At 46.2% G+C, this 143,351-nt stretch overlaps 1 protein-coding gene and 1 long non-coding RNA gene across 2 annotated transcripts; both read right to left on the bottom strand.

The window, feature by feature from the left end:
* Positions 1 to 34,816: 34,816 nt before the first annotated feature.
* BAALC (BAALC binder of MAP3K1 and KLF4) lies at positions 34,817 to 121,769 on the bottom strand. The gene is made up of 3 exons (XM_047842605.1): positions 121,610 to 121,769; positions 49,760 to 49,926; positions 34,817 to 35,977 (listed from the first exon to the last, which is right to left on the bottom strand). Exons 1-3 carry the CDS (start codon positions 121,767 to 121,769, stop codon positions 35,867 to 35,869), a joined length of 438 nt encoding a protein of 145 aa, XP_047698561.1. The 3' UTR covers positions 34,817 to 35,866.
* A 1,276-nt stretch (positions 121,770 to 123,045) lies between these two features.
* On the bottom strand, positions 123,046 to 141,692 carry LOC125156495 (uncharacterized). The gene is made up of 9 exons (XR_007148628.1): positions 140,339 to 141,692; positions 139,678 to 139,788; positions 139,084 to 139,247; positions 138,521 to 138,736; positions 129,374 to 129,574; positions 126,700 to 126,807; positions 126,107 to 126,245; positions 125,127 to 125,792; positions 123,046 to 124,992 (listed from the first exon to the last, which is right to left on the bottom strand). It is a non-coding gene; the product is annotated as an uncharacterized LOC125156495 (long non-coding RNA).
* Positions 141,693 to 143,351: the final 1,659 nt, after the last annotated feature.

Below are 143,351 nucleotides of genomic sequence, written 5' to 3'. Positions count from 1 at the left end.
GAAAGAATCAGAAGAAAACTGGAGTTGAGTTAAGGGGGTGGATTCTGCATTCCCCAGGACAGCTTACAGCTCCGATAGCCCTTGATTCACTTCTTCCAGGTTCTTTTATTCCTTTTATCAGAAGCAGAATTATGGAGGAGTGTGAGGGTGACTGTAGAGAGCACAAGAAAGTGGACATTCAAAGCCCTTCCAAGATTAAGTAATCCCATACGGTGAAAGTCTCTGCTTCCCAAGAATATGACAGGCCACCCGATTGTTGATAATCAAGTGTCATAGTCTGGAATGCCAAAGTTAGGGAGAAATTGCCCTCTTTTGTCCAGGCATTATGCCAGGAGTTTAATAAGGTGCTAAATCAAATACAGGGTGTCATAGCAGCTGAAACTGAGGGGACAGCAACTACATAGAGGCTATTCTGGAAAGCAGAAATAGCACTGTCAAATGCTACAGGTAAATGCTTAATAAGCTTTAGTGTTTTTCTTACATTTCCCTTTCTGTGTCCTCTAAAGTATAGGAAAACAACTGTTTGCCTTTTCTTCTGCATCTTCTCATGTGCTTTTTAGTGATTTTCTTTGAGTGACAGTCTCATATACATAACAAGTGTGGAAGTAACTTGAAATTGAAAGACAGCACTAACTGATGACCAGGGACTAGTTTCCTGTCATTGGCTTAACTGTTTGTTCAGAGTGAGAAAGGGAGATTGTAGCGAATTATTTACTTCCATGTTCTAGTGCCTTAGAATTCTTTTTTTTTTTTTTAATGTTTATTTTTGAGAGAGAGAGAGAGAGAGAGAGAGCATGACCATGGGGAAGAGGAAAAGAGAGGGGACAGAAGATCCGAAGCAGGCTCCACGTGGATAGCAGAGAGCCTGATGCACAGAGCCTGATGTGGGGCTCAAACTCATGAACCGTGAGATCACGACCTGAGCCGAAGTCGGATACTTAACCAACTTGAGCCACCCAAGTGCCCCATGGTGCCTTAGAATTCTTGGGGAAAAAAAAATTTGATCCAAGTCTTAACCCAAGTCTAAATGACGCCCTTAAGGATAAGTCTCCCAGGCATGAGGACTGGATCTAATAGGAGAAAGAGAAATTTGCAGAACAACTGTGGGTCGTGTGATTTTTTTTCTTAATGTAAAGAGCTCCCACTAGTGTTAAAAGCATATCCTCAGGAAATGTTTAGAGCAATCCACGACTTTGGCCGGCTTACGGGAAAGGTCTGATGTGCCTGCGCTCAAGTCATCATGTGGTGCCCATAGCAGCTTCTGCAGGCTAATAGCTGCGTGTAGGCTAATCTTGTTACTATTGGCTTAGGTTCCATTTAGGGCCCAACATTTCCTTTCGTGTTTACCCTTTCCTCAGAAGGCTGCCTTGTAAGTTATCTAGGAAATGTACCATAATTAACAATGCAGCTGAGCAGCGAAAAGAAATATATTTCTTACCATCATGATAGAATGTTCCACTCCCAGGTGTGCCTGTTGCTGACTTGAACCGAGATGCTCCTTCAACAGCGCTGCAAGGACAGTCAGGTCTTGTGAAATTTCTGTCAATTTCAACTGGAATGTGGTTCTCTAAGCAGCCAACAATATATAGGTATATCTATGTAATTTGTATAAAAAAAATAAGTATCCAGATGCTAGTCTGCCCTCTTAACCCACCAAAAGAGAAGAGATTGTGGCAGACAGTGCCAGTTTGGGCACAAAATCATAGATTTTGTAATAAATCAAGCCCCACAATGTATCAGAGTTCCTATATAACATTTACAAACACTTACAAATCTTTCTTGTCATTAAGAATATAATAAGGAAGGGGCACCTGGGTGGTTCGCTTGGTTAAGGGACTCTTGATTTCGGCTCAGGCTATGATCTCACAGTTCGTGAATTCAAGCTCCGTATCGGGCTTCGCATTGTCGGTGTGGAACCTGCTTGGGATTCTCTCTCTGCCCCTCCCCTGCTAGGGCTCTCTCTTTCAAAATAAATAAATAAACTTAAAAAAAAGTCTTTTTTTTTTTTTTTTTACACAAAGAATATAATAAGGAAAAGTCAGTCAGACCTAAACTTACCATGCACTGTGTTATGGATAAAGCCTCACAGTATGTCATAGCAGTGTCAGAAAAATCACCCCTGGGAACAAAACTGTAATTAGCAAGAAAACTCCTATCACTGTGGATAGGAGTTGCACACTTCTATAGCGTATGATAATTAAGTCAGTTATCCATTATCGAATGGCTTTAATACTATGATCATTAAGTCAGTCAAGTAAAAAACAAAACAAACCAGTCCATACTATAAGAAGAACGGAAGGACTGAAATCACTAGACAAAGAGGCAAAGAATAACACGGAAGAGAAAGAAACTGTTCCGCAAACACATCCACGGAATTACAGCCATAAGAAGTGTTGGGAGACAGTTGGGACTGCCGTGGCTCCATAGTCATCCTGCATCTTGCCCCGCCCCTTCATGATAAAGTTTTGGAACTATTTTAGAGGATAATTATAATGAAAATGTATTGGGTACTTACCGTGAGTCAGACATTGTGCTGAATGGTTGCCTCACCTTGCTTGGTTCTTTGCCTGTTGCTCTGAGCTCCAAGCCAGCCCTTCCATGACCCACTGTGCATCATCCACCGTCAGTATTGCTCTATTCAATACGGGAACCACTAGCTACACATGGCACCTCAAATTAAGCTAATATTAAATAAAATTTAAATTTCAGGAGCCACGTTTCAAGCGTTCAATAGTCCCCATGTGGCTATCGTACTGGACAGCACAGATTAGAGGACATTTTCATCCCTGCAGGAAGTTCTGCTGGATGGCCCTGAATTCTAGGACCAGAAAACTACATTTCTTTTCGGTGGATTCCCAGGGCCAACGGGAGGCTCCGAAGGGAGGTGGGAGAAGGGGAGACCCGTGCTGCGGGCCACAGAAGCTGCTGGATAGGGGACAGCAGCTGTGGAGCCCCATGGTGTGTCAGTGCTTCTGGTGACAGTAAGCCTCGGCGGTGACAGTGATGAATGCCTGATGGGCCTGGCAATAGGATTTTTTCTTTTCTTTTTCTCCTTCCCCTCCCCCCACCTCCAGCCTTGGGGTGGGAGCAGATGCCTGCAATTACCGATCTCTCAGTTATCTCACGGTCCCCTTTGGCTCCTTCACCCTTCCATCATTTTTCAGCGATTCCTCCTATTAAATCCCCTGTTTGAAATACCTAGAGTGTTTCTGAGTGGCCTCCGACTCTGAATCTAAGTTCTTAACCATTAAGCTATGGTGGAAAGGAAACGAAGAGCATTGGGATTTAACCAAAAGTAGAGTGATAATTGTCTACAGCCAAACCAGAGCGATTATTAACTAGAGTGAGAGCCTAAACAATCAAAATAATTTGGGGGGAAAAGAAAGATACAGCTCTTTTTTCTATGATAAGCATCATTACTTATATAACTCAAAAAACTTCAAAAAACATTTTCTGAAGCTATACATCTGCCCTTGAACTTCATTCCCATCCTAAATTTTTACTTACCAACCTGAAACCAGTTTTCTTGGAAATGTTAAAACAATTAACTAGGCTAATTCCTAATTGAGAAGTTATTAAGAGAGGCGCCTGGGTGGCTCAGTCAGTTGAGCGTCCAACTTTGGCTCTGGTCACCATCTCGCAGTCTGTGAGTTCCAGCCCCGCATCAGGCTCTGTGCTGACAGCTCAGAGCCTGGAGCCTGCTTCGGATTCTGTGTCTCCCTCTCTCTCTGCCCCTCCCCCGCTCATGCTCTGTCTCTCTCTCTGTCAAAAATAAATACACATTAAAAAAAAAAAAGAAGTTATTAAGAAAGTGAGCCACTCCACAACAATGACGACTTACACCTGCCATACTTGATGTATTCAAAGTTAGTGCTATTCACTGATGGTTACAGATGTTGGGGATACAGAGGATGGGAAGATCCTAGAATGTGAACTCTCCTATTATTTGTTCAAGAGAATCTTTCCACAAAAGGAAGACAATGGATCATTGGCTGCCTACTGACCCACGCTCCTCTCACGGACTATTGATCAGGGACAAAACAAGAAGGATGAGATATGACCTTCAAAATGAAGGGATAAAGAGGTCAGGGGACACTTTGCCCAGCAAAACAGTAATAGGATTCGTGGTTTCAATCTCTATTGCTCACAGAAATAACCTGATTAGTAATGTACCCTGATTAGCTAAACTTTTAAAACATGTTTATTATTTTAAGAGAAAGGGGGGTGGGAGGGGAGGGGTAGAGAAGGAGACAGAGAATCCCAAGTAGGTTCTGCATTGTCAGCACAGAGCCCGATACGGAGCTTGAGCTCATGAACCTTGAGATCATGACCTGAGCTGAAATCAAGAGTCAGATGTTTAACCAACGGAGCCACCCAGGCACCCTGCTAATTTTGAAATAATATAGAAAATGGTCAAAATAGAATACCAGAAGAAAAAAAAATCAGAAACAAAATTGTATATCTCAAATTATTTCAATTACATGTACATATGTGCACATACATATCAAAAGAGATGTGGAGGAAAGATAACAAATGTTTATGATGTTTATTTCTGGGTTTGAGATTTTAAGTGATGTAGATTTCTTCTAGTAATATTAATTCTATTTTTCAACGTGCCCTGCATTACTTTTCAAATAAATCATTGTAAGTGATTTTTAAATGCTTATAAAAACTGATGAATACTTTGCCTTTTTTTTTTGCATTCCACTTTTACAGAATTTATTTTACACCTATTATATCAAACAGCATTTTTTAAAGTTCATTCATTTATTTACCTATTATTGAGAGGGAGAAAAAGAGTGCACATGCAGTGGGGAGGGGCAGAGCGAGAGGAGAGGCATCCTAAACAGGCTCCGCACTCTTAGCACCTGACGTGGGGCTCGAGCTCACAAACCATGAGATCATGACCTGAACCGAAATCAAGAGTCAGTCCCTCAACCGAATGAGATACCCAGAAGCCCCTAAGTCAAACAGCATTTTAAACACTGAGCACATAAACTCTCTAATATGAAAGACAAAAGTGTTTATCTTATTAGAAATAAGAAACACCATCACGTATAGTCTTCAAACATCACTGCACTCTTAACTTTCATAATTTGATAGGGCGTTCATGGGACAATCTGCAGATAACTAGTTTAACAGACAAATTAAAGAACTCCTAGAAGCAGACATGACCTAAATTGTTTATTACCTAAGACTTTTACAAACATTACTCACCCTACCAGTAACGGGGAGCTGGGGAGTGTTGCCTCTTCTCCAAGCTGCACAGGAGGACCAATAATGTGGTGGAACTTGGGGCCCCGTCCAAGGCCCATGGAAGGCTTTTGCATGGCTCTTGCAGCCTGCACGTGTCAGCCCTGGCATCCGCCTGTGCTGGTGGACTACTTTGGTGATCCTCTGGGTGTCAGGATTTCTTCTGATGCTTTATGGAATGGATCAAAGAAGATGACCTCAAAGAGTTTGTATGTAGAAACTTCACCCACCCAGTAAGAAGATTCCAGGGTTCTCAGCGCCCCATACGGGCATCCAACTCACTCCTCAGCAGCAGACTGAAGGCTTCCGGCAAACTTCAGCTGGTGGACACCGTGATGGACAGGCTTGCCCTTGGTTGCACCCTTAGGAATGGGGAGTTTACAGCCACCACCATGCACACAAATCCGATAGGTGACATAACCTTGCTCTATCCCGGTTTGTGCTCTTTATCAGCTGGGCTGGGGGGGGGGGGGGCTATGGAGTGCAGAGGGCTGGGGGAGGGCGCCCTGAGAAGAAGACACCCACGGACTGCTTCTTCCACCACAGCTCCTGGACGTACTTGTAAGCACCCATCTTGGCTGACCTTTGAGCTGATGGCTGCCCTGGGACAGAAAGGCTGCCTTTCTTTCTTTTAAATTTATGCTATTAAAGTCCACAGCAGCGGTTCCCAAAGAGCTGTCCCTGCCGCAGCAGCAGCATCACCTAGCAACTTGTCAGAAATGCAAATCATCAGGCCTTGCCCAGGACCTCCAGAAGGAGAAACTCCGTAGTTTAAGAAGCCCTCCCTCCAGGTGATTGCGATGCACCCTGAAGTTTGAGGACCACTGGTGTAAAGCCGACGTTCATTACTCAAGCCTGTAAATCCTCCTAAGGTTCTGCAAGTGGGGGCCAAAACTTTCAGCTGTGTAAAATGTGGGGTTGTGTTATTGTGGGATTAATGGATGGATTGAGGTGAGCCTGCTGGAGAGCAGGAAGGTTCATGCTGTGTCTGAATTCACTGTAGGGCGAGTTACGCTGGGGTTTGATGATAAATATATTAGTCTGGGGAATGCAAACTGTCTATATTGAAATCCGCGGTGCATTTCATTGACGAAAGGCTACATTCATTTAAATTGAGCTCATTGTTCACGGAGACCACGTGACCTGTTTCACGGGGTTGGAGGAAGATTTTTTTTTTAATTCCTACCTCTACTTGCCTGATAGCTTCGCTTTCTCAAGTTTGATTTTTCTTCTGTAATTCTTCCTTCTCTCCTCCATCCCTGCAAAGATGGTCGATTTCAAAATTTTGGGGAAAAGACCGACACTTCCTGGATTGGGAAGGTCCCCTTCTCAGTTTCCCCCGTGGGGTCGTTGCTTACCCCATTGTGTCACACTTGGTTGTTCACGGATCAGGCATCTCCCCCCTAAATGGAGGACCCTGACGGCTTGCAAGCGGGCACAGCTCCTTACATCTCCTTGCATCCCTAATTCTTACTACAGGGCCCGGCAGACCCCAAGAGCTCAAAATCTAGTGGTGGAATGAAAGAAAATTACAATTTCTGAAACATATTCCTTTATTCAGCATCAACATGTTCTACATAGATGACTTTAATACACGAAATGCATGCCATTTAATTTTAATATTAATTTTGATTTTAATTTTAATTACGTGAGGGATACAGGTACTTAAAATACCATGTCCTGTGCTGTTTACTGTTTGCTTCACCTTAACCTCATCAAGTTTTCAGGAACTTCCAGCAGATGGCACCAATAAATATTGTCATAGGAGCCAATTGGAAATTGGTTGATATTTTTCGACGTGGACTTAAAAAAAAAAAAAAAAAAAAAGCAAGATGAATAAAACTTACCTAGCTCAGATGATAAAAATACCTGGCATTTGTTTAGCATTTTTTCAGGTAACAAAATACTTTCATATCCCTGTCTCAGTTCTGTCTCAGATTCTGTCAATGGACTGAGAAAATTCTATTATGCATTTTAGAATTTCGTTGACATGTCCTTTAGTCACAGGTAGCAGGACAATGTATGACTCTTAGTGACCGTGTCATTAGTTTGTATTTGTGACGCATCATTCTTTCAAAGACCAAAACTTTCCGTAGAAAATTTTGGCACGATCCTACGCATGAGAACTGAGCAATAGTAACTCAGACACTAATAATTTAGCGAGCTACTCTTCTGGTTCATTGAACAGTAATGATTCCTTTCATTTAGAGGGTGTACTATGGATGCAAAGCACTTGCATAGACACAGCATTCTTTGATGCTTGCAGGAGCCCTATAATGTGGGGGAAGACACTGGCTCTCCTCCTGTCCGTTCCCTTTCCTCATGCCTCCTCTTGGGCCCCATGAGGAGCCCTTCCCAGCTTGACCAGCTCAGGCTTAATATGTCATAAATCTTAGCAAAATTCCAGTGACGCATGAATGGTGATTAATGTTGGTTTCACTTAGAAAATTACAAGGAAGTACTTAGGTTAAAAGTCATTTCTAAGCGCACAGAATTATCTGAGACTAGGGTCCCAGACAGGAATATCTACCTTTCCTCTCCCCTCCCAGCTAGACACAGTCAAGTTTCCTCCTGACATCTTCTAGAAAGCACTAATACACTTTAAACGGTACAACGTGCTGTACTGTTCTATCTCTATGAACATGCCCATTCTGAACAGTTTCTATAAATGGGATCATTCAATGTGTGTATTTTGGGGCTAATATTGTCTTAGCACAGTATTTTTAAGATTCATTCATGTCTGTCAGGTCCGGTTGGTTTATTGTGTTGTTCAATTCTCTTTCCTGATTGTTTTTCTGCCTGGTTGTTCAATTTTTTTTTTTAACGTTTATTCATTTTGGAGAGACAGAGAGAGACAGAGTGTGAGATGGGGAGGGGCAGAAAGAGAGGGAGACACAGAATCCGAGGCAGGCTCCAGCTCTGAGCTGTCAGCACCGAGCCTGGTGCGGGGCTCGAACTCATGAACCATGAGATCATAACCTGAACCGAAGTCAGACGCTTAACCGACTGAGCCACCCAGGTGCCCCTATTTATTTCTTTTAAATATTTATTTTTGAGAGAGAAAGACTGCATGGGGGAGGGGCAGAGAGAGAGAGAGAGAGGGACAGAGGATCCGAAGCAGGCTTGGATAACACAGAGCCTGACGTGGGACACCCTGGAGCTCACGACCACGAGATCATGACCTCAGCTGACGTCGGACCCTTAACCAACTGAGCCACCCAGGGGCCCCTATTTTATACCGTTTAAAAAGCCCAATGGTTAAAAAGCTTCTATTGACATAAGAAGCCAAATGTTGAGAGGGTAAAAAAGAGGACTGTGTCGATTCTTTTGCCTTGTAAGAATGGGACCTCGCTGAATAGTAACCAAGTTTACACAAAAGTGTCTGTTGCAAAATGTCTTTTGCAAGTCAGAAAAGGATTTTTACAATGAGTCAAAGATGGCGGTGTAAGGTGCCTGCAAAGGCATCGGAGAATCAGGCTGATGCAACGTGCTGTACTTCCAGGCTCTAACACACAGCATGGTGACCATAGTGGCCGGTACTGTACTATATGCTTGAAATTTGCTCAAAGAGTAGATCTTAAGTTCTTAAATGTTCTCATCACACGCGCACACACACACACACACACACACACACACACACGGTAATTACGTGAGGTGATGGAGGTGTTAACTAACCTTATTGAGGTAATCACTTTGCAATATACACGTGTATCAAATCACCAGGTTGCACGCCTTAAATTTACACAACTTTATGTACTGACTGTATCTCAAGAAGGCCGGAAAATAAAGCAGAAAAAAAATGTACAGTACTTCCCTACGTTTGCCAATGTCACTGCTGCTGGACAGGCTACCAGTGCACGTAGACCAACTCGCCGAGACTTGGCAGCGTGCTGCTTCATCAGGGGAAATATTAATCTTTTTAAGAGAGAGTGAGTGAGTGGGAGAGGGAGAATCTTAAGCAGGCTCCACACTCAGCGTGGAGCGTGACGTGGGGCTTGATCTCGTGACCTTGGGATCATGACCTGAGCCGAAATCAAGAGTGGGATGCTCAATTGACTGAGCGACCCAGGCACCCTGAAATATTAATGTTAATATCTAATGCTGAGTCCTTACACATACATAACCCAATTTCAAGAATTTAATGGCAAGTTTGAGTTCACGTTAAGGACTGTCTACATTGAGATTTCATAATTTACTTTATCCCCCACCATGCTTGATTCAAGAGACTAGTGACCTTGTAGTTGAGAGTATGTCTGTCATTTCTTTTTTCCTTTCTACCTTACATGATGAGTGAAGTTCTAAGGCTTAAATAAAAAATCAAAAGGAATGGCTATGAGGTTGACTTCCTGGGAGAGGTTTGAGGTTTTGGGGACCCCTTTCTTCTAGATTGTGCTTACCCCTCTTAGCAAGGCAGGACCTGGGTTCAGGCGATTTTACCGTGCCCAGTTGGGTTCAGATTTGTAATCTGCTAGGGTAAGATTCTGTACTGGGAGAGGCTGGTTAGACCATGACCTTCAAGCCTGTTCACTGCCATCTGTTAGACAAACAGATTTTTGCTTTTGTTGTCTATGGGGTTAGAGTAGGCTTATTGTTCTGACTGAGAGGAGGGATGATGTCACTTCTTTGCTGACTGCAGTCATTGTTTGGGAATGTATTGATATGGTTTTCTATAGCTGGCTTTGTAAGTGTTTTGCTTGTCAATGGCCGAGGTGTGCAGATGCAGCTTTGTCTCGACAAGCTTTGGCCCTCACGGGAAATCTCTGCGTTTCCTTCTTCCCGCGTCCCTGAAATGGACACCGATTCCTTTCCCCTTTCCTTTACCGCTTCTCAAACTGTGTTCCATGATTTATCAGTCAGGAGTCAGTCATAGATAACAGAACACTCTTCTGCTGGTTTTAGGAGAAAATGATTTAAAATAAAAACAATTATGGAGGGGGTGTGGGAGGCGGGATGGGCTAAATGGGTAAGGGGGCACTAAGGAATCCACTCCCGAAATCATTGTTGCGCTATATGCTAGCTAATTTGGATGTAAATTTAAAAAATAAAAATAAAAAAATAAAAAATTAAATTAAATTTAAAAAATTAGGTGCTTATAGAACTTCTAGAGGGGCTGGAGGGAGAGACAGGTTCTAGGCTAAGCCCCCAGCAATGAACGCTAACGCAGCCCCAAAGAGCAGGCCTGGCGAGGGAATTGCTATAAAAGAAGAGAAGAGAAACTGAAAGATCTTGGTCAAAGTTTGTGCCACAAGTGTGTCATTCATGAAATATTTGGATCCACATCACTGCTCTATTATGGGAAAAAACTGACCCGTCTCTTAGGCCCGTACAACATGGTCCACAGACCTGCAGGATCAAATCGCCCCGGAGCTTGTGAGCAAATGCACAGTCTTGGGCTTCCACCCCCCACCCCTGCTGAATTAGAAGCTCTGAGGGTAGGGCCTCGGGATCTGTGCGGAAGCCCCGAGCTGTGACACAGCAAGGGTGACCGACCGTCCTGGTTTGCCAGAACCGTTGAAGAGATTCCTGGGGCACAGCACTTCTGTTGCTAAAACCTGAAAAGCCCTGACGAGGACGGGCCCAGGCGGTCACTTCAGATGCGGCAAAAGTTTGGGAAATACATCTTGGGCCGTCTGTGTACGTGCTTGTTTTTGTTTTTAAGTTTATTTATTTATTTTGAGAGAGAGAGGAAAAGCAAGCAGGGGAGGGGCAGAGAGAGAGAGAGAGAGAGAGGGAAAGAGAGAATCCCAAGCAGGCTCTACCCTGTCAGCCCAGAGCCCAACGCGGGGCTTGAACTCAGGGACCGTGAGATCATGACCTGAGCCGAAACCAAGAGTTGGACACTCTACCCACTGAGCCGCCCAGGTGACCCTGTGTAGGCGCTTGTCGGCGGGGAGTGGGGAGTGTGTGAGTCACAGATATGAGCTACAATGTTATTGAAGCAAACGTGACAGTGAAATTCTGTTCACTCAAAATAACTTCAGTCGAAGTAGCAAAATGCTCATGTGTCACTACTTTTCATTTACCGCTGAAGAAGGAAGGTGGCAACGTTCTGAGCTGAATGACTTTTTTTTTTCTTTTTTTTTTCAACGTTTATTTATTTTTTGGGACAGAGAGAGACAGAGCATGAACGGGGGAGGGGCAGAGAGAGAGGGAGATACAGAATCGGAAACAGGCTCCAGGCTCTGAGCCATCAGCCCAGAGCCTCACGTGGGGCTCGAACTCACGGACCGCGAGATCGTGACCTGGCTGAAGTCGGACGCTTAACCGGCTGCGCCACCCAGGCGCCCCTGAGCTGAATGACTTTTGAGAGCGAGAGATGACAAACTGAGGAAGCCTGTACCACGGAGGCATTTTCACATGCCATACACTCAGTGGTACAAAAAAAAAAATTTTTTTTTTCCAAGAGCTGAACTTAATTTGAATCTCGAGCCCCCACTCTGTCTGGTAGCATAACTTAAATGCAGCCATTTTAGAGAAAATCCAGTCAAATCAGAGTTTTTTCCATTCAGATCCAGAATTTTCTCAGTCAGTTCAGGATTTTCACCACCCTCTCCACCCCATTCTGTGGGTTATGGCTAAATTTGGGGAGCTTTCACAGAGCCTCAGTGTTGGAGGATGGGGAGGCGTGTGTCCCAGCCGGCATCTCTGGAGATGTGCATCATCCCCGCTGGAAATTTCTAGGACATCTGGGTTCTCCATCTGGTCTCTGATAGTAGTTCCAGGAAGGTCACCCTGCCTCCCTCTTATCTCAATCTCAAAGTATCTTCACGCCTGCTGGCCTCTCCCAGCTACTTTTGAGCCCCTCATAATGGAGCCGAAGGGCTTCAGGGCAAACATTTAGATGTTCTCCCACGCTATCCGAGGGTCATAGGCGATCTAGAATAGTCCTCTCCGGCTCTACCTGCTTAGATGTGTCAGGCTGCCATTTCTATTATGGATAACTCAACACATAGGTCTGGGCAATTCCATGAGGCTTGTCACCTCCTGGGTTTTCACCTGGGAGCAAGGCACTGAACCTCTGCTTTTGTGTCCTCCAATCTGAGTTTTCTTTGGAAGGTTCAGTCATGAATCTCTGGGCATAGGACCCTGCTCAGGATCCTTCATTTTCTTCTCACCTCCTTTCTGTTCCTCCCCTCATCGCCCAGTCCAAAGGATGGCTATGTCATCCCAAGTGAGCAAACATACTCTTGCATAATCAAGGTCTACGCTCAATTTGTATTTATGGTATCAACTTTACACCTCAAGTTCTTCAGGGTTGAGGCAGAAACTGCCATTTGTGACCCTATCTCCACTTCTCTTTCTACTTTAGTCACTTCAGAAACTTCAGTAACAGAGCGCTGATTTTCTTTGTGGTGCGTACGCCCTACAAAAGATTACGTTTTCTGGGCTCCCTTGTCGCTAAGCACAGCCAGGTGACTAAATTCTGGTGAATGAAATACAAGCATGAGTGTTGTGTGGGATCTCTTAAGTGATCTGACTCAGCAGGAAGGAACACCCTTTGCCTTTCCCTAGTTCCTGTTGTCTCAGATGGGATACAATGGCTGGAGCTCTGGCAACCATATTGTACCAGGAAGTAATCTCAGGGCTGCAAACCAGTATTAGGGGGAAACTGAAATACAGATGGAATCTGAGTATCTGATGACAGTGTCAGGTCTACACTACCAGACTTCTTTTACAAGAAAGAGAAATGAACTTCTATATTTAAGCCTGTGCATTTTCTGTCTCACATAGTCTAACTTTAACAAAGTTGACAAAGGTGTTCCTGAAAACCCTTTTTTCTCAAGCCATTTTCTCTGTCATGTGTTTATAAGATCTATTGAAACCTAAAGGCTAAAACCGAACTCTTTTTTGTTTCTTTGAGCTTATGTTGTAGCAATCCTTTTCTGAAAACCATAAGGGCCTATCTTCTTGCCGTCTGAAAGAACAGGAAGAAGCAAATATTAATATTTAAAAATATTATATCTTCACACATGAAATTTATCCAACCAGCCACCAGGCCACAGATTAAAGCCTGGAGTTTAGAGCTTTAAAAAACCCAAGAGAAGCGGGCGCCTGAGTGGCTCAATCGGTTAAGCGTCTGACTTGGGCTCAGATCATGATCTCGAGGTTTGTGAGTTCAAGCCCCACGTCGGGCTCTGTGCCGACAGCTCGGAGCCTGGAGCCTGTTTCAGATTCTGTGTCTCCCTCTCCCTCTGCCCCTCCCCCACTCACATTCTGTCTGTCTCTCTCTGTCTCAAGAATAAATAAACATTAAAAAAAAAAGTTGTTTTTAAAAATCCGAGAGAAGCTATGAGGAGAAATGAAAAGTTGTCCATAAATTTAATGATGTCTGAAAGCAGCTCCACAGGAGCTTGAAAATAGTGGCTGCATGTAACATACTCTGAACTCGCTCTCCCAGCTGCTACTCAACACCTGAGCAGTCTTCCCTCAACAGTTGAATCAACGTCTGTATCATATTTTTTTTAATTTTTTTAAATTAACGTTTTTTATTTATTTTTGAGACAGAAAGAGACAGAGTGGGGGGGGAGTGGGGAAGGCAGAGAGACAGGGAGACACAGAATACAAAGCAGGCTCCAGGCTCCGAGCTGACAGCCCAGAGCCCGATGCGGGGCTCGAACCCATGAACCATGAGATCACGACCTGAGCCGAAGTCGATGCTTAACCGACTGAGCCACCCAGGCGCCCCTGTATCGTATTTCTTTGTATCGCCTACTGAATTTCACAGGATGCCCTTAATCAACATTTGCTTGTTGATCTGGGGCTTGTCAGATGGCCCCTTTAATGAATGGTACAAGCAATCAGCCTCATGAATAACTTACCGTTCCTCTGGGTTGAGAGTTATAGCAAATTCTATTCCTTCTCAAAGAAGTAATGGTCCGTCCACCACGGTTGGCTACATTAAGTTTCCTCAGCTATATATCACAGGGCGTGTCTGCCTTGTTGATCTTCTTTTTATGCGAGGTTGTGAAGGGAAGGTCAGCATGCCGCCCTAAAATGTACCGCTTTGGTACACTGACGATTTTAAACTAAAGTTCCTTGAGGAATGGCTGGTGCAAGGACACCGACCCTCCTTTGACCCCTGACAACAGGAAATAAATGTCCCACGTGAGGCTATCCTCCCTATACCAGGAGGGTAGAGGCATCCTTATGGCCAGAGACAGGGAATTCAAGGCCAAGAGGGTTGTACGAACAAACCTTGTTACTTCTTCACTAATGTGCTACCCAAGCCCAAACCCCATTGGTTTGTCAATTCTGCACAAGTGTGTTGTTCCTTTGTCTAAAAGGTATAAAAGCTGCCTGCTTTGGTTACTTTTTTGAGCCTCATATCTTTGAGGCTCCCCAATGTACAGAATTTAATGTGCTTTTCTCTCGTGAATCTCTCTTATGTCAACTTAATTATTAGGCCCTAGAAGGGAAGAAGGGAAAAGTTTTCCTCCCCTACAGTTGAGATTAATTCGGTTACCTACTTTGGTGGTATGGATGTCGAGTTAGTTTAGCAATCTAGAGAAGTAGAATTAATTCCAAGAAAAGTTCAATTTATAGCAGAATATAGTCGAACAAAAGAAAAGGTATTTACGTTTCATTTCTAAGAATACATGTCCCCTTTGAAGATTTACCTCCCTCCTTTTATTAGCTACTCATAAGACATAATTTCAAGTTTTATAGTAGCCAATTAAATGACTTCACTTGCTTCTTTGATCAGGCGTCACAGGCATGACCACATTGGCAAGGAGGCCACGGGACTTAGATTTTTTCAAGACAGTCTTGATTTTTGCTTACTTTGTTTATACTCCACCCCATTCCACGAAGAATGTAATGTCACTCACAAGAACATACGCAGTCATACCAATAAAACTCAAGCACAGAAATCAGGACCAAGGAAAATCAAGAGCAGATCAAAGAAAACATAAGTACGGAAAACCCAGGAATCCGAGCCAGCAATTGTTTCCCGTTCGTCTCTGAACCACCGGAAAGCAAAGCAAAAGAGAAGACGCACTTAGTCACAGAATTCCCATTATTAGAAAAAAGGAAGCAGACAATTTCCTCAGGAGGGGCTTATATTGTCCTGGCACCAAATTCTCCAAAGAAATTTATTGTTTGGGTCTTTACAGGGAGCCCTGTACAGTGGACAAAATCCTCGAGGATATTCACAAAGTACCAAGCTGTTTGGGACTCATTTCTTTTGCTTTAAACCAAAGGTAAGGAAATAACTCTTAAATGAAATTCGGTGAATGACCTCCCAGACTGGTGTGCCAGGCAACAATGTTTTGAAGGAAGTTCATAGGATTGTCACTTAAAAAAAAAAAGAAATGTGTCCCATACTCAAGTAAGTTTGGGAACCTCTGAGTTAACCAGTCAGTCAGGGTTCTTTGTGGCAGAGTTTTTCAGAAGCGGATGTGCATTGTAGCTTAAATCAATCAATCGATCCACGTGGCGGTTTGTTATTTCACCACAGAAGTCTTCTTCTGAGGTTCACCTACGAATAATCTCTGAATTCTGTGACACACAGTTTGGAAACAATGAGCCATGATCAACTGATGGAAATACAATAATGAGAGGACCATGCAGCTGTTTTTGTGGTTAATAGCATGTGTGTGTTACTGGGCAGATTTGGGTACAAATCTCGTCTCTAACACCTACCAGCTGCATGACTTTGAAAAAGTTACCCAAACTCGCTGGGCTTTAGTTTCCTCATTCATAAAATGAAGTGCGTTAATTAGGAAGGCCCTGGCCCCAAGGAACAAAAAAATCTGTCAGAGTCACTTAAGGGTTTATTTTTCTGATCTAATAAATCCACAGATGCGCCATTCAGGGCCTATGAAACTGTTCGTGAATGTCGTCTGGTCCAGAGCCTTTCTGCTTTGCCATCCTTAGCATGGAGGCATCTGTCTTCGTGCTTGCTGTCCCATGGTTGCAAAATGGCTGCTGGAGCCTCATTCCTCACATCAAGTGTCAGTCATGAGAAAGAGGGATGTAAACTACTTCTGAGTAGCCAATCCAGTGTCAGCCATAGGGGTTAGTAAGAGAAACTTCCTCAAAGAAGTATTTTGAGAATTAAGTGAGATACTGAATGAGATAATGAATGTGCTTACGTAGTGCCTAGTATTGGTTAGCGGTCAAAAAACATCAATTATTTTCATATATTGTTATACTATATAAATATTAACATATATATACTATATACATATGCCATATAACATATATATAACATGTAATAATATAAATATTATTTTAATATAATTTTAATGGATAGCCTTCGGTTCAGCATGATACTAGTATTTAGAGTACCTCCAGGAGAATTGTGTGTTCTTCAATGACGAGTAAACGTCCCTTTTCTCAGTGGGGCTTCGCAGAAGCATAAGATGAGACGTAATGCAATCCACTCCTATAAGGCTCTGGAGTACAGGCAGAGAGGAGATGCTCTAGAAAGCGGATGAGCAGGAGGAAAGCTGGCATCCTAGCAGGAACCTAGCAGGATTCTCTCTGAGGTCAGACCCATTCCATCTCTAAGTGGAGACCTGCAGGGGGTTCCCAGGCCAGACCCTGATTGGGAAGCAATTTCAGTAACAGAGCTTAGTCGAGTACAATGAATTTCTGTATCACAGAATGTAGACAGGGTGATTGGGAGAAGTCTCAATTCTGTAAATATTCTGTCCCGCTGTCAGACCATGGATAGAATGGCTAATTATAGATAGAAATAACATTTTGAAAGACTACCAGATACGTACGGTGAATATTTACCATGAGTCCAATATTGTCTCATGGTCGTGGGGAGCTGAGTAACACTTTTATGAGTCACTTTGGGAAATACTGGGATAAATGTCATACATATTAGCAGAAATTCATGGTCAGTTAGAAGGAACAGAAGAAATGCATCACCAAAAGAAACCCAACCTTGGAACTAAGTATCATCTCAGGTAACGAAATCCTGGTGATAAGGAGGGCGAGGACACAGATGATAATGGTTGAGGCTTAATCAGCACCACACCAGGCACTGTTTTATGTGCTTTGCAGACCATAAATCCCAAATACGTAATTTTCCCCATATTTTTAGTATCGATAGCTCACTTGGAGTGACTGCTTTGGGTCCAGCACCAGCACTGGTGAGATCCTCACAGATCTCTTATATAGATGTGCCCTACTATGATTCTAATTCCATAGATGAGACCCCTGAGGCTTAGCATGAAAGCAACGTGGCTAGTAACCGGGGAGCTGGGATTTGATAGACATCCGTCCCGCTGAGCTCAAGCGCTTAGACTGCGCTCTATGACATAAAACATATACTTGTATGTACATAGCTTTTATAAGAACACTTCACCTCTTTTCTCTTAAGAAAAAATATGAATTGGGGACTTCTTTGTTAGGAGGTGAGCATTGCTCTGCTGAGAGACAAAGTCTGGACTGAATGACCCAGATTCTCTCGTGGCCACGTGATTTTTTTTGTTTTCATCGCAGTAACGGACACCCATATCCTCTCACAAGGAGAAGGGAGAGCAATGAACTGAGAGACTGAGTCATTCCCTGGGCCAGGTGACTCCCCGCTCTTTGGCGTTGAGAGGAAAAAGATCTGAGCCAGAATCACCAAATCGTTTGACCCTCTGCTCAGTCGACTTCCAACAGTTCCCACAAGGTTATTCAAAACCAGCTGGCCGGGCTGTGTTCCACATCACCCGATTTATAACTGAATAAACTTATCTTGTGCTACTGGGTGTTTTCAAGTATTGTTTTGCTCTTTAATGTTGGGAACTCCCCACCGATAGCCGCCACTGGAGAACAAGCAAATAGAGTTAAGTGGGGCAGAAAATCCAAGTAATTCTTGATATCTAAAAATACCTCAGAAAAAGTTTGTCAGGTGTTTAATTTAAAAAGATAAATTCTGTCGTATGGTGCTGCAAGATTTAGTTGAAAAACAACAACAACAGAATATTCTGAGAGCTGTGATTTGTAACCCTTGTGTGATTATCCATCGCAGAGTGAAATCGGGTTGGACTCAGCCTCCCTTTATCTACCTGGATCCTTACCAATGGGCTCTCTTCCATTCTCGACAGAAGGTCAATGGGATATGCCCCCTTTTCTGTAAAGTATTATCACTTGAATCGGTTACAAATGATTACATATGAAAGGGCATACATATTTATAACATATTCCTTTGCGTGCCAGGTAACTTCATATATTATGCATGCTAGTTATCTCATTTAATCTTTAATGCGAGCCCATTAAGCTCTACTTCATCTTCCTTGAGAAAGGAGAAAATTGAGGCTTAAAATCAGCAACTAATCCACATTAAGTCACACAACCAGTAAATGCAGACCCAGGGTTTGAGCCAAAGTCTGTCCAACTCCACAGCCTGTGTCCTTTCCCCTTTATGAACAGTTCTCAACCCGGGCTACAGACCAGCGTCATCTGGGGAGCTTTTTCAGATAGACCCACGCACTGGAGCACCTGGGTGGCTCAGTCGGTTAAGCATCCTTGATTTCAGCTCAGGTCATGATCTCTCGGGTTCGTGAGTTCGAGCCCCGCGTTGGGCTCCGCACTGATGGTGCGGAGCCTGCTTGGGATGCTGTCTCTCTCTCTCTCTGTTTCTCTCAAAATGAATAAATAAATAAAAAATATATACATATATACCAACACCTCGGTCCCATTCCCACTCGAATTATTACAGATCCAGATCTTGTGTGTGACTAGCGTGTGACACGCTCCTTAAGTATGACAAAAACTTACTTTGACATACCAAAAGAGCTTTACTTTCAAATTTATTTGCTGCTGTTAGAAATGTAATTAGCATTGTTTTCTCCAACTTGAACCCAGGGGAGGAAAATGAGCCCAGAGTCTCAGGCTACTTCCTCCAGTTTGCCTCCGTGGTAAATGGAGAACCTGGCAGGAGAAAAAGAAAACTTTAGGCGTTTTGCGCAATCCCTGGAGCCCTATTGCTTCTGCTGACTGCTGCCCAGTATGGTCCAGCGAACCGATTCTGAAGCACCAGGGGCAAACACATCCCGAAACTGCCGCCAGCCAGACGTTGCTTCCCAGTGAAAAGTAGAAAGCGTCTTCAGCCCTGCGTTTCAACACCCATATTTCTGAAAGACTTCATAAAAGCTATGGAAGTGATGTCCCAGCTGGTAACTAGAACTTACCAAGACAGAAGCAAGAGCTAACAAGTTCTACCAACTTTCCATTCATAGGGTTGAAGGCTGGTTGCCAAAAATCCATCATGCCCCTCACGAGTCCTCGGTGGTAGGGAGACCTGACGTTTCTCATCTGTCATCTTTCTCTTTCAGGATCTCCCAAAGGTGTCAGAGCTCCGTCTGTAGCACGGAGACACCAGGCAATGAGTGCTTAGAAGAGGAATTACTAGGCGGAAGAGGGAGGAGAAAAGACCGTCTGAAAGAATAGAGAACAGTCTGGAAGCACCCTGGTTCCCTTGTCTGCAGGGCTTCCAACTCAGGCCTTCTAAACCAAAGGAGTAATTCCACGTGAACTCAGACGAGCCCGTCCTGCCTCAATTTTGCCCTCCTCGCAATGGCAGGCATACCTTTAATGGAATTTGAAGGCCTTTTCCGCAAAGACAGGAAAATATAAAGTCTGCTCTTTACCTCCTCGCTTTTTGGACACAAATGTAAAAACATTTTCACATCGTATCATTTATTTCTATCTTATGGTAAAAACATCTGTTTTAGGGGGTTATTACGTTACATTTCCTGAAAGGTAACTTCATAATCTGTCCACTAAATCTCAAGAATGTTTAGCTTCTCTTTCTCTTCCTAAATTCTGTACAATCACAGCATGGTGCTCCTCTCAAGGGGACTCCATACAGCCTCATCCTGTGCTTTGAGTTTCCCTGCATTATCTTGTTCAAATAGTCCGGGGCAAGCTGAGGTTAGTGGATAAAAAAAGTAGACCAGGAACAGGCCTTGGCATCTTTCTGAGGCCCCTTTTCAAAGGCAGGACTTCAGAGAGGCACTTTGTGTTCAGACCTCAAAAGGACCATTCTTTCTTGAGTTGTCACCTGAAATAGCTTACCTTTCTTAGTACAATAATTCCTCTAGGTCTAATTGTCTCCGGGCCAAATAACCCTCGTTCCTCTGACGTCTAGGTTTTCCGGCCAAGGGGCAAATCCCCACAGCTCCGTGTCGCTAGTTCCAGTACCTAGGACAGACACCTGCACCACGGTTGGCCATTTGCAGGCCTTCGGGTAGCTGTCTGATCTTTGCCTAGAAAGTAATAGCACAGGCCAGCTGATATCAGAGAGTCCTGGGTTTAAAAACCGGCTTAAGAACTTCTAATTGTACAACCTTCCCCAAGTTGCACAACAAATCTTAAAATAAGTTTCCTCACCTATAAAACGGAGATGCTAATAATATCCCGCAATATCTCGGACAATGAGAGAATGTCTATATACCGCATAGCACTTAGTAGGCATTTGGAAGTACTAATTCTTTGCTCCTTTTTCTAAGCTACTACGGCTGGGTTTATATATCTAAATGTTAGGATTTTACAAAGACTAAAATAGAATCTTTTGAGGAGTTTCATTATAGTCAGCAATAACATAATAGTCAGCAATAACAAAGTCTTTATACTTGTGTTTATTTATCATCTGATTTCTTATTATGTGTCTATCATATTCTATTTTAGCTGTCTGATTAGCCTATGAGATCACGCAGAGTTGGATCTCTGTTTAAAATTCTCTCTATACCCACAGGACTTAAAAGCACTCAGTAAATGCTTGATAGATGACAAATGAATTCATGAGTTCCTCAGTAAGCATTTAGGCCATGGACTCTGCTAATGCCTACGTCCCACGAGTGCTTTCAAGCGAATAAACATTTGCTGAGCATATGGAATGCTCAACATAGTATCTCCTAAGGAGCCGAGGCCCTTACAAGAAAGTGAAGTATCCTAATCACTTTATAGTCAAGCATAAGAACATCTATAACAAGGATAAAGCAGTGCGAGAAGCTAGAGACAGCATGCTGGGGCATTCAGGGGAAAGAGTGATTACATTTGGCTAAGAGGATTAAGAAATCTTCATTGAAGAATGAGTTATCACTGGAAGTGAACCTCGGAAGGTGAGTAAGATTCCAACAGCAGTGGAGAGAAGATGCTCCCGGGGAAGTTTGAGCCAAAGGCAGAATGTGAGACGGGCGTTCAGAGGGCTGCAAGTAGCCTGGTTTGAAGCACAAAATATGTGCAAGTCGGTTAGAGCTGCAAAGACAAGGAAGGCTTTGAAAGCTAGCCAGACTGAAAAATTGTTTCCTTTTTTTTTTTTTTTTTTTTTACTGTTTATCTATTTTTGAGGGGGGGGGACAGGAAGGGCAGAGAGAGAGGGAGACACAGAACCCAAACCAGGCTCCAGGCTCATCTATTTTTGAGAGAGAGAGAGAGAGAGAGAGAGAGCAGGGGAAGGGCAGAGAGAGAGAGGGAGACACAGAACCCAAAGCAGGCTCCAGGCTCTGAGCTGTCAGCACAGAGCCCAACGCGGGCCCGAACTCACAAACTGTCAGATCATGACCTGAGCCGAAGTCGGACCCCCAACCGACTGAGCCACCCAGGCGCCTCTGAAAATTGGTTCTTGAGTCAGGCAATGAGAGGTCCTGAAAATTTAGAGCAGAGAAGTTTTAGATTTATAGTAGTTTCCCCTTATCCCTGGGGGATATGTTCCCAAACCCCCAATGGATGCCTGACACCGTGGAAAGTACGAACCCTATATACACTAGGGTTTTTCCTATACATATGTACCTATGAGATGTTTAATTTATAAATTAGGTACGGTAAGAAATTAACCATGAGGAGAAAATAGAATAACTATAATAATATACTGTAATAAAAGTTATATGAACGTGGTCTCCCTCTCAGAATACCTTACTGTACAACTCACCGTCCTCCTTGTGATGATGTGAGATGGTAAAATGCCCCCATGATGAGATGAATTCATGTGAATGACAAATGGCTCAGGCACTGTGACTTAGCGTTAGGCTCCTACTAACGTTCTGAGGGTTTGTCAAAAGGATTATCTGCTTCCAGACCGCAGCTGACTGTGGATCACTGAACTGGTGGAAAGTGAAACCACAGATAAGGGAAGACTACTGTAATTAAGGTTGGTTGAGTGTCTTCATTTTACAGATTAGGCGGGTGAGTTTCAGACAGATTAAATGACTTGCCCAGATTGCCGAGTGGCAGGCAAGGAAATCTACAGAGGTCCCTTGACATTCCCACCACACCGGAGCCATTGCTTCGGAAGATCTGCTGTGCAGCAGGGTAGGCTGGGCTGGAGGGAGGGGGACCGAAGCCAGGGAAGCCAGCCGAGAGGAAGTGACTGCCGTTTCCTTTACATTCCTGCAGTGAATCCCTGCCCCACACAGTGTGATCTCAAACATAAGATGGTCTCCTATTTTCCCAGAGAAGATGCAAAAAGGTTTTGCGAATCTGAACGTAGAAACTGACTAAAGATGGTAGACGGAGCCAGATTTTGTTTTTTGTTTTTGTTTTTTTAATGTTTATTTATTTTTGAGACAGAGATAGACAGAGCATGAATGGGGGAGGGTCAGAGAGAGAGGGAGACACAGAATCCGAAGCAGGCTCTGGGCTCTGAGCTGGCGGCACAGAGCCTGACGCGGGGATCGAACTCACGGACAGACCATGAGATCATGACCTGAGCTGAAGTGGGATGCTCAGCTGACTGAGCCACCCAGGGGCCCCCAGATTTTGAAGCAAATATTCAGTAAGCCAGTCTTACTGAGTCTGGACCTTGAGGGGAGTGAGTGCTGTGATCAGATTTGCATTTTAGAAAGGGAATTTTGTCAGCAGTTGTGGAGTCTGGATTCAAGGGGTAAACTGGGAGGCAGAGAGGTAAGGAGAGGTCTGCAGAAATCCAAGAGGCGTGGTGGCTCGGGCGAGGTTGGTGGCTGGCAGGAACGGGTGGAAAAGACAGGCGGGAGAGACAGTTGCCAAGCGTTTGAGACACGGTTCCTTTACAGAGGGGGAGGGGAGAGTCAAAGGTGACTCCAGAGTTTCTGTTTTGAGCAGTTTGGTGGATAGGAGGGCCACTGACTGTGAGCTGCAAGGCACATTGATGAGGACACATTTACAAAGCTCGGAAGTGGCATTAGGAAGGGAAAGATAAAGGCAAAGGATAGGAGAGAAAGGACATGACCAAAACATAAGCAGAAGAGTCAGGAGTGGCTGAGTTGGGGAAGAGGCTGAGCTCTGGGAAACTTCATTCGTCCCATGCCTTTCCCACCAGCTTACATTTCCAAATTGTCCGGAGGCTTAATCACGCGGTACCATTCAGAAAGAGTCTCTTTCCTGCTCTGATTATTCCAGGAGGAACAGGAAAACATGGTAATTACCACTCGTGATTTCCTCTCAGGAAAAGCTAAAAGTCCTGCAAAATGAGCATAGTATTTCGTTGACATAGAACAAAAATGGAACAGACTGGAAACAATCTTCCTTCGAAGACAAGCATAAACAAAGTCACTGACCACAACCACTTCTGTCTCAACTGCTGTTGCCAAAGGAGAAAATGGCCAGAAGATCATTGGTCTAGGAAGAGGGTGATCAAGCTGTCCTGGGTTGCCTGGGACTTCCATGGTTTTATCAGGGAGAGTCTCACATCCCAGAATCCTTCAGTATCACCCTATCCGGAAATTAGACTTAGATCCTAATCCCGATTCTATTACTGATTGGTTGTGAAAACCTGGAACACAGCTTTTCTGAGCAGAGTTTTCTCATCCATAAAACGAGAGGAAGGGCTTCCCTTTTTACATTTTCCCTGAGGGGAGTTCATTCAGTCCCATGAATTTAAATATCAGGTGATATTGTGATTTATAACATGAACTATACATGTGGTTTCTGTACAAAGCTCCTAAAACCCTTGGAATTTAAGTGCTGCAAGCCCTAAAGGTGTCTTCTGTTATGTTCATGAGATGACTTTTGGAAAGTCCTTAGGTAGCTTAAAAATGGGGGCTGGTTGCCAGAGAAACCAACCACGTGATCAGAGGGTTGGAGGCTCACCTCCACACCCCTCACCCCTACCTCGGGGAAGGGTGAGGAGCTGGAGATTGAGTTCAGTCACCAATGGCCAATAATTTAAAGGATCATGCCTATGTAATGAACCCTCCATAAGAACCCAAAGGACAGGTTTAGGGAGCTTCCAGGTTGGTAAAAATGTGGAGATTTGGGGAGAGTGGCACACTTGAAGAGGCATGGGGGCTCTCTGCCCTTTCCCCATACCTTGACCTATGTATTTCTTCCACCTGGATCTTCCTGGTTGCTGTTCTTTTGTAATAAGCCAGTAATATAGTAAGATGTTTCCCGGAGTTCTGTGAGCTGTTCTAGCAAGTGAATGGAACCCAAGGACTGGGGTCACGGGAACCTCTGGTCTATATAGCACAGGTGACAACCTGGACTCTTGATTAGCATCTGAAGTGGGGGGGGGGCAGTCTTGTGGGACTGAATTTACCTGAATTCTTCAGGTGGATAGTGTCAGAATTGGTTTGTGGGATGCCCAACTGGTGTCGAAGACTTGCCTGGTGGTATGAAAAAAAAACCCCACATATTGGATCCAATGACTCCAAATTTTGTATCTCCAGGTCTGACCATCCCCTCTCACCCTCAAGCTACACCCTTGAATTTCCAACCGCCTACTCAGCACCTTCACCGTCCAGTAGCCCGAAGACACCCTCGAGGCTCAAACAGAACTCTTGAGTTTCTCCCCAAACCTGTTCTCCCCAGGTTTCTTCCGTAGCTTCTCTTAGTAAATGACACCACCAGCCAGCCAATTGCTTGAGTCAAAAACCTAGGAATCATCTTTGATTTCCTTACTTGTCCTCTGTCTCGATTCTAGGCCAAAAAGCAAGTTCTGTGAGCTCAGCCTCTAAAATGTATCCCCAATACATCTACTTCTCCAACCAAACAGTAGCCAGAGGACCTTATAAGAATAAAACCCCAGCTCCTTGCTACGGCCCAGGAGGCCCTCTGGATCCAGCCTTTGCTTTGCTGTCCCATCTCACCCCACCCCTCACCCCTCTCTCCCTCGGGTCCAGCCACACTGGCCTTTCCCGATCCCCAGCTGCAGAGACTTCGCACTCCTTTGTCACTAGGCCCGGACTCCTGTCTGCCCGGATGGCAGTTTTGTGCAGCTGGCTCCTTCTAGTCACTCCGGTCTTGGCTCAAATGTCCCCCCTACACAGGCCTGCTCTGACCACCCACCCTGTGCCCAGGCCGATGCTGCTCAGGAGAGCATGAGCTGGGCCCGAGCCATGTGGACCCCTGCCCGGGAGGACAGCTTGGCGGGGAGAAGGGCTTCCATACAGTGAGACTGTATGGAGTGGACCCCCCCAATCAGGACAGGGCGGGAATGATAGCATGGCCCCCAAGCCCAGGAGGTACAGCTGGAGAGACCCAGCAAGGGAGTCTATGAGAACACAGAAAATCCCCAGAGAAACAAAGTAAAACAAAACAAAAACACCAAAGAAGCAAATAATAAGAGCTTTAAGTATTAGAAGAACTTGAGGGCCGGAAGCAAGCTTCTAACCGGGAAATAAGAACGCTCGATTCCCTTCCCCTCATCCTTTGGCAAACTGCAGAATGGAGGGGAGAGGAGATGAGGAAATAAGGGACAGGAGCTAACCTGGACTTCTGCCCTGAGGCAGGTCTGCCGCTCCTCTCTGCAGGCACGAGGCAGGGATGATCTTTCCTGGGACTTGCCACTCTGATTTCTGAATTGAGACCATGTTTGGACTTTCCGCAACTGTAGGGCTTTCTGTTACCTAAGAATGCCCAGAAAAACCTTAGGGCTGCTGTAGGCGACAGGGGAAAACCTTCCCTTTTAGGATACATGTTTAAGAGACAGTTAGAGGCAAAAATAAAGCCATATTGTGATCGCATCCCGCGAGCAGTCCTACCTTCCGCTGACAAGCAGCCCAGCTTGGAGCTAAGCCAGGGTCTGTCTGAATTCCAGGCCTTTGGAGTCTGTAAAATGTAATCAAGGCTACAGCAGCAAGTGAAGGGTTACCCGAATCTCCTCCACTCTGTCTTCTTTGTCCAGAGGCTTTTCTGTGTCTCAAAAATTAGCCTCAAAGTGGGTGATGGGCAGAGAGGAGGGCACTTATTGGGATGAGCACTGGGTGTTGTATGGAAACCAATTTGACGATAAATTATATTTTAAAAAATAAATAAAGTTAAAAAAATTAGCCTCGATTTTACTCAAGAATTAGTAGGTGAATTGTCACTATTCTTTGTCTTTCAGGGATTTCAAATAAAGCTGTTTTAGAAGGATCTTTAAAAAAAATTATTTTCCTGTGTCCACATAGATGATATTTTGGAATATACATAGTTACTTGGTTTTTCCCTGGTTTTGACAGCCAGCAAGAAACAGACGAGGAGAACCAAACGAGCCTACTCTCAGTCACTTGGTCACACACGCTGGAGCTGAGCGTTCTCCCTTCCCAGAGAAGGGCATTGCACGTTTGGCTCCTGGTTCCGGACAATCTATCGGTGCAAAACAGATCTGTGAAAATCCCAGCCCGCTGCCAGACAGCTCCTCACGAGGGACTCCTTTACGCCTAAAATCATGTCTCCCTTGCTAGTTACCAATTTAACTAGAACTTGCCAATTTAACCATGCAAATGGAGCTTTAACGGGAAACACCAAGGCTCCATAGCCTAAAAACCAAGGAAGCAAGTTTTCTTCTTCTGCATTATTGTGAGTCAGTGCTTCTGCCCAGAACGGAGCATGTGTTCCCTTGAAGATTTCCTGAGGGTGGCGGCTCTTGTCTTCCCCGGGTGCCCAAGGCATATTTTTGTATTGAATAACGTTGACCAACAAGGAATTCCCTGAAAATTTAAGTAAATGGGCACTTATCTGGGTAGTTAGAATTGCAGTTCAGGAGACCCAGCTTCGGGGAGAAATAGGACTCCTGTTCCGAGGAAGACAAAGAGGGGGCAGAGTTAGAAAGACAGAGGTCATGAGGGCAGATCTCTTTGGTCCCCTACGGAAACCAGGATTGAAACGAAGGAAAGTGGGATCCGTTGGGCTAATAACGCAAATGAGGAAATGAAACTTGTCAGAGCACGTGGGTTCTTTTCAGAGCGAGGAATGTGAATGACTCAGGTGTCATGGTGAGGAGGGAGTTAGGTCCTGGCTGAGCGCTTGCAGCTGGCAAAAAGTTCACAGTTTCTCCGCTGAGGAGGTCCATACATTCCTCCTGCCCCTTGTGGCCTCGTGGCCCTACTTGAAAGGGACTCTCGCAGCTAGGCTCCATTTTGAAATCTCCTTTACAGTAAGAGGTGCTTATCTTGAAAGAAGGTGCTTTTGTGGTGAATTAGAAGATACAACCTCCAGGGGCGCCTGGGTGGCACAGTCGGTTAAGCGTCCGACTTCAGCTAGGTCACGATCTCGCGGTCCGGGAGTTCGAGCCCCGCGTCAGGCTCTGGGCTGATGGCTCAGAGCCTGGAGCCTGTTTCCGGTTCTGTGTCTCCCTCTCTCTCTGACCCTCCCCCGTTCATGCTCTGTCTCTCTCTGTCCCAAAAATAAATAAAAAACGTTGAAAAAAAAATAAAAAAAAAAAAAAGAAGATACAACCTCCTTAAAAAATAAGGACCTGGCTCCCTAGTATATTTACCCTTGATCTGAGTTTTATTTTTAATTTTTTGTTATTAAAAACATCTTTTAGTGTTTATTTTTGAAAGGGAGAGAGAGTGTGTGAGCAGGAGAGGGTCAGACAGACACAGAGAGAGAGAGAGAGACAGAATCCGAAGCAGGCTCCAGGCTCCAAGCTGTCAGCAGAAAGCCCCATGCGGGGCTCCAATTCATGAGCTGCGAGATCATGGCCTGGGCTTAGGTCGGAAGCTGCCCAGATGCCCCCTTGAGCCGAGTGTTATATGCCAGACCTTGCCCATGTCCTGGGAATTTCAGGGTTGTATCACAGTGCAAGAGTAATTAACAACCTTGTGTTTATCTTCATATGCTGGACACCGGTGCTAAGTGCTTTACAGATACATTCTTACTAAATCCCCCTGCTCCCTTGGGATACTATTAGCGCCATGCTTTTTAAGTTTACTTATTTATTTTGAGAGAGAGAGAGCGCGCCCACGCAAGCAGGGGAGGGACAGAGAGAGAGAGGGAGACAGAGAATCCCAAGCAAGCTCCACACCATCAGTGCAGAGCCTGATCTGGGGCTTGAACTCACAAACTATGAGATCATGACCTGAGCTGAGATCACGAGTCAGACACTTAATTGACCGCACCATCCAGGCACCCCTGGAAACTCTTCCCATCCAGGTTGCACCCTAGACCAATGAAACCAGAATCTCCAGGGCCGGGACCTGGGCATAAATAGTTTTTAAAGCTCTCCAGGTGACTCCAATGTGCAGCCTTACTGCAAGCCATCCGTGCTAAGCAACCCTAATAATTCGTTCCACCTGCTAATTTTTTTTAACTAGAAAAAAATTCTATTCCATTTCGTTCTTTTCCATAAGCAGCGGTTGAGCAGCCACTGTGGCCCGGTGCTACTGTCTGCATGGCATGTCCTTTCTCCTGGAGGACCCCGCTATCTGAGGCCATAATTTTCCTATTCTGGAACAAAGCAGGAGTGCTTACTATGGTAGATCTATAACACTTAGGTTTGCAATACATTTTAGAAAGATCCCCCAAATGTATTAATATTACCTTGAAAGGAATTTTAACATTATAGCAGAATTCAGAAGGTGGCCATTGCCTTTGTTGCTGTTGAGAAAAAAAGGGAGAGAAAGCTAAAAGAAACAAAGGTGAAATTTCACAGATTTGCAGCTAGGGTGCTATCATCGATCCTGGCGTTAGCGCCAACAGCTTGGAAGCGCTGAGACACTGATGCTCTGAAAAGGGCTGTGAAGTCACTTGCCATCCATTGTGACGGGGAGGAAATTCACACTCACATTCATGGTGCGGTGGACGGGGCGCGGTTTCCACAGACAGGCAGACATGGGTTCACGCCCCAGCTCCGCTGGTCCGCTAGCTGTGGCAACCCGCCTTCATGTCTCTGCCCTTCACGGGGCTGCAAGGCTCACTGGCAGGATTGCTTCACTGATCAGAGAGAGTGCGAGGCACCCAGCGCCGTACGTGGCCCAGGGCTGTAATTATCATTATGTGACAGACGCCACGTTATCTACATTTGTGGTCTCACTTAATCCTCACAACGGACCCTCCCAAAGATGCTGTTATTCCCACTGAAGGGAAGTGAGCCCCTCACAGGCTCCACCGTGTGCTCCTGGGTACGCAGTTGTAAAATGCCAGGGTAAGGGCTGTCTCCTGCACCGGAGGCCCGGGTTCTCTGTTTTTCCTGGCTGTCTGGCTGCCACCCCTTGATTCAGAGGCCATCCCATGGCTGGTTTATCTTTTAGAACAGAAGGACATCGTCTGGGGGCGCCTGGGTGGCGCAGTCGGTTAAGCGTCCGACTTCAGCCAGGTCACGATCTCGCGGTCTGTGAGTTCGAGCCCCGCGTCAGGCTCTGGGCTGATGGCTCAGAGCCTGGAGCCTGTTTCCGGTTCTGTGTCTCCCTCTCTCTCTGCCCCTCCCCCGTTCATGCTCTGTCTCTCTCTGTCCCAAAAATAAATAAACGTTAAAAAAAAAAAAAAAAAAAAAAGAAGGACATCGTCTGTGGATGATGGAGTAAAATAAAAAGGCAAACAAAAATTTGGGGCTATCTCCCCGGCACACGGCGAAGTGACGAAAAAGGTTATTCAGAGCAGAAGGGGCAATGTTATGCATCCATTTTTTTTTTCTTTTAAAGTGGAGTTCTTGGGGCACCTCCGTGGCTCAGTCGGTCAAGCCTCTGACTTTGGCCCAGGTCACAATCTCACAGTCTATGAGTTCCAGCCCCGTGTTGGGATCTGTGCTGACAGCTCACAGAGCCTGGAGCCTGCTTTGGATTCTGTGTCTCCCTCTCTCTCTGCCCCACCCCTGCTTGTGCTCTGTCTCTGTCTCTCAAAAATTAATAAACGTTACCAAAAAAAAAAAAAAAAATTTTTTTTAAATAAAATGGAGTTCTACCTGGAAAAGTCCTGGTTAAGAAACTAAAACTGCCAAGCTCAGCCTGGCAGGAAGTGCCCAGACATAGCTCTCTGCTGGGTTAAAAAATCTGGGTGATGGGGCGCCTGGGTGGCTCTGTCGGTTGAGCAACTGACTTCGGCTCAGGTCATGATCTTGCGGTTCGTGGGTTCGAGCCCCACGTCGGTCTCTGTGCTGACAGCTCAGAGCCTGGAGCCTGTTTCAGATTCTGTGTCTCCCTCTCTCTCTGCCCCTTCCCTGCTTGTGCTTGGTTTCTCTCATCTCTCAAAAATAAATAAACGTTAAAAAAAAAAAAATCTGGGTGATCCATTGCCTGATCATGTCTGGGTCTTCTGACAGTTCCCCTATTCCTAGAGAATTAAGGATACATTCCTTCTGATATTGGTTTTTACGGTCTTCCAATCTAAAGAAATTTTTTTTTAAGTTTATTTGCTTCTCTATTTTGAGAGAGACAGAGACAGTGTGAGTAGAGGAGGGGCAGAGAGAGAGACAGAGAGAGAGAGACAGAGAATCCCAAGCAGGCTCTGCCCTGTCAGCATGGAGCCCGATGTGGGGCTCAAACTCACGAAAGTATGAGATCATGACCTGAGCCGAAACCAAGAGTTGGACGCTTAACTGACTGAGCCACTCAGGCGCCTCACAATCTGAAGTGATTTAAGGAGACATAAATACTGCTGAAATAGTTTAGGAGCTCACTGCATGAGAACCTGGGAAAGAGAGCCCGGGTGGGGCAAACAGTAACATTTCTCTCACCCTGTCATACCCTGTCTTACCCAAGAACCATGTTGAACAAACCAGAAACTTAAGAATCATCCTGATTTCTCTCTTCTCTTCATTTCCTATGCCCATTCCATCAGTAAATCTTCATGTTTCCATTTCCAAAATAGAAACTTCTGTCCATCTTCACAATCACTCCCCTATTCCTTGCCACTAACGTCTCCCCACCAGGGCCACTGCAGGAATCTCTTAAGTGGTCTCCTGCTTGCATTCTGGCCTCCTTCCAGTCCATTCTCCTGTTAATGTTCTCGTAGCAGTCATCACCATCTTCAATTATGGCGATAATTTATTTCTTTTAGTTTGTTTTGACTGCCTGTTTCCTTTACTAGAATGTCAGCTCCATCGGGCAGGGGCCAGGTCTGTCTTATTCCTCACTGTACCACAACTTCTGACATCTCGAAGCTTCTTGATAAATACATGGGAAGGAAATGAAAGGGTGAGTGAATACACAACTTTAAACATGAAGTCATATTTGTAACTTGCCTCCTCAGAAAGTTCTCATGAGACTGGCTTCCCAGACTGGTGGGATGGGGAAAAGGACCTTCTGTATTTTGACGACTCCTGAAAGGAACATTCGAACACAGTCTGGCGCAGGGGTTGCAGATGCCAAAGGGCTCAGGCAGGTACCACCAATCTGGAGGCTGTAAGCTGTGTGTAAGCCACAATGAGTGGCGGGGGCCATGACCATCTAGAGACCCCCATAACTTCGACTAATGTGGCCTTATCAGCTCCAGCCAACTGTGTCTGAGTGGCAACAAGAGCCCAGGGGTGTCACATCTCCCGAGCTTTCAAAAGAAGATGGAAAGTTTCTGTATCAGCTAGAATTGGGTTCGGCTGGGAGTACTGACCTGAAAGAGTAGCCTAAGTGAGGTAGACGTGTATTTCTCTCTCACAAAAAAGAGGTCTGGGACATTTAGTCCTGGACTCACGGAGGCTCAGTGGAATGAGGGACCTAAACTTCTAATTTACTACTGCCCCGCTCAGCATGGTTTCCATTTCCAAGGTTCCCTCATGACCCAGTGGACTGCTGTGGCTCCAGCCATTACTCCTCATTCCAGGCAGCAGGAAGGAAAAGGAGAAAAGAAAGAACCTGACCATTCTTTTATAAGATTCCCCGGAAGCTTCGTGGACTATTATTTCATTTCATTGGCCAGAACTAAATCATACAGCTACTCCTCGCTGCAAAGGAGGCCAGAAAGTATAATCTTTCTTCTGAGTGGACATGTGGCCAGCTAAGAAAGAAGGGGAGAATGGATATTGGAGTTCTCAACGACAAGTCTCCGCCAGAGCTGGCCTTTTCTGTGAAATCCTCGGGTTTTAACACCATGACAGACAAATGAAGCATGTCTGCCATTTGGTTCAGCGGAGAGGTTTTGTGAACCCCGGTGGTTTTGTGAACCCTGCTTAGGGGAGCAAATACGGATGCGATACATTTCTGTGGCAGGCTGGGCTAGTCGGTGAGTGGGGGTGGTGAGGGTCATAAACAGGGCTTGGACAGGGAATCCAGACAGGAGTGTGTTCAGGTGGCCTGGGGGGAGGGGGGGCACTGTGGAGGTGGCAGCGGGAAAGGGTGAGGAGATACGGTCCTTGGCCTGTGCTCCCAAGGAGTGCGTGGGGCCTGGGCAGATCAGGGAGGTCCTTGGCTGCCGGAGCTTCTCTCACCTTGAGGTCTTAGCTCTTCTGATGGCTGCAATTCCAATCTCCTCTCGATGGTGAGGTCTCTTTTCTTTCTGACCTTCACTGAAAGTGCTCTCTCACACTAGGTCAGGGTCACCCTCTCTGGAGGGATAAGGAAGCCCGAGTTAGATCCGAATTCCCCAAGCCCTCTCCCGCCCTCTTCGGTCACTGCTGCTACCCTCTCAGACTGGGGCTTCACTTCCTCTCAGGCTCAGTGATGATTCCCCTCAGAATAGCTCGGTCTCCCAGGCACGTCAGACCTTGTTGGCAGGAAAGACACCACCCCACGTGTTGGAAAAACCACTGAGTTTGCAGGCAGACTTCCCTCCCTTGAATCCTTTCTGCATGGCTTACTAGTTAAGTGACTATAAATACTTTAAGAACTGTAAACTGGAGAATAGAGTTCTCCTTACCTACTTCATTAAGCTTTATGAAGGGTTCACAGAGATCATATATATATATATATGTATATATATATATATATATATGACCTTTGTATCAAAGAAGAAAAAATCTAAATAGCTCTAAATATAAATGGAAGGTTCCAGTAAAGACTCTCTGTATCGTCTATATGTTTGACATTGATGACTTTATTGACACAAACTTTGCAATAGAAAGTGTTATGTTAAGAGAATCGTGAGAATCAGTTCTTGTATCATACACACAGGAAAACACTGCAGGTGAATTTCCAGTAACACGGTTTAACTTCTGATCACTACCTTTTTGTGAAATCCAGATTGTGCCAGGGAGGCGCAGATCATATATGCCCCTCATTCCTCTCTCCCCCAGAAGTGAGACATTGTTTCTATAGAAAACAGAGATACCCTCTCCAGTTAATGCATTCCACCGCAAGGTGCAACAGTTACATGAAGCACAAACGAGGCTGAAGAGAGAAACTGGTGTAGTCCACGACCCACGGACAGGGGCATGCTGGGGAAGAAACACCCCACACAGAGACACGACATATGTGCCTAGGAGAACGAGCCCTTGAACTTGCAGGATTGTTGTCAACCTTTGGCAGCGGGGGGCTCCTGCTGAGTAACGCCAGTGGGGACATCGGAGCCACAGATGTTGCTTGTATTGTATTATTATTATTAAATTTTCAGAACATGAAGTTCTTTAAAAGCCCTTTCTCAAAGAATCAAAATGATAGAGGTTTGGGAAAACTGTAGCTTTGTGTATGGTAAAAAGGCTTGTGCAGTGATTAGGAGAACACCCAGATCCGGTCTAGGAGAGAAAGCTACCCTGAATGTAAAAGTGAGAATTCACAACATACCCTACACTTTAGGGTCTAAGTTAGTCCCCTAGTTATGAAGTCCACTGTCAGATTCAGAATATACAAGGGTGACTGGCCAGACTCAAAATCTCTTAGCATCTGCAAGGTGCCTGATGCAGGGCTGGTATTCAATGTTTAATGAATAAATACACAGTCTACCAAAGGGAGGGAGGGAGGGAGGGAGGGAGGGAGGAAGGAGAGAAGGAGAAAAGGAAGGAAGGGAGGAAGGAAGGAAGGGAGGAAGGGAGGAAGGGAGGGAGGCCGTGCTTGTGTTTGAGGAATAACAAAATTAACAAGTAATGAGGCCAAGTTTCTAAATGTTAACCTACATGTCACTTCTCTGGACCGTATTACATAAACACACACCATCAGGCTGCCCATTTCTGCTAAACATGGAGTTTATTGGTATCATATGGTACAACTTTAGTCCTACCTTTCCCAGTCCAGGCATGTTAACAATCATTTAAAATTATGCTACCTTACTTTGGAGGAAGATGCTTCCACCTTAACACGTGTAAAGAAATGTTAGATAATTTTAATCTATCAAAATATTTTTTTTTTACTGCCTCTGATTTCTAACACAGTGCACGTCGGTCAATGTGATGGCACATCAACTCAGCACTGCCTTTCTAAAGCGATTCCTTCGGGCGCCTGGGTGGCTCAGTCGGTTAAGCGTCCGACTTCAACTCAGGTCACCATCTCGCCGTCCGTGGGTTCCAGCCCTGCGTCGGGCTCTGGGCTGACAGCTCAGAGCCTGGAGTCTGCTTCCGGTTCTGTGTCTCCCTCTCTCTCTGCCCCTCCCCCGTTCATGCTCTCTGTCTCAAAAATAAATAAACGTTAAAAAATAAAAATAAAAATAAATAAAGCGATTCCTTCACGGACAGCACACGACATAGCCCTAGGCCTGGCGCTGTGTACGGGAGGCTATGTGCTGCCAGTATGTTCTGGATTATCTGCCTCTTGCGAGCAGTGTCTACGCTTTGATTAACAATTGCAAATGACCCAACGGGAGAGAACAGACACTCAAGAGCACAAGCGAAGAGAACTGGGACGCTCTGAAATGCAATGTCTGGCTAAGCCCTGAGGGCCGTCCTGGTCGGATGTGTTGACCACGGTGACCACGATATTGCAGTACGTGGGCAGACACGGACACCTGTATGGGGGGGGGGGGGGCTGAAGGCAGATGAGAGACAGGTGTGACTGCATCACAGAGACCTCCCCAAACATGCTGTGAGCGCGGGCGGGGTTAGTTTGTGTGACACTGGATCTGTGAATCTGTCTCGGACTGAGCTCAGGAGACGGGTGTCACAGGGGTTTTCCCTGTTTCTCGGTCTCTCCTACATCTGGGTTTACAGGTGGGCGGAAGACGACTGTTAAGTGAACACGGTAAGCTTTCCGACGGCGGGCTTCCTTCCGAAAGACAGAGAGAACAGGCCGACCCGCAAGAGCGCACACCGCCACGGCCAGCGGGGCTGAGAGCCCACGTGCGCGTCATTCTCCCAGGAAACGTCCACTTTTCTCCGTGTCACAAACCCGTCTGTGGCTCTCGCTCACTACGGCCACGTCAGACCGCATCGCAGGGGCTGCAGACAGGCACGGTCACTGCAGCGTATCACCATATGCAAGCACTGTGCCAGTACAGCTCTGTGGTGAGGAGGGCGCCGAGAACGTCCCCGCAGCCCAGGCAGCCGCTCGCTGCCTGGTAAGACGGTCCCTCAGGGCACTCAGCAGCGCTCATGTTCAGCAGGGGCCACCCGCTTCTTCAAGGCTCCTTGATGGGCTCCAGTAGGTGGAGGGCACCAGAGTTGTCCATCGGCGCTGCCAGCCGAACGCTCCTGCTAGTTAACACAGTTCTTCGAGATTCTTCGACTTCTGTCCGCCTGTCGGATACTGTCTGTAACATTAATGGTGACTTCTTTTGCAGACGTTCGCTTAGCGTCTCTTTTAGCCTGTTAGAAAGGTTAACATCATGAACTGAGTTAGTAGAACACATCCCGGTTTGCATTAATCTCCTGAGTTCGCTACACACACGCGCACACACACAGGCAAGAACGACCCACAGGAACACACGCACATGTCCTCCTTTTCAAAGCTTTCTCTGTTGAAACTCTCATGTTGACCTAGCACAGAGCCTGGCATCAGGCATGCTCAGTAAAACACTGTTGAATGAATGCATTAATTAGCGAAGGTCCATCAAGGGGTAGTGTGAAAGGTTTCACAGCCGGCTTTAGTAAAGCAGTTAAGGAGTTGAGCTTTGGAGCCAGACGGGCTTGTAGTGAAAGACCGACTAGATAATTTCACTATGTGCGAGTTTTTTCTTTTTTAAATATTTCTTTTTCATCATAGAATCTTTCTTTTCTCTCTCTCTCTCTCTTTTTTTTTTAAGTTTATTTATTTACGTTTAAGAGAGACAGCACAAGTGGGGAAGGGGCAGAGAGAGAGGGAGGGAGAGAGAATCCCAAGCAGGTTCCGCACTGTCAGCATAGAGCCTGATGTGGGGCTCAAACCCACAGAGCCGTGAGATCATGACCTGAGCCGAAACCAAGAGTCAGATGCTTAACCAACTGAGCCCTCCTGGCGCCCCTGAGCAAGTTTTGTCTAACCTAACCCTCAGTTTTCTCACCTGTAAAATGGGGGATAACAACAGGACCTACCTCACAAGATTATTGTAAGGATTAAATAAGGTCATGAATTAAGGTTCTCAATATAATGCCTATTGCTAAATAAAACCGACACACACACAAAAAAGATTCAGTAAGTATAAGTAAAAAGGAAGATAAAGTATTTGCTTCTAAGTGAAGATAAAATGATCAAAGTCCGGAATTCATATTAAATACTAAAACATTGGGGCGCCTGGATGGCGCAGTCGGTTAAGTGTCCGACTTCAGCCAGGTCACGATCTCGAGGTCCGTGAGTTCGAGCCCTGCGTCAGGCTCTGGGCTGATGGCTAGGAGCCTGGAGCCTGTTTCCGATTCTGTGTCTCCCTCTCTCTCTGCCCCTCCCCCGTTCATGCTCTGTCTCTCTCTGTCCCAAAAATAAATAAACGTTGAAAAAAAAAAATAAATAAATACTAAAACATTGACTAAACTGTAGGCTCTTGTACCCTATGTGCCCCACCTCAAGAGTAAACTTTAACTTAGTGGGGAGTGATTTTGTGTCCATTCCGCTCAACTATATGCTTGCAGCGAGCGCGAGAGGGGTCCTGTTGAGTCGTCTCCGTAGTAGACAGAGATATGTGCTGCCCAATCCCAGTCCAGGGAGCCCTGCTGCCTAGCAGCTGGGAGTGCAGTCAGTGAATCACTTCCAGCCGTCCCCTTGGGGTGTCTCAGCTGCAGAAAGCCCCCTCACCCCGGGTCATGCCTTTGCCAGGGTGGCCCAATGCGGGGTATGAAGGCCTAGCCATTTTGGTACAAAGCAGGCCGGCTCTGAGAAGCCACTTAGCTCCAGAGCTCCCTGTGGGGCGGGCTGGGCTGTGGCTACTGCTAGGCCTGCCTCTGGCTCACCTTCTCCTCTGCCCACTCCTGCTTCCGGCCCTCCCCTCCGCAGGGGTTGACAGGGCACTTCCCAATGAGCATCCTGTATAATGACATCGCAGCATCTGCTTCCTGGAAAACACAGTCAGCCTCAGATCTGAGGAAGCATCTCCCAGGGCGTGAGAAGTCTCCCCGCTGGGCGTGGATGCAGACGGATGCGTGTTTTTAATACAATATGGCCCCCGAATACAAGCCAACTACTTCAGCTGTAGGGCGTCCAAAGAAATGGTGGACTAGTGCACCACTGGAGAAAAATAAATTGGCCTGGTTAATTTACTAACAAATGATAGGTGGTTTGTACCATGTCGCATACATCCTGCGTGGTAGCTGCTGGAGACGCCCCCTCCAGATTCTCTTTACGTGCCTGGTGCATCCATACCCCCAGATGCTGTGAGTTTTGTCTGCCAACTGCCCACAGCAGCACCCAGTTTTTGAGAATCGTCTGATCAGATGACATCTCATCTGATCAGAGCCACCTTGCTCAGAAATGCCACAGAGGTCACACACTAATTCCTGGAGACAGCCCAAAGCCCATGTCTGATGGTTGGGGATAAAAAAGGCTGGCCATGTTGCCTCAAGGGGATATAAATCTATGATGTCTTCATGCGCCAGAGTCCCCTGTGGGACCAGGCTCCCTGAGGGAGTCAGCAGAGCTCACATATTTGCTGAACTGGGTCCTCTGCCCCATCCTGCTTCCCTTATTACCATATGGGCTTCACCTGACAGTACTTTTTTCTTGATGTTTATTTATTTTGAGAGAGGTGGGGGGGGGGGGTAGACAGGGAGGGAGAGAGAATCCCAAGTAGGCTCTGTGCTGTCAGTGCAGAGCCTGACATGGGCTCAATCTCGTGAAACGTGAGATCATGACCTGAGCTGAAATCAAGAATTGGGACGCTTAACCGACCGAGCCACTCAGGCACCCTGAGAGTACTCTTTCAATCAATTGCTTGCACAAGAATCCTCATCGTAGGTTCTGCTTCTAGGGAACTTGACCTAAGAATACTTTATGGGTGATTTGAGAGGTATTTAAGGGATAAGATTGACCATATGCAATTTGAGTCTTACCCATTGATTTCACGAGCTAGGATTTTACTGTTTTCCTCTTCATGTTCCCAGTGCCTATTACCATCTGAGACAGAACAGGTTCTCAATTTAGGTTTGGCTGAATTAGTGGGTGAATGAATGAATGAACATACTGCATTTGTCAATGTCCCCTTGCTTTAACGACCCAAAGTCAATGCTTTTTAAGGATTCAGTCTTACAACTCAGCTCTTCCAAAGCCTGAACTGGCACCAGGGCTAGCACTGACTTTGATGGGTTTATTTCTTGCTAAAAGCAGAGAACCCATAAAGTCCCACCCCCAATTTGGTTTCTCCTAAAGAAAAGTGTGGCAATCCTGAGGCTGATTCCATCTGATTTCCATTTGGGGTGCAATTGCACACAAGCTTTGAGGACTGGGGCATGGAATAGAGACACAGAGGCTGTATTTGAAAGGAGCCAAGGTGACAGCAGCATTCCTCTCAAACTGGTGGGCAGTCAGAGAGCTTTCCAGAACGGAAATGTAAACTTTCCAAACGGTACAACTGCTTTCCTCTAGAGTTACTGGCAAGATTTCACAAAAGGTTATTAAAGATTATACCCAGAAAATGCTCTGCTCTGTATTTCAGTCTGCTTCTCTAAGCTTAAAAATATAAGCAAAAATTTAATAGTTGGATGATTCTTAATTTCCTAGCCTGGTTAAGTAGAGAGTCCAAGGCTACAAAATAGTCATTCCCAGAACAACTACAGACTATGTATGACTTTTTTTTTTTAATTTTTTTCAACGTTTTTATTTATTTTGGGACAGAGAGAGACAGAGCATGAACGGGGGAGGGGCAGAGAGAGAGGGAGACACAGAATCGGAAACAGGCTCCAGGCTCCGAGCCATCAGCCCAGAGCCTGACGCGGGGCTCGAACTCACGGACCGCGAGATCGTGACCTGGCTGAAGTCGGACGCTTAACCGACTGTGCCACCCAGGCGCCCCTATGTATGACTTTTTTTTTTTTTAATTTATTTTTGGGACAGAGAGAGACAGAGCATGAACGGGGAAGGGGCAGAGAGAGAGGGAGACACAGAATCGGAAGCAGGCTCCAGGCTCTGAGCCATCAGCCCAGAGCCTGACGCGGGGCTCGAACTCAAGGACCGTGAGGTCGTGACCTGGCTGAAGTCGGGCGCTTAACGACTGCGCCACCCAGGCGCCCCTGTATGACTTTTTAAATTGTTTTAATGTTTATTTATTATTGAGAAACAGAGACAGAGCACGGGCAGGGGAGGGGCAGAGAGAAGGGGAGACACAGAATCTGAAGCAGGCTCCAGCCTCTGAACTGTCAGCACAGAGCCCAATGCAGGGCTCGAACCCACAAACCACGAGATCATGACCTGAGCTGAAGTCAGATGCTTAACGGACTGAGCCACCCAGGTGCCCCTATATGATTTTAATCTCAAGCACAATGGGGCAATTTCTTTTTTTTCTTTTTGCAATTTCTTCTTCTTCTTCTTCTTCTTCTTCTTCTTCTTCTTCTTCTTCTCCTCCTCCTCCTCCTCCTCCTCCTCCTCCTCCTCCTTTAAATGTTTATTTATTTTTGAGAGAGAGCAGGGGAGGGGCAGAGAGAGAGAAAGGGACAGAGGATCCAAAGTGGGATCTGTGATAACGGGCTCTGTGCTGATAGCAGCAAGCCCCGACACAGGGCTCGAACCCACAAACTGTGAGATCATGTCCCGAGCCCAAGTTGGCTGCTTAACCGACTGAGCCATCCAGGCGCCCCTGCTTTTTGCAACTTCTTAAATCTGTATATCCAGAGAAGCCTGCCCTAGCGGTGGCGTTCAGAGCACGGGCTTTGGGGCCAGACAGACCTGGACTTAGGGCAAGGCTTTGTCACCAGTTAGTTGTCACAAGACATGTTGCTTTAACCTCTGAGCCTCAGTTCCCTTACCTGAAAGATGGGGAGATAATGCCTGATTCTCTGTGAGGCTTTTTGAGAGAATTAAGCATGTCACTTAGCATTAATAGGGTGACCAACTTCCCCTGGTTTGCCCCAAATTGACTGAAAGTCCTACATTCTGGGAGCCTGCTCAGGCCGCTGCAAACCAGAACAGTCACCCCAGTTACAGCTAACGTTAAAATTCTATTTGCAAAACGGTGATGTCGAACATACTAAATTTAAATGGAAAGCCTTCTTATTCTACCTAAACTATGGCTCTTGCTACTCCTGTGTCCAAACAACAAGGACAATACCTCCGCAAGGTTATACATTTGGATAAAAGGCACTGGAGTTCTTTACTCCGATGACGGATACAGGTTCGAAGCCACGAACAAGTCCCTTTCAAGCAATTACGCTGTATTGGTAATTAGACATTAGAACAACAGTGCATTCTCTTGGAAGCGTTTTATAAACGAGAAGCTTTCAAGTCTGAGGCATCAGCAGAAAGGCGCCCACCCCTTTTTACAGCAGCACAGACATTCAGGGGGTCGGTCGGTGCTGTAATCTAGTTACAAGTTGGAAATCTCAGATTTCAAGCCTGAAGGAGAGGGAGAAAGAAGATGAGAGAGAGGGCTCCAATGCCAGATTATTTTCTCTAGAAGCCCTGAGAAGTTACTTTGCCCTTCTACAAGAGAAGAGCTGTGTGGATACGCGGGACAATTGTCCCATTTTGGTCCTCAGAACCTCTTGGCATTTTAGGGGCGCTGGGTGGCTCAGTCGGTTAAGCGTCAGACTTCGGCTCAGGTCATGACCTCGTGGTTCGTGGGTTCGAGCCCCGAGTCAGCCTCTGTGCTGACAGCTCGGAACCCGGAGCCTGCTTCGGATTCCGTGTCTCCCTCTCTCTCTGTCCCTACCTACTCGCACTCTGCCTCCGTCTCTCTCAAAAATAAACAAGCATTTAAAAAAGAACCTCTGACATGTTGTATCATAGATATTTTTCTCTCTGATGTGGTTCTCAGCCAGCCAAGCCTTTTTATTTAACATCCCACTCCCTTTATTTAACTAAAGGAAAAGAAAACATGTCCCAATTGCAATTACTGACTTAAAAAAAAAAAAAAATCTTCTGGTTCCCAACTCAGTGATGAGAGAAACCTATTTGGCACCTTTTTCTTTTGTGGCTGTCTGCTAATGCAATCCTTCCTCCACTTCTAAAATTCTTTTTTTGTGAGTTTTATCACCACTGACTCTTGTTAATGGGCCACCTCTTGATTCTCACTCAGTTTTACAGCTTTTCTGTTCTTCCCTCTGCCTCACTTTAATTTCTGCAGGTGTAGAACTCTGTGAATCATGGATTTTAGTCCTCTTGGTACTGCCTCTTTAATTAAAAGTAATTTATTGGCTGCCATTTCTCAAGGGTAACCAGATTGACTGTGATAACTTCCTGGCAGCCTCAAACCCAGATGGACTGTTTCTCTAGGGGTTTAGAAGACAACGACATTCCCCGTGAAAGCGGGGGCTGCGTGGTTGTTCCGGGAGGCCTGGACTCAGGGGTGCGGCTGAGTCTGCTCAGCCCTTTCTTCTCACTTTCCCCCCAAATGGGAATACGGGTGTTCTCAACTTTCCTTTGACTCCACAAATATATCTATACCCCGCAGGATACTGCACAAACCTTTCCGCATTTCCTCACACACAATGAAGAAAAGCAAGGCTTACCAAGATTATGATTTTTCAGACACCAATTTTTCAGTGTAACTGTATTTTTTATTTATAAAAGCCATCCATAATTACGGTAAAAGAAATTCAAAGAGTAGAGAAGGGTACAATGAAAAGTAACATCGCTCCCACCCTCCGGCCATGTTTGTGCTTTCACCAGGGGTAACCACAGCTAAGGATTTCTTGTGGAAACTTTCAGGGCTTTTCGAAGCATATACGAGCTGAGGGCCTTCCTATTCTCTCTCCCAGGGTTCTTTACTTCCCTCCTGGCCTTTAACCGCGGCTTGGATTACATATTTGCTTGTTTACTTATGTGTTTTCTATATCTTCATCAGATAATAAACTTCAAGAAGGTAGGGACCCAATCTGTTGTGTTCACCGTGGTATCCCCAGAATAAAATTTAGTGCCTGTCACATAATAGACACCCAACAAATAACTTGATGAACACGCGTATGAAAAGAAATCTTCCGAAAGAAAGAGAAAAAATGTCCTGGGAACAGCACTTGTTTGTACTGCCCTGCCCTAGAACTTTCCTACAGTGTTTGCATTATGCTTACAATTGATTACTTCTTGCACCATCCCTGAGAGACAGCCAGAAATGGTACTGTGCTTCCTTTCCTGATGAGGCAGCAGAAGTCACTTAAGCCAACGTGATCTGCCCAAGGCCAATGTCAGTATAGGGGGTGGGTTGAACTGAAGACGATAGTCCTGGGTCCCGCATCCAGCCTCCTACAACTCTGCTAAAAATTACTCTGGATTCTCCACCATTTTGTTTTTGGTAATGGGAATGAGGAACATGGGATTTGGAGGCAGACACACCTGGGTTTGAGGTCCAACACAGACAAATCGCTCTTCCCCGTGCCATGCTGGCCAAGTACCTAACCTTTCTGAGCCTGTTTTCCCTAGAGGGAAATGCTGCCGCTTCCCCCTGGGTGAGGGGTAAGATGGTGCCATATGCGGTGTGTGTGGACCACTGCAGACACTCTGAAAATATCAGCTCCCTCTTCTCCTTCCCAAAAGATACAAGACCAAGGCTTGTCAGCTACAACTCAAGACCTTTTTCTTCTTTTCAGTGAAGCTCCATTAAAGGGAGACAGACAGTAACATCTAGCTGTTCCCAAATTCTGGGATTTTATTTGCTGCTTCATGGCATTAATTTGAGGTCATCAGTACACTTTTTTTTTAACAGTTTATTTATTCATTTTTTTGAGAGAGAGAGCATGCATGCAAGCAGGGGAGGGGCAGAGAGAGAGTGAGAGAGAGGATCCCAAGCAGGCTCCACACTGTCAGCACAGAGCCCAACGTGGGGCTCAAACTCACAAACTGTGAGATCATGACCTGAGCTGAAATCGAAAGTCAGACACTTAACCACCCAGGCGCCCCCATCAGGAAACATTTGATCTCAGCAACTCCACCGAGGGCCAGGACGCTAGCCTCCAAAGGCAGGGGTCAGATCACCCCTCAGGCAAAACTCTTCAGAACTCTCCAGACCTGCAGCAAATCCTGTGCAGACCACAGCCCCACACAAGGTACTCACTTAGGCTACTCATCGTAGGGGATTGTACCTAACAGGTAGCGAGTGCCAAAAGGGGTGTCGCTCTTCAACTTGATCCTCAGGTAGATCAAACACTAGGGAAGCAGCAGAACCTGCTTGAGAAAAAGCACAGGATCCCACAGAACAGCCATCAATCACAGGACGGTGGCGCCGGAGGGCGCCTGGGTGCGAGTGGGGCTGTGGGAAACCTTTCTGATTCTCGTGAAGTACTAGGCCAGTCTCATTCCATCAACAGGTACTCAGGAAGCACATACTAGGTGCATAACCCTGAAGTAGGCTCAGGGGGGCAAAGAATAAGGCGGTCTCTGCCCTGAGAGTCTTCTAATCGAATGGGTTCTTCTGCAGACCCTTAGGTGAACAGTTAGTCTTGTAATTCTTCATCTATGTAAGGTAGTAGCCAGTATATGGATGCATATATAGAGGTAGTGGAAGTCACTACACACACACACACACACACACACACACACACACACGGACACAGACACACACAAGCAGGGGCATGCACACCTACACATACACACACACACCCTCAATATCCCTATACTGCTAAATTATCTCCTTTACCCAGGCTTCAACTAGAATGTGCATCAAAGTGCCCCTCTCACAGCTCTCCCTCCCTGGTTTCCCTCAATGTTTCTCTTGTCCCCTCCTTCCTCTTGATGACACGTTTTTGTTTTCCTAAGAGAAACTCCTGTTTGCTTTCCAAACTCTTCTCCTGTATTTCATATTGCCGCCATGCAGGAGGAATTCTGGGCTTGTCCCACCCTCCTTTCTGGGTCAGGCTTCCCTCTCTGGCCACAGCCATTTCTGCGAGGCTTCACCCACCGTCCCTGGACTGGACCGAGCCTTGCCAACAGTCAGTCACTGGGTGTAGGGGCGGGGGGAGCAGAAGGAGAGGGCTCGAGGAGGGAGCTCCTCAGCTGAGAATCAGTCCGGACGCCGGCGAAGTTCTTCAGCACAGTCTGGCCACTTTGCCAAGAACAATAAAGCAACTCAAAACGACGCAGCTTCTGAAGACTCGAAGGCTCATTGGGAGGCCAGCCACACACGCAAGCTTCATCTGCTCAGAGCTGTATCCACATACACATTTCTACCTTAGCTAAATACTTGAGGAGATAGTTCTGGGGGAGCAAAAGAAGAATCCTAAGCCTGAGGAAATGGCACATTCGAGAGCAAAGGTTTGGAGGCAGCCCAGAGTTCCCGAACAATTAATTAGCAGGAGAGAACAGCAGCTAAGAACTTCCTCTGATGTTCTTATTGAGCTCAGGGAAGGAGCTGGGGGAAGGAGACCCAGGCGATGGTTACTAAGATGCTGAGATGTCACAAAGGTCCCAAGGGACTGGAGGAAGTCAAGGTGCAATAGAGAAAGAGAAAGAGCTCTCTATGGAGACCGTTCTCATTTGCAAAAGACCGTTTTTGTCACATTCTTTTTTGCAAGTTAGCACCTGTTAACACCAGGCACAAGACAGGGATCGGAAGGAATGGAAATATGAAAGCTACGGCTTTGTTGATGGACAGAAGTGGAGAGCGGCCCGGAACATGAGATGCCGTTGCTCACAGCCATTAGCACCACTAGCTGTCCCCATCACCCTTCGGAAAGCAATCTGAACCGTGGGGTGGCATCTGTGTTAAACAGAGGGGTTGCTATCCCCTCCTAGTGGCCTTCTATTTGCTTGAAATAAACAGCACTATTTCAAATCGATAAAGCCTTTGTTCGTTTATTCTGTATTGTCTGACTCCCCAGCCTCAGCCCATTAGAACTGGCAACTGCTTCAGAGCAAAGGGCACCTGTGCCCTTTCCACTCCCGGACCCTTGGCATCAGAACACCACCTGGCACACAGATGGCACTCAGTGGAAGAACACTACATGAATGAATCGAAAGAATGCTTTTAGGAACTGAGGAGGACATTTTCCAGGCCTAGCAAGGATTGCTTTTAACACTCAAACTTGTTTTGTAAATCCGAATGGGGATACTGCGGTAAGCAGGTGCATAGAGATGCACGGTTCATGAACAGGTTCTTCTGGAGAAAGAAAGCTTTTAAAAAGCGCCAAAAAACCATTAGCCAGGTGGCCTGATGATATACAGGGGAATGCTGTGAAATGATAATAGGTCATCCCTGTGGCAGCCGGGAGCGTAGAGGAAGAGGGAAGAGGCGAGTGGATACTGCCTGAGCAAGATACTGAAAATGCAGGAAGTTCAGCCCGGAGTAAGACCAGCTAGAAGAGGTAGTATGTCGAAGGCCGTGGAGGGTTTAGGAAGAAACGATGATCATTGAGCAGATTCACAGCTGAGAGCTGTGTTGGTATGAGATAGCTCTGCGGACAGAAACTTCAACCAGAGGTAAACTTGTAAACTCACATTGCAGATAGAAAACCTTTGCCCCGGCTTTCGAGGAACTCAAGATGTCCGGTGGCTGGTGAGGCCTCGGGACACAGAGACCACTGATGCACTTCAGCAACTGTCCGAACACTCAGAAGTGAAGCTGTCTGCTCCCTGATCTCACTTGGGAAGTAGTTACAACATAGCCATTGCTCACTGAATTGTGACAACAATCCCCCGCGGATGGCTTAGCCATGGGTGCCACCTGTCCCCGGAGCTGTGCTGGTCAGGTGTGTGTATAGGTCCTCACTCCCTCCACACCCAGGGTGGGCTCCACGGGGTGTGTGTGTGTGTGTGTGTGTGTGTGTGTGTGTGTGGTGTGGGAACTGTTTCCCTTGGCTATCTCAGAGTCTCCGTTCTCATCTGTAAACTGGAGACAGTGTCAAGATTTTAGAGTCATTGTGAGGATTAAGTGAAATAGTATAACAAAGTGCTTAGTATCCTATGCCTGCCTGCAAGGTTGCTATCACAGGCCTAAGGAAGACTAAGCACAACGTAACGGCTTTAAATTCTTATGTTCCGTAACCGGAATTCACCGCTGCTGGTTGGCATGCAAAATGGTATGACCACTTTGGAAAACTATTTGTCAGTATCGATAAAAGTCGAATATATCCCCATCCTATGAGCCAGCAATTCTACTCCTAGGTATATACTGAAAAGAAAGGAATGTCCACCCAAAGGCATGCACGAGAATGTTAGTAGCTGTATTGTTCACAATAGCGCCAAACCGGAAACAACTCTGATGTCCTTCAAGCACAGTGGTTACATTCATAGAATGGAATAGACATAACAGTGAAAATGAGGAAATCTTTGCAACTCACAATACCATAGATGACACTCACTAGCATAGTGTTGAACAAAAGAAGCCAGACCCAAAAGAGCAGGGACCGTATGATTCCATTTATAAAAGTCTAAAAGATAAACAAAACTGGTCTATAATGCTAGATGTCAGAAGAGTGGTTAGGTTGCAGGGGTGAACAGTGATTGGCACATCCCAGTCACCATGGTGACGAGTGCAAGGGAGATTTCTGGGGTAGCGATAATGTTCTATGTTTTCATATGGATGATGGTACACGGGTGTGGCATCTTATAAAAGTTCATTGCGCTTATGACTGACTTGGGCGTTTTTCTGATGTATGTGACACGTGGTAGATAGCATTATTTTCCTTAATCCTTTGCTGTCTCTCCCCTAGGGACAGTGTATACTTCCTTGCCCTATTGATGTTGGGCTTGCCCATGTGACCTGTTTGGGCCAATAGGAGATTAGGTGGCGTGATATGAGCAGAGACAGGAAAAGTGTTCCAGAAGTTTGGTTTTGCCCTCTCGGTTTCCTCCCATAGTCATGAGAAGATATAGCTCAGAGAGCTGCTGCATTTGTGGCCTGATTCCCAAAATTATACATACATGGAACAGATTAAGCTAAACCCGGAGGCTGGAGCCTGAAGTGAGGCCTAGCCATTCAAGTTGCATGCAAGAGGAAAAAAATTATCGTCTGAAGCTCCTGGACACTGATATGCACTGATGTGCAGCATTACTGTGGCAATAGCTGACTGACACCTTATTCTTCAATAAAAAAGTCCTTTGCCATCTCTATGCTCCATCTTTATACTAGTCACCTGTTTTAATTTAAAGTCCCTGGCACCCACCTCCAGCACGTATATGAACTATTTATGTCCTAAGTCAAATGAACTGTTTCCTTTTCTGTAAACTGGGGATGATGCTTACTTTCTGGTGCTCTTGGGAGGATTTAATGCACCAGCAGACCTAAAAGCACTTTGCAAACTGCAGAGCACAATTTTAAAGTGACGAATTCTGGGGCCAGGAACCAAGCGTGTGGATCATGCCACACACCAGGCAAAGCTGCTTCCCGCCTGCCGCGACCGTCTGGACTCAAAGGGCGAGGGCACATGCGCTGGGAGGAGGCTAGGGAACCAAAGTCAGGGCCAGCACCAGAGCAGTCACCGAGCTTCTGTGGGGCCTCCCCTTGGGGGAGGCACTGGTTATTAGGTCTCTGGCAGACCAGCTCACAGGGTGCCTGGGTTGCTCAGTTGGTTAAGCATCTGACTCTGGATTTCAGCTCAGGTCATGATCTCACTGTTCGTGAGATCCAAGCCCCACATGGGACTCTGTGCTGACAGTGTGGAGCCTGCTTGGGATCCTGTCTCTCTCTCTCTCTCTCTCTCTCTCTCTGCCCCTCCCACACTTGAGTGCGCTCTCTTGCTCTCTCTCAAAATAAATAAACTTAAAAAAAAATGCTATTAGAAGGCCAGCTCATGCACAGGCCAAGTAGGCAAAACAGGAACACAGGAAGGCCAACCTCAAGTCTACCTCCCCCACCCGTGTCTTTCTACAGTGTCTGAAGAGCCACCATTGGTGTTTCATTCCACCAGGTTGCAGTGCTGTGTGCCTAGCCATCCCCTGCTAAGCCTTGCTGCCTTCCTTACGGCACTTCTCAGTTTACAAAGGGCAGGCCCCGCTGTTCTCTCGTTTTGGAATTATTTCTGTTGTGTGGATAAGGAACCCGAGACTCTGAGAGATTAAGTGGTTCCTGCCAGGCCACTTAGTTAATGAGCATCAGAGCTGAACTTGCAACAGGTTTTCTAACCAAGGGTTAAAGAGGTAACTCACTCGTGCAGGCAAGAATTCTATCATCAGAGGACCGGCTGCAGCCTCAGAAAACAGGTGGCACCAGTCTGAGGGCTAGGACCAATACGTTTTGACAGGGGAGGCGGAGGGGGGAGGTGGGATTGGGTTTGGAAAATCAGCATCCGGTGAGCAGTGGACTCTGAGGAGGGTGGGGCATGGGGAGGAGGAGGGGGCGAGGGAGGAAGGGAGTAAGAGGAGAAGCCCCCCCCCCCCACTCCCTCCACCCCGCTCCCCGACCCTGGAGCCTGCCGACCCTGGAGCCTGCCGTGGGCCTTTTAAGAGCATTCTTTCCCCTGGGAGGAGCTAGTGCCAGCAGGGGGAGCACGTCCCAACAAGAGCTCTGGAGGCAAGGGAAGAATCCAAAGGATGCCAGCTGGCTCAGGGATGCCATAGTCAGACACTAATAGTCTGCGGGTAATGCCGCCACCACATTCTGCAGTGACAGACCCCCTTGGGGACGCTCCCACTGCCTGCCTGGTGAAAGGGTGTGCGGTAAAATGTCTGGCTCGCCTCCTACCACACCGGTTTTCTCTCTCCTTCCCTGTCTACCCTGAGCCCTGCCAACTGCCTGGCCTAAGACTGGTTACAGGAACCTGTACAGCCCCCAGTGTCAACACGGTGAGAGCTGTGGTGAAGAGGAGATCCCGAGCAAAGCTGTATTTAAACACACGTTTTTTTCTTGAGAGTGCAGCTAGCAAGGGCCCATTTCCCCTGATTCAAAAAAAACACAGCAACCCTCAAGGCAGGGAGTGGGGTGGAGTGGGTCCTGCTATTTTCTTTGCAACAATATTCACACGGGGGCGTGGGGGGCATGGAGAATTTCCACTAGCAAGGCGAGCCGTCACTGCTCCTTCCCGGGGTACCATCTCAGCGTGGCCCAGGCCTGAAGCAAGCTTCTCCCCTTTCTCCGGTCCCAAGTGGGTTCTGTGGCTGTCACCTACCTCCGTGGTCCGCAGGCCATTCTGTTTCTGGGTCAGAGGGCCTGAGGTGAGGCTCTGGGGATTCGGGCACTGGGTCCCACAGCTCATCCTCTTCTCTGGGTTGGATATTCCACCTGGGGCTGTCGATCGGGGCACGCCGTTGGAGGACAGTCCATCTTCCAGCACACCTTGGGGAGAGAAGCAGAGGATGACCCGTGACAGCTGCTGTAAACAGGCCCCAAGAGCGTGGGGGGAAGAAAGCCGCAAAGAAGAAAATAAGTCCTCAGAATCCCACCAGGCAGAGCTACCCTTTTCTGAAAGAATATGTGTGTGCGTGTTAGCAAAAACGAGACTTTAAAATAATTTTGTAACCTGAAACGTTTACTTAACAATCCATCAATCACATTCTTCCATGCAATTAAGTATTCCGCCATCGTAGTTTTCACACACTTAGTCTGCCATCGTGTGGATGTGTTTTCATGTATGTATGTATGTATGTATGCACTTATTTATTTATTTTAAGAAAGCGCTATGCCCAACATGGGGCTTGAACTCATGACCCCAAGATCAAGAGTCCGGACGATCAACCAACTGAGCCAGCCAGGTGCCCCTGTATCACCATTTATTCAATCCCCTCTAGTTTGGTTATTTGTTTTCACAATAAATGTTACTGTGGTTGAAATTCCTTGGGGTTAAAGCTTTATTCTTAATTATTTCCTTAGTATAAATCCTACAAGTGGAATTACTGGTTATACCGAGTTTTGTTTTTTTTTTTAACTTAATTCCATCTCAAGACGTTGGACTGAGCATGTGTTCCTTCCGTGACAAATGCCAAGAAATGATAGAGCGAGGTTTAAATAAATAGCCTCACTGAAAAGCAAGAGGGCTACATCGAGGAATTCATGGATGGAGAGTATCTGATTGAAAAGAGAAAAGGTGGTCCAGGAAGCACGAGGGAGAGATACCAGGTGGGAGACAAGAGGCCAGGAGAGGCTCTGTAACAGCCACAGAAAGGCCAGCGGCAACCAGCCGAGGCCAGTCAGCGATGACGGAGCAGGCCGTGAGGTGGGATATTGGGATATAATAAGAAATACATATGTGGTCTTTCTCCCCAGTTCCTGGCATCGAGCTCTTAAAACCCTGGTAATCTCCTGCGTGCCAGGGGTGACAGGAGGATCTTTTGTCACAACATTGGGTCTTTGCCCCAGTTCATGACACAGAGCTCCTAGATCCCTTGGAATTCTGTGAGTGACAGGAGATAGGAGCACCATCTGTTCTAATGAAGCAACTCTTGGAGGTCCCCTTGACAGCTTCAGGATAGGGGCTGCTTGCCAGAAAGATCTAATCTTGACTAGGCGCTCGGAACTCCAAATTGAAACAGCCTACCAAACATGTGGCAAGACAAATACAAAGAAAAACCCAACCCAGACAGAGCTGAGCGAAACTTCAAACACCATTATTAATGAGAAAAGCTTCAGAAGAGGGGGAAAAAAATGAAAAAAACGAAACAAGAATGAGATTAACATTACGCTTTTTTTTTTTTTGGAAGTTTATTTATTTATTTTGGGAGGGGAGGGGCAGAGAAAGAGGGAGAGAAAGCCTGTTAGTGTGGGACCTGGTGTGGGGCTCGAACCCACAAACCGCGAGATTACGACCCAAGTAGAAATCAAAAGTTGGATGCTTAAACCAACTGAGCCACCCAGGCGCCCCAACATTAGACTTACTATCAACTACCAGTGGATGTAAGAAAATATAACCGGTGTCTTCAAGATTTCAAAGGATTTGCACATTTTAAAGTCTTTTGTGACGCATTGCCAGATTTACCTCTATGAATTTTTCTCTAATTACCCTACTGCCCTCTGCCAACAGTATATGAAATGGCGATATTACTCAAACCCCCACAAAACACTGATTATTTTCATTCTTTTTTTTTTTCTCATCTTTGCCAACTTAAGAGGCAAAATAAAGTATCTCATTGCTTGGATCCACACTTCTTGATTTAGTAGAGATACCATATTTATTTGTGTGCCTATTGGCTAAGTGTGTGTGTGTGTGTGTGTGTGTGTGTGTGTGTGTGTTTTAATTGTCAAGTCATTTGCCTATCTTTCTTTTGGGGTGTTAGCCTGGGTTCGCTTGTAATCACACTTCAGGAAAACAGGAAAAAAATCCTTTCCTAGATTGTTGAGAAATTATTTGCCAAGAAGCACACGTCAGAAGCACAGTTTATTTGGTACACAATGAGAGGGAGGGCTGGTTGACTAGGCAGAGCTGATGAGGCCACAGTCCCATCAAACCTGAGGAAGCAGTGATCCAAAGAACACATACATACATCCACATGTCACCCACTTGCTCTACAAAAACCTAAGAGGCCCTCAGCTGTGGCCATGGGATAGAAGTCAGAATTCGAAACATTGAAAGTCACAATAGAAAATGGTTGCTAGAGTTTCCTGACTGGCAGGCTGTAGAACGAGGGGGCCCTGTGGATGTGTTCCAGACGTGCGGAGAAATGGATTCTTGCCCCAAATCCTTGTGGCCCCTTCCTCCATCAGCTGGCAGCCTATTCCCCTTCTCTTTCCATACCCCCTTCCATCCTATACCAAAAGGGCCTCAGACGCATGCGTACGGACATCCCAGCACACATATTCAATCTCCATCTCTACTGCTCTCTGTGAACAGCTGCCCCTTGGCCCAGGGGAGTGAATGAATCAGGAGAAGAGGCCCATGAAAACCTGGAATCAGGCTTGGTGTGATTTGGGCTGGTAATCCCAGAGTCTCAGCACCCACAGAAAAATCTAGAACAGAGCTTCTTCGTGTGATCCAGGGACCAAACTGTTGTTACTGGTCTGCTGTGCCTTAAGTATATAAACTGAATGTAAGCATTTAGAAATTTCTGTTGCTGGGAACATCTGACGGTGACTGAACTTCTCTGACTTAATGGCGGATGGACCAGTTCTAGGGCTGTCAGATTCAGACGGTGAGTCCCAAGTGGTGTGAGCTATGTATTAGTCATGCACAGTGAGACCACACATTTGTTTGCATTGGACTGGGGGGGGGGGGGAAAGCAACGGATGCTGAAGAAGGGCTGTGGGCTTTGGAAGGTATGTCCCCTTGGCCCCTGGATAACTTACCCTGTTATCTAGGAAAGAGTGGGGCCAAGTGGGATGGGGCAGAAAAGGGAACACAAGACCAAGGCAGAGACCCCATCTACCTAAGTCTAGGGTGGAACTGCCTTCAGCTCTTGAGGCTCCTGAGTGGGACTCAAGGCTAGCCAGTACTACCTTGACTGTTTACGACAGTGGGATATACAAATGTTACCATTTTGGGGGGGCCTGGGTGGCTCAGTCAAGCATCCGACTTCGACTCAGGTCATGATCTCATGGTCTGTGGGCTCGAGCCCAGCATCGGGCTCTGTGCTGATAGCTCAGAGCCTGAAGCCTACTTCGGATTCTGTGTCTCCCTCTTTCTGCCATACCCCTGCTCATGTTCTGTCTCTCTCTCTCTCTCTCTCTCTCTCTCTCTCTCTCTCTCTCTGTTTCTCTCTCTCAAAAATAAGTAAACTTAAAAAAATTTTTAAAAATGTTACCATTTTCTATGTTATTCATGACCTGGTATCTGGGTTGAGGGTACATAAGAGCATCCATTGAATGCAGTATGGTGCTTCCAGCCTGTGTGGGGATGGCCACCCTCTTATCTAACACCTTCAGGACATGTTTCTGACCCCATACTCCTGGTCAGGCCCCTGTGGGACTTAGAGGCCCTGGAACATGGCTCCCTTCCTTCTCCCCCCGACAATGCAACCCAGTTGCTAACCCAGGAGGAGGAGGTGAAGGCAGAAAAAGGAGGCTGAGGGCACCAGGGGCCAAGAGCAGGTGGTGGAGAACACATCCCAGGGAGGCAGATAGGCGACAGGAAGTGGACCCAAGCATGAGTCAGAGCTCCAAGCCCCTGGCACGAGCCCCACTGTTCTATAGGATTTCACTTACAAACCACAGAATAAAAGATAAAATTATTACAAATTTCCAGAACGCTGAAGAGCATTAAATCCTAAGCACAGAATCCCTTCTGAGCTCGGCAGACCCTGAAGCCGGTCCTGCCAATACTTAAAGATCAAGGCAGATGTGCTGTGGCTGAGATACAAACGGCCACTCCTTCCCTCTCAGCAGCTCCCCCACTCCCTGGGCATCTCAGCAGAGGCTCGAAAACCATTCATTTGGTCCAGTGTTTGCAGTTTTTATTGATGGCTGATCAAAAATTAGAACTCCGGTTTCTTAATCCCCAATCCAAGGACTTCCTCATTGATTAAATAGGAATAACAATTCCTACTTCATAGGCTGTTGTAAGGCTGAAATAAGACAACATATACAAAGGTTCCCACATGTTTGGCACATACATTGTACTTATTATTATTCATGGGCCAACCCCAGCTGTCTTGTCTCCTCCTGGTGCCCCTCTCCGTTAGCCACATTAATGACATACTTGATTATGAGCCAAACAACTGGCACCTGTTAAGCGCTAAAGGACTGGCCCACTGAGCCTGGTAACTAAGCAGAGAAGCTCTGATGACAAGTAGAAAAACAGGGCGAGGCTTTAGGACTGCATTGCTAATAGTGAGCAGGGATCATCTGCCTGGTGTGGTCAAGATGTCACCGCAGGAATATGGGGCCATTCACTGTTACTTTTGCCTGCAATAACCCGGGTGATTTTGCTGCACGAATTTAATTTAACGTGTATTTTCTAGTTCCAAAAATAACAGAATCAATGTTGGAAAATTTGTAAACTACAGAAAAGCACAAAGGAAGAATGATTTTCATCCCATCACCCAGAGCTATCCCCTGTTAACAAGGTGATACATATCCTTCTGGCAGATGCTATTGGTGTCCACCCAGGTCCACCCACCCGGTCCCTGCATCCATCCCCTAGCTGTGGTGGATGTTGGTGGCTAACGGCTCATGGCTGCCCTCTTCTCCTAAGGCTTGTCCTTGACCGAAGGACCAAGCCCCCTTGACCAAGCCCCCTTACCAGGAGAGGCCTGGCCAGTTATATCAGGTAAATTCCACGGCCAATAATCAACTAAAAGTGTTCGTCAGTGTGTGTGTGGGTACAACAGTCCAGCCCCCTTGCCTCTGAGCTGGACAATTTCTGTCCCTTTGCTCCAAAGCAACCCATTGGATCAGGTTGAGACTCGACTAATCCTGAAACCACATCTCTGCCCAGCTCCTTCCCCTGGCCCATCCTTCTTCTCTTGTTCTCTCCCTCACACGGTTCTCCTTCGAGCAGTGTCTCCAGGAGTCACTTGCATAAAGTTCCCATCTCAGGCTCTGCTTCTAGAGAACCTAGGACAGTGGACATGCCCTGCATGCTGGATACATTCCTTCTGCCCTTCCACCCTCACTCTCCCCTCCTCCCCTCCCTGTTCCATGTCCCAGGACACTGTCCTGAATGAACCACATCAACAGGCTCCCTTGTCCACTGGCTTCTAGTGGGGTTTGCCAATGGGCACCGCTAGCTACTGAGTGGAGGGGGTCTGCAGCAACACACTGAGGTCGGGTGTTTGTTCCCCTAGATGCCCTACGTAGGGTAGCCATGGGTGCACTGTGTCCTTTATTACACTCCTCCACCAGGAAAAGGTACAGAACCAAAAAAAGCCAGAGAGACTGTGCCAGCAGGAGGTTCTTGATGACTTCAGGGAAGGCTAAGAGTGGTGGGAACAGAGGACAGATGGCAAGTTGTTGAGTAGGAAGTTACAGATGCTGCCTCAGTCGGGGTTCTCAGCTACAAGCAACAGAAATGGACTCCAGTGAATTAAAGTAGGAAAGTGATTCATGTAAATGATCTGAGAGGCTCTCAGACTTTCCGGGAGGGTTGGAGGTTGAGGCCCAGAGGCTATCTATCCAGGCACAATGTCCCACATCTCTCCATGGAGCTTGTCCTACCAAGCCCTATACCCTGGAAACTGGCCTCAGCATTGCTGCCGCACTTATACTAAAAAAAAAATTACTGTTGGGGCGCCTGGGTGGCGCAGTCGGTTAAGCGTCCGACTTCAGCCAGGTCACGATCTCGCGGTCCGTGAGTTCGAGCCCCGCATCAGGCTCTGGGCTGATGGCTCGGAGCCTGGAGCCTGTTTCTGATTCTGTGTCTCCCTGTCTCTCTGCCCCTCCCCCGTTCATGCTCTGTCTCTCTCTGTCCCAAAAATAAATAAACGTTGAAAAAAAAAAAATTAAAAAAAAAAAACAAACTGGAAAAAAAAAATTACTGTTGTTTTTCTGAAATTCAAGTTTAATTGGGTGTCCTGAATTTTATCTGGCAACCCTACTGGGTGCCAAGTGTCCCAAGCAGGGGGACATTGTTGTGAAAGCTGCTACTGTAGTAGACCCTGAGCTGCCCTACTCCATGCCAGCCCTCTCAAGCCCGAAAGATGGGAGAGTGACTCTTATTTTATGGCAAAGGAAACTGAAGCTTAACACAGGTTCTGTATATTTCCCAAGCTTGTGATCTGAGCAAGTATTCACATATCCTTCTAAGAAAACCCCCCAAGTAAGCAGTTCTCAAATTTTACTGGGCATGAGACCCACCCGAGGCGTCTGTTAAAATGCAGATCCCTACGTCTAACCTCCAGAAGTTCTGATTCAGCAGGGGCCCAGGCATATGCATTTTAACAAGTTCCCTCCACTCTGCCCATTGCCAGTGACGCTGAGACCTGGAGTTCTAAGACTGCACTTTTAGCCTCCTGACGTGGAGATTGATGCTCATGCCAGTCTTGAGGGTTACAAGCAAAATGCCCATCTATATTTCCCCTGTGAGCTCTACAGTAGTAAATTGAGGGACATCTGTGTGCCCCTAGGGTATGTCTTTTTTTTCACATCCTTCACAAAATTTTCATTCCATCCAGAAGACAAGCCAAATCACCAATTTTGCCAAAAGATGGGAAACAGCTGTGTCCAAAGCTTGCTGACAAATTCCAACCAAGGACTTCCTGCCAGTTTCATGCTATTTGAGAAGTGAATCTGGGAGGGAGGTGGCACATAGAAATTAAAATGATAGCTGGAAGCCATGCGGAGAACAGGACAAGGGGCAACTCCTCTTTAACCCAAGCACCTGGCTTTCTTTGGTGAAGGTGATCACAGGGTCCAAAGTCATTGGAATCACCTGCGAGTCATCTCCTAGATGACTAAAAACCAAAGCAAGACACTCCTAGTCTATTTGGGAAGAATCTCCTAAAGTCACATCAGATCAAATTCTGGCTCATCAAACACTGCCTGGGCTCAGGCCGTGAACGCATGGCTGATGATAATTTTGTCTGAACTGAGGTATGTATTAAATAAACTGCAACTATCCAGCCACTCAGAATTTGTCTCCTTGTTCTTCGAAATGAACCAAAATGGAGAGGTGTTTGTCATTTCTTCAATCTGATGAGTAATTTTTGGGTACACGCTGCGTGTAAGACATTGACATGTGGCTTTTTGTAAGGCCAATACAAGGAAATCCTTTAAAATGATGAGCGACTGTTACATTTATGGTCAACTGATTTTGAACAAGGCTGTCAAGACTATTTAACGGGGAAACAGTTTTATCAACTGGTGTGTGGTGACACCTGGATATCTACATTTGAAAGAATGAAATTGGACACCTACCTCATACCATGTACAAAAGTTATCCCAAAATGAATAAAAAATCTAAATGTAATTGCTAAAACTATAAAACTCTTAAAAGAAAACATAGGCATAAATCTTCATGACTTTGGATTAAGCAACGGTCTCTTAACAATGATCCCAGAAGCACAAGCAACAATAACAACAACAACAAAAAATAGATAAATTGGACGTCATAAAATTTAAAACATCTGTGCTTCAAAGGGCATCATAAAGAAAGCGAAAAGACAGTTCACAAAACCGGAGGAAAGTTTTGCGAATTTATATCTGATAAGGGACAAATAACCAAATAAAAACACATGTAAAGGATGTGAATAGGTATTTCTCCAAAAAAGGTATGCAAATGGCCAATAAGCACGTGAAAAGATGTTCAACATGGCCAGCTATCAGGGAAATACAAATCAAAACCATGAGCTACCCCCTCATACCCACCGGAATGGCTATCACAGAAAAAGGCAGATAAAAAGAAGAAAAGAAAAAGAGAAAGGCAGATAATAACAAGTGTTGGCGAAGATGTGGAGAATTCGGAACCTTTAAACGCTGCTGGTAAAAGAGTGCAGCCACTTTAGAAATCAGTCTGGTAGCTCCTCCAAAGGCCAGACATGTGATCCAGAAATTCCACTCCTAGGTATATACCCAAGAGAAATGAGAACCCACATTTACACAAAGACTTGTAGAAGAGTATTCAAAGCAGCATTATTCATAGCGGCCCCAAGGTAGACACACCCCAAATAGCCAACAACGACAGATGGAAGAATAAAGTATGGTATAGACACACAATGGAATATTATTTGGCAATAAACAAAAGGAAATACTAGTAAATGCTACAACACTGATAAACCTTGAAAACATTACGCTAAGTGAAAGAAGCCAGTCGTAGGTCACACAGTGTCCTACTCCATTTATTATGAATGTCCACAAATAGGTAAATCTCTAGGGAAAAATAGATGAGTGCTTGCCTGGGGCTGGGGTTGTTGGGGGGAAATGAGGAGTGACTATTAACAGACAGAGGACTTCTTTTTCAGGTGATGAAAATGTTCTAAAATTGTGCACAACTCCGAGAATAGACTCAAAACCATTTAACTGTACGTTTTAAATAGGTCAGTTGTATAATATGTGCATTTTAGCTCGATAAAGCTGTAACTTGAGAAACTGTGAGCAGCACATTTGGGGACGTTATATTGACTAAAGAAAATAAAGAAGCACATTTGGATCTGAGCAGCAGTGGCCAGGGAGAGCCTGACGGTAAACTTGCAGTCTACAGGGATAACGGCAGTACTAGCCTGACAGCTGCCAAAGGCCACGGGGTCCTGACTAGGAGGGTGTCGGACGGCTCCTGTTCCCTGAGATGGGCTGCCAGCCTGTCACATCTGCCCTTGGCCATGGGGATTGATGGTGGAAACGGCTTTCCCCAGTCCCAGCAGCATGCAAGAAGGACGCCTGCTGAGAGCATCAGCTGGAACTGAAAGGATCCTGAGAAGAAGCAAGGGAGCCCGTCTGTCCTCGGTGAATTCAGGCCTGAATTCTCTCCCCAAAGAGACGCCCAAGGACGACGAACAAGCTAATGCACTAGGAGGCAGCCAAAAGGAACGCTCAAAATCTCACTTTCCTTCTCTGCTGGTACTGTCAGAATCTGTCAGTCTAACCTTCCCTTCTCTCCCTTTGATCCCCTCCTCCATCCGCTTCTTCCTCATCATAGATCACTTGTTTGTTCCTTTATCCTGTGACTTTGAATAAGGCAGTCATTTGAAAAACATTTGTTCCGTGCCTACTAAGTGCCAGGCACTCTGCCGGAGGCCGGGGTTACACCGGAGGTTAACAGCGTAGTAGGACTGCCGTCTCTCAGCTCCATCTTCCCTCCACCCACCTTCCCTCTCTTCCTCCCTCTGTCAGTCTGTACCAAGTCCTCCAGTTCCTCGCCAGAGAGGATAATGGGAGATGGATGGTAAAGGCTGAATTTCCACTGGAAGGGGGAAAAGGGAAGACGAGAATCTGAACTGGTGTTGACAAAATTATCCGTGGCAGATGGAGGGCAAGACAAGCAAACATTTAGAAGACGATGCATCATATCCATCCACGTGTCTAACTTCCTCTTCCTCTCCCATGCGGCCCAGTCCGGATCCCACCTTCTTAGTCAGGCTGAAACTGCCTGTCCAGGGAACTGTTTACCTGAGCAACCCCAGCCAACCTGAAAAGTGGTGCCCTTGCCATGGAACACTCTCCTAGGGTGACCAACTGATGGCGGGAAAGAAAGTCCTAGGAGTAGGGTGGAGTCCCAGGAGGCCCCTCCGGTGTCTGGTGCAATCCTTGGCCAAGGCCCTGCCCATCATGGCCCCGTTTCTGTTTGAATGGGGAGGCTTACTTTGATCTTTTATTTCTACCCCACTTCCTTATGTGTGCAGGCAAAGCACCTTGCTTGTGGCCTGGCTGCTTTCCACAGTCAGCAGATCTAATCAGTCAGACACTTGAAAACACCCCAGGGTTGCACCCTCACATCGCTCCCAAGGTGCCTGGCCCCACCAGGCTAGAATTCATGGCCTGCCCTTTAGACCGTTTTACGTAGTGAAATGCTTCATTAGAGAAACAGTCTTCCAGTGAAATTTTCCTCACTGTTTTCTTTTACTCCTTGGTTCATTCACCTTTGGGATGGTTAGCCCTTTAAGGAAGTGTCAGCTTACTTCCTGGTTGTTGTTGTTGTTTTAACTCCTTAACACTTTCTGGGTTAGTACAACCAGCTTCTTTAGCAGGGTCTCTTCCAGGCTGGCGGTAGCTGGCACTAAACTGTCCCGTTAGGTAGACATTAGAAATGAGGTGATATATCCTTAACAGATATAAGAAGTATATCTGGGTCAATCAGACTTAGGGGATTTAAGTCAATTGCATTATTTTAATTCTTGAAATTTTAAAGTCATCCAAAGCAATCAATCAATCCTCTAGCATCTATGAGTGCCTACACTGTGTAGCACAGGGCTGTTATTAGCAGATATAAAACACTTGCCCTATCTGAATTCTTTATGCTTCTTTAATTTAATTGGAAACTTAGCAGTTTATTTAAAAATTACTGAGAGGGGCGCCTAGGTGGCTCAGTTGGTTAAGCATCCAACTTCACCCAAGGCCATGATCTCACAGTCTGTGAGCTCGAGCCCCGCGGTCGAGCTCTGTGCTGACAGCTCAGAGCCTGGAGCCTGCTTCAGAGTCTGTGTCTCCCTCTCTCGCTGCCCCTTCCCCCCTCACGCTCTGTCTCTCTCTGTCTCTGGAAAATGAATAAACCTTTAAAAAAATTGTTTTTTTAAATTACTAAGAAGTAGAGCCATGCAAAATTTAAAAAACAAAATATCATTTCTTACCTATCGGAATGTCAAAAGTCTGATAATATTCGATGTTTAAAGGGTGTGGTTTAATGGGTTCTCTCGTATGTTGCTGGCAGGAGTGCAAATAAAGCTATTTTGGAGGACAATGAGCAGAGTCTATTCAAGTCTAAAATGTGCACACCATTATGACTCCACAATTTTGCTCCTCAGTGTCTACTGTAGGAAACCTCTTACCACTGCATGAAGAGGCCTGTTGAAGACATTCTTCATACTGGAACAGTGAAAACTGTAACCGACGTAGCCATTCACCAGATGGGTAATTACTAAATAAACTGTATTTTACCTCTACGACACAATTCCATACAGTTTAAAAGTATGAAGACTTACACAGATAAAAATCCAATATATAACAAGTGGAATAAAGCAAACAGAGGGTAAATATGTAAAAATGACAGCTTTTATATAGGAAAAAACTATGTTATATAAGTTATATTTTTTGCACAGGAATGAGCACGGCTGGTGCTCAACGGGAGCCTAGAAATGTGAGTGTCATTTCATTTCTTCTATTATCTTCGTGTCAACAACACCCAGTCTTTCCTTTTAAACACTGCCCAAGAATCCTCTCCTCCGTGAGGACTAACCGTGCCTGATTTCAGGCATGTGAGTAATCCCCAAATGATATTTCAGTATCACTTCTGAAATAAGTGATATATTTATTCAAATACAGAGCTACGTCATATTCTGCCTTTTCTCATTCATAATGGCATTGGACCCACCTAGAGTATTTATTTAGCTATTTATTTCTTGGTTATTAGATTACATTGCATCATCAAATATGCTATCAAAAATAGTCATCAAATACATCGGCACTCAAGAACAAGAATGGCACACAAGCATGAACCCATCGCTATGGGCCCATTCTACAAAGAAAGCTCAGCCATTTTGAAATCAAAGGATGAGATGTCTGACTCTCTGTAGGGCAGTCCGACAACTCACCGGGGCATCCTAACAGTGAGTGTGGATGGAACTAATTATACTGGTTGGCTAGAACCTGGGGATTACTCACATGACTGAAATCAGGCACGGTTAGTCCTCACGGAGGAGAGGATTCTTGGGCAGTGTTTAAAAGGAAAGACAGGGTGTTGTTGACACGAAGATAATAGAAGAAATGAAATGAGACTCACATTTCTAGGCTCCCGTTGAGCACCAGCCCGTGCTCAGAGCTGAGGAAATAAAGACGGGAAGACTCCTGAAATGACTGGTCGCTAAGAGCGAGGCACTGGAATTTGGCTCCCAACTCTATTTCATTGTCACGCCAACTGTGTAAGTCAGGGTCATGATCCCTTATTTTTTCAGAAGAGGGCACTGAGGCTCATGGAGGTGAAGTAATCTGCCTGAGGTCCTGCAGCGGGGGTCTGAGCCAGGCTGTCACCCCAGGTCTGTCAGACTCTAAAACCTTTACTTTCAATGCATTTGGGTTTACTCACATAATTAAAAAAAAAAAGAAAAGAAAAGAAAAGAAAACTACAATGAATCATGTTCTCCCTCTTTAAGGCTGGGCATTAAGGAGGTTGAGGAGGAGAAGTATGATGTCATCAAAACAAATGAAAGACTTTCTGTTTGTTGTTTTAAAGATAATCCACAGCTCAGAGGTCTTACTCCTCAGGGAGCAGCCGGGCTTGAGAATACTGAGAATCCAACGAACTTGCCGGGAGAATCGAGTGGGTCCCACGGAAGTACAAATAGTGGGAAGGTGAGCGTATTTCATGAAACTACCTGGGTGCATTTTCTACCCCTCAGAACCCTGAAATTGTTGTTCTGCCAGGTGCTCAGCCCTCTGGGTCACCTCCTCCTCCAATACTCAGAAGCCACTGCCGGGCTCGTTCTCTGCATTCAACACCTCCCATTTCAAGGGCGCCGCCTGTTGGCCTTGGGCAACCTCTACTCCAGGCAGGGTCACGACTACCTGCCCAAAAAACCAGAGCGCTGCAGACATTCAATGATCCAATTAAGGGGGTGAGAGAGGCTGTGAAACAGAGATGGGATAGTGGCCTGTGGATTCCACAGGGTTTAGATGGAGAAGGAACAGGAAGCAGAAGAGTGGTGTCAGGAACAGAAGGGGAAAGGAGAGAGATTTGGAGTGAGAGGAGCCAGCGCCTGGTTTGTAAAAAACAAAAATGTCTAAGAGTTAGAAGATTTCAAAGAGGTTTTGCTGTACATCAAAAGTAAACTCTTCTCTGGGCGCCTGGGTGTCTCAGTGGGTGAAGCATCTGACATCGGCTCAGGTCTTGGTCTCACGGTCTGTGAGGTCAAGCCCCGCATCGGGCTCTCTGCTGTCAGCACAGAGCCTCCTTCAGATCCTCTGCCCCCCTCTCCTTCTGCCCCTCTCCTGTGTGTGCTCTCTCTCAAAAATAAATAAACATTAAAAAATAAATAAACCCTTTCCAAAATCGTGCCATTTGTGACAACATGGATGAAATTGGAGGGCATTATGCTAAATGAAATACACCAGACAGAGAAAGAAAGGAAAGAAAAGAAAAAGTTGGATCCATAGAGACTAGAGAAGTGGCTGCCAAAAGAAAGGAAGAAAGAAAGGAAGGAAGGAAGGAAGGAAGGAAGGAAGGAAGGAAGAAAGAAAGAAAGAAAGAAAGAAAGAAAGAAAGAAAGAAAGAAAAGAAAGAAAGAAAAGAAAGAAAGAAAAGAAAGAAAGAAAAGGAGAGAAAAGAGGTTGCCAGGGCCTGTGGAGTGGGAGAAATAGGATGTGGTTGGTAAAGGACACAGACTTTCAGCTGTAAGGTAAGGTCTGAGGATCTAATGTATAATGTGGTGACTGTAGTTAATAACACTGTGTTGTATAATTAATTGCAATTAGCTAAGACAGCAGAATCTAAGAGTCCTGTCTCTCGCACACAGACAAAAGGTAAATCTTTGAGCTCATGGATGTTCATTAATTCAACGGCAGGAATCCTTTCACAGGGTATGTCAGATCACATTGAACAGTTTAAATATCCTACAATTCTGTCAACTGAATATCTTAACAATTCAATAAAGCTGAAAAAACAAACCCTTTCCCTTGTGATACTTTTTTTTGTGAGACACAAGATTTGAACTCTTCTTTCTTCATCTACATCTCTACATCTCTGAACCTGACTCCCTTTTGACACTGAACCTCTTGGGGCCCTGAGAATCTGTGAGTTGAATGACTTATTCGTGTTCATTTAACACGTATCCCTGGTGGCTGCAGTGAGGGCAGGCACTGCCTTTGGAGCCAGGCAGGCCTGGGTTCAAATCTCAGCTGTGCCCCTTGCAAGACGTGGGACCTTGGCTGAAGTGACAAAATCATAACATCTACCATTTGTTTGTGGCTACCGAGCAGCAAACTCTCTACTCTGGTCACTCCCATTTCGCAGACTGGGATATTGCCGTAGAGAGAGGCCAACTAACTTGCTCAAAGACGAATGAATAGCCATTGGTGGAGCCAGGACTCAAATACTCGGATCTACAGGACGCTAAAGACACCATGTTCCCATCTGCTGCCTCTGTCACTGCCCCACTACTTAGCATCACTAAGCCTCACTTTCCTTGGGTATAGAATGAAAATTCTGACACCTGCATCGAAGAGCGGTGAGCAAAGAACGGAGTAGGTGAGCCTGGCATACGGTCAGGTTGATTTTACAACTCATCACCCCCAGGCACAGTGAAGTGCAGAGGCTGATTTCAGATCCTTCCTGGAGGGTGAGGCCGGGCACGGGGTAGGTGAAAGAAAATGGAGAAAAGGCATAGGGACAAGAGAGCATCATCAAAGATCAACTTGTCACATTAACGATATTGTCCCAGATCTCGTCGAAGCGTAGCAACCCCTAATGGGTCCAAGACCCGGAGCTCAGGGGTCCCCCTCCGAAGCCAGTCAAGAGGACAGAGGTGGCACTAAAGTGGAAGTCTTGTGTTGCAGAGCAGACTGCTGTCACCTCGGGCTCTGTTCACTGCATACTGTCGGAGGGCTCCTATGTGACACGTGTGACAGAGATAAAAGATAAAGCATACTATTCGCAAGCCCTCACTGTGCCTCACCTTCGCAGAAGGATAGATCATTTGGGCTGAACAGAAATGGACAGAGCCAGGTGGAAAACAGACCATAGGGGAGCGGTCTGGGCAGCCATACATATTTCCTGTACCTTTTCCACATGCCAGGCCCTGTTCTAGGGCTGGGAATGCAGCAGTGAAGGAGAGACACTTTTGTCTTTGTCCTTCGAGTGATATTTGGGATGTGGGGAAGAGAGATGTCCGAGGGGTACTGCTAGTGGCAAAGTATAAAACAGGCCAAAGAGAGGCAGAGGCCAAATCACGAGTGGCTCTGTGCACCTCGTTAAGGAGTTTGGATGATGTCCAGTGGCAATGGCATTGAACGATGTGTGGGCAATGGCAACCTAGGAACAGTGTGGGTGGTCTGTGTGAAGGGCTCAAGCCTAGAGGCAGGGAGTATGGTGAGAAGAGCCTTGCCTTTGGGGGCCTGCCTCTTTCTAGAGCTTCCCTTGGCCATCTGAATGCATTTTGGGGGGATGATTATCTTCCCAGCTGGACTCACCAAACTGGAAACCACTCTCAGAAGGCTGTGACTGGTAATAATGCCAGTTCAGAAAGATGGCTTTTGCCAAAATACACATCTGACAAGTGCAATGGAGTATTTGGAAAGAAAGAGAGAAAAAAGAGAAAAACAATAGTAAATTAATTAGGATAATCATCTGTAACCACAATCTTGATAAAAAGGTTTTCTGTAACAATTTCTAAAGGACACAGCCAGAAGGAACAGGATTAAGTGCGACAACTTATTTACTGTGTAGCTCACTGTATTAATGTTTAAGATGTCAGTAATATCCAAAATCTCTTCTGTAGCAGCCACATAAGACAGAGATGTTGCGGGTTTTCTATAGGAAGCATACATTTAAAAACCCCAAATGGGGGGGGGGGGGGGAGGGGGCGCCTGGGTGGCTCAGTCGGTTGAGCGTCCAGCCTCGGCTCAGGTCATGATCTCACAGTCTGTGAGTTCGAGCCCTGCGTCGGGCTCTGTGCTGACAGCTCAGAGCCTGGAGCCTGCTTCGGATTCTGTGTCTCCCTCTCTCTCTGCCCTTCCCCTGCTCATGCTCTGTCTCTCTCTGTCTCAAAAATAAATAAAAACATTAAAAAAATTTTTTTTTAAATAAAAACCCCAAATGGGCCAATCTGATCTTGTATTTCTGAAATGCAATTACTGGCTCTTAAATCCCTAGTTCCTGTCTCTGCAATTCTCCCTGGATAAAAGCAGGTTTGAGGTTACTTTTTTCTCCTAAGAAGTCAAGTTCAAGCTCCCCACCTTTGACAAGTTCCTGCAAGGTTCTAGGAGTAGGTGCAGTTGGCTTTGCTTTAAATCCTATTACCATTCTTGGTATTTACAGAAGGAGGCAGTTTTTCCAACGAAAATGTTTGGACCACATCATGTACAGAGTCAGTCACCTGTTTGTGTGAGCTGATGCCACCCTAAATGCACACATTCCATTCTGAAACAGTTTTGCTTAGTTTAGCATCCTAGAGCCAGGGGATATGAAGCCTGAGACAAATCAAAATGCCTTCCAGGATTTTCTTCTAAGGCAGTTTTCTTTCAGTGTAAAACAATAGCAAAACTGATTTTTCTTCAGCTTTCCCAGTCAAAACATCTGAATCAGACTTCAGGGGTGTACAAGAAGGTAGCTGGCCCTGTGGCAAAGTTCATGAATCCAGGGCGCCTGGGTGGCTCAGTCGGTTAAGTGTCCACTCTTGGTTTCAGCTCAGGTCATGATCTCACAGTCTGTGAGTTCGAGCCCGGCACTGGGCTCCACGCTGTCAGTACAGAGCCTGCTTGGGATTCTCTCTCTCTCTCTCTCTCTCTCTCTCTCTCTCTCTCTCTCTGACCCTCCCTGGCTTGTGCTCTCACTTTCTCTCCCTCTCTCAAAATAAATTAATTAATTAAAAAAAAAAAAAGTTCATGAATCCAAGGTTCACATAGGGACACCACGGATGCAGTACTGGGACTGGCTTACTCAGGCTCCAGACCACTGGCTCATGGCTTTGTAGCTTCTGTTCAGAGAAGCCAGTACATGGTGGTCATGCATCACTGAGAAGATGGCCACTTACCCACGAACCCTGTTCCCTACTCTCTGTTCTAATGCATTCGTCTCTCAGAGACCAGATCCATCTTCACTAGTGTGGCCCACATTGGATACCCAGCTCTCTGCTCCCTTCAGTTCACCTCAACCAGTATTTGCTGAACCCCGACACACGCCAGACATTTCACTAGGCTCTGGTGACAGAGGCCTAAGTTACAGTCTTCACCCGGCAGGCACTCACATCTGGTAAGAGTCAGAAACAGAGATCAACGCAGTCCTTACAAATCGATTTATCCTTGTGGTAATCCAGTCTCAGAATGGCATTATACTGAAGAAAACAATGTTCAACACCGATAAGTTATTGGAAAGTAATCTGTTTTACTTACTACTTGCTCTTCTTAGAGATGAGCTAAGGGAGTTCCATTCACAATTCACTACAACAATTTCTAATATCCCTAGATAAATACCAAACGCGCAATCTGGAACACGAAATTATGGGCATAATGGAAATAAGATAAAAACTTAAAAGATGTGGAAGATGATGGATTAAAGAGGATGAGACTGGAAGAAGAAAATTGGTGAGGACTACCACACTCTCTGGAGGCAAGAGGTGATGAGGGCCTCAACTTGAACGATGGGGTGGGGGTAGGGAGAACAGGGTGTGTTCAAGAGACAGGGAGAAGAGAGGAATCGATTCAGGCAGAGATGCGGACAGTCCTGCAGACCGAGCTGTGGTCTCATTTTTCCATTTGGAATTCCCTCCAGTCACTTTAGACTCAATATGTCCAAACTGAACGTATCACTTTCGATCTCACGCCCCTTCGTGACTCTCTCATCTAGGTCGGTCATGCCACCAATTTTCTAGCCTCTGGCTTTAAAAACACGTAAGTTATTTCCTTTCTCTTCTCCATCCCTACAGTCAAGTCTAGCACTAAGCCCTGTCATCTCTTCCTTTGACACACCTTCCCATAGCTCCTTGCTCTCCACTTACGTTCCCACTGGAGAGGTCCAGCGCACCGCTAGCTTATTACAGTAACATATGGATGGCCTCCTTGATCCCAGTGTCTCTCCACTGTCTGGCACATCCATGTCATGGCAGGAAGATGAATCTTCCCAAAGCATGGCCTTCTTCCTCACTGCATCAGATCCAGACAACCTCTGCCCAGCGCTCAAGAGATTCACCGAATGGGCTCACTGTAATGATCTGGGCTTCGTTCTAATCACATACCTTATACTCCAGGCAGATGGTGTCCTTTGTGCCCCATAAGTGCCAGGCTCAAACCCACCTTGTGTTACTGCTCAGGATGACCTCCTACCCACAGTGTTCTTCCTCCTTCCTTTACCTTTCCAACCTGGTGAGGGGCAACACTGATCAGTGTTGGCTCTATGACCTAGTCATCGGCAGTCAACATCACACAATGTAGCACTAAATGATTCCTTGCTTGTCCCAGGTGCCCCGGTTTTCTCTCCCCAGCAAGGCTATTCATTTATTCAGAAACAAAATCTATTACTCTGCCTAGCTACTTCTACTAACCTGGGAAGGAGAAAGACCTCCAGGGAGGTTGGCATTTTGGTTTCTGCTCTCATTTACATTATATTATTCTCAAATGGAGTGTGAGAAATATAGCAGTAATTTTTGATCAATTCTTACAATTTGCTCTCTAATTCATTTTTAATTATTACATGATACACTTACTTTTAAACATTTATTCATTTTTGAGAGAGAGAGAGAGAGAGAGAGAGAGAGACAGCGTTTGTGGGGGAGGGGCAGAGAGAAAGAGGGAGACGCAGAATCTGAAGCAGGCTCCAGGCTCTGAGCTGTCAGCACAGAGCCTGACGAAGGGCTCCAACCCACCAACCGTGAGATCCTGACCTGAGCCGAAGTCAAACACTTATTAACCGACTGAGCCATCCAGGTGCCCCGATTAAATGGTATATTTAAAGTGAAACTATAATGCACGTTCAAGTCTTACAACCTCTTGGTAAACATGAACATCACCATCTCTACAAACTGTAGTGAATATATTCCTTTTTCTTTTTCATCAGAGATCTTAATGTTACTAAAAACGGACAAAAGGGAGTTTCTACTTGTGGAGACCCCACCATATGTCAGGCACTGAATTAGGTGCCTCACTCTCCTCTCCTGAGTTGGGTACAAAGACTTTTTTTTCTTAAAAGTTGGTTTTTATTTAAAAATTATGCTTAAAAATAGTACTTGGATTTGAAGTTGAAGAAATGCACTTTGAAGTCTAATGGAAATTAAAAGTACTTAATTGACATTTTTGACTTTACAAAGAAAATAATGAAACATTGTTTTAGAAAGTTGCCTGTTGAAATAAAGCTGTGAGATTTCACAAGCAGTTTTAGGAAAAATCGAAAACATGAATAAATCAAGAAATAGAGAAATATAAATACTCATCACAGTTGAATATATCTTGGCATAGTATCAAGAAAAAATCAAAGTGTTTATAAATTTCATGTACTGAAGGTTGAAGAAGGGAAAAAGACACCAAATTATGGGGCTTTAAAAACCATAACTGGAGGAACATACAGGTAACGTAAGGTTCCTTTAGACTCCCTACACCTTGCTAGCCCCAGCTCCCTCTGCCGCGCATTCCAATTTGCTTAAACATAACATTATCAATCCTTTCTCATTTTAAGAGGCTCTGTTCTTTCTTAAAGAGTCTTTTCCTGGGGCACCTGGGTGGCTTAGTCTGTGAAGCGTTTAAGCATTAAACTTCGGTTAAGCGTCCGACTTCAGCCAGGTCACGATCTCGAGGTCCGTGAGTTTGAGCCCCGCGTCGGGCTCTGGGCTGATGGCTCAGAGCCTGGAGCCTGTTTCCGATTCTGTGTCTCCCTCTCTCTCTGCCCCTCCCCCGTTCATGCTCTGTCTCTCTCTGTCCCAAAAATAAATAAACGTTGAAAAAAAAAAATTTTTAACTTCGGCTCAGGTCGTGATCTCGCAGTTTGTGAGTTCAAGCCCCGAGTCAGGCTCTGTGCCTGGACAGCTCTGAGCCTGGAGCCTCCCTTGAATTCTGTGTCTCCCTCTCTCTCTGCCCCTCCCTTGCTCGTGCTCTCTCTTTCTGTCTCAAAAATAAATAAAATATTAAAAAAAGAGAGAGAGAGAGTCTTTTCCTGATCTCTCTAATAATCAATCCCACAGCTCGTTTGATAGACCCTAACATGCTAAACCCCATGTAGTGGGCTTGCTCCACACCATTGGGTATCTTTTTTTCAGTAACTCCATCTTCCCACTTTCAGACCTGGTGGTCTGGGTTGAAGCATGTGACCAACAGCAAAACCAATCACCACACTGTATTCTCAGGGGCCTTGTGATTGTTCGGGGACATCGCATGACCCCAGTCACTAACTCTCAAGACCTTTGCAGGCATTCTTGTAGAGAGTCTGTCTCTTTCCCAGTGGACTTGGGTCTAGACGCTGTGTGGTGGGTCTGTGGCAGTGGTCTGACCGCTGCAAGGAGAAGCCCTTTCCAAGAATGGAGCCCACACAGAAGAAGGGGTTTGAGACAAGGAGAGGGAGACATGGGGTTCCAGGCACCAGGTGAGCCTTGAACCCAGCCTCACCCCAAACCAATACGGTCCCTTGTTTTTGTTTAGGGTTTTGTTTTGGTGGATGTTGATTTATTACTTGCCAGCAAGAGTCCTAACTGACACAGAGAGCAAACCACAAGCTATCCCTCAGCCATGCACATGCAAGTTCTGCAGCACCTGGGCGTCAACTCGCAAAAAATCCTCTCCTTTGAGCTTAAGCTGGAATCCGCACTGGAGTTCTGTCACAGCAGGACCAACTGGTGGGAACTTGCAGCATATTTGCATTAGGGCCCAAGGAGCCTCCGGAAAATAACTTGCCCTAAGGCAAGAGGAGCCAGGCCCAGCAGGCCTTCCCCTGTAAAAAGGGCCAAGCTTCAAGGTTGGAAGGGAGGAACAATGTTAAAGAGAATCAATGCTTGTCTCTGGGACTGTCTGCTGGCCACAACCCGACCCCAGGGAGAGAATGTGGGCCATGAGCAAAAATTCAGAAAGCTGCTTTTCAAAAAAATTATCTAAGACACAGGGTACAAGCAACGCTACTTGGGGCACCTTCTGGAATTATAGCATAACACAAAATGGGAAGCAAAGTTTTCTTTTCTTCTTTATAACTACTTATTCTGAATATCCTGGCCCTGGAACAGGGTTTCTCAACCTCAGCACTACGCATTTGGGAGGGACAGATCATTCTTTGCCGTAGGGGACTGTCCTGAGCATTGCGGGGTGTTTGGCAGAGCCCGTGATCTCCACCCACTAGATGCCAATAGCACCTGCCCCGCAGTTGTGATAACCCAAAATGTCTCCCCACCTTGCCAAATGTCCCGTAGGGAGCAAAGCTGCCCCGTTGAGAGGGACTGCTTTAGCATATTAGTGGTTGTGGCACTAAGAGGGGACTTCAGTGCCCACTGGAAGTGGCAGTGATGTCCAGCCACAAAGATAAATGTGCCTCAAAGATATGCCAGTGCCCTGGGTGTGGGGAAGGGGAGGGAGGAGGGACAGTGAGGAAGGAGGCAGTCTCTAAAGCAGAAAGTCAAAAAACAAAAAGCAAAGAGAGAACCCCCTGGTAGCAGAACAGCAGCTGGCTGGTCTTATTTGTGACATCTAGTAGGTGCCCTTCCATAAAGGGAAGCAGGGAGTGACTCTGGGACATTCGCTCAGTGCACAGAGATCATGGGTGCTGTTATTTGGTGGGCCCTGGGGTGGGGGCGGGGAATCACAGATGAATGAGTCTCGGCCCCTGGGCTGAGGGAGCTTGACGTCTCCTTCTTCAATCTCATTGAACAAACATTTAAATTGTGTGTGCAAATATAGAACTGGGCGTGTGGGCTACAGTGAAGACAAATGCAGTAAAGAAAAGAGGTCTCATACAAAAAAAAGAAAAAAAAAGGCAGGAAAAAAAAAAAAAGAAATGGAAAATGGGCCCCATTCTGCAGGCATGTACTAAATGGGTAAGGAGGTGAATTAGTGAATCCAAGGTTCCCATGGCATCCACTGCCCCAGTGCTTCGTATTTCAAGTTCAAAGCCCTCAGCACATTTGTGACTATCTTATTAATGACTTTGGTTAATGTTTGTCTCCAGTGTAACAGGATAAGCCCTGTGACGGTAAGGACTGTGTCTGACTTTCTTCTCCATTGCATTGCTCTTAGCACTAGCACTTAGAAGATACTCTGAAACAGCGTGTATCTTAAATTCCAAATAACACATTTTTGTTTCTGAAATTATGGTATATTTAAAAATTGACGTGCATATTTAGTCTTAGTGTTTTTCCCTCTTTAAAAGCCATTATTGAAATGATCTCACAACCAACAGAGTTCTTAGAATTGAGGAAGGGTGTTTTCTGGCTAACTAAACAATGCAGGCATGGAGTGATGTTTAAACTACCCCTGGTCTCCTCTCCTCCCCTTAGAGATGAGGGATGGGTTTCCATTCTAGTTGTAGTGAACAAGAAAACTCATGGATTGAAATGCCCCATCATTCAGCCATTTCTAAGAAAGATACTGCCATAGATGTATTTGGGAAGGCAAAAGAAACAAACACAAATTCAAGGCAGGTGCACCTAAAAGAGACCTCTCAGTGAGCACATATGAAACCTATGGAATTGCAACACCTAAGTACTCCCTGGAGGTAAGACATCTTCCATATAAATGCAGCTGACCCTTCCAGAACAGAACCCCAGCAGGGGTAGGGTGTACACCTGGCCCTTGACGGAGGCTGTGCTGGTCTGTCTTCCCAAGCCACCTAGGAGACCACAATGCAGGCCAGCTGGGTGGGAAGAGGTTGGCATAAAGTGTAATGCTTTAGGGGAAAAGACAGTCTTCGATAAATGGTTTTGGTAAAGCTGGAAATTCACAGGCTAAAGAATGACACTGGACCCCTGTCTACCACCACTCACACACATTAACTCGAAATGGATCGAGGACTTCAGTGTAAGACCTGAAACCATGAACTCCTGCGAGAAAACATAAGGGAGAAGCTCCTTGCCGTGAATCTTGGCAATGGATTTTTAGACTTGTCACCCAAAGCACAAGCAATAAAAGCAAAAACAAGTAACTGAGACTACATCATGCTAAAAGGCTTCTGCGCAGCAAAGGAAGACATCAACACAATGAAAAGGCATACTATGGAAAGTGAGAAAAAATACTTGCTAATCATGTATCTGATAAGGGGCTAATATCCGAAGTATATAAGGAACTCCTACAATTCAATAGCAGTAAAAAAAAATTTTTTTAAATAGGCAAAGGACCTAAATAGACATTTTCCCAAAGAAGACACACAGATGGCCGACAGGTACGGGAAAGGATGTTCAACATCACTCATTATCAGGGAAACGCAAATCAAAACCACAAAGAGATATCACTTCACACCTTTTGGAATGGCTATCATCAGAAAGGTAAGAGATAACAAGTATTGGCAATGATGTAGAAAAAAGGGAACCCTGGGAATGTAAATTGGTGCAGCCACTACAGAGAATGGTATGGAGGTTCCTCAAACAATCAGGGGCGCCTGGGTGGCTCAGTCATTAAGCAACCGATTTTGGCTCAGGTCATGATCTCAGAGCTCTTGAGTTTGAGCCAGAGTCGGGCTCTGTGTTGATAGCATGGAGCCTGGGGCCTGCTTCAAATTCCCGGTCTCTGTCTCTCTCTGCCTCTCCCCTGCTCACTCGCTCTCTCTCCCAAAGATACACATTAAAAAAAAATTTTTTTTAATTAAAACCAGAGCTACCATATGATCCAGCAATTCCACTTCTGCGTAGGTATTTGAAGGAATGGAAATCATGATCTTGAAGAGTTATCTGCACCACTTGTTCATTATAGCATTATTTACAATAGCCAGACACAGAAACAACCTAAGTGTCCATCGATGGATGAATGGATAAAGAAGATATGGTACATATACACACAATGGAATAGTAGCCACAAAAAGAAAGAAATCTTACCATTTTCAATAACATGGATGAATCCTGAGAGCATTATGTTAAATAAGTTACATAAAGACAAATACTGTATGATCTCACCTATATGTGGAATCTAAAAAAAAAAAAAGGAACTCACAGAACCAGGGGGGTGGGGGTGAATGTGGTCAAACTTCCAGTATAAGATGAGTAAGTTCTGAGGACCTAATGTACAGCTTGGTGACTACACATCACGATAGATACTATCTTGAACACTTGAAATTTACTAAAAGAGTAGATCATAAAAGTTCTCAACACAAAGAGGATAACTATATGAGGTGCTGGAGGTGTGAACTAATCTTACTGTGGTAATCATTCTGCAATAGATATGTATGTTAAACATAATGTTTTACACCTTAAACTTACACAGTGGTGTATGAATTCTATCTCAATAAAGCTGGGGAAAAAATAAATTATAATGTTTTATTAGTAACACTGAGGTCAAACCCTTAGGTTCAAAAGTGCCTTTCAGACACACTGTTAATCTTTTTCATAAACGCATTAGAACGCATCAATATACTTATTGTACTTAATATACTAGTATAATGGATTATGTCTCCTCAAAATCCGAATGTTTTAGAACTAATCCCCAGGATCTCAGAATGTGACCTGATGTGGAGACCGTTGCAGACGAAAGCAGTTAACTCGGTTAAGACGAGATCATTAGGGTGAGCCCTATTTCAGGACAACTGGTGTCCTTTATTAAAAAAGGGTCTGGACCCAGACGCATGCACATAGGGAGAAACGATATGAAGGCAGAGATTGGGGTGATGCTGCTACAAACTAAAAAGCCCTAAAGATTGTCAGCAAACCACCAGAGCTAGGAGAGAGGCATGGAACAGGCTCTCCCTCACAGCCCATGGAAGGAATCAACCCTGTCGATACCATGATCTCAGACATCCAGCCTCCAGAACTGGGAGGGAACAAATTCCTGTTGCTTTAAGCTCCCCACTCCGTGGCACTTCATTAGAGCATCCCCAGAAACTAATGCACTTAGTAGCCAAAGGCAACAGACTAGCAGGAATCAGCAGTGGTGGCGGTGACTGAATCCTTTCTTGGTCCATCCCTCCAATCCCCCCAATATCACACACTGAGGCATCTCTGGCCACGGCCTATTGGCATCATATCCCTCTGAGGCCTGGAGCACAGCCCCATGTGTTGCCCTCCAACACCAGTGTCTTTTTATTATTTTTTTAAATGTTTATTTTTAAGAGAGACAGACAGAGCATGGGGGGGGGGGGGGGGTGGGGAGAGAGAGCGTGACCCAGAATCGGAAGCAGGCTCCAGGCTCTGAGCTGTCAGCACAGAGCCCGATGCGGGGCTCGAACTCACAAAGTGTGAGATCACGACCTGAGCCAAAGTCAGAAGCTCAATGGACTGAGCCACCCAGGCTCCCCAAGCATCAGTGTCTTTTATTCTAGGGAGGGAGGAAGCCAACATCAGAGTAGGAAAGTATGGATAAACGTTAGACTGTGATAAATGAGGTATGTGTGTGAAAACTTTAGGGTAACCACAAGAAGAGAAAGAGAATGTGAAATTTCCAAACTAGATCTGGGAGAAAACGTCAGAAATGAGGAAAAAAACAGAAAACAGGGAAAGCAATAGAAAAGCTGGGAGGAGAAAGCTCAGAGAATTCCATCCTTGCATCTCTCAGCAGAAGCGCAGAGATGCAGGGCCCCCTGAGTGCGGGGAGCGGAGGCCCGCAGGCACAGGCACTGAGGCCTCACAGTGGTTAAGGGGAAGGAACGAGAGAAGAGGCCAGCAGAGACAGAGTTACATGATTGACTTGCAGTCACCAGGGCCGGCGAGGTTTAAAATCCTGGTTTTGAGGGAGAGCTGATCAGCTAGAACAGTAAATCAGGCCCACGGCTGGGCGGTGAGTACAGAATCCGAGAACAGATACAGAGGTTCTGAGACTGTTCCACCCGGGCTTGGGCATGGTGAAGCCAAGGACAGAAAAACAGTTCTACTCCCTGACACCTGTGACCTCCCTTTACAGAGGACTGGATGAGACGCGGAGACATTCTTGTAACTCAGACCTTGCCCTGATCGTACTCCACAGGTACCCCTGCATCAGGCAAGTTACAAACCCGCTGAGTAAACGACCGCTCTCTGGGCTTTAGTCCAGATGGGTCTCCTGAGCCTGCACCCTGATGGCCCTCTGTTGTCGGCAGCTGAAGAGCCAACAGTTTCTGTCGGATGAGTCACTGCATCTGGTTGCTGTCCTCACCTATTTTAAGTTGATTCTCCTTGGCTTCAAGTGCAGAAGGTGACTTCTTACTGTTTTTGCCCATCTGCCTCACACACACACACACACACACACACACACACACACACGCATGTGTTCACATACGTTTGGAAGCCTCTGGGCCTACTGGGGGGAGGGGGGGGCGGGGAGCCGAGGGTAACAGAAGGCAGCATGGATTGGAGTACACACAGACAGAATTCCACAGTAGCCGGCCATGGACTTTGGATAAGTCACTAAACCTCTCTGAGCCAGCATTTTCTTACTTGTAAATGAGGGACTGAATGTTGGGAGATTAAATGAGAATCTATAAAGCACCCAGGTTACTGTCTGACACGTAGTAGGCACTTCATAAATGGCGACCTCTTCCTCCACAGGTCTGTTTGACCACAGCTCTGACTAGGGACATGGCGTGATATGCAGAATAATGCCCCTACTGCTGCAATCCCCTCTTCCCACCCTGCACCAAAGTCTACTCTTAATCCCCAGAACGTGTGAATATATTAGGTTACTTGGCAAAGGGGAATTAAGATTGCATGTGGAATTAAGGTTGATAATCCAATTAAGGGAGTTATTTTAAACTGACCCCTGGGTGGCTCAGTCAGGTAAGCGTCCGCCTTCAGCTCAGGTCGTGATCTCATAGCTCATGAGTTCGAGCCCTGCATCGGGTCTGTGCTGACAGCTCAGATCCTGGAGTCTGCTTCGGATTCTGTGTCTCCCTCTCTCTCTCTGCCCCTCCCTACTCGTTCTCTGTCTCTCTCTCAAAAAATAAATAAATAGATAAATAAATAAATAAATAAACGTTAAAAAAATTTTTAATAAATAAAATTTAAAAAATTAAATAGACTATCCTCAATTATCCAGGTGGGTCCAGGGTAATCCCAAGAGTCCCTAAGAGTGGACGAGGAAGGCAGAAGAGTGAGAAGTAAAGGGCAATGTGGCTATGAAAGAGAGACACAGAGAGGTGCAATGTCACAGGCTTTGAGGATGGAGGAAAAGGCCATAAACCAAGAAATGTGGGCAGCCTCTGGAAGTTGGGCAGGACAAGGAATTAATTCTCCCCAGAGCATCCAGGGAGGAGCACAGCCCTGCCCACACCTTAGCCCAGGGAGGAGTCAGGCTTCTCAACTATGCAACTGGAAGAGAATAAAGGGTGTTGTTTAGTCCGCTACATTTGTGGTGAGTTGTTACCAAAGTAACAGGAAACTAATACACCCGGCATCATGGGAGTTTTCCCGACCTGCTTTGCAAACCTAGGTATTCCAATGACCACCATGACTTCTGTGCCTGGGACCATTCTGGGTGATTAGATGCCTCCATAGTTGGGCAATATGGAGTCAGGGTAGTGAGGCTGTATGGTTGCTCATCCCAACCTCTGTGTTGGAAAAGAACAGCTAGCAATTCTGTGGCAGCCATACTGAAGCCTACATGTCCACCACATGCCTGGTGACCCGTGGGCCAGGGCGGCTCTCCCAAGGTACGGATCACCTGGTCCTTGTATCACTGTCCAGTGCCTCCTCCCCAGATTCACATTTCAGTCCAACTAGAGAACACTGATTTTCTGATGGCAAGTGTGTGCTCTTAGAAGCCCAGGAGGCCCATATCATGATCACCAGCTGAGCCTCTGTATTCCTCTTTACACCCCAGAATGAGGTAGAGGACAAGAAAAGCCACACGCGCAAAACAGTGGCTGAAGCAGGCACAGGCACTTTGCCTAGTTCGCCTCAAAGGGGAGTATAAACCGTCAGACGTTCTAGCATTTCGTGGATCTAAACAATAGCATATCAGGGAGGGAGCCGACTGGAGCCTCACAAGATACCCTCGGAAAATGTGCTTGGAGTGTGGATGTTGCACGATTGCAGATGAAGGAATGGGGAGTTTGAACGTTAACTAATTCTGTGGCAAGCCAGGGATAGGATATGAGATCGCAAAGGATGCAGAAGAGGATGAAGGGACAAAAGTCTCTGGGCAAAGCAAAAAGAAAACTTCATGTTTCACTTCCAGCTAAGTGCTTCACCCCAAATCTTTGTGCGGGGGGGGATCAGGAGTCGGCCCCAGAATGACACTGCAAAATCTGGCCAGTGTATAAAGTACGGTTACATGTATTCACATCTAGCAAACAACGTTTATTTTACAAGCAGGTTTGGAGGTTCTCAGCTTCCTTGGTTGCAAAGTCCCAGGTCAGAGGAATGCAACTTCCAACCTGACACCACAGCGGGGACCTGTGACAGTGGGCAGCAGCACAGAGCCATGTCTGAACAGGTTCCTCCTGGCCTGGTGGGCCAAGCCACACGGCAGTGGGACAAAGCAAGAGATAAACGTGACCTCTCCCATTCCTAAAAGCACCATTCCTAAAGGGTCTGAATTTGGGCTCCTTCAGCTACTCTGTGGGACCATTTGGCAACTTGCTTATTCTTGCTAACCCTTAGTTTTCTCATCTATAAAATGAGTATATGATAGCACCTCCCTCATCGTATGGCTGTGAGAATCCAATGAAATAATCCATGCAGCATGCCTGGCCCACAGAAAGTGCCAGAAATGTTAGTATTTGTACCAGCAACCAGCAACCAAATCCTCATGTACTCTGTTAAGGCTATGAGGTCCAAGTCCACTGTAACTGTGACTCCTAGGTCCTGGGAAATCGATACACACGAAGACAGAAACCATTTAGCTACGGCGTATGGGGAATTTTATTAGTTAGCAGCACAGAGGTATCACAAACCACTCACACGACTCCCCAGTCACGGCCTGACCTGCCCAGGGAAATTTTGCAAGGATTAATGCTCAAAAATTACAACCTCCCCCCAGCCATTTCCTGCCTCTTCCACCCCCACAGCATCACCATCCCACCTCCGTAAGACAAGGGGAGTGGCAGGGAGGGACCCTGACAGGACAGCCTAAACTCCCCGCCTTCTGGCCCAAGGAGAGGAAAATCAACCCTCTTCTTCCCTTTTCCCCTATCATGCTTTGTTTTGGGGGGTTTGCTGTGACTGACGTTTAGCAGGGTTTTCTAATCTAATTACCCAGAAAGGAAAAGAAAGTAGAAAGGTCATCACGTAGATGTTTGGTCAGCCAGAGCCTTAAAGAAGGTGGATTGATAAAATCTGGGGACCGGAAGAACCTCGGTCTCAGTTGGTTTTCAGGGCTACCTTTATCTTCCTATAATCACTGCAGTTACTGGCAGCATATTTGCCTCCTTTCCGGAAAGGGTTTTCCCCCAGGAAGGCTCGCTGCACTCCAGAGAACTCCCGGGCAGCACCCCACCCGGCGCCTCTCCCGCCCCCTGATTTTGTCTGGCCCCCCTCCCGAAATCCCACAGGTACCTATTTTCCAGTTCACCTCTCCCTGACCCTGCAGCGAATCACGAGGAAGGAGGCAAAGGTTCGAAGGTGGTAGCCTCCTTCCTTCAACCGCTACAGTGTGAGAGCTTGAGGCCTGGACTCCCGCTTCGCCAGGTCTTTGTTCCGAGGTCAGCATCCGAGTCCCAGTTCCAGAGGCTGCTTCCACCTGTGGTCACCGGGTGAGCCCCGCCGGGTGCAGCCGGCATGGAAGCCCCAGACGCAGGGTGGGCAGAGGCGAATCCATCATGGCCAGTAACTGCCCGCCACGGGCACCACCATACTCTAAACGCCGTGTGGTTTGACGCCGTTTTCCTTCTTCCTTGACTCCATCTGCCTTCCGTCTCCGTCTGGAGATTGCACCCCTCCCACCAGCCCGCCCCATCCCATCTTTGACCTTATGTCCTGGCTGTAAATCTGCTCCTTTCGCCCCCTTGTTCTTCACAGCTCCTACTTCTGCACCCCCTCTCTTAGCATTCTTCCCCAGGCTCCCAGTCACCCCAGAACCCAGCCCAGGACTGCCCTGTGGGCAGGACACTCTCAGGCCTCACATTCCCCCCCGGGGCCGGGAGTGACAGCTTTGGGCTCCTGTGGTGGATACAACCATCCCTCCTTGATCACGATCTGGGAATTCTAGTTCTCATTAGACTTCCCTAAGCCCTGACGCCTTAAGCCCTAAGGCCATCATGACACTCTACCGGTCCCCGTTGGGGCTCTCAATACCATTTCCAACTCTCACAGTAATGATTTGCCCACAGCCCCCCGTCCCCAGTAAGACCACCAGCACCTTGCGCCCAAGACCCAGTGTTAGTCATCCTCCAAGCACCGAGCCTAGTACAGCAGCTGCCACATAACCGCTCACAAAGCTTTAGTGACTCTGTAACTGCCTCAAATCCATTTTGGAACAAGAGAGGGTTTAACTGAACACGCTCTGCCACGAGGGAAGAGTTATTTGCCTTTCGGGAAGCCATCTCCACTCACATCCCTTAGCTGTAAGATGAGGAGGTTGGACCAAGCCTAGGGAATCTCTAAGGCTCCTGTTGCGCTAAATGCCTGTGACTCCCGACACAGCGCGTTGTGTTTCTGTCCAGCACAGCGACCCCGTCACTGGTGGTTTTATTTGCGAACATTTATCCAAAACTTGGGAATGATGCCAAAAGATGACTCATGGCATGCCAGGAGCACTTCCTAACGAGCTCACCCAAGGTCGTCTGGCTCTGTGGGCCCTAAGAGCCTGGCATAGTGGTTCACAACCAGGATGGCATCACCCCCAGGAGACATCCGGACACATTTTGGTCACTGACTGGGAAGCAGCTACTGGCATCTAGTGGATGCCACTAAACATCCTACAATGCGTGGGACAGCCTCCCACAACACAGAATTTTCCAGACCCAAAATGTAACAGTGCTGAGGTGGACAAACCCTGCTCTAGAGTGTGCAACTTTGTTTGCACATTTGATCGTGACCCAAGTGTGCCACAATTCCATGAACTGATAGTGTGTGATGAGTTTCTTTTCCACCCGCTAGAGATGATAAACCCAAAGACCCTGGCCTGTCTTTTTTGCCCCATAAAATATTACAAGTTTTGCACTTAATTCAGCCATCTTATCTCAGCTTTCCTTCTTTCCGTAGTCTATTTAAAAAACAAACCAAGGGGCGCCTGGGTGGCTCGGTCCGTTAAGCATCCGACTTCAGCTCAGGTCATGATCTCGCGGTCCGTGAGTTCGAGCCCGGCGTCGGGCTCTGTGCTGACAGCTCAGAGCCTGGAGCCTGCTTTGGATTCTGTGTCTCCCTCTCTCTCTGACCCTCCCCCGTTCATGCTCTGTCTCTCCCTGTCTCAAAAATAAAATAAACATTAAAAAAAAAAAATTTAAAAAACAAACCAAAACTCAGTTTCTCATATTCTCTTTTTTCCGAGCTATTTATTTTGTTTTGTTTTTAAATTAGCCTTTTGTTTGAGATTAGTTGTAAGAAATAACTCACAGAAATCTGTATGCCCTCTACCAGTTTCCCCCAGAACTACTGTATAAGACGACATCCAGGACGTTGACATTATACAATCCACCCATCTTCTCAGATTTCCCAAACTTTACTTGGACTCCTTTGTGTATTTGTATTTAGTCCTATACTATTTCATCACTTCAAGATACAGAACAGTTCCATCAGGGCGCCCGGGTGACTCTGTCGGTTAAGCAATCGACTTGTCGATTTTGTCTCAGGTCTTGATCGCACGGTTCGTGAGTTCGAGCGACGTGTCTGGCTCAGCGCTGACAGCATGGGGCTCGCTTGGGATTCTACCTCTCTCTCTGCCCCTCCCTTGTTTGCTCGTGCTCTCTCTCTCCCTCTCAAAATAAATAAATAAACTTAAAAAAATAATAAAATAAATTTAAAAAGAACAGTTCCATCGCTACAAGCACTACAAGAAGCTCCCATCTTGCCTTTTTAATAACCACACCCTCACCCTCCCTTTGGACCTGGCTTTATCATCCTGCTGTGACCCTCATTAATGAGTTAAATAGATAGTGATACCTGCTCACTAGCTGTATCAGAATTAAGTTTTTAACATTTTGAGAAGCATGCCTTGATATATCTCTTCACCATTAATGAAATTACCCTATTAAGTAGCAGCTCCAGGCTGAGCTCTGAAGACAAGCACAGACCAGATGGTTCCTAATTTCTTCACCAGAGACGACATTAATGAAAACCATCACTCTTTGTGTGAGGAACACAGAGTGACCTTGAGAGAGCTACTTAACTTCTCTGTGATTCAGCTCCATCTTCTGTAAAATGGGGACAATAATGGCTCCTATTTGAAGGAGTTCGTGGAGAATTCAACTAGTTAACACATACAAAGCGCTTAGAACAGTGTGCGGCACATAGCATATTCTCGATAAACTTTAGTTACTGTATGTGCTCTCACCGAATGCCCACAACAACCCTATGAGGTAGATACTCTTATATCTCAGTACAACAGATAAGAAAACCAGGGTTCAGAAAGTTCAAGTCACTTCCCCAAGGTCTCACCCTAGTCAGAGGCAGAGCTAGGATTAGAATACTGGGCTCTAGGATTCTAAAATTTTTTTTTTTCAACGTTGATTTATTTTTGGGACAGAGAGAGACAGAGCATGAACGGGGGAGGGGCAGAGAGAGAGGGAGACACAGAATCGGAAACAGGCTCCAGGCTCTGAGCCATCAGCCCAGAGCCCGACGCGGGGCTCGAACTCACGGACCGCGAGATCGTGACCTGGCTGAAGTCGGACGCTTAACCGACTGCGCCACCCAGGCGCCCCTGGGCTCTAGGATTCTAAGTGCCACGTTGCCCTACGCACTTCATGAGAATCTGATGCAACTCTACTCAGAGCAAAAAAATAGAAACTCATGTTCTAGAGGAACACAGGCCACTGAGAAGGTGGGAAACATTGCATGGGATGGGTGGCTACAAAGAGAAACTGAACTTCTCAGATCCAAATGCCTCTACCATTTCATTTCTAGAGTTTGGGAAATATCCCTTTGAACAAAAACTCCAATGGCAAAACCCAAAGGAAAGCCTTCCTAACAAGAGTGAAAGGATATCTTCCTAAACTTTCTTCCCACAGGAAGCTGGAAACACATGGGGAGAAAACACCAGCACTCAACAGCTCAAACTCACTTAGCAAGTCTAGCAAAGGGAAGGCAGCACAGCGGAAGGGCAGGAGGGGGCCCCAGAATCTCTGTCCTCCAGAAGCAAAAGTCTTTGACTCATAGTTCTTTCTTGGTAATATTGATTTGCTCTGAGGCATAATGAAAAACTTCCTGGATCGTGTCTGAGGCAAGACAAAACCCCAGCCCATCAACAGCCTAGGAGTCGAAAGCCCACAGTCAGAGAAGTCTGGGGACGCATGAACCAGAAGCCGAGCCTGAACCACCCTCAGCAGGGCCTCCCATCTCCCTCCAGTTCTGCGGAGCTAGGACGGGACAGGGTAGGGGGTTCCAAATATCGGGTACCGGAGGGACGTTCTCCAGCGTGTGGTAGTGAGATGACATAACGTAGTGGGTATGTGTGTGAGCCAGGACTGTGCACGTCCTCTCTCAGCAAGAGTGGGATGCTCCCTCACCTTCAGCAAGCAAGGCCTTCCTCCCCGACACACTCATATCCTGCTTCTCTGCCTTATTTTTCCCCTATGGCACTCATTTCTGACAGACTATGTGCTTTCTGGCTTTTTTAAAAATTGCATCATGCCTTACTTAGAACTTAAGCATGAGGGAGAAATGTTTATTTTTGTCACCACCATATTCTTCAGTGCCTAGAACAGTGCCTGGCATATAACGGATGCCCAATAAGTACTCGTTGAATTAATTTAGTAATGTTTTCTTGTGTGTGTGTGTGTGTGTGTGTGTGTGTATGTGTGTGAGAGACAGAGAGAGAGACAGACAGACAGAGAGATTCTTTCCAATAAAATGGTAATAATAATAAATGACAGGCAATTTCCATGCCCTGATGGCAAAATAAAAAATTAGCTACTCTATCTTAGCATGTATATGCACACATTCTTTTTTTTAATTTTTTTTTTTTTTTTTTTTTTACTTTACTGGCCCATGAATTCTAAAAGTCTGAGACTCTTTATTTTTTTGTTTTTACTTATTTTGAGAGAGAGAGTGTGTGAGCCGGGGAGGGGTAGAGAGGAAGGGAGAGAGAGAATCCCAAGCAGGCTCCATGCTGCCAGGGTAGAGCCCAACATGGGGCTCGATCTCAAGAACCGTGAGATCATGACCTGAGCAGAAATCAAGAGTTGGATGCCTAACCGACTGAGCCACTCAGGTGCCCCTAAAAGTCTGAGACTCGTATGGCCTCAGGGCAGGGTTCTGGAGGAAGGAAGGCTTGGTTTGAATTGGCTCCACCAGCTGCATGATCTTGGGCAAATTCCTTTCTATCTTTAAGCCTCCATTTCATCGCCTACAAAACGGGACTAGTAGTGGAGAGGATGATATACATAAAGCAGAGACTAGTAAGAGTAAGTTTAGTTCAATGAATAAATGACGGTCAGCACTGTGGTCAGCTGAAGCAGGCCTTCTCGGAAGCCCTCCGGGGGTTTGCACTCTGTGCTCCAGGTATGCAGACTGGCCCCTGGGACGACGCCAGACAAAGGCCACCCAAAGGCAGTTTCTTGGCATTTAAAGGAGCTAATCTTAACTTAGTATTCAGTCCCTTTGCTATAAATATGAATGAAAAAAATCAAAAGGCTTTAAGGTACCATTTCCAAATTGCTGGAATCTATTTGCATGAGGTGGGGACTTCTGCGACCTTTATAAATTAATAGATTAACACATGAATTCCTTTCCTCAGTAACACAAGGAAACAGAGGAATCGGGTCAGGAACCACTGCCACAAGGATATTTTTCAGAAGCGATGACAAAACAATCCTGAAATTAGACCAGAAGTAAGCAAGAAAACAGGAATTATTTCACAGCAATTTGATTTGCACACATTTTTCATTTTTTATGTTTTGCTTCCATTCAAGCATAACCTTGCCTTTTGTTGGAGTTCATGTTATTGGAGAATTAGGTTAATAAAAGAAAATGAGTAAACCATGGGTTGTGGGAACAGAGGGAAGGTGGAGGCAGAGGTGAGAAAGAACCACTTAGGCTTGAAAAAGAACTGAGTCAAAGCAGAGAGAGAGAGAGAGAGAGAGAGAGAGAGAGAGAAGTCTCTGGGTTTTCCAGTGTTCAGGGGAGGGAGGGCACGGTGAATGACTGAAGGGGGTGAAGCAGTTCTGCCACACTGATGGCCTCTGTCCCGGCGTTATGCTGAGTAGGTATCAACCAGCAGAATTCCAGGCAATAGGGATGGGGGAAAGCCTCCTTCAGCTGTGGTTCCCATATTTTCTAAATGATTCAGAAAAGTGTGGGGGACTGTGTTCACGCTGCTAGCGGCCGTCTGATGTTAAGCCTTTGCCTTAGCCATAGAATCTTGGTTTTAGCTTGCGTGTTGTCCATTAGCTAAAAGTCATCTCCCATCTTCCCTTGCAGCTAGGGGTGGTCATGTGACTACATTCTGGCCAGTGAGATGCAAGTGATATTGGATGCTACCAGAAAGTTTGGTGGTTTTTGTAAGTGTTTAATTCCAGTGAGTTGGGATACAGTGTGATATTCATTTCAGGAATACAATATAGTGATTCAACACCAGGAAGTTTCCTTAAAGGCAGGAGGCAGGTCATTCTCTTCCTCTATCCTGGAATGTAATCTCACACCTGACTGTAAGTTCAAAGCCCCACCCCCCACCCCCACCCCGGAGCAGAGGAGACCAGTAAGCTCATGGGGGGGGGGGGGGGAGAGCAGTGGGGGTAGAAGGCTGAGTCCCTGACAACTTTTGGAGCCACCCTCCCATCTCTGGAGGGAAAATGGCATCTATCTTATTTTAAACCACAGCTTTTGAGGTTTCTTCTTCACAGCTAAACCCCATCCTAACGGACACAGAAAACAACACAGGGTTGTGGACTTTTTGTCACATAAAGCTTCACAAAAAATCAAACTACTATATACTATCACACTAAGAAAGCAATATCAAAAGAAAGAATTGCCTTTTAAGTTGAACCGGTTTTTTTTCATCTACTCAGGAGCCATTGAGCACTTCCAAAGTGGCAGGCTAAGTACCAGGGCCGAGGAGATAGCAGTAAACACATACAGAAGGCATGGACCCTGCCCTTGTGGGACTAACACTGCAGTGACTCTGTGAAGATCTCCATACCTTGGCTCTGTTTCTCAGTTTATGGCAAGCCAGTGATCATTTGGTTGGAGTGCTGGCCCACATGCCATGTTTGGGGACCAATGCTTAGGTAGAGTTAGGGACACGGTCTGCAAACTCAAATACATTAAGCATTGTCTCCAGGTTGAATAAATGCTATGTCTCACATGTTAACTGCTACTTTCCAAATACATACAGACTCAAAGAAGAAAATTTGCTTAAAAACACTACTGAACCCAGAACAGCTTTTTGCCAAATTTTTGGGTCCGTTTTCCTCAAACGTCAGATACTGAAAGTTTGGGACATTCTACTGAATACTGACATTTTTGAGATTACAAAATAATCCTCGCACTCCAAATGGCGAAAAGTGTGCTGGGACGAACACAGTTCATGATAAAAGTGATTTAATATTTTTCCAATTAGAAGCGTCTCAGTCTCTTTCAACCAGTTGGCCATGATTTCATGGAGATGGGATGCCAGGAACCTAATCCAACAATGTTCTTTTCCTGGCCTCATGGGGTCTAGCCATGGTAGAAAGACCAAGCCACCAAGAATGGGCTGTCTTTCCTCAAGAACCTAAAAACAGAACTACCCTACGACCCAGCAATTGCACTATTAGGTATTTACCCAAAGGATACAAAAATACAGATTTGAAGGGGTACGTGTACCCCAATGTTTAGAGCAGCACTATCAACAATAGCCGAACTATGAAAGGAGCCCAAATGTCCATCGGCTGATAAATGGATAAAGGAGCTGTGGTGTATATATACAATGGAATATTACTCAGCCATCAAAAAAATGAAGTCTTGCCATTTGCAATGACATAGATGGAGCTAGAATGTACTGTGCTAAGCAAAATAAGTCAATCAGAGAAAGACAAATACCATATGATTTCACTCATATGTGGAATTTACAAAACAAAACAGATGAACATGTGGGAAGGGGGGGGTAGAGCAGAGACGGAAACAAACCACAAGGGACTTTAAAAAGAATTTTAAAATTTAAGAAATCAATGTTTATTTATTTTAGAGAGAGACAGAGCACCAGTGGGGGAGGGGCAGAGAAAGAGGGAGACACAGAATCTGAAGCAGGCTCCAGGCTCTGAGCTGTCAGCACAGAGCCCAACACGGGGCTGGAACTCATGAAGTGCAAGATCATGACCTGAGCCGAAGTCGGACACTTAACCCACTGAGCCACCCAGGCGCCCCTACAAGAGATTCTTAATGACAGAGAACAAACTATGGGTTGACAGAGGGAGGTGGGGGGGGATGGGCTAGGTGGGTGATGAGCATTAAAGAGGGCACTGGTGATGAGCACTGGGTGTTGTACGTAAGGGATGAATCACTGATTCTGCCCCTGAAACCAGTATTGCACTGTATGTCAACTGGCTAAAATTTAAATTAAAAAGAGAGAGAGAGAGAGAGAGAAATAAAAAGAGTGAGCTGTCTTTTTAACTCACAGAAGAGCTAGGCCTTCATCTCCAACACTGTTATCAATGCCCATACATTTGGTAACCAGAAGTGTCAGGATTGAAGTGTTCCGTGTGAGTAGTAAAGGAGACACAAAAGGTAGACTGAACCGAGTCTTTCTAACAGAAAAGTCCAGCCGGGGGATAAGGCTGGAGGACTAGATTAGGATCCAGCCCCCTTTTCAGAGTCTAATTAGCCAGCAGCTTCTGGACTTTCAATCCTGTGAAAGCCGTGCTGCGTCCTCACAGAGTATTCTTCATTCTCTGGATTGCTTGTGGATCAAGCGTTCTCCACAAGGACAGTCCGTGCTCCTCTTCACAGCCTGTTCCTTCTTTCTGCGTTAGGTTTTTAAAAGAAATTTCTCAAGGGTCTCCTGGTCCCTTTGAGAACTGCAGGACGGCGGGGGCAAGGGCCGTAAGCTTGCGTTCCTCGGGTCACTTTCCTCACTTCTGGCACAACTATTACCAGTTACTTTAGATTCAGATTCAACTTTGTCAAGGTTTAAGTTGAATAATATTCTTCCTGATATCTTGTTAATGTTTGGGGACATGCAATCGTTGAAATCCCACTGGATTTCTGCTGGTTGGAAATACACAGGTCGGAAATCTCTGGTAGGTGGTTCTGATGTAAATTGCATAAAAATTTTCCTTTACCAAGTGCCTTCTACACGCCGGATGCTTTCCTACATTTTGGCCAGCGTGCCTAAAAATGTGGGGATCAGCAAACTTCTGAGAGGAGCTGAGGATATATTCTTGTGCTTCCATTTGAGTGCTGATTGTGGAAAAAATTAGAATACCGATATTTAACATCATCCATTGGTATTGTTTTTAAGGCTGTCTTGGCACCCACTCCTATAACAGTCTTGGGGTGTGAAGAAAATACATAAATGAGACCTCTGTACTACATACGTAAAAGGGAAATGACATCATAGATGAAGACTTCTGAGTCACTTAAATAGAGAAGAGAGTGGGAGAGTTGAATAATCATGCAGCAGGAGGAAACACAGGGTGCTGGGCTGGACATGATGGCATCCATTGTAAGCAGATGTGGGCCACAGTTCCCCTCCCCAGAGGTGCCAACTTGCAGTGAGGGTAGCAGCTGATGGAAACTGGCATCACTTTTAGAAAGGAAAATAATTGCAATAATGATAATGACTCAACTGATGGTCTGCTGTGCTCCCAAATGAAAAGCGTCACATGGACAGAAGTGAAATAGAAAATAAGCAAACATATCTTTCTACCACTAAAATCAACAGCATAGTTCATTTTCTACAAAAAATATCTGCTAAATTAATGCTGTTATTTAGAATGTTACTGTAGGAGTGCCTGGGTGGCTCAGTCGGTTGAGCATCCGACTTCAGCTCAGGTCATGATCTCACCGTTCGTGAGTTCGAGCCCCACATCGGGCTCTGTGTTGACAGCTCAGAGCCCGGAGCCTGCTTCCGATTCTGGGTCTCGCTCTCTCTCTGCCCCACCCCTGCTTGTGCTGTCTCTCTCTTTCAAAAATGAATCAACATAAAAAAAAAAAAAATTAGAATGTTACTGCCTTTCTAGTTTGTAGGTCTTGCTTTTGTAAATTGTTTTTTGTTTTACCACTGTGAGTGGTAAGGAGTAGCTTTACCTAATTCAGTATGTACATTTTTAAGTAGATTATAATTTTTAAAAATCTGTTTAGATTATCTCCGGGGTCAATTAATCTTTGCACCTGGGAAGTTGGCATTATTATCCCCATTTTAGAGGGAAACTGGAGCTTAGGTGATGTAGAAATTTGCCTCAGGAACAAGAAGGAAGCCGGGGGGGGGGGGGGGGGGGGCGGGGGGGGGAGGGGCGCCTGGATGGTGCAGTCAGTTGAGCGTCAGACTCCTGATTTCAGCTCAGGTCGTGATCCCAGGGTCGTGAGACAGAGCCCCGAGTTGGGCTCCACACGAAGCGTGGAGCCTGCCTAGGATTCTCTCTCTCCCTCTGCCCCTCTCCCCAGCTCACACACATGCTCTCTCTAAAATTAATTAACTAATTTTGGGGCACCTGGGTGGCACAGTCGGTTAAGCATCCGACTTCAGCCAGGTCACGATCTCGCGGTCCGTGAGTTTGAGCCCCGCGTCGGGCTCTGGGCTGATGGCTCGGCCTGGAGCCTATTTCCGATTGGGTGTCTCCCTCTCTCTCTGCCCCTCCCCCGTTCATGCTCTGTCTCTCTCTGTCCCAAAAATAAAAATAAAAATAAAAATAAAATAAAATAAAATAAAATAAATTAACTAATTTAAAATTTAAAATTCATTATTTTCAAAGTATTAAAGAAGAAGAACAAGCAGCAGCAGCAAGCCAGAACAGAATCCGGATACCTCATCTTCAACGCCTTCTACTGACTTCCTAAAGCAAAAGACAGACCCTGGGTCATTTTGTCAAAAAATAATTCACCCAAAGCCAATTCACTGAAAGACCAATTTGCCAAAAGCTAACTGATCAGATACTCTTTTCACTGGGAAAAAGAAAAGCCAAATGATCAATACCCCAAGCACCATCAGACAACAATTTTATAATGTTAAGTTTATTTATTTATTTTGAGAGAGAGAGAGAGAGCTGAGGAGAGAGGCAGAGAGAGACAAGGAGAGAGAGAATCCCAAGCAGGCTCCATGCTTAGTGTGGAGCTCAACATGGGGCTCAAAGCCACGAACTCCTGTGAGATCATGACCTGAGCCGAAACCAAGAGTCGGATGCTGGGGCGCCTGGGTGGCTCAGTCGGTTGGGCATCCGACTTCGGCTCAGGTCATTATCTCACAGTCTGTGAGTTCAAGCCCCGCATCAGGCTCTGGGCTGACGGCTCAGAGCCTCGAGCCTGTTTTGGATTCTGTGTCTCCCTCTCTCTCTGACCCTCCCCTGCTCATGCTCTGTCTCTCTCTGTCTCAAAAATAAATAAATGTTAAAAAAAAAAAAAAAAAAAGAGTCAGATGCTTAACAACTGAGCCACCCAGATGCCCCTGTCGGGCAACAATTTTAAATGCAGTCTAGTAAAGTTTTCTGGAACTATATATGGTCCTACACAGAAGGAGAGCAGACCAGGGCAAGGGCAGGAGTTGGACTGGATACAGGATCAGAGCAGAAATTCAAAGAGGGAGTGCAGACAGCAAAAATGATTTAAGGAAAAGCCTAGTTATTGGTACTTAAAATAATCCTGCACTAACCAGTCCAAGACAAAGCAGCTGCAGCAAAGTTGAGGTGGGACCACAATGGGGTGAAAGCCCTCAGGTATTCAGTGGATTTCCTAACTGGCAAATTGATTTGTGGAGAATTGGCCTTTGGACTGGTAGTCAATTCCTCTCTCGTGTGAACTCTCGATTTGCGATGGGAAGCCTCTCTTGCCCGGATCTCCTGAGTTCAGCCAGATCCTCACTTGGACCTGGGAGGGAAACAGAGGTGGGGGACACTCAAAATTTCTGGTGAGATCTTTCCTCCTCTCTCCTTGGTGCTGCTCTCTGCTCTCCACGGGTCCCTGTGGTTGCCCAGCATTCACTAAGGCGTCCTTCAAAACGAGAGCTCCCACTGTTGGTGGGAATGAAAGCTGTACGAGCACTGTGGAAAACAGTGTGGAAGTTCCTTAAAAACTGAACTCCCCTATGATCCACTTGGCACACTACTGGGTATTTACCCACAAAATACAAAAACACTAGTTCAAAGGAATACATGCACCCCTATTATTTGCAACAGCCAAATCATGGAAGCGGCCCAAGTGTCCACCTACTGATGAGTAGATAAAGAAGATACGGCATACATATACATTAGAATATAATTCAGCCATAAAAAAAATGAAATGTTGCCATTTGTAATGAATATGTGGATGGACCTAGAGAGTATGATGCTTAAGTGAGTAAGTCCATAAGAGAAAGGCAAATACCATATGACTTCACTCATATGTGGAATTCAAGAAACAAAACAAACAGACAAAGAAAAAAAGAGACAAACCAAAAACCAGACGCTCAACTGGAGAGAACAAACTGATGGTTACGGGGGGGGGGGGGGATGGGTTAAACAGTGGTGGGGATTAAGGAATGCACTTCTGAGGAGCACCCAGTACTGTCTGGAAGTGCTGAATCACCGTATTGTACCCCTGAAACTAACATAATACTATACGTTAACTGTATTGGAATTAAAATTTACAAAAATAAAATGAGTGCTCCCAATACAACTGAAAAATCCCGGTCGGTGATGGCCCCCAGCCCACGTAAAGGACTTCGTCATGGTGGCATTGTTAGCTGATGTCAGTAATAGCAGGTCCTTAAAAAAAATCCATGTGGGGGGATCTAGAATCTAGATTACATGAAAGAGTTGGGGTCCTAACTTAAGATTCCGGGGTCCCCAGTAATCTCAGGGGGGAAGAGGCAGCAGAAGGTAAAGGAGAAAGTTCTACTGGGTTCCTTGTTGCAGGAAGATCCAGTGCTTGGATCAAGATGAATGGAGATACAGTCGGACTCTTTTTCTTCTTTCTGATTGGCTTTCCTAAACTTTAGCTGGCTCTGTTTGGCTTGGTGGTTTTCCAAAGAAATCAGGTAGGCATTTATAAAGCTAGCCATGGGGCGCCTGGGTGGCTCAGTCAGTTAAGTGGCCGACCTCGGCTCAGGTCATGATCTCGCGCTGCGTGATTTCGAGCCCCGCGTCGGGCTCTGTGCTGACAGCTCAGAGCCCGGAGCCTGTTTCGGATTCTGTGTCTCCCTCTCTCTCTGACCCTCCCCCGTTCATGCTCTGTCTCTCTCTGTCTCAAAAATAAATAAACGTTAAAAAAAAAATTTAAAGCTAGCCAGAAAAATAACATACATACAGATATGTGCTACACTGTGACAATTTTTATAGTGTTCAAGAAAAGTTAAGACATATACTTGTAAAAACTGTTTACGTATTTTTGAGAGATGCAGCACGAGGAGGGAAAGGGCAGAGAAAGAGGGGGACAGAGGATCCGAAGTGGGCTCTGTGCAGACAGCAGCACACATCAACAAGCCCAACGTGGGGCTCGAACTCATGAACCTTGAGATCATGACCTGACCCAAAGTCGGATGAATGTTCGACCAACTGAGCCACTCGGGAGCCCTGAGACATCTACTTAATGAAACTACCAGATAAATGATACAGAGAACAAATTCCTATTTCAGGGAAAATCACCTTCCATTTCCAAAGGCACATTCAATTTCTAGGAAAATGGAACGTTTCTCCAAGCACCTTCCATTTCTAAGAACACCAAATTGCATGATTTAATACCCAACCGTATTAGTTTCACAGGGCTGCCATAACAAAATACCACAAACTGGGTGGCTTAACACAACAGGAATTTATTCCCTCACAGTTCTGGGGGCTGGAAGTCTGAAATCAAAATGCTGGCAGCATTGCTTCCTTCTGGGGACCCTGAGAGAAAATCTGTTCCATGCCTCTCTCCTAGCTTGGGTGGCTGGCAGTCCTTGGCGTTTCTTGGCTCACAGATGCATCACTCCATTCTCTGTCTCTGTCTTCACATAATGTTCTCCTCTCTGTGTCTGTGTCCAAAGCTCCTTCTCTTATAAGGACATCAGTCACTGGATTAATCCAGTATAACCTTATCTGAACTTGATAACACTTGCGAAGAACCTATATCCAAATAAGGCGGCATTCACAGGCACTGGAAATTAGGACTTGAAACGTATCTTTCTGGGGGACAAATTCTCCCCAGTACTACATGTGATACAAAACCATAAGGAACCACCACATCCATTTTCTGTACTATTACTGAGGTTTTTGGTTTATTGTTTGTTTTAAACAAAATGCCACCAAAACAGGTTCATTGAATTCCAATTTTTAAATGAAGAATTTTATCATTGCAACTGCATTTAACGCTGTCCCACTCCCAAATCCCAAGAAAACAAACGTAAGGGATCTTTTAAAGGTAAAAACCCACAAGGACAAAGAGAAGGGGAAGAAGATATACTACAACATTTTCTCAACAGCAACACTGGAACTTAGAAGACACGGATGGAGTAATGCCTTCAGACCTCTAAGGAATGTGATTTTCCATACTAGACTTTTACATCTAGCCAAGTTGTCAACTAAGGAGAGAAAGCAGGGGCGCCTGGGTGGCTCAATAGGTTAAGCGTCCAACTTCGGCTCAGGTCATGATCTTGTGGTTCTCAAGTTTGAGCCCCACGTCAGGCTCTGTGCTAACAGCTCAGAGCCTGGAGCCTGCTTCAGATTTTGGGTCTCCTCTCTCTGTCCTTTCTCCCTCCCCCCCACCCTCTCTCAAAAATAAACATAAAAAATTTTTTTAATTTTAAAGAAAAGAAAGAAAGCAGAAAAGAAAAGAAAATTTTTTAAATGCACGGTCTCAAAAATGTTACCTCCTACACAGAAAGCTACTTGAGCGTGTTCCTGGCCAAGTAAAAGAACCAACCAAGAAAGAGAAGACACAGGATCCAGGAAATACAGTATCAACCCAACATAAGAGAGAGGTCAAGAGGATCCTCAGGTTAATGGTGACGATAGATTCCCAGCCAAGGGCTGTGCAGCGAGCCTGGAAAGCAAGCAGCCCAGCCTAAAGCAGGTCAGAAACTTAGTTCCAAGGGCAATTTCTTAAAAAACAAAAAAATCTGATAGAATTCCTAATGTGCTTAACATGTTGAAAGTAAATCAGCACAACCAGAGGATAGTTTAATGTGAATTCGTGATGAGTTCAAATTAAAAAAAATTTTTCAGTGCAAAAATAAAGTATTGTGTGAAAGGAGGAGTAATCACAGTATATCATATGGGTCAGCCGTGAACCGTGTTCACAAAGTCATAATAATACGAACATTGGCCATCCGTCTAACCAAATGATGTTACAACTCTATTGGGAGCGGTGGGGGGATGGGGGTGAAAGAGTGACATCTTCACCTTCCCTTGTGGGTAATCAGTAGACCAGGTCTTAAACTGAAACATCGACAAAGAAAAACACTTGCCTATTATTTAGAGACATAGAAGTAAAAACCAAGAGAATTGGCCCAAAGAACTGGAAGTGGTTACCTTGAGGGAACTGAAAACTGGGGAGCACAGCAGGGGACTTGTTGATTTTCGTAGCAAGCCTTGTAGAAACTATTTGACTCTAAAGTCTGTGCACGTACAACTGGAAAATATGTAACATTAAAAAATATACGATTGGATCAAGTTACTTTCCTGCTCAAAACCCTTCCAAGGTTTCTCGCTGCTGTTAGGACGACGTCCAAGATCCTTCCTAGGACCTATGGGGTCCTAATGTGATCCAGCCCCACCTGTTCTCCACTCCCCAGCCCTCTTCCTGCCTCCTCTCGTGTACCAGTGGCTCAATCACACTGGCTGGAGAGTGCCAAGCTTTTCCAGCCCCAAGGTTTTACACATACTCTTCCTTTTGCTAAAAATGTCGCCCACACCAACTCCAACCTTCAGTGTTTAAGGCAAACATCAATACCTCAGAGCAGTCTCGGGTGATCCTTGGATTAGGTTACATTTCCCAGTTTCATCTTGTCATAATACCTGTCTTCTCTTCGGTAGTGCTTACAACAGTTGTAATTAATTGTGTGAATCGGGTCGTCTATCTCTTCTACCTGCCTTGTCCAATATGGTAGCCACTAGCTACATTTGAGCTATGTACATTTATTTATTTATTTTTAAGGGAAGAGCATTTTCTTTACCTTTTTAAAAATTTATTTATTTTTGAAAGAAAGAAAGCACAAGTGGAGGAGGGAGAATGAGAAGGGAGGGAGAGAGCGAGAGAGAGGGAGAAGGGAGAATGAGGAGGAGGGAGAATGAGAGAGAGAGGAGAGAGCAAGACTCTCAAGTAGGCTCCACACTGGCAGTGTGGATCCTGATGCAGGGCTCGAACTCGCAAACTGTGAGATTATCACCTGAGCTGAAGTCAGGCGCTTAACCAACTGAGCCACCCAGGCACGCCTGAGCTATGCAGATTTAAATTAGCACGAAAAGAACTCTCAACAATAGCCAAATTATGGAAAGAGCCTAAATGTCCATCAACTGATGAACGGATAAGGAAATTGTGGTTTATATACACAATGGAGTACTACGTGGCAATGAGAAAGAATGAAATATGGCCCTTTGTAGCAACGTGGATGGAACTGGAGAGTGTTAGGCTAAGTGAAATAAGCCATACAGAGAAAAACAGATACCATATGTTTTCACTCTTATGTGTATCCTGAGAAACTCAACAGAAACCCATGGAGGAGGGGAAGGAAAAAAAAAAAAAAAAAGAGGTTAGAGTGGGAGAGAGCCAAAGCATAAGAGACTCTTAAAAACTGAGAACAGGGGCGCCTGGGTGGCACAGTCGGTTAAGCGTCCGACTTCAGCCAGGTCACGATCTCGTGGTCCGTGAGTTCGAGCCCCGCGTCGGGCTCTGGGGTGATGGCTCAGAGCCTGGAGCCTGTTTCCGATTCTGTGTCTCCCTCTCTCTCTGCCCCTCCCCCGTTCATGCTCTGTCTCTCTCTGTCCCAAAAATAAATAAACGTTGAAAAAAATATATAAAAAAAAAATTCATATATTTAAAAAAATAATAAATTAGCATGAAAAATAAATGAATAAATAAATAAATAAATAAATAAATTGGCATGAAAGACTATGAGAAATTCAGGTGCACTAGCCTCGTTTCAAGAGATCCGTAGCTGCAGCTAGGGTATTGGACAGTGCAGATGCAGAACATTCCATTATCACAGAAAGTTCTATTGGACAGTACTGCTCTAGACTGTAAACGCCACCCAGGGCTCTTCATGGATCTATCCTGAGTGCCTAGGACTTTGAAAGTGCTCCCTAAGTAACTGTCGAATAAATAAAGTCATTCATTAATATAGAATAAAAAGTAAAGTCATTTCTCTAACTGGAAAGATACAGATATTTGATCTATCTTAGTCTCCAACTCTTCAATAACATCTATTTCTGTACCATCCCAACAGCAAAACCTGTACCAAAGAAAATTAAAACCTAGGTAACTAAGTAAGTACTCTGCGCACCATTTGAGGCAGAATAGTGGAGGTAAGTGACTCACGAAGGCAAAAAGATTACACTTCAAAAGGATTGCCGCTCCTAGAATTATGTTCTCGGTGAGTTTTATGAACTAATCATTAGAATTAACTGTTAAGACATGTATTTTCAGAGTTCATTTAGATTTAAGGCATCCTAATGTGCCTTGTGACTGTGGCAAGCTAAGTCACTTGGGGCATCATGGAGTATAAATCCAGTTTAGATGCTGTATTTAGCATTACACACAAAGAGAGAGATTAAGTGGGTATGATTTCCCTTTAAGAGGATTATTACCAGGCTTTCAAAAAGGCACAAGCATCTCATTAATGGTTAATGTGTTCATTGGTTCGAACAAATTCAACAGCTCAGGGATATTCAAATATATTTATTTAAGCACTCTGGAGATTTTTTTTTTTTTTAAATAAAACCAGGTATTTCTAGATGACAGTAAATCACTCTCTGCTTCTCCCCAACATGCCGGCTGTAGGAGTCTCCTTACCAGTATTCCTGCCCATTCCAAAAAATGTATCCACCCCTTCCCATGCACACATCTCCATTTCAAGCCCTGATCCAAGAAGGTCCCTGGCAACATAGAAAGTATTCCTGAGGCCTGCAAAAAGAAGTCTGGGAAAGCAGGGCTCTCTCCTGCTCGCTTTTCAATGATGAATATTTTGCTTCTGCAACTCCTTTTTTATGTGCCTCCCTTCCCTCTTGTTCTCACACTCTCTGGAACAAAAACAACCAAAGGGTAGCCCTGCAGCATTTCAGGAGCAGAGAGTGGCAGGAACAAGTGCTTCTGTGCTTACAGAAGCAAGTGGATTCTAAGAATCAAGCATGACACAAAGGCAGAAGTTTAAATTCAGGGTCCCTAAAAAACCTTGCGTGCAGATGACCTTTCCCCAAGACAGATCTGTGTCCTGTACCCATAATGTGTGGTCGTTTCAGGGAAATCAAACAACAGAGGCCCTACTTGGCCGACAGCTGGGCCTAAAACATCTAGAAGGAGCTGCACTTGTATAGCCTAGAGGGGGGAAGTACACTGGAAAGAGCACAGGGAGACAGAGTCACAGCCATAACAAATGATGGCAAGCATGCATGGAGCACGTACTGGGAGCTGAGTCCTCGATGTACATTACACCATTCAATCTGCCCACAACATTCTAGGGGTGTGTTCTATTGTGAGACAACCACGTCATAAAGAAAGTGCTGTGTGGGGGCGCCTGGGTGGCCCAGTCAGTTAAGCATCCGACTTCGGCTCAGGTCACAATCTCTGTGGTTCGTGGGTTCGAGCCCCACGCTGGGCTCTGTGCTGACAGCTTGGAGCCTGGAGCCTGTTTCGGATTCGGTGTCTGCCTCTCTCTCTTTGCTCCTTCCCTCTCCTGCTCTGTCTCTGTCTCTCAAAAATAAATAAGCGTTAAAAAATTTATTAAAAAAAAAAATAAATAAAGTGCTGTGTGGCCTCATCTGCAAGGGGTGGGTGGTACGACCTCACAGGGTTGCTGTAAGTATTCAGTGAGTTTTGTTATGTGTTATAACAGTGTCTGGCCCAAAGTAAGTAAAATATGTAACTATTTATTATATAAAAACAAGTAGATCCCCAATTTGCAGATCACAGGCAAGAAAATACATTCTAGTCCACACCCCGCTGACAAGCTGGGGTTGTCAGGAAGACCCTAGGCTCCCAGGTCTTGACTCTCCCATAAAATTTCAGCATTTGTTTGGACCCATTTCAGCTATAAACTTTTGCTGCTAAACACAATTTCTTTGTAACTTTTCCTTCACTTTATTCCCCTCGTGCTCATAATTTCGGGTCTCAGGTGGAGAGAGTGTAGTTTAGAAAGGTCCAAGGAGGAGCGCCTGGGTGGCTCAGTCAGTTGAACGTCCGACTGCGGCTCAGGTCATGATCTCACCAGTGTGGGTTCGAGCCCTGCGTCTGGCTCTGTGCTGACAGCTCAGAGCCTGGAGCCTGCTTCACATTCTGTGTCTCCCTCTCTCTCTGTTCCTCCCCTGCTTGTACTCTGTCTGTTTGTCTCTCTCTCTCTCTCTCTCTCTCTCTCAAAAATAAATAAACATTACAAAATTTATTTAAAAAAAAGTACAAGGGCATTTTGGTTGTCTTGGTGACATGGGAGCCATGCTGCCATTTGGTGGCAGGGTCAAGGGATCCTAAATGTCCAGCAATGCATGCAGCAGTCCCACCCCAAATGCCAATGGGAAAAACACAACCAGCCACAGAATGTTGGTGGAAATCATGACATAACTCACAGAAAAGCATACACAGCCACACGGCCACACGATAACGTGGCCACCCCGCCACGTGGCCATGTGAACTATAGCCAGACAGCTGTGTTTCTATCCATTCGTGCAGCTGAACAGCCACACAACTATACAGCCGTGCAGCAAAGCAACGGTGTGGACATCGGAGCATGTAGTTGCGTAGCTGTGCAACCACCCGGCTTTACGTCCACGGAGCCAGGCCTGAGATCTCACGGTTTTACAGCCAAGCAACAGCCCATCATCATCTTCAAATGCAAGACAGAAGACAAAGTAGATGTGTGCCTATCTTGTCAGTCTCAGAAAACATTAATGGAGCTCTTATTTCATGCAAGGCTTCATAGGGGACAGATGATGGGCAAGATTTTTTGCTCCCAGGAAGCCCTCATTCCTATGGAAGGGTGGGCCTGTGCACATGCACACAAGGCAGTGGAAATAACGATAAAAAGGACAAAAAAGATAGAACGGGGATATGGGGAAACAGATTAATTCTACCTGGGGAGAACCTATGGAGGTTTTACAGAAGGGGTGGTCTTTGGGTTGGACTTGTACAATGAGCAAGTGTGAGGCAAAATGTTCCCTCTGGAGAAACTAAGACTAACAACAGAACAGAAAGGAAAGGGCAGGCCTAGGAAACGTTAAGGACTCAAGAGCACGGAACTGGGAGGGACAGAAGGCTCAGGCCAGATGGCCAAGGGCCTAGAAGGCCATGCTGAAAATTTCATCACGTGTTCAGGAAGAAACAAGGGTCATAAAACATTTTTGGGCAGGACAGTGGCAGGATCACATCTGTGGTCAGGCAGGAGTGTGAGGAATAACCAGCGAGAGGCAAGGTCAGAGCTAAATAAGAGGTTTCGAGTTCCAGCAAGGGCACCTAATCCTAGCTCTGCTTTCCACCACCACTGGAATGAAGCCCAAACTCCTGCCCATCATCCACGGGCCCCACATATTCCATCCCTTACATAGATCCTCTCCTACTACACCCTCCCTCTCAGTTCCCTCCAATCACTTTGGCTTCATTCTGTGCCTCAACCACATCAAACTCATTGCAGCCTCGGGGCCTTTGCACTGTTGGTGGCTCCTCCTGAAGCACTGTGGCTCCTAATGGTCACAAGGCCACCCCTGCTTTTCACTCACAGTTTAGCCCAGATACCACTTCTCATAGAGGCCTTCCTTAACCACTCAATCTGCTAATTCCTCCACCCTTTTTACTCTCTATTTAATTATCTTGGTTTGTGTCCGTAGGACTTACCAATCTAAATTTAATCTAAATTTACCTAGCTAAAATTTACCAATCTAAATTTACCTAGCTAAATTTACCAATCTAAAATTACCTAGCTTATTTACTTCTCTGCCCATCACCATTACCCCCAACCTGAACGTAAGCTCCAAGAGCAGAGTCTTGGCTGTCTTCTTTACTGCTACAGTATTTAATTTTTTTTTTATGTTTATTTATTTTTGAGAGAGAGACAGAGTAAGAGAAGCAGAGAGGCAGAGAGAGGGAGACACAGAATCCGAAGCAGGCTCCAGGCGCTGAGCTGTCAGCATGGAGCCTGACGTGGGGTTCAAACTCATGAACCATGAGATCGTGACCTGAGCCGAAGTCAGATGCTTAACCAACTGAGCCACCCAGGCACCCCGTACTGCGACAATATTTCAAACAGTGTCCACCCTACACTGCAATGCTGAAGAATATTTGAAGAAAGAAAGGAAGGGAAGGAGATTCTCTATCTGAGGAATGCATAAAATTAAACTGAGCTTAGGGTCTGGGGAGAGAAAGCAGGAGTGATGAGAGAGGAGGGGATGCCTGCCTAGCCATCAAGATGTTCCACACCCAGAAATGTCAACAGGAGACAACAGAAGGTGAGTATTACTGAGGGCTTGAACTAGGGTAGCATTCCTGGGGCCAGAAAGATGGAAATGATTCACCACAAGAAGACACATTTCAGAGACAGTCTATGGGATTTGATGCCACGTCAGATGTGAGAGAGAGAGAGAGAGGGAGAGAGAGTTGGGGGTGTACGTGAAATAACTCTGAAGTCTTGCGCCTGGCCAGGTGGAGGAGGCCCATGGTGAACTGAGAGGAGAATACACAGTAGCAGGGGCAGATGTGTGGCAGAAGAGGTCAATCAGGCCTGGGGCAAGTTGAAGTTGATGTCCCTGGCTGACTGTAGCCAGATGTCTTATGAGCGGCTGGAAATGAGGATCTGAAGTCAGGAGAGAGAATCATGGAGCCACCACCAGGGGAAAACTGAAGTCAGAGGAGTGGATGAGACCATGCTGACTGAAGGTGTGAAGAGTCGTGACCCCATGTGAGGTGAGGGGGAACCAGAAAGGAGGGGGCCAAGAAAGGAGAAGGAGGCAGAGAAGACATGATCAGAGGCAGAAGAGAAAGTCACCAGTGGTGGCGGGTGGTAAAACCGAGGGGAAAAGCCAATTTCCAAACTGAGGGGGAGGGTGTGGGCAGAGGAGATGAGCCAGATCAACGGTGCTGAAAGCTGCCGAGAGCTCGCAGGAAGAACCGACTGCATTTGTAAGACAGTTCCTTGCGGTAAGAGCTTCAGCAGATTTGCAGGCACAGAAATCTGTAATGCAGTCTCCTGCGTGTGCAGGCATCCACCTGGACCCATCTGCATGGCCCCTGGGAGACTTGGGGAAAGGGCATCTGATGCAAACATGCTGACACTTGTGAGCCGTGCTGTGCCTTTGTTTCTGACCCAGGAATCTCGTGTCTCACCTGCTTCCAAGAAACTGTCACAGGCTAACCGGTCATGTAGAATCTCAGACCCTTTACAGTTCTGAAAACTGCCATGCTTTTTCGAGAACCTTGCCATCCTTTCATCTACTTCCCTCCTTTTTAATCTAGGCAGGCTTGTGAATCACTCATAATCAAAAGAATGAAGAAGTGATACTGTGCGATTCCAAGGCTAGGTCATAAGAGGCAATGCAGCTTCTGCTGTTTAGCTGGGACTGTGCTGGAGCTCAGAGCAGTTATGTAAACAGTCCAGCTGCCCTGAGGCCACCATGCTGTGAGGAAGCCCAAACCAGCCCATGCAGAAAGACCATATGGAGAAGCTCTGGGACTGTACTAGGAGAGAGAGATGCCCAGTCAGTCCCCAGTTGCTCCATCTGATGGCAAAAACCCAACAGTTTTATTTACCAAATAACATTAGGGACTTTTTTGCTTTTCAAAATATCTTGGTCATCTTCATTTAAAATTTTTTTAAGTTTATTTATTTTTGAGAGAGGGAGAGAGTGAGCAGGGAGGGGCAGAGAGACAGGGAGACACAATCTGAAGCAGGCTCCAGGCGCTGTGCTGTCAGCACAGAGCCCGACGTGGGGCTTGAACTCACGAACTGCGAAATCATGACCTGAACCGAAGTTGGATGCTCAACTGACTGAGCCACCAGGCACCCCTCAGTCATCTTCAAAGAACCAAGATTTGCAACTACTAAATATGATCAAAAGAACAGGCCTAGAGATACGAACAGATTGTGTACAGGAGGAAAAAGGCAACATGGCCATAATCAGGTAAAAAGCAACCTCATTCATACAGATACACAGCAAAACTGAGCTACAATATCTTACCTATTAAAGCGACAGAGCCCCCTAAGCTTGACAATATACTGTGTTGGCAAGGGTGTGGAAAAGCTGGGACTCTCATACATTGATGGTGAAAATGCAAAATGTACAAGGCCTGAGGAGGGAAATTTGGCAATATCGAGCAAAATTCCACTTGCATTCAGTCTTTGCCCTAGCCATCCCACTTTTAAGAATCCACCCAAAGAGGACACTGGCAAAATGAAAACACACATGGATAGGACTATTTGTATAGCAAAAGCCTAGAAACAATCCCAATGGCCATCAATAGGAGACTGGTTTAATAAACTGTGGCATATCCACACAACTGAACACCACCCAATTGTAGTTAGAAAAAAGAATGAGGAATTTATCTATATACTGCTTTGAAGTGATCTCTGGAATATGTTAAAAGGCCAAGGTACAGAACGAAGGGTACTGTATGCTACCCCCCACCCTTAAAAGGGAGAGTATGTGAATATATGTGTGTATATACTTTTTAAAAAAAAATTTTTTTTTTTCAACGTTTATTTATTTTTGGGACAGAGAGAGACAGAGCATGAACGGGGGAGGGGCAGAGAGAGAGGGAGACACAGAATCGGAAACAGGCTCCAGGCTCTGAGCCATCAGCCCAGAGCCCGACGCGGGGCTCGAACTCACGGACCGCGAGATCGTGACCTGGCTGAAGTCGGACGCTTAACCGACTGCGCCACCCAGGCACCCCTATACTTTTTTTTTTTTAAATGAGAAGATAAACCAAAAAACTAATAAAATGAGTATCTACAGGAAGACAAAGGGAACAGAGTAAAGAGGGCAGAGATGAAAGTTAGCTTAGGCTTCTTAATTGTAACTTGTTTATAGATTTGTTATTGGAACCATATAAATTCTCTACCTAAATATAACATAAAATTTAACTGAAATGAAAAAAAGCAACTCTACTGCAAAAGCAAAATAAAACAAATAAACATACCCTATACAGCGAGGTGATGGCTTAACCACACAGAAGAAATTATTTCAAGTGACTTTAAAATATAGCAATCTAACTGTACATCCCGCTGGGATATATTTTAAGGGCAAAAAAACTCCCACAAAAATATTACAATATTTTCAGTAACCACATTGTTAGATGCATTATAAGACAAAGTAAATAAGGACTTACAATGTTGTTAGAAACTAAAATTTTCAGCATCTAAATAAAAATTAAGGGACAATACTACAATTAAAAATTTTGAATTAATAATATAAATATACTGTCTGTCTGTCTCTCTCTCTCTCTCTCTCTTTTTTTTTTTTTTTTTAGAGACAGAGAGAGAGAGAGAGAGAGAGAGAGAGAGAGCATGTGGGCACAGAGGTGGGTGGCTGAGGGGCAGAGGGAGAGGGAGAGAATCCCAAGCAGGCTCCACACCCAGCACAGTCAGTGCCCAGCATGGGGCTTAATCTCATGACCCTGAGATGAAGACCTGAGCCTAAATCGACAATTGTACACCTAGCCAACTGAGCTACCCACGTGCCTCTGTACTGTCTCTTTAAAAAAGAAAGCAACTCCTAGCTCCGGGGTGCCTGGGTGGCTCAGGTTAAGCATCCAACTCCTTGATCTCAAGGTCATGAGTTCAAGACCCACACTGGGCTCTGTGCTGGGTGTGAAACTACTAAAACAAACAAACAAACAAAAACCACCTCCTAATTATGGCTACAAAAAAAGTTTATAAACAACCAACCCGGTAGCAATGAGCATCCCAGGTACCCAGGCTGGAGTCTCGAAATATCCTATTTTAATGAAAGAAACCAGGGCTTCAGAAAAATGGCTAATCGTAAGTCTAGCATAGGAAAACTACAAGCTAAGCCTAGGAAAAGGAGTCATGCTACAGAGCAAGGACCATTCAAGACTAGTGCAGAAGTCAGGAACCAAACTGAGGGGCTCCCACTACTCAAAGATAGGACAATTTGAGCACACACACAAAATAATAACAAATCTTTTTTTTCAAAGCTGTTTTAGCTAATCTAGGTCCTTTGTATTTTCTTTTTTTTTTTTTTAATTTTTTTTTTTTTAACATTTATTTATTTTTGAGACAGAGAGAGAGAAAGAGCATGAACGGGGGAGGATCAGAGAGAGGGAGACACAGAATCTGAAACAGGATCCAGGCTCTGAGCTGTCAGCACAGAGCCCAACGCGGGGCTCGAACCCACAGACCGCGAGATCATGACCTGAGCCGAAGTCGGACGCTTAACCGACTGAGCCACCTAGGCGCCCCAATAATAACAAATATTATGAAGTAAAACTCATCACGTATGCTAAAACCCATAAATCCATAATGATATTTTTAAAAATACTCGTTGATTACCTTTGAAGAAACTAGGGAACACCCTGAAAACCAATCATTGAAGGGAAAGAAACAGGCACTTACACCACCTTTTCAGGGAAACCGAATGGGCAATAAGGAAAAGTTCTCCTTTATTACAAGGATTCCAGCTAATAAATGTTGAAGAAATGTTCGAATATTACCGTTTTTGTGATTCCTAGTAAAATAACAGATGTAGGGAATGATTATCAGCAACAGGAAGCTGATGAAATACTTTATAATAGATGGATCAGGTTGGCACAGCTAGTCTTGACTTCACAGCAATGAGAGTTTACCAGATGCTTTGCCGTTCCTGATGCGTTACAGCGGGAAGAGTACACCATCACTTAGGAGGCATTCTTGTCCCCCCAAAATTGGCCCTGAACCCCATCAAGCCTGCAGTTCTTTTTTTTTAAATTTTTTTTAACGTTTATTCATTTTTTGATAGAGACAGAGCATGAGCAGGGGAGGGGCAGAGAGAGAGGGAGACACAGAATCCGAAGCAGGCTCCAGGCTCCGAACTGACAGCACAGAGCCGGACGCGGGGCTCAAACTCACAGACCGTGAGATCATGACCTGAGCCTAAGTCGGACGCCCAACCGACTGAGCCACGCAGGCGCCCCAAGCCTGCAGTTCTAATTACTATTTTACAGGGAATATGGGGATACATTTTAACACCATAGGCGTGCAATCAGCAAAATCCAAAAGAAAAAGGGGGGGGGGACTCTACAGAACAAAAAAATAGGTTTCCTCAACAAATAAAAACTGAAAGGGGGAAGGAGGAAATGGGAAACCTATAAATTGATGGAAATTTAAGAAAAAGATGAGTGAAATAGAATGGGTGGGCATTTTTTTGTACCCTGATTCAAACAAACCAGTTGTAGAAAAAAAAAAACACGAGACCATTGGCAAAATTTGAATATGAGTGAATTTTGGTTAAATTAGAGAATTAAGGAATTTTCATTAATTTTTAGGTGTGATAATGGTATTGTGGTTGTAAGGTCGAAGCCTATAAAATTGCCGATATTCCACCATTTCGACTTAAAGAAATGACCATTTCCTACGGTCCAAACTTACATATCTTTTTTAAAAGAGTCCTCATATTTTGGAGATCCATATGAAAGTATTTATGAACGAAGTGACATGACTTCTGGAATCTGCTTCACACTAATCCAGCTGGTGAAGGGGCATGGAAGTACAGAGGAAACAAATCTGCCAGGCACCAAGAATTGTTGAAGCTGGGTAATGGGTACATGGGAGCTCGTTATACCATTCTCTCAAGTATATATATGTTTGAAATATGTGTGTGCCATGTTAAGGTCTTAAACTTTTGTATATGTTTGAATATTGTGTTTAAAAAATGCCTGAGGCTACAACGAAGGGATTCCAGAATTGTTCTGAGCAATTGCAAGCCTCTGGTGTCACTGGGGACACCAATGACTGGGGAGAACAATGCTCAGTTGAAGATATAATTGCAGGCGTGTGTGTGTCTGTGTGTGTCTGTGTGTTATGTATGTGTGTGTGTGTGTGTGTGTGCGCGTGAGACGGCACGTATCTTTAAATCGCCTTCTTATTTAAATTTTTATTACATTTCCCACTGATTTTTTGCTTGTGGCTGTGGGATTCGGGGGTTCCAACAATAGTCGGTGTTTGAATTTTGAATTCCTGTGCAAAAGAAAAAAATAAAACTAACCGGGTTGGACACACTCTCCCTGGGTCTCTTTGTTAACATTTTTGGCAGCTTCTACTTAAATGATCCTTTTTCTCTAAGTTCACTGGATGTCTTCTGCAGCCTTATGTAATGTCTAGAAGCCCGTGTCTCTACAAGGGAGCACCTGATTCAGAAAAACAACCCATTCATCAGCTGCCCAGACTCACAACCAACCAGACGTGTGGCGACTTTTTAAACGCTCCCAGCTCCTGCGTCACAGCCTGTGAGGGAAAAGGAGAGTACAGGAAGGTAAAGCTCAGAGAGACCCCAGGGAGATGATTATTCCTCACACCTCCTGGAAGCAGCACTACTCTCTTAGAAGACTTGCCAGCTGGGAAAGGCATCCCTGGAGGTGGCGTCTCACGACACTGAACCAACAGTGACCTGTGCTGAAGGGATGGAAGAGTCCCGGTTCCTGGAAGCCCAAGGCAGGGGCAACTCCCCAGAGAACGGGCACCTTACTCCCCCAGGATACGGTCTGCTTCCCAGACCCCACTCAACTCAAGAGCATGATTTGCATAATAAAATATCTCGTATCTTAATGATCTAATGTTACCGGAGATAATTTAACAACCTTCAAAAACTGCCTTCAAGGTAAGAGGAACCTGCGTGGCTCAGTGAGGTAAGTGTCCAACTCTTGGTTTCGGCTCAGGTCACGATCTCACGATTTGTGAGTGCGAGCCCCGCTTCGGGCTCTGTGCGGGCAGACAGCACAGAGCCTGCTTGGGATTCTCTCTCTCCTCTCTCTCTCTGCCCCTCCCCCCACTCACGCCCTTTCTCTCAAAAAGAAAATACTTAAAACATTGCCTTCAAGGTAAGAAGTCCACTTAGTCCCATTTATCTGCTCATTCCACCGACATTGTTTAAGGGCTCAGTATGTGCTAAGCTAGTCAGAGGTGCATTTGAGGGCTGGAGCTAGTTACTGCAAGCCCAGTCCTTTTCTCTCTTCCACGCTGCCTTGAGGGTTAAAGACACTGGCTCTTGAAGCTGGCTGAGCCTCGGAATCACCTAGGACAGGAATGGGCACTGCCACAGAGCCACGGTCATTCATTTCTGTGTTGCCCGTGGCCGCTTTGGTGCTAAAACCAGCAAAGCCAAATAGCTGCAACAAAGATCACGTGGCCCACAAAGCCTAAAGTGTTTACCACTCGGCCCTTTACAGCTAAGGTTTGCCAACCTGTGATCTAGGACCTGCTTCTCTGAGAGGTCCATGGGCCAGCAGCATCAGCATCACTTGGGCCCCTGTTAGAAATGCAGAGTCTTAGGCCCCACGTTGACCAAGGGAATTTCACTCTGCCCTGAGAACTTGTCAAACCGGCTGGCTTTCAGCAAAAGTCTCAGGGTGGGGAGTTTTGTTTATGTTCCTCAAGTAAATGTGACGTGTAGCCACCAGGGAAGCCAACTGAGAAATAAGGAGTGTGGTCCCTCCCAGGATCTCCCTGCAGGACTGATACCAGATCCTCAAGCGGCCGGCCGGGAGAGGCGACCACTGAAGGCTCACAGCTGAGTGCCTCTGGAGGAACTGCCCTCTGTGGAAGGAAGTGGCCCTACCCAAGGTCACTTCCCCTTGCTGGGGGCAGACTGCAGCTGATACTTGGCTGGTATAGGGTGACAGCGCCTCTCCTTACAATATCTCCAGAGCCCCCAGCAATTCAAGTTCGCCCTTAGCCCAGTCCCGCCTCCCTCACCCCTCACAGGTGTTCCTCCCTAAAGCTCTCCCCAGTAAAAGTCCATCTCAGTCTACTTCCCGACAGTCTGTAAGAGTACGCGGTATGACATCAGACAGGGGTCATAGCCATAAATAAGAAGATGCAAAACAGAATAAGTGCACTGCGTGTGCACTAGAAGGGAACACGACTGAGGCAGGCACACAGGGGCTGTGGGGCTTTCAGGGATGGGGGGGTGGGGCAACAGGATAAGGTGCTGCAGGCAAAAGTCAGCCCTGAGTCGTGATAAGTGTAGAGCACCTGCAAACAGCTGGTGGAAGACCAGGCTGGAGAGAAAGCCTTAAATGCCAGGCTAAGACATTTGCAGTGTCATTTGGCAATGAAAAATCATGAAAGGCTCTGAGCAGGAGAATAACCCCATAATGATCCCAGTTATGCTTCGGGAACATTCACCCGGCAATGATGTGAAAGATACTGGAGTGGCAGTGACTGGGGCTCGGGGGACAGGTCAGAAGGCTGTTGCAAATGTCCAGCTGAAAGGCAATGAGGACCAGAGCTAGTGATCAGTTAGGGGGTTGGCCCAGAGGAAGAGTGCGGGGCTCAGAATAAGACAGAGCTGGGTTCCAAACCTCACTCGGCCACTTACAGTCTTCAAGCCCTTGGGCAAGTCCCCTCGCCAATCTGACTTCTCCCATCTGTAAAACAGGGGTAAGAGAATTGGGGAATAAATATGCAGTGCCTGGCACATGCTGGGCACGCACTTAATGGGAGCCATGCTCATGAGGCAGTGGCTGTGTTCATTTGTGTTTGCACACCCATCACTTATCACCACAGCCAAGCAAATCTGAGCCTGGCTGCTCCGAAGACTGTCCCTGAAAAGCAATTCTTGCATGTAGTCATTTAACGAGGCGTTGGTTTCGTGCTTCAACTTGAATCGCCCCCCCCTTATGAAGGGCGTGCGGGCAATTGCCGCTTTCACTGTAGCCAGTGCCCTGTTGTTATGACGACCAATTTCCCAAACAGCCCTGCTGTTTTCTTCAAATCCTTTCAGTTTCCTCATGCCCTAAAGTCCACAAGCCCTGGAGACAATAGTGGGGTGGGTTTTCTAGATTTCTGCAGGATTTACCGCCAAGTCTTTGTATTAGCCAACCGGCCGTCTGTTGCTTCTCTAACAGAAGCCCCCAGCCTGAGCATCAGTGTGACCCTGCACAGCGAGCCTCCACAAATGTTCCCGCTGATTGGAAATTGGTGCCACAGAACATCAGCTGGCACATCAGTTTCCGGCTGGCATTAACTTTGCTGGAAAATGAAGCAGAAAACAAAGGAGAGCCCAATGCCCATTTTAGGTACACCACACAGAGTTTGATGTTAAAAGACTATTCTGGAAGCTTTAAGTTTAAGTTCTTGTATTAGCTCTAGAATTAGTTCATTATTAGCACATGTGATTTTCTCAGCAAGTATCAACCTTTGTGAACTCACCTGGCACATGGTAAAACATGCTAAAAACACCATTTAGTTGTAGTAGCAGTATGGCAAAATCTTAATACCAGTATTATGCTGCTTTGGTTTCTAGCTGACCTCCCCCCCCCCACTTCCCTTTACCCCTTTCCCCTTCCTTTCTTTCCTCCTCCCCTTTCTCCTTCTAATCTTCTCTCCTCTCTCACATAGCCTTAGGATGAAAGGCATAGTTGCCCTGCAGGCAGCCTACCCAACATGCATTCCCCCCCCTTTTTTTCTTTGCCAAAAGGATCACGATATATCTTTAGGGTGTACGTGCCCAACTGAAAGTCCCGATCTCCTAGACTGTCTTACAGCCAGGGACAGCCAAGTAATAACACAGTTCCGGCCAATGAGACTCAAGCAAAACTTACTGGGTTCTGGGAAAGCTGTCATTTTTCAGATAAAAAGAAGTAGACTCAGGTAGAGCATGCCTTTCTGGTTTTCCCCCTTCTTCCTATCTAAAGTAAGATGCTACAACCCCTGGCAACTATGAGAAAGAAATCCACACACACCGCAGATGGCAAAGCAGTAAACTTACAGAGCCCAGGTCCTTGATGGCATTCCTGAGCAGTGCAGCTGCCCACGACTTCTGTGGAGGGCAAAAAAGAAAGCCTCTCCTTGCTAAACTGGATTCTATTTGCGCCACCACATGCAATTCCTTACTGACACAAAAGATGAGGAGGGCTCCCTTCAACAAATATTCATTAAGTGCCCACTCTGTGCTGGGCAGGGGGCTAAGTACTTGGGCTACAGCAGTGAATGTGATCTGCAGTCCCTTTACCTCCTGGAGTGACGGAGTAAAGAAGAAACAGACCGTAAATGAACAAGACAATGGCAGGCTTGGTGACCAAAAGAAACAAATAATCAGATGTAACTGAGGAAGGCTGGTGTCTCTGAGGAGGTGACATCTGAACTGAGAGCTGAAGGGTGACGTGGAGTCAACCGGGGAAAGAGGGGGTGGGGGGGCACATTCCAGCAAGCGCCCCAGGAAAGCGGTGAGGGTGTTCAAAGAACAAAGAGGAAGCCAGCATGGCTGGAACACGGTGAGACACACACAGAGAGAGAGAGAGAGAGAGAGAGAGAGAGAGAGAGAGAGAGAGAGAGAGAGAGAGCAGCGTAGGCAAAGCTGGAGAAGCTGTTTGGGACAGGGGCATGGAAGCTGAGGAAAGGAGTGGGGTTTTATTCTACATATGACAGACTGGGAAGCTACCAGAGCGGTCACTCACAAGTGAGTGACAAGACCTGATACATGTTTTTGGAAGATTGTTCTCCCTCTAACATGAATAATGACTTGCCCAGGGCGAGAACAGAAGCAGGCTATTGCTGAGGTGCAAGTAAAACAGGATAGTGGCCTGGACTCAGGGACGGCCGATGGACCACACAGTAGACCTTCACCCTGCAGAACAGGATGGCCTGTGATGTCCTCACCTACAGTGACAAGGAACAACCTCGTCAGTGCACTTTAGAATCCAAACAGGCAGAGATGAGGACAGGGGGCTAAAGACGGTTTTAAAATACTGAGGTGCCCGGAAGGACATACAGCAGGTGATTCGAGGGAAAGATGGGAGAATTCGTAGCAAGTGTTTGATTTTTTTTTTCTTTTAGTGTTCAGAGGGAAAGAACAGGATTGTGTCAGGAGCTATCACACGGGGACTGTCACAGCATGTTAATAAGGAATTAACAGAATTGCAAACAAGTGGCAAGAACACTGAGGCTCTAGAGAATGAATGGCCCTTGGGTGCGATCACCAGTACGCACGACTTGCTCCAGCGATGCCAGGCAGCTCAGAAACAGGCATGTAAGGAGCACAGGGGAAGAGCAAACCCCAGGTTTGAAACTGGCATGGCGAGCCCAGGGCAATACTGAAGAGGTGGGAGAACCTGGATACGAGAATGGCAGCACTGAAAGACTTCACACTTCACGTTTGTGAACACATTCATTCAACAATGATTCCCACCCTAACGTGGAAACTGCAATCTGGACAAGCTAAGAAACTTGCTCAAGGTCACAAAGCTGGTAAATATCTGCTGACAAAGTCGAATTCCTTAACCAGTGAACTATAACCTTCAAGCAAAATAAGAAGGAAGATGATGATAGAGAAGAGAGCCCAGAAAGGTCCAGGGACTGGAGGTCATGATGGGTGTCAGAAGTGGGCTCACTGAAGAGGAGGAAGCATGTGCAATGGTCAATGGACAGCAGATCAGGCTGGGTAGTCCCGTGGGTGAGAATGGATCACAGGCTGGAGCAGTGGCATAGAGGAGAAGGCCAACAGGCTCTGGGTTGGACTTTGGGGCTGAAGGGCATCTGGCTACGAGCTACCCACTCCATCTTGCCCAAATGCCCCCTGAAATGCCTATGAAGACAGAAAAAGACCAAGACTTACAATCACCCAAAATTAAGACTAACAGACAACATAATCCCAGAATCTTGGAGAAATTGGTACTATTTGTAAACAAGACGGAGCTAAATTAAAAAAAAAAAATCTAAGGGGGGGCGCATGGGTGGCTCAGTTGGTTAAGCATCTGACTCATGATCTCGCAGTTCATGAGTTCAAGCTCCACATCGAGCTCTGTGTTGATAGCTCAGAGCCTGGAGCCTGCTTCCGATTCTGTGTCTCCCTTTCTCTCTGCTCCTCCCCCACGTGTGCTCTGTCTCTCTCACTCTCAAAAGCAAATCATAAAACATTAAAAAAAAAAATAAAACTCTGCCCGAGCCAATTGTGGGGGACGGCAGAGGGATGTAGGAAAATGGCAAACAGTGGAGTCACAGTATGCATTTGCCTTGTATGTAATTTACCTGAATTCAACTGTATTTGCTTAGTATTAAAAGAAAAAAAGGGAGAAAAATCCCCTCACTTACCCATGGCCTTCCCCACCCTCACCTCTTCCTCCATTCAAACTAGACTTTGGCTGCCACTACCTCCAAATATTTTCCTGAACACAAAGAAAAACAAAACAACTTTTTTTTTTCTTGGCCTCTGAGCTTTCAAGAAATTTGAGGAATTGTTCCTATACCCTCAAACTTTAAACATGGTCCGCACAGAAGGTCAAAGATGCCCTGCATAACCCAGATACAGGACCTGAGGGTGAAACCCAGATGCTGACGGAGGCGCTATTTCCTTGTGTGCTTCTCTGTACTTCCTAAAGTTTCTTAAGGAATATCCATTGCATTTGAAAGCTGAAAACATGTATATTATTCTGCCCAAAGACCGTTCATCTTTAAGGAGCCCCTCAGATGACGGATGCTTTTCTGAGCTCTCTCTGCAGCCCTGCTCAGGGAGCTCAGCCCAGGGAGGGGGCAATGGAGCCCTCCTCAAGGACTTGTGTCCTTGGCCTTGTAAATGCTGGCAGGAGGCCGGCACTCCAAGAAGTTTTTCGAAACAGCTCAAGGCAGAGGGGGTGGAGGAGGACACTAAATCCATGCTGAGCAGCTATGGCATAACAGACACGGCCCTGGATTTAAAAACAGGACCCCTGAATTCCGATGTGGGCTTTCCTACTTCCCGGTGGGTGACCTTGCTCAACCTCACTGAACCCCCAGGTTCCTCATCTGGTAAATGGGGATGACAATGGTTTAGGAGGTTATTTTAGGGAGTTATGTAAACTAACGTCCCAAAGAAAAAATCTCACGTGTTAGACGCTCAGGAATTATTTGAATTTAAATGACCAGGTAATTGACCCAATCGACCAATCACCGAAGGGAGAGTGAGCTAGTGACAATAGAAACCCTCTCTCTCCTTATTTCCAAGTGTTCACAATGGTAGAGCTCATCAATACATTTATGTTAGTTTTCTAGGGCTGCTGTAAGAAAGTACCACAAACTGGTGGCTTAAGCAGCAGGAATTTATTGTCTCACAAGTCTGAGACTAGAAATCTGAGATCAGGAAGCTTCCTTCTCCTTCTGGGAGGGAGAATCTGTTCCGTGCCTCTCTCCTAGCTCCTGGTGGCTTGCTGGCAATTTTGGGTGTTCCTTGGTTTATAGAAGCATCACCCTAACCTCTGCCTTTATCTTCACATGGTATTCTCCCTGTGTGTCAGTGTGTCCAAATTTCCCTTTGTATAAGGATATCAATCACATTGGATTAGGGCCCATATTAACGACCTCATTTTTAATTTTTTTTTTAATGTTTATTTACTTTTGAAGGAGAGGGAGACAGAGCGTGAACAGGGGAGGAGCAGAAAGTAAGGGAGACACAGAATCCAAAGTGGGCTCCAGGCTCTGAGCTGCCAGCACAGAGCCCGACGCAAGGCTCGAACTCACAAACCATGAGATCATGACCTGAGCCAAAGTTGGATGCTTAACCAACTGAGCCACCCAGGCTCCCCTAATGACCTCACTTTAACCTCTGTAAAGACCTTATCTCCATATAAGGTCACATTTGATATACCAGGGGTTCAGACTTCAGCATAGAAATTTGGGGGACAGATAGTTGAGCCCATAACAGACAGATGGAGGTGGTTGGGGGGCAAAGAGGGAGGAGAGCATGTAAGGAGGTGAATGTTGGCGGCAGCTAAGCTGGAAGGGACTAGATCATAATGTAGGCTGGGGATACACCCATCTAGTCTCCTCTCCAGACGGAAGCCAAGGAGGTGTTCGGACTAGCCAGAGAATCTCGGTAGGAGTCCCTGCAGGGATAGGATTTTGCAGTAGAAGTCAGTGGTCTTCTGAGGGTGGTAGAAGCTGATATAGAAAGGCTCCTGGGATGCAAGCCCAGGTACCATCAGCCACGAACAGATATCCAACAGCACTAAAGGACAGAACGGCCTCATCAGGAGGAAGGTGTTGCAGGTACATAGATCCCAAGGCAAAGGCAGGACCACTAGTGGTCTAAGCCTGAGGAGTCGACTGGTGAGTTACAGGATAAGCCAGGAAAAGACTCCTTGCCAGCTGAGAGGGGCCTGTCTTCCTCCAAGCGGGGCCCACGTCTGGAACCTTAAATTCACCTCGGGTTAGAGTCAGAATTGATTGTTTAGTATCTAACACAGACACAGTTCAGTAACTGATTTCTAAGACAAAATCATCTAAGATCAGACTCAGGAAAGAGGATGGAAGACAAAACTTCATTTGTTTAGCTGGATCACTCATCCAACTATTCATTTTATTCACTGTTAGAGCCAGGCCTGCAACCACCAATCACGCAGTGCCCAACCTGGCAGAGCTCACAGGCTGACTGGAGCGACAGAGGCATGAGTAAGCTCCAGCAGTGCAGTGTGGCTGGTGCCATCACGGGGCTGGACAAGGTCCCTGGAGAGCCTGTGGCAGGATATATATAACTCTGCCCAAGAGACAGGGCACGTGAGACTTCCTAAACTTTATGAACCGCCTGCGTTTGCTCCCACCTGTTTTCGTAGCGATTGTTGCAAAACAACCCTTGTAACAAAGAGGCTGGTGTTTGGCAAAGGGGGCAGAAAAGGGTGGGCATGTTTTCCTACTATACAACTCATCAGGTAGATGAGAACCCAAGAAGGATGAGCGGATGGAACTTCTGAGGAATGAAAACATCATCTGTGGGTTCTACCGGAAGAAAGAAATGAACACATAGTCATTTTGGGAGATTTAGTCATTAAAGAGAGATCACTTGAGGCCCTACTATAGCCAGGCACGGTGTTAGGCACAGGGATCCAGGGGTCAGCAAAAAGACCCCTTACCTAACTAGTAAAGCTCATCATGCTTAAGGGGGCAGACATTTATCAATAAATTATACAAAAATATAACCACAAGTGGGGCATCTAAATGGCTCAGTCGATAAGTATCCGACTTCAGCTCAGGTCATGATCTCGTGGTTCCTGGGTTCGAGCCCCGCGTTGGGGCTCTGTGCTGACAGCTCAGACCCTGGAACCTGCTTCGGATTCTGTGTCTCCCTCTCTCTCTCTGTCCCTCCCTGCTTGCACTCTGTCTCTTTCTCTTAAAAATAAATGAACATTAAAAAAAATTTTTTTAATTAATAATATAACCACAGGTGTAACAGGTAGACAGAGGGAGCTGGGGGGCAAGGAGGAGCCGTAGCCATCAGAAAGCCCCAGATGGGCTCTCCACTGGTACTGCTCTGGACAAAGGAAGCAGGGTAAGCTCCCTTCACCTCCCTGGTGGTGAAGTCCTGCAGGGACAGTCCTGCTTCGTCTGCCATGCACACTCCCTTAGGGCTCTGTCCACACACTGTATACCCCCCACCACACACCCAGATCGAACTACTCAGCCCCCTGTACTCCTCCAGCATCTTTCCCCCATGCTATTCCAGTATGGACCATGCTGCCCTGAAGTGTGTGACCTCTGTGTCTGTCTCCACTATATTATTTCTTATGGTTCAAGGAACAAATCTTAATCAACTTTGTGCCTAATGTATATTGAACGAATGAGAGAGCAAATAAATGTCTTTTATCTTTCGTCTGTCAACACAGGGAAACAAAGACCTAAGACACTGTCTTCTTTTTAAAATTTATTTCAGAGAGGGGTGCCTGGGTGGCTCAGTCGGTTGGGAGTCTGACTTCGGCTCAGGTTATGATCTCACAGTTGGTGAGTTTGAGCCCCACGTCAGGCTCTGTGCTGACAACTCAGAGCCTGGAGCCTGCTTTGGATTCTGTGTCTCCCTCTCTCTCTCTGTCCCTTTCCCACTTGTGTTCTGTCTCTCTCACTCTCAAAAATAAATAATAAAACATTAAAAAATTAAAAAAAATTTATTTGAGAGAGAGAGAGAGAGAGAGAGAGAGAGAGAAAAGCGGACAGGGGGCAGAGGGGGAGCGTGCGCAAGCGGGGTGGGGGAGGGGCAGAGGGAGAAAGAAACAGAATCTTAAGAAGACTCCACTGTCAGAACAGAGCCCTATGTGGGCCTCGATCCCACAACCCTAAGATCATGACCTAAGCCGAAATCAAGAGTCACTCAACTGACTGAGCCACCCCGTGCCCCTAGAATATTGTCTTAATGGCACTATCAACATGAATCAAGGTCACCACATTTAAGCATTAAACTGAAACTAACGAGATATACTTTAATAGGAATAAATTTTAAAATCCCAACTTTGGGTTCCTGAAATCAATAGTATGAATGCAGGATTTATGGGAGAAATAAACCATTCATTCAGCAAGCATTTACTGAGTGCCACCTATGTTCCAGTCGCTGTTCCAGGTGTTGGTGCTGGATATATAGCACAGACACAGGACTTAAATTTAACTAGATGCCACAGGACTTAAATTTAACTAGAAAGAAAGCCCTAAGGGTTTTAACTCATCACACGTTTAATGTGAGTCATCAAGGTAATAGGCAACAACAGCCGCAGGAAAACAAATCCTAACCTGATTTTACCTGCATCAGGAGAGGTTCAGTGTCCACATGTTGCCCCACGCTGCTCAGCTAACACCACAAGCTTGGAGCTAACAACGGGTCTCTTATATCAGGAGGGACTTTGACAAGCCAGACAACGTCTTTGGAGGTATGTGGTCAGGTCCCCACAAGTCTGAGAAATGACTGACAGATACGCATGTGTTTGGGGGCCGCAGAATCAGTGGCCACAGGAGATGCAACAGGTTTCTTCAAATATTGCAAGTTGCCTGTACAAGACTTGGTTACAAGGGCCTGGAGCTCACCAGGTAGAACTTACAAGGCAGCAGGAAGAGTTTCTTGCAAGGGGAACTGCTCCACAAAAGTATGGGGAGGCCTCCTTGCCCAGGGAAGACATACCCCATCCTCAAGGACGCTGCAGAAGAAAACCGTGCTGAGACCAGACTAGAATATCCAGAGATCACACTAGACTTTGAGTCCCATCAACTGGAAAAGCAACGAGTCTGCAGTGAATCTCCCATCAATCAAGAAAGCGGTATTTAGGAGCACGGGCTGTGGGATTCAGCAGAGCTGGATCCCAGTACTGGACCGGGAAAGGTCATTCACACACTCTATGCCACATGCCTTTGCTAGTAAAAGAAACAGGGTCACAGTTCCTACCTCTTCTCGGCCGTTAGGATTAAGTGAGATGATTTACGTTAAGTGCTGCTGAGTACAGCACCTGGCCCTTGGTGAGTCATCAATATCCATTAGGGGATGGTAGCATTCAGTGCCCTTCACTTTATTTTACGTATATCAATTTACTTAGGTAAACCGTTTTGCTGTGAGTCTCTAATTTTGTAATCCTCCATTTATTTGCATTTACTAAAGTAATTATTATAGTAATTTAAATTATTATAGTATTATAGTAATTTAAAACTGGAAAGTAGAAGGGCTTTTGAGACATTTGAAATGTTTTGCTCCCTAGAGAAACCAGGAAAATACCTAACAGTACAAAAAGGGGCAATTAAGGGACTTATGATCAGATGGAGGTAAATCTAGGACGTTACGTATGGAATGGCTGAGCAGGCTGGGGCAAGGCAACCTCAGAGACTCCCTTTCTGAGAGACCCTCTCAGACAACAGAAGTAAAAATCAATCCAGCAAACTGATTTTATGAAGACTAAATCATGTCAGATAAATTTAATTTCCTCCTGTGACAGACAGACAGGCTTCTGCGACACAGGGAAGCAATGGGTATCAGATACTGTGGTTTTGGCTAAGTCTTCGATTCCAGGCTACTTAATAGCAGAATCTAAAAACCTAATTGAATTTGCTGGCTGTTGGAGATGATCTCCAAAAATAGGAACCAGAGGCTCCGGATCCGCTTTGTGAGTAATGAGGAGGCAAGAAACTTTCCTTTGCAGGACTGGCAGAAAAACAACCCCCCCCCCGCCCCGCCCACTTCCTGCAGTAAAATGCAGAATCGATCCAACAAATATTTATTGAACACTATCATGTGAATATGGCCTCAGTCTGGATTAGACTAAGAGAAACTGAAGTGAGATGTACAAGCAGACATGCTTAAATGGGACTTTTCAGTAGACATGGGTGTAGAGTTGGGGGGGGGTGCTATGGAAGAAATGGAATCTTTGAACTGGGCTGGGTGTTTCCATGGAATAGGGTGCTGTTTTAAAGAGCATCTGTGGGATGACAAAGACACTTTGAAGAATCTAGGTTAAATGGATCCAAGTGGGCAAACTTCAGTAGCAAGGGCTGAAAGAAGAGAGAAGGAGGAGGGAGGGAATCTAGAAAGAGCTGATAGGAATGCAGGGTACCTTTAGACAAAGTACCTATTCATTCAGAAAACCTGCGTGATATCCCAACCTGAGGTCACACATGTGCTCCACAGTGTGCTAGCCCGAAGGTATAAAGATGAATTAGTCCACTCCCCACCCGCATGGCTCCTGAGGTTGGGGTGGCCAGAAGAAAGGTGGCTTCAACTTGACGCTAAAGGAGAGTGACCAGGGGCACAGAAAGACAAGACTCTTGAGGACTAAGGGATAAATAATTGCTGTGAAGTCGTTGAGAGAATGTCCAAACTGGGGCAATTTAATTGAATCCTATCTGCCATGAATAGGTAGCCAGCCTCCAGAGACCCTTTTCAGCTCTGGAATGCTAGTAATGAAGACATTTTTCTGATTTTACAATCTGGACTGTCTTAAATCCAGTCTTTCCTTTTGTCCCCCATCAGACAAAGATTGATGGAAACAGGAAACGGTACCTTCTGGCTTCCTATCACAATACAGTCGCCATGGGGCATTAAGGTGCCCTCCAGAAGCCTAGGACTGAATTCATGGGTGGAACGCCGGCAGGGGGTGGGTGAGGCAGGGGGAGCAGGGAGGATGAAAAGAATAAAGGGTCCTGGCTAATCTCCCAGGGTGGCTGAAACTTAGGAGATTTGTAGCTTCCTTGGATGACCCACTCTGACTACAGATGCCCAGTTTCCAGTCTGAAAAATTCACAGGAAACAAGCCACTTTTCTAAAGGCCCTAGGGAATGCCAATGCACTGCAAAGGAAGCCTTGATTTCATCTTGATCTTCAGAAACGTCCCTTTCCCCTGAGGCTGATGGAAATTTCTAGTGAATTGAAGTGATCCTTCCCATTTAAGAGTCTTGCCAATTTTAGGGTCCTGTCCTGGAATGATGAAGGTCTTCAGGACCACCATCGGGCAAGGCTGTCTGACATTCGGCAAGGCATCATAAATAAACTTGTTTGTCCTAGGTCCCACCTGTTGCAGGGACCTGATCTCATGAGGCACAATGGGATATGAGTCAGGATGGCAGACTAATAAAGGAATAAGCACTGGAAATGAATATTTAGCCATCCCATAATAACCATCTCATACCCATATGCATGCACACACATGCACCACATACTCCCATTCACCAAGGCAACCATTCCCTGAAACTGTACTTTGTTCTTTTTCACACTAGATCTTTGAAAACCATTCTTCCTTGGAGTGCAACTCTGGCCTTTGACTCTGCTGAGAAGTACCACTCCTCCTTGGGAAATGCTATTAAATCCAACATTTACCAGGTCCCTCTGAAAGTTTATGTCTTATCCTCATTCTGACCCTGAATTTAGCCAACACATCATTTGGAAACTTGCTGAAAGCACCAGCAACACAAAGTAACCATTATGATTGCTACAATGAGTCAGAAACATTAGAGACAAATACTGCCCTTAAGTCTTGTACCCACAGTTCTTACCTTTTAAAGAAGGGAATCACTGGGGTGCCTGGGTGGCTCAGTTGGTTAAGGGTCTGACTTCAGCTCAGGTCATGATCTCATAGTTCATGAGTTCAAGCCCCCCCCCACCCCCCCATCGGGCTCTCTGCTCTTGGATCCTGCTTCAGATCCTCTGTCCTCTCCCCTCTCTCTCTGCCCTTCCCCCCACCTCTCTCAAAAATAAACAAACATTAAAAAGTAAAATTAAAAAAAAAAAAAAAAGGGAATCACGAAGGTCATGTGAAAAATGAGACAGTTCTGGTCCTAAAAGATGGAGAGACTGATTCTTAAGATTAAAGTGGCAGCTCTTATGTAGGAAGCAGGAGTTTAGTATTATTGAATTTTTAAGAGCATTTCACATTTTTTCCTCCTTACAATAGATATTATGCTTCAAATTAACCTCATTTTCTATCTTAGAGTTCATTATTCAAAAATGCCAACAACCTAAAGGAGTCAGTAAATAGTTAAAACATTTTTATGCCACTAACGATCTGGCTTTTGACAACATTCATTTAATAAGTAGTGAGGTTTTCTTCCTTTTACACCAACACATTGATGACTAAAGGTTCGGTCTCTGGCAAGAGTCAATGTTCATCTCTACTCTACAATTATTAGTGTCTGCTTAAAAAAAAAAAAAAAAAAAATCTGATCTGCGACTGGACCAGAAAAACTTCTTTGCAGATCCTTCTATTAGATTTCTGCCGGAGGGGAAATGGTAAGCGTATTTAATTTATAGTTCTAATCCACATAAAGCACCGAGGCACCTTGGGGTAGGGAGGGAAGTCCTCGCTCTGGAACAGCTGCTTGAGAAGTCAGCTTAAGTGCATAACTAGTGATGGGGCGGGGGGGTGGTTCTGGGATTCTGGTTTTCGAAGCCCTGCGGGAGCGAAGGGGAAGCGACGAGGAAGACTCCACCCAGGCAATCTGGGTCAGGCGCCTCGTCTATAAATTACGGCAGAGAGGGGCAGGCTGCCCGCGGTGGCAGACGCGGCCCGAGAGGGTCCACGGGGAGCGGGGCTGGAGGGCGCGCCGCGCGCGGGTGGGCTGACGCGCAGGTGTGCGTGCCGGGTGGGTGTCCTCCCAGCCCCACGCTTCGGTCCCCGCACTGAGTGTGCGCGGGCGGAGGCAGAGCGCGGGGTTCCCCGTGGCCCCGGGGACTGGGCTTAGCCTCTCCAAGGGGCTCGCGCTGCCCCCCCTCCCCCCGCTCCCTGGGCCTGGGTCCGTGGGTCTGTCAGCACGCAGGTCCTGTCGGTCTGTCCTCCTCACCACCACCTCCCAGCCCCCCACCTGCCGCACAGAAATCTCTGGCTGGCTGCCCGCCCGTCCCCCCTCCCCCGGCGCCCCGCATCCCTCCCGCTTCCCTGTCGGCCCCGGCCTCCCGGCGCCTGGGGCCGGCGCGCTCCGGCTCGCTCACCCGCGTGCAGGCCGCCCGCCTCGGGGCCGCTGTCGGTGGCGGCGGCGCTGGGCGGCGCGTCCGAGTCGGTGTAGGTGAGCCAGGTGGACTCGGTCTCCCGGGTCCAGCTCTCGTAATAGCGCGGCTCGATGGCATCGGCCCGGCTCCCGCCACAGCCCATCCTCCCGCGCTGCGGGCGCGCCCGGCGGCCGCTCGGCTCGCGGCTCCGGCGGTGGCTCAGCCCCGGCGGCGCAGCCCGGGCCGGCGAGGAGGCGGCGGCGGCGGCGGCGGCGACATCGCGTCCCCGGGCTCGCCCGCGCCCGCCCGCGCCGCAGCCAGGCGCCCGGCCCCCGCGGCGCCCGCCGCCCCCCGCGCCGCGCCCTCTCCCCGTGCGCCCCTCCTCTCGGTCTCCAAGGCCCTCCCCTCCCCCGCTCCCCTCCCCTCGCCCTGGTCCTCCACTCCCTCCCTCGGAGGGCCGGGGCCGGCCGGGGTCTCAGGAGCCGCGGCCAGAGTAATGGAGGAGGGCGGGGGTCTCAGGAGGGCTTCGGCCCGGCCGGCTGGCGTTATAGCTCTCAGGGTCCTGCGCATCCATCTATGCACACTCTCCTCTGTTCATCCATTCATCTATTCATGCATTTATCCGTTCACCCTGCTTTCCCTCCCACCCTCCCTCCTTTCTTTCCCTCTTTTCCTCCTTCCCTTCCTTCCTCCCTCCCTCCCTCCCTTCCTTCCATCCATCCATCCGTCCATCCATCCATCCTGGGGAGAACTGAAGCACTTGGAAGGGATCCCAAGCGGTCTGTCCGCTTGTTTCAAAAGCAGCAGAGCTCAGGACAACCCGCTCCCCCCGCCACCCCCAAAATGGGGAGAAAGTACTGCAACTAAAAATTAGCGCTAAGGAACAGTCAGAGGCCTTGCCTGGTTGTTACCTTGTTTGGGGAGTAGCGAGTGGGGCCTATGATTTCTGAGAGAGTTGGGCTAGGCTTATCACTAACACCTTCCCAGTTCTGCGACTTTGAACTTTGTTTTCAAGAAAGCAAAAGAGGACCAGGAACCTCACAGCATGAGGGAAACCCTCTCTGGATGGGGCTGGGAGGCATGCCTGGCTTCCCTCCAAGCCCACCTGCAGCCCTGCCATTCCTTTGTCCACCGCCCAGCTGTCAGCCCTTCCTTCATTTCCTATTGTACTCTCGACTCCTTGTTGCAAACTAGAGCTCAGACTTGGGTGGACCAATGAATTTACCTGTCCCCAAAAAGTCAGAACACCTGGTAAAAAGTCAGAACACCAGATGTCAGAACACCTGCCCTTAAAGGAGAGGGCTAGGATAGGGGAAGAACTGGAAGAATAAACCCTCAGTGACCCAGCTCTGCCAGAATAGAACATGATGTTGAATGAGTATTGTATTCATTAATTCAACATATATTTATTAAATACCTATTATGGCAAAACACTGCTGGTACATATAATAAATCGTGTCTATTACCCATTGTATATAGACAGTAGTGTATACAGCTTAATGCATCTTATAAAGTATATAGAATATAGGCATGTTATTCATCATATCCTACATAACATATAGAATGTAGACTCCATTGTCTATAATATGTAGCATCCAGTAGATAAGACGAAGTCTAGGGCATTACCTTCCAATAGTCAGTGTTCATCAAATATTTCTTCAATGAATGAATGAAAAGAGACAATATGGGGATATGGTTACGAGCACAGATTTAGAGCCCAACTCTCTGACTTTGGAGCTTGGCTCTGCCATTTACCAACCATGACCTTGGGCAAGTTACCTAACCTCTCTGTGCCTCGATTTCCTCATCTGTGAATGGGGATAATAAATTGTGTAAGTATGCACGAAGTGCCTGGAAAAGTGCCTGGCACACGGAAAGCATTCACTCAGTGTTAGCTATCCTGCACATTTGGGGCCAGAAGCGGAAATGGCATCTCTGTCCGTTAAGGAGGGAATCTCTGAAATGATGTGTTTTCACATGAGATAATGTCTCTGAATTTCTTAGCACACAGCAGAAGTTTGGTAAGTGGTATTTTTTCTTTTCCCTCCTTCCCTTTTCCTTCCTGTATGATGTTAGTAGCAACCTTCCTACAAAGTGCTTATTACTCTGACATAATTGTCGACAGAGCAACATTCTATTTTTTTCGTGGAATCTCTTCTGCTACTATATAACACCACAAATTCAAAGAATTCTTGAACCTAGAAAAAGTTAGAGATCAGCTGATCCAGTCCTTTGATTTTACCAACTGGAAATCATGGCCAGAGAGGTTTGTGGTATCACCCAAAGTCACAAAGTAAAGTGTTATCTCTGAGAGAGCTAAAGTTTCGATCAGTGCTTGGGGTCTCTGACTGCTGTCTCTGTGCTCTTTTAACATAGGGCTTGAACTCACGACCCTGAGATCAAGACCCTAAGATCAAGATCTGAACTGAGATCAAGAGTCGGATGCTTAACCAACCGAGCCACCCAGGCACCCTGTCTCTGTGCTCTTTTAATTATAACTCTTTTAGTTGGTACTAAATTTTCTCCCCAAACTTTAGGAATAAATCTAATAAATTAAATGTAAATATGTAACATGTAATAAATTATCTTAAACCATCTGTTCAGGATCTATAACTCAACTGGCATGAACTGGTCATTTTTTTTCCATCAAGTTTAAAAGCAACAACAAAAAATAATTATTTTAAAGGAGGGAGGGTTGCAACAGGGAATTGAAAGCCTTAGTTAGTCAAAGCCATCCAGAGCAATGAAGTAGATTATGCCTTTAAAAACTATTGCTGAAAAAAAAAATAATAAAAAATAAAAACTATTGCTGAGTGGTATTTGTAACGCGATGGGATTCTCAGAATAAAGTATGTGTGGCTTTAAGAGCCCTTGTGGTGGGTATCACCCTTGCCTTGTTTCTATGGAAACTGGAGCAGAGGGCTTTAGGGACCAAAGCCCTTCTACCTACAGATCTTATTTATCTGGCCAAGCATGACAGGGCTCTGCCCAAGTGTAGTGAGCTGAAGAAAGGAGACCTTGAGTGAGACAGTCACAGTCTAGGACAGAACAGAAGCTGTGCAGGACCCTAAGCCTTCAGGATCAGTCATCTGAAAGAAGAATACAGACAGATTCACTGCTTTATATGTTTTGAATTTGCCAAGTGAAAAAGTCATACAAATGAGGAACGAAAGCAGCAATAATTCTGGCCAACAGGATGCAGATTCCAGGTAAATCTCTTTAGTCCTGAATGCCAAACTTCAGCAAGGATCCCCTGAGTCCAGATTCAGCGAGCGAACCAGAGCTGTAGGCTCCCCCGTGCCCTCCATCTGGAAGATTCTAAAGTAGTTTCCACTGAGCATCCCTCCGGTTCCCCAATCTTGACTAGCTGACACATCCTCATTGACCTACAAATTGTAATTTTGTTGTAAAGGAAAAGAGCTCAAAGTTAGCACCCCAAAGCACAAAATCTAATTCCATTCTTCACAGATGGGGGGGAAAAAGTCAGCAGGTGTCATTGAACATGGGCCCATTCACTCACCTCTCACCTTTGAAGAATGCATCCCGGGGGGAGATCTGTGGTCCTGGTGTTGAGGTGATACACAGATGCCGGGTAAACACGACAACCAGAGTGAAAACAAGAAAGAGAAACTGAAATATTACAACAGCAAGAAGATAAATGAGTTTTTGACTTGGATTAAGAGGTTAGAGAGAGTGAAAGAGAAAATTTTGCACATGTGGAAAAAAGAAAATAATTAATTGCATATGTTACCACAAAACATTTATATAGACGTGTGAAACTAAACGTTGTAAATTCTCCCCCATTAATATTTAAACCAAATAATTCTCAGGAGAAGCCAGGTCAGCTCCTCGGAGTTAATTTGAAGAGATTCAGCAAATGCTTTCAATGCCTTCAGCATTCATCTCCGAGCCTGGAGGAATGTCCTGTGGGACTTTGTTACACCCCAGATGAAAACCCGGGACAAAGCAGTTGCTGGTATTTCCAAGTTTCTGATTTCATTAGACTTCCTTTCTGTGTAGCCCTAGCTCATTGATAAGATGTAATGAATAACCGATTTGTTCTCTCACCAGGGAATATGAGCCACATTCTCCAGAAAATGGCCTGGAGAGGAAAGTCTGGTGATGATGAGGTGGCTGCTGTGTGATTTTTTAAAATGGCAGAACTTCAGATTGTAGACTGTAACAGCTTGAAGAAAAGGGGACTGAATTAGAGGCGAGAAGAGATCCACAGAGGCATATTCCCACAGGACTAATTCCAAAGAGAATTCCAAAAACCCAGAGAAGGTTTTGGTAAAACATCCACATAGTACTACATATTCTTTTCCTTTTTCCTTTGAGAGAGAGAGAGAGAGAGAGAGAGAGAGGCAGAGACAGAAACAGCATGAGAGGGGGAGGAGCAGAGAGAGAGGGAGACACAGAATCCGAAGCAGGCTCCAGGCTCTGAGCTGCCAGCACAGAGCCTGATGCGGGGCTCAAACCCACCAACTGTAAGATCCTGACCTGAGTGGAAGTCAGACGCCTAATCTACTGAGCCACCCAGGCGCCCCAGCACTGCGTGTTCTTAAGGCCGTTTAGAGCCCTCCATGTCCTTTAACGTCACACTGGATGAAATAATAATGTTTCTGTAATTCCTCTTCACCTGAAACAAAGAAAGGTTGAGACATTTGCCAAAGGTTGGTCTAAATGTCAGGAAGAGGAAGATTGGAGCCTAGCTCTTAGTCCCTACACACGGAGTCTTACTTCGCTCTACAGCAAAGGAAGGGCAGAGTTGGGAGAACGAGCATTTTCTATGGGTTTGCATGGTGCCATCTACAGTGTTTACTAAGACCTGACCAAGCATCAGGTCTCCCTGATTGAAACTTCACCTTGAACCCAGGAAGATTTTGACAGCATGTGAATCTGAAAAGTAGTTTGAGAATCAGCAGGCACCTGTCAGAATATAATCGGACGAAAAGAGGACTCAACTAGATGGAATAGATTCTGCCCGATGCTGCTGGCAGAGGATGGCTAGTTCACAAGGCCAGGAGTCCAGGAGTGCAGGGTTCGGGTTTTTAGGGCAAAGCCCACGGACAAGAACAGAATGTTCTCCTCACCCCTGACTGTGGGCTGGAGCAGGGGGGCAAACTGTTTCTTGGGGCTCTTGACTGTTCTCAGCAATGTTCACGTAGCTCAGAGTAGCCCAGATAATTGAGATTCTTTCTCTGAAAGAAAAGAAGGCACGTACAGACAATTTTTTGTTTGCTGTTTGCTTAACGGCAACAGTTAATCTGGACCTCCAATCATTAAAGAAACGTGGGGTATCTTACTCAATTCCCTTTACTAAAGGTGCATTGCCTACTTAGTCAGAGTCAATAAATTTTTTTTTAATGTTTATTTATTTTTGAAGGAGAGAGAGACAGGGTGTGAGTGGAGGAGGGGAAGAGAGAGAGGGAGACACAGAATCTGAAGCAGGCTCCAGGCTCCGAGCTGTCAGCACAGAGCCCGACGCGGGGCTCAAACTCACAGACCGCAAGATCATCACCCAGGCGCCCCAGTCAGAGTCAATAAAAATGAGTCCCAGGCGGGGCGCCTGAGTAGCTCAGTCGGTTGAGCGTCCGACTTCGGCTCAGGTCATGATCTCACGGTCTGTGAGTTTGAGCCCCGCATCAGGCTCTGTGCTAACAGCCCGGAGCCTGGAGCCTGGAGCCTGTTTCAGATTCTGTGTCTCCCTCTCTCTCTCTTCCCCTCCCCTGCTCATGCTCTGTCTCTCTCTGTCTCAAAAATAAATAAAAAACATTAAAAAATTAAAAAAAAAAAAAAGAGTCCCAGGCAAGTGAAAAATTACAAATTAATTTTCATGTTTATTCTATTGTTCCTTAGGGTGGGGCAGGCTGTTAACTGTACTTGTGTATAAAGTTAGACCCCAGCACAGCAAAGCTCTGGGAAACAGATGGTGACTTTTATTCATCCTTTCCCAGAGGAGAGCAAAAAGGACCACAGTCAGTTACACTGTCGATGCCACTTTGGTTGTCGCTGTTGTGACTGATGCCTTCATCAGATGAGGGGTAGATATAAGAGAGGGGTGAGACGCAGGGTAGTCAGGCCATCTCCCAATCCTGTCCCCGGAAAATTAACGTGAAAAGGAGGTTTGGTTTACCTTCTGCTTAGTCTTCAGTCAGCAGAAAAGTAATTGCCTTATCCTAACTGAAAAACGTGGCTTCCTGATTATAGTAAAGAGAGGAAAGGGAAAAAAAGAGCAGGGCAGACACAGGCCTTTCATTGGTAAGAACCGGGCGAAAATGTTGCCTCGTGAGAGAGCCGGCAGCTCAGAAGCTGGTGGAAAAGGAGCTGAGGCAGCCCGTGGGGCATTTTGGAGACAGAAGTTGTCCGTATGCATGAAGCTCCCAATACACCACCCATTCGAGGGGGGTGATCTGACTCTGCCTGAATTCGAGGGTCACGAAATCAAGGATTTAGAATGTTCGTCGCATTCCCCGCCCCCTCCAAAAAAACCTGTGTTCAAATTCAGACTCCGATGCTTACTCATTGTGAGACCAGAGGCACTGTTGGAAGTAAACACAGTACCTGCTTCATAGGGTTGTCAAGAAGAGGGGACAGTGCATGGAAGGTTCTGAACACAAGTCTTAACAATAGAGGCTAGTGTTCAACAGAGGCTAGCTATTGTTTCAAGCTTTAAAAATGTTTATTCTTGGGGCACCTGGGTGGCTCGGTGGATTGAGCGTCCAACTGCGGCTCAGGTCATGATCTCAGGGTTCGTGAGTTCGAGTCCCGGCCTCTGTCAACACAGAGCCCACTTCAGATCCTCTGTCTCCCACCACACCCCCCGAAACCGATCCTCTCCCACTCACGCTCTCTCAAAAATAAAAATAAACATTTACAAAATAAAAAAAATAGAAATGATTTATTCTTGTTATTGTTATTCCTTGACTGACTGGGACAGCCGGGACTTCTTTCTATCCTGCTTTTTTTTTTTTTAATTTTTTTTTAACGTTTATTTATTTTTGAGAGACAGAGGGAGAGAGCACAAACAAGGGAAAAGCAGAGAAAGAAAGAGACACAGAATCGGAAGCAGGCTCCAGGCTCCAAGCTGTCCACACAGAGCCCAACACGGGGCTTGAACTCACAAACTGTGAGATCATGACCTGAGCTGAAGTTGGACACTCATCTGACTGAGCCACCTAGGCGCCCCATCTTTCTACCCTGCTTTTGACATTGCTGGGCTGACTTTACATGTTCTCCTACCATATCCTTAAAGCCCTGGAATCCTCAGAGCAAGGCAGAGTGAGAACAAGCTATGTTAACCCTAATGGGGCTCCAAAAGTGTGGAGGCCCCTCTCCCTTTGGGTCTCCACCTCTGGCCAGAGAGACTGAGCTCACAGGCAGGACGAGCTTTCTGCAAAGGTGCAGCTGACCTTTCCATGGTCCAGAGACGACCATGGAAACCACTGGGGACTCTGGAGGGTGGCCATCCCTGCAAGACGCCCTTTCTGATAAACAGGGGATCAGATGGACCTTCGGTGCACACAGACAGGCCTCCCAAACTGGAACAGGTCCACTCGGGGGCCGGGGAGGGGGGGGCGCGGGGGAGGCAGCGGTCCTCCACCCAGCTCCTATGACTAATTGTAGCTAACTTTATGGAGCTCTTTTATGCCCTAGCCTCTGTGTAATAAGCACTTTGCATATGGATTAGCTCATTTAGTCCTCAGCAGCATGAGGAGGTAGGTGCTATTAAAAGCCCCATTTTCATAATGAGACACTAAGACTTACAGAGGTTAAGCGACTCGTCCGATGTCAACCGTGACACCAAAGCCAAGATTTCAATGCAGGTTCACGTGACACCAAAGTGCACACATTGGTCACGTTGCCGGTCTTCCGTTTGAGAGCTGTTCACATGGGGCCAGGCAAGCATCTAGGGAGGGGTCTTCTCCGAGGGCAACCCCATTGTGGAAAAGCTACACTGTGTTCCTACTATTCACAAGGGGAAAAGGGAAGATTAAGGGCCTGGAGAAATGTTCCAGGTCCACGCCGTGTGTATGCTGTCAGTAATCCTATTCGGAATTGAGAAAAATAGAGGTTACTGGAAATAGGGTGAAAAATCACTCCATCCACACTTTAGAACTCCCTCATAAATAGTCATGTGACCAAATCCAGGAACAAGCCATGAATATAAGAACAATGATTTGATTTTTATGTTTATTATCTACATTGCATAGGGTGTTACCCCGGCAGCACTGGGAGGAAACGAGCTAGTAAAAATTATGTGTGGGCCGGTGGAATGTTTTGATTATCCGCATTGTTGACTTTACCTCCTGACAGATTCTTTCATTAGGTTGAATTAACTGATGCGCCTTTCAAGTTCTCAGCTAACAGCAAGCAACGCACTGAGGAATCTCGGAATTGCTGCCACCACAGGCCAGAGAGCAGGCAGTTTGATTCTTATCAAAGCATCTCAAATAAGAATAGCATTAGGACTGTGGGGGGGGGAAGAAAAGAGGACAAACCCCACCTTACTGGATAAGCCTTATACAGAAAGAACAGTGAATCTCTTTTGGGTCCTCAAAAATGTATGGGGACATTTTAGGGGGACAAGGTGTGGGGGGTGATTAGAGAACGAAAGAAAAGTCAGTGGTCATGGTGAGGAACGAGTTAAGGCTAAATATCTAAACCTCTCTGGTCAAAGCTCCGGGGAGCTCTACTTGCCTCGGAGACTGAGAAACCTCCTGGGAAGAAGATTTGGGGAAATCAAGCTTGCTCAAAAAGCAAGGTCTGAGCGGTCAGAAAGAAAGAAGGTTCTTAGTGCAGCCTCATGGCGGTTATTCAGTTCACCGCCTGCCCTGCTGATGCCCCTGGTCCTCCAAACCCTCCCCCTCTATGAACCTGTTGGACCCAAAGCCTGTAGAAAGGAGGAGGCTGTAAGCAAAACTAGAAAATACTCCCACTCAGAGCTGTTTGTGGTGCTTGCCAGAGGTTGGGGTGGAGAGTAGGCGAAACGAGTGAAGATGGTCAAAAGGTATAACTTGCAGTTAGAATATAAATAAGTCCTGGGGGTGTCAGGGACAGCATGGTGACTACAGGTAACGACACTGTATTGCATATTTGGACATTGCTAAGAGAGTAGATGGATGTGAAGTGGACTTATTGTGGTGAGCATTTCACGATGCGTACAATTACAGAATCACTGTGCTGTCCATCTGAAGCTGATGTGATATTACGTGTCAGTTATACCTCAATAAATAAGATTAAAAAATTTTTAAAGCTGTCCGATATTAGGGCATAGATGTCACCGCTTTGGCACTGCCCTCAGCAATGAAACATATAGAAAAATAGGAGAGATATGTGCTCTGCCATGCCTATCAGGAGACTGCAGCACCCAGAAGAGACGTGGAGACCCCCAGGGAGATGACAAGGGCGCCCAGTAGAAAAGCCAGACATCTGGTGGAGACATGGTAACAAGCGGGACTTTGTTATAAGAGCAACACAAAGTATTTTTCTCAGAAGAGACACTAATCTGCTTTTTGGGTTTTTTTTTTTTTTAAAGAGCACTTGTGTAGAGAACTGACTTGAGGGAGCCAAGAGAAAAAGTAGGGAGACCAGTTTTGAGCCTGTTGCAATGATCAAGGCAAGAGACAGATGACAGCAGCTTACAGACAAAGGAAGGTGGCAGGGAGGATGAGGAAAAACGGATAGACTGGAGGCACATTACAGAGGCAGAGTCAGGAAGGCTGGCTGATGTTTTGGGTGTCAAGGGTAAGGAAGAGGGAGAAAACAAGAATGACTCTGATTTCTGCTTGCTTAGCAGGGTGGGTAAGGAAGACTTGCTGAGAAATTAATTTAGAGGAAAAAAATCAGGAGTTCTGTTTTAGACACTTGGAAGTTAAGCATGTCTGGGAGTTAAGAGAAGACAGAACATCAAAGGAAGGTCAGTGCTGCAGCCACGAACAAAAGTGTGGGATTCCGCAAGGAGAGAGAAGTGAGTGCAGAGGGAGAGGGGAAGGGGTGGCCTGGGATCCACCGTGAAGAAACCACTCTTCAGAGGACAGGTAAAGGAAAATGAACTTGAGAAGAGGACGGAGAAGGGGAAATCAGAGAAGTGGGAGGTGGCATCCCAGAAGCCAAGAGAAGAGGACCAGCCAAGAGAGCAGTCAGTTTTGACAAAAGCTGCTGAGAAGTTGTGCAGGTCAAGGATGAAGAACATTGCGTTGGGTTTCGGAACATGGAGTCAATGGTGACCTTGGTGAGAGAGATGTCAGTGGAGGCGGAGCCAGAGTGGGTGGGTTAATGAGCAAGTGAACATGCTCATTCAACCTTACTGCCTCTTGAAACGCCACAAAAACAACAATAATGTGATCGTCTTTACCATAAACCCAAAAGGATGGTGAGAAGGGACGAACACACAACAACCACAATGTTTTGCAAGCTAAAAATCACACAGATGAGCTGTAACTGATTAAGCAGACTGAAGGAAGCCAGATCCTGAGTCAGTAGTGAGGAAGCCTCAAACTAACACAATTTACATTTTCAAAGTCTCAGGGAATGGTGGCACCAGGAAACTTTAAAAGTAGAGGTGAGGTCAGAGGACTGGGAATTGGCATTTGAGCAATGGAAACTGGTTGAAAGCAGTCTGAAAAGTAATCATACTTGCAACCACCTCCCCCCCCCCCCCCCAACCACGTCCTGAATGGTCTTTTTTACTGCTCTCCCCAGGCCTGGCAGAAGACAGGTTCGTTCATTCTCTGGAAAGATATGACCATGAGTCTCCAGACTGGGGTACCAAGCAGGAAGATTAAGAGCCTGTATGCTTTTGTGTGCTGAGACTCCTCAAGACTCCTCCCCTCCTCACCTTCCAGAACTCAGACAGGGAAGATTCTCTTGGGAAACTGCCCAGCCCAGAGGCAAGATACCTGCATCAGGGTTACCCAAGGAAATAGCCAGGGCAGACTGCCCTCCTCTGAAGCTCACAGTTGACAAGCTCCATTCATGTGAACAAAGCTTCAAATCAGCTTTTTTGCCCCCACTACCAAGCATAAGCAGGCAGCTATTAAAAGATATCTGAAGAAAGCCACTTGGAGAAAATAAAGACTATACAAGAGGAAGAAAACTTCCAGAAAATGATATATTTAGTATCCTCACAGCTTTTAGCTTTTAGAAGAGATAGTGCAACCAGGAAAGAAGAACAGATTGCAAGTAAAAATAGGACCCTCAGAGAACAAACAACAACCTAAAGACCTTGGAAATTAAATTTATGAAGGCAGAAATGAAAGCCTCAGTAGAAGGGCTACAAAAATAAAACTTTGGCCAAAAAAAAAAAAAAAAAACAAACACAGAAAAACCAAAAACAAAAACAAAAAAACAATAAAATGGAGTATAGGAAAAAAAATATGGAAATTAGAGGATCTGTCTAGGAGTTCCAGTACCCAAATAATAGGAGTGCCAGAAAGAGATAAGAAAACACAGAGGGGAGGAAATCGTCAATGAAATAATTTAAGAAAATTTTCTAGAGTTGAACTGTCAAAATGGATGAAGGTAAACCTACCCCCAAGCACATCATTGTAAATTTTCAGAACACCAGGGACAAAGAGGGGAGACTGCAGGCTTCCCTAGAGAAAATAGATGACATTCAGAGGATTAAGAATCAGAATGTATTGGGGCACCTGGGTGGCTCAGTCAGTTGAGCGCCTGGCTCTTGATTTTGAGTCAGGTCACGGTCTCACAGCTCATGGAATCAAGCCCTGCATTGGGCTCTACACTAACAGTATGGAGCCTGCTTGGGATTCTCCCTCTCTCTCTGCCTCTCCCTCACTTGTGCTTGCTCTCTCTCTCAAAATAAATACATAGACATAAAAAAAAAAAAAAAGAATGTCTTTGGACTCTTCAATCATAACACTGGAGGCTAGATCACAAGGCAATGTTGCTTTCAAAATTCTGAAGGAGTTATTTTCAACCTAGATTCTTTTTATACCTAGCCCAACCATCTATTAAGTAAAAGCTTAGAAGACAGACAGTTTCACTTGCAAGGTCCCCCCTAATTTACCACCCATCCACTCTTCTCAAGAAGTGACTGAAAGATATGTCCCACAAAAATAGGAAAGGAGAAGAGTTTGGACTTGGGATCGAAGAAAAAGATGAAGAGAATCCCAGGCTGATAGTGAAGGAACCTCCTAAGAGACAGTGCCACCTACAACAGCTCAGGAAGACAGACTGGAGACGATCTACATGAGGAAGGTGGTCAGAAGGCTGTGGAAGAGATTTCCTCAAGAGGATAAACAAATTTGATAGCTGAATCTAAACATTTTGAGAGGAGAGCTAAATAGTGACAGCCTTTAGTGGAACTGGTGGTGAGTACATGGAAAACTAAGTAAATGAAAAAAGGCATTCCCAGGAAAATTAAAGGGTGTATAAAAAAGAAAAAGTCATCTAGATTTGTGACATGCCTCAGCTCTCAATATCATAATAAAAGAAACACTGATTTTTTAACGAAGCAAAACTATAACGTCACCATGCCCTCACCCTGATGTAAGTGTATATGTGAGTGCTGCAGGGAAGAGGAAGGAATGATGCAAAAAATGAGAGTCATATCTTCACTCTCTCTAAGGGAAGTAGATAAAAGTGCCTAAAATTGCGGGATCAAGAAGTAGCAAGATACTAGCATTTTATTTAAAAAACAGAGAGTTAAATGCCAAAAAGAAAATCAGCAGGGCCCCTGGGTGGCTCCGCTGATTTAGTGTCTGACTCTGATTTCAGCTCACGTCATGATCTCAGGTTCATGGGACTGAGCCCTGCATTGGGCTCCACAACAACAGCATGGCGTCTGCTTGGGATTCTCTCCGTCTCTGCCCCTCCCTCAGTTGTGCTTGCTCTCTCTCCATCTCTCTCTCTCAAAATAAATAAATGAACTTGAAAGAAAGAAAGAAAGAGAGAAAGAAAGAAAGAAAGAAAGAAAGAAAGAAAGAAAGAAAGAAAGAATCAGCAAAAGGAGTTATAAGTAGCTGTCTTTGATGCGGGAAGCAGACCAGGGGACTATTTTTCATCATAAGCCTTATGGAACTGCTTGATTCTTTAAAATTTTTTTTTCAACATTTTTTATTTTATTTTTGGGACAGAGAGAGACAGAGCATGAACGGGGGAGGGGCAGAGAGAGAGGGAGACACAGAATCGGAAACAGGCTCCAGGCTCTGAGCCATCAGCCCAGAGCCCGACGCGGGGCTCGAACTCACAGACCGCGAGATCGTGACCTGGCTGAAGTCGGACGCTTAACCGACTGCGCCACCCAGGCACCCCGTTTGATTCTTTAAAAAAACCTGTGTGGACCATCCCACCAAAAACAGAAAACAAAGAGAAATGAAGGTAAACAGAAAGTGCAGAAGTGATGGTGGCATGTGTAGACAAGTGTTTTGAGATATTTGGTTCTAAAGGGGAACAGAAAAGTGAGGTAGCTTGGGTCAAGGGTGGGTTTTTTAAAGATGGGACAGGGAGCACATTTGGCATGAGACTTGTCTACCAAGAGAGAGACTGGTGGTGCAGCAGAGGGAGGATTCCAGAAGGAGTGAAGTCCCTGGGGAGATCAGAGGGATGGGATCCAAAGCCCACAGGGTGGGGACAGGTGTTGATATGGGAGGAACACCTCCTTCCCTGGAATAAGAGGGAACAAAAAGATAGACGCAGACACAAATAACATTGCAGAATTTGTTGCGACCCTGCCTCTTGCCTGGTCAGGCCTCAACAAGATACCCAGAGTGGAACCCAATGCAAGACACTGGCAGTTATCCGAGGAGTAACACACACAGCATCTCCAGGCGTGTTCCTGGTTCTTTCAACCCTCCCACGGTGTGGGATGCCAAACTGCCTCTGCTCGATGAGTAATTCTCCCACAATGGATGTATTAACCTTTCATCTCACAGGAATAAGCACGTCTACCTTTGAAAATAAAGATGTCCACTGGTAAGGTGCTGGATTCAATTTTCCGGGGCGGGGGGTGGGGGGGCTGGGGAAACCCTCCTGCTGCAAAACGACTACATCCCAGATAAAAGCATACTTACTGATGCAACACTGGGCTTGTAGGAAATCAGGGAAATTGCTGAGGGACCCCTTCCCCGCAAAAAAAAAGGAGCAAACCATAAGTGGAACTTAGAGCTGCAAGCAGGGATCAGGCAGGAGAACAGAACTGTCCCCGGAGCAAATGGTGGCAGCTGAGGCGCAATGCAGATACCCTTGAGCCAGCAGCCTGGAGGGGGAGCCGAACCTTGGACTCTTCCATTAGGCCACAACTGTGGAAGAGGTCTGAGTGGTTCCAAGTTAGCAGCGCTCAGCAGAAACAGAAGCAAATCCTTCCAGAAGAGAGCACCCCCGCCCCCGCCCTGTTTAAACCTGGAAGATTCCCACAGATGAAGATCTAACAAATGTGAGCGCGCGCACGTGCGCGCGCGCACACACACACACACACACACACACACACACACACACGCAGAGATTGGCAGGCCAAGGAGGGGCAACAATGAGCATGAGTGACAGTCAGCAGGCACATCTTCATGAAAAGACAGGAAAAGGAGATTAAAACAAACAACAACAACAACAAAAACAACAAAACCCTGTCTTGCTTACCCACATTTGGCCTTCGGAACGCATACCACAATCGGCTGAGTTCTTACTACAATGCACATTCCTGGGCCCCATTCCAGGCTCACGGAGCTTCTGGCACTTGAGCCTGGGAATCTGCATTAACCCTCACTCCCCACAGAAAGAAAACCAGACACGCAGACCTGGCTTTCCTTTCCACAATCACATGCCTACAGCTTTTATTGTTCACTCATTCATCAAGAAATGATCACAGCAGGCCCATCCATTCAAAAACCTAAAGGGAAACTTAAGAAAATAGCTAAACAAAAGAGCACCCCCTAGTGCCAGCACAGGGACCAAGTTGGCCTGGATGCTGTTTCTCTCCTGTTAGAAGCAGCAGGGACCTCGTCTATCCAGCCCCTGAGCCCTTGGAGCCGTCACTGTGCTGGAATCCTGGTCACATGTCCATGACTGTAGTGCATACGATACTGTGATTGAAGACGATGGGAATTGGGGACCATAATAACCACCAATGTCATAGCTTAACGTAGACTGTGTTCACCAGGCATTTAGAAGTGCTTAGAAGATCCACAGTGGGCTGTCAGGAGACTACAGGAGGGACTGGGAGAACTCACTGCAAAGGAAGATAGGCATAGGCTGGGTCCAAATAATGCGCTCATTTCAAATAGAGGACTAATTTTGAGTACAACAGAAGCTGATTCTAATTTACTTGGCCCAACCCGCAAGGCCCTTATCCTGGGGAAAGTATTGGACAAAAACGAACCAAGAAAAAGGACAAAAAATGCAAACAAAACATAACACTGCCTTGAAATCGTGTATCTTAAGGAGCAGGGGGCAAGCTAAGGGGAAATGTTAAGTGCCTTGTGAGGAAATTGGCAATGACAACAATAGCCAATCAAAGTTGAATGGCTACTATGGGCCAAGAAGGGTAGAGTATTATGACAGTCCTATCAGGCAGGCGTTACTGTTATTATTTTACGGATAAGAAAGCCGAGTTCAGACAGGTTGAGCCACTCGTTCGCTAATGCACAGCAATATATCGTGGAGCCAAAGTTGAACGCAGGACTGCTCAACCTCACAAGCCACAGTTCTGAGCTTTTTTTTTTTTCTGATTGGACTGTTTAAGCAGGTGATTAAATTTCAGTGTTCTCGATTTAGAAAAGTCACTGCAGGATGTTCAGTGAAAATTCCTTCCCTCACCACCGCCACCCGGCTCCGTTCCTCACGGACAGCTAGTGCCGTTAGATTATGTGTGATATTCCAGAGATATTTTAGTCTTTGATCTGCTGCACAAGTGACAGCAGATTACACACACTGTTCTGAACCTCACACTTTTTTGCAGAGGAAAATGTCCTGTGGAGCAAGCACCCCGTATCAGTACCTAACGGGCCTCCTTGTGCTATTTTCCAGCTGTAGGATCTCACTGTGGTGTGGATGCCAAGGTCCTGTTTACCAGTCCCTGGTCAGTAGACTTAACAGGTGTTTCCATTTTCCAAATAGAGTAGCTGATGCACTTTACTCTGAGCAAACTCCACTCCCTCTGGAGGGACCTTGAGATCCTCCCATGGCAATCAGGCTCCTCTAAGCTGAGAGACACAGCAATACTTCGGGTTGCCCTAACCAGTGGGAGTTTACAGGGAAGGCCGGAAAGAAGGGGAACTGAACACAGCTGGAGAACAGCAGGAGGCAGAACAGCTTCTCCCAGGCACCGGGCACCTCTGCCCCTGGCAGGGATGAGGTGTGCCATCAGCTACCCTCACTCTGCTCCCAAGCCTCCCTCTCCCATCTTGTGCCCCGGAGTCCAAACTTCGGCACAGGAGAGGGGCAGGGTCTCCGGCACGTGGATGCCTGAGGAGGCTTGGGGAGCTGTTGGCCCGTCAGATACCCTGGGAGCACATTCCACCCCTAGTCCCACCAGGTGTAGAAAAGGTAGTGGGGTCAAGTGGGTGAAAATGGGAGAGCCTGTGCATAAAGGGCCATGTCCCCAGAAAAGGCTTGGAGTTCCTTGCTCAGAGCAAAACAGACTCTCTGCCGGTACCTCGGGCCCAGCGATTTCAGAACCACCGGGGAGGAATTTAAGTGAGCTGAACCAATTTAAGTGAGTGAGCCAAGCAAGTGAGGCCGGAGTCAGAGGCTCTCTTAATGTTACCTGGTTTTTAAAACCAGGCTGTTTCAGTCTGGGGGGAAAAATGATCCCAGGCAACCATTGGTGAGGCTTTCTAGCTTAAAAAACAAGCTCACGTACCTTAGTTCACCACAGTCTCCTGAAGCGCCTATTATCAGTAGCGTTCCCATTTTATGCATGAGGAAAACCGAGGCTCGAGAGGTTGTATGAGTTACCTGGGATCACACAGCCAGTCGGCAATGGAGCTGAGACTCAAATCCAGGTCCTGTGACTCCACTTGGTGCTTCCTTGTGATTCCTCACGTCGCTACAGTAGCCCCTCGCTTATGAGTGGGGCCCACGCTGCAAGACCCCCAATGCCACCTGAAACCACGGATAGTGCCGACCCCTACATACACCGCGTTGTTTCCTAGACGGACATACCTATGTGACCTGTAAATGAAGCACAGTAAGAGATTAACAACAATAGTAAAATAGAGCAATTATAACAATACGCTGTAATAGGGGCGCCTGGGTGGCTCAGTCGGTTAAGCGACCGACTTCGGCTCAGGTCATGATCTCGCGGTCCGTGAGTTCGAGCCCCGCGTCGGGCTCTGTGCTAACTGCTCAGAGCCTGGAGCCTGTTTCAGATTCTGTGTCTCCCTCTCTCTGACCCTCCCCCGTTCATGCTCTGTCTCTCTCTGTCTCAAAAATAAATAAACGTTAAAAAAAAAATTAAAAATAAAAAACAATACGCTGTAATAAAAGTCACGGTATTCCTCCCTCTCAGAATATCTTACCGTACGTACGCTTCTTGTGGTGACGGGAGATGATAAAACGCGCGCGTGACCAGATGAAGGCACGGGAATGACATAACCGTTGTGATGCCGCCTGAGGCTACCATTGACCTTGTGTTGATGCGTGAGGAGGGTGGTCTGTAGCTGGACACGGCGGGCTGCGGGAACTGAAACCACGGATAAGGGGGGCTCCTGTACTTGAGTTTCTGCCATTCCCCAATGGCGGTGCTCCCAGCTCTCTCTGGGAGGCCCCCCGCTCCCCTCCCTCTCTGTGCTCGGGCGGGTTGTTCTCATTCACTGCCTTGCCTTAGTCTCATTCCGAAAGGTCGATGGCCCCCGGTTTCTCTGCCCAGCCCAGGCCTTCCTCCCGAGTTCCATGCTCGTCTATCTACTATCCTACCGGACGCCCCCACGTAGCCGCCCAAGTCACCTCAAGGTCTTTCTCCCTAAACCGCGTCCCCTCTTCCTCTGTGCTTTCTCAGTAGCAGTAGCTTCCCTTGCTCAAGCACACCATGTGCCATCGTATGTTGGCAAGACAGGGGTACCGTCATCCCATTCTACAGATGAAGAAGACAAGGCACAGAGATGCTAACTTACTGGCACAGGGCCGTAGTTCTAAGTCGTTGACAGCCGGGATTCAAACTGAGCTCTGTGGCGCATTGCTCCCACATTAGGCTGTCCGGGAACTGCAGGCCACGGTTGTCCATCCTGTTGAACGAATGAACCAGAAGTCGTGGGGCGCCCTCTTACTCGTGCTTCCCTCTCCCTCACCCCGTCCCTGCCCCACAGCTGCTCCAGAGCCAAATCAGTCCATTCTGCCTCCTGAGGGTCTCTGAGGTCGTGCCTTCTCTCCATTCCCATCACCACTCACTCAGTTCAGCCCCTAAATGACGGCTTCCCCCGATACTGAAAAAGCCTCCTAACTAGTTTCTCTGTCTCCGGCATCAGCCCCCACTTCAGATCCTCTCTCTCTGGGAATGAGCCTTCTAAAATATACCCGAGCGGGGAGGGGGGCTGGGGGGGGGCTCAGTCAGGTAAGCGTCCGACTCTTGGTCCCGGCTCAGGTCATGATCTCACGGTTCGGCTATACACCGAGTGTGGAGCCTGCTTGGGATTCTCTCTCTCCCTCTCTCTGCCCTTCCCTCGTGCTCTCTCTCTCTCTCTCTCTCTCCCCCTCTCACTCTCTCTAAATAAATAAATAAATAAATAAATAAATAAATAAATAAATAAATGAAATCAAAGTAAAAATGAAATCTACCTGATCATCACATGCCACTGGTTAAGGGTCTCCGAAGGCTTCCTACTACCTTGAGGATGAAATCTCAAGTCCCCGAGACTGCCACTGCCTGTCCCTCCGTGCCACCTCTTGCTGGGTCTCTGCAACAGCCCGTAGCATAATGAATAAAAAATAGGCTCAGCTCTTGGAGGTTTCCACGAATGGAGCCAATAAGTATCCTCTGTCCATGGCACATGCTGCTAAGCCAGGTCGTCTCTACTGCAGTCCAGTGACACAGAATAAAGCCTGGGTGAGAGGCGTTCAGATGCGACACAGAGAAAGACTGCATTGTGCACGAACTACTGACAAGTGTCCAGTAATCTAACACGCTGTCGTTTACCCACTCGGTCACATTCATATTGTCTTCGGCACAATGTAGTTTGGTTTTACAACCGGGTCACCAATTACACCCAGGATGGCAGGATGTGTTGCTGAATGATTTATCGCTCCACACCTCATAGAAAAGTGCACTTTATACATTTTCCAAAACTATTCAACGCAGAGAGCGTAATTTGTGCTCAGCAGAAGAAGGATCTGGCTGTTTGATGCTCATTAGCATATTAAAGCCCCAGAGAAATCCAGCAATGCAGAAAGTAGAGCGATGTTGTTCAGTTTTCTCTCTGCACGTCTATCTAGTAACATCTTCTAGAAACGTTTCCTGTCCACAGATGTTTGGGGAAGCACTGTAATCCAGGGCAGAGTCTCTAAAGCCTTCTGGAATTTCACCTACTCTGAAAGCGGGATGTAATTGCAGATTGCCACTCTGCCTTGAACAGCTTGGGTGGATTCCCACCGGTGTTTCAAGATTCAGTTCAGGTACCACTTTTTCCCAGAAGCCATCGCTCTCTCTCGTTTTCACACACATACACACACACACACACACACACACACACACGTTTGTGACATGTAAATTGTACATAATCCCATAACACCCCTCTCTCACATTTTCTATTGTTTTAAATTATTTTATTTTGAGAGAGAAAGAGACAGCACGAGTGGGAGAGGGGCAGAGAAAGAGAGAGAGAGAATCCCAAGCAGGCTCCACACTGTCAGCACGGAGCCCGATGCGGGGCTCAAACTCAAGAAACCGTGAGATCAAGACCTGAGCCGAAACCGAGAGTCAGACGTTTAACCGACTGAGCCACCCAGATGCCCCTTCTATTGGTTTTTCTGGAAAATCCAGCTTGGACTGACTACAGCGGAGATAGAATTACAGGCTCTGGCACTGGAAGCTTGCTGCTAGAGCAGCTCCTGCCTTACTCCCTCCCAGGTTCAAGTTCACTGGAGGGCAGCACCTGCCTCTTCAGCAGGCCCATCCCATTGGCCACATGTCTGATCACTGCAGGAATGTGGCCTAGACCATGGGGGCCACCTCGGAAGTTGGGAGGAGAAAAGCTCTCAGGTACCCCCCCCCCACCCCCCACCCTGCCCCGATCACATAGGGCCCACTGCTGGGGCCTTACCTCCCTCTACCCAGCCCTCCCAGGGTCAGTGTGTGGCTGATTCTCTGGACCCAGCGTGACATGGGCCAACTTTTCCTTCCTCATCTCACTGTTGCTTCTGGTTTTCTAACTAAGTGTTTGAATGCTGTGAAAGTGAATTAAGTCCTGCCCTGAGACACATGCTGGTGGTAGTAAAAACACCGTCTGTTCCAGGAGAACACCCAGCCAGGAGGGCTGATCCCACGTATGAAGACTTGCAGGCACTGTGGGGACATTTTCCTCACCCTGCTAGGTCATTTTCCCCACTGATTTTGCCACTAGCATTTGAACAAGTTTGGTTTTAAGGGGATGTCTTCAATTTGTAGAATTTGAACAACAAATCCTGCTGGGCAGAGCTTGTCAGAAGTGAGGAGGGAGAGCTGGCCAAGAGTGATTTCATAGAGCCCCCTGAAGACACTTTGCTGGCTCCACACCCACCTTCCAAGGACCAAATTCAAACTCTGTAAGTGACCTTCAAGCCAGGCTCATCCCTCAGCACAACCTGACTTGTGCTTGACCTTCCAGCACCTCAGAACCACACATGGCCCCCACATCCACCATTCCATGCCCTTGCTCACGCTCTTCCCTCTACCTGATGCCTTCCACCTCCTGTTGGCCCGGTTAACCGCTGTCTTTTAAGCCTCGGCTGTCACCTCCTCCAGGAAGACTTCCCTGATCTTTCTGCCTATCGAGAAGCAAGCATTGTACGCATTGTAATCATTGTAAGCTTCCAGTAATACGTCGTAAGCATTTCTATTCCTCTGAGATGAGGGTAGGAGGTACCGATGCCTCGCATTCAATGTACAGCCTGGTATGTTGTGGATATTCAACACAATTTTTTAATGACAATGAATACATTCATACAGGAATGCATCTTGGTCCCTGGCATTCCAGCCCCTAAACCCCTGATACCCCTTCTGGGTATCTGTCCCACATTTTCACTGTTTTATTTCTTTCCTTCCTTTCTTCCCTTCCTTCTTCTCTCCCCTCTCCCTTCCTCCCTTCTTTCGCTTTCCCTCCCTTACCCCCAGCTGCCATTAAAATCTTCCAACAAGAGGGGCGCCTGGGTGGCGCAGTCGGTTGAGCGTCCGACTTCCGCCAGGTCACGATCTCGCGGTCCGTGAGTTCGAGCCCCGCGTCAGGCTCTGGGCTGATGGCTCAGAGCCTGGAGCCTGTTTCCGATTCTGTGTCTCCCTCTCTCTGTGCCCCTGCCCCGTTCATGCTCTGTCTCTCTCTGTCCCAAAAATAAATAAAAACGTTAAAAAAAAAAAATAAAATCTTCCAACAAGAAAGCTTCCAATAAACTCAGCCTAAACATAAATGACTAAGAGGACATATTACGTCTCCACCCACCACTGCCACCACCAGTGGGGATTTTTTACAACACCACACACGGTCTTAAAGCTAAAGGAATAAAACTGTGACACTGGGGTTTAGGCATTGGCTGGAAGGGATCATCTCGGGTCTCTGAGGCCCCACTGGCCCCTCCTCTGCTAACACTCATCTTCTCTGCT

This window comes from Prionailurus viverrinus, chromosome F2 (assembly GCF_022837055.1).
Source record: "Prionailurus viverrinus isolate Anna chromosome F2, UM_Priviv_1.0, whole genome shotgun sequence".
NCBI lineage: Eukaryota > Metazoa > Chordata > Mammalia > Carnivora > Felidae > Prionailurus > Prionailurus viverrinus.
Note: the sequence above shows the minus strand (reverse complement) of the source record. Positions and strands in the feature narration are given on the sequence as shown.

Bases quoted from the DNA above. Each gene is read 5' to 3' on its own strand.
- BAALC (XM_047842605.1), bottom strand. From the start codon at position 121,769: ATGGGCTGTGGCGGGAGCCGGGCCGATGCCATCGAGCCGCGCTATTAC. The intron at 49,927-121,609 runs GTGAGCGAGCCG...TCTCTCCCCAAG, and splicing joins GGCGGGCGGCCTGCACGCGG to GTGTGCTGGAAGATGGACTG. The intron at 35,978-49,759 runs GTAGGTGACAGC...CCTTTCTAACAG, and splicing joins ATGGCCTGCGGACCACGGAG to GCTAAAAGAGACGCTAAGCG.